This window comes from Geotrypetes seraphini, chromosome 10, assembly GCF_902459505.1.
Source record: "Geotrypetes seraphini chromosome 10, aGeoSer1.1, whole genome shotgun sequence".
In the NCBI taxonomy this organism is placed as follows: Eukaryota; Metazoa; Chordata; class Amphibia; order Gymnophiona; family Dermophiidae; genus Geotrypetes; species Geotrypetes seraphini.
In genome coordinates, this window is record NC_047093.1 from 100,421,981 (window position 1) to 100,566,159 (window position 144,179).

General features: G+C 44.3%; 1 protein-coding gene across 1 annotated transcript; it reads left to right on the top strand.

Annotated features, from left to right (window-relative positions):
* Positions 1-25,592: 25,592 nt before the first annotated feature.
* C8G (complement C8 gamma chain) lies at positions 25,593-100,258 on the top strand. Its single transcript, XM_033960204.1, has 7 exons — positions 25,593-25,797; positions 27,593-27,738; positions 46,911-46,981; positions 48,135-48,242; positions 53,692-53,793; positions 83,451-83,489; positions 100,230-100,258. Exons 1-7 carry the CDS (start codon positions 25,666-25,668, stop codon positions 100,241-100,243), a joined length of 612 nt encoding a protein of 203 aa, XP_033816095.1. The 5' UTR covers positions 25,593-25,665; the 3' UTR covers positions 100,244-100,258.
* The last annotated feature ends 43,921 nt before the right edge of the window (positions 100,259-144,179 follow it).

The window sequence follows — 144,179 nt, forward strand, 5'->3', positions numbered from 1 at the left end:
ATGAGCCTTATTGTCATGCCTTCTCTCACCATAGCCATCCACTGCCACTACCTCCTGACGGCATCTGTCTACATCTACACGATGTTCTTCTCCACGGTGAGTACTGAGGCATAGAGATAAAATATCCTACCCAGGGTCAATCAGAGAGTGACAGGCAGAGTTGGAATTAGTACTGAGGTACAGGGGGATAAGGTGATCACGTTTGATCATTCTTAAATCTAGGAAGCTAAACTTTGAACCCCTAGATTTCAATCTGCCATTCTTCTGAAGGGGCTAAATTTAGTGGAGTGGTGGAATGGAATGGGCAAAGTTCAAGGACTTGTCTTTCAAGAAGTACAAAGATAAGGGAACACACTACAAAATTAGTAATACACAAGTAGATGTGAATTACTTCTTTACTCTTTCCAAAAATACAAGGAATAGGGGGCACGCAATGAAGCTACTATGCAATAAATTTAAAACAATTCAGAGAAGATTTATTCACTCAGCTTGTAATTAAGCTCTTGAATTTGTTACCAGAGAAAGTGGTAAAGCAGTTAGCTTGGAATGGTTTAAAAATGGGTTGGACAAGCTCCTAAAAGAAAAACTTCACAAACTGTTTTGGAAAAACTAAAATATATACAAGGGTTGATTCATAACTAAAGCTTTTGACTGTGGATCATGATAAACTATGAAGAACTCTAATGCAAATAGAAATACCGAAACACATAACTCAGCTGATAAAGAAACTCTGAATATCAAGAATCTGCAATGAGAACTGAATACGGTAATCCTGCAGCAGAATCTCATTGGACAATGTAGGCATCCATCAACCTTATACATAGGTCACTGGGACAGGGGGGGAAATCTGGCTCAGCATCATCCTTGTCGTCATTCAAAGTATTTCTGACAAAGTTTCAAGGACTGGTGCTCCTATGCCCCGAACCAACGCTATCATCACACAGGTTGCAGGTATTGGAGTGGGTGAGAGGCCCTGAGTGTGTTTCTGGTTCTGATCCGGGCTCTATCTTCCTGGGTCGTTTATATGGGTGGGTGTATAGGTATCTGTCTCCTCTGGTTCTGATCCAACTCTTTTCTTGCCTGAGCTGTGTTTATGAATATGTGCATGGGTTTCTCTATTTGTGTATATCTCATTGAGTTCTAATCCCGGCTCTATCTCATCACACAGGCAGGAACGGTTGAGGCTTCACTGACAACACTGAGGCCTTTTTATAGCTTGCAGATGCTCTCCATCTGCTGTTTCCCTCGGCAACCTTATGTTCACGCCTCCTGTCACTGTAGCTATCCGCTGCCATTACGTCTTGGCGGCATCTGTCTACATCTTCTTCATTTTCTTCTCCACAGTGAGTACTGAGGCATAGAGACAAAATAACCTACCCAGGGTCAATCAGAGAGTGACAGGCAGAGTTGGAGGCCAACTGATTGGAGAAGATCACTCGGGGTCACACAGCGAATAATGGAAATAGAGGGATTAGTGTTGAGGCACAAGCAGATAAGGTGACAACGTTTGATCATGCTTAAATCTAGGAAGCTAAATTTTGAACCCTTAGATTTTGATCTGCCACTCTTCTGAAGGGGCTAAATTTAGTGCAGTGGTGGAATGGAATGGGCAAAGTTCAAGGACTTACTTGTCTTTCAAAAAGTACAAAGATGAGGGGACACCACAAAGTTAGTAATATGCAATTTTACAACAAACGAGAAAATATTTTTCACTCAATCTATAATCTATCTATCTATCCAGCTCTGTCTCCTCACACAGACTGGAACAGCCAGGCTTCACTTATAACTCCAAGGCTTGCTCCTATGGATATCATCTGTGCTCCACTCTGCTGCAAACCCTCATGAACTTTATGGTCATGCCTCTGTTCGCCAAAGCCATCCGCTGTCACTACCTCCTGGAAGCATCTGTCTACATCTACACAATGTTCTTCTCCACGATGAGTATTGAGGCATCGAGATAAAATAATATTCCCAGGGTCAATCCTCCCTCCTAGCAAAGACTGTGAGGCTCATAATCAAAACAAAAATACATCCCCAAACCAGCCTAAGTCAGTACTTGGATGACCTAAAAGACAGGTCGTCCAAGTACCGATAATCAAAACGGGTTTTTAAATGTATTCAGAGACTTTTTAGGCCTCTGAATTCTGCTGTGCGCCCATAGCTCAAAGGGGTGGTTTTGGAGGAGTGGTTAGGGCGGTAGGTGAGCAGGATGTGAACTGAACTGGACTTAGTTGTCCTACAGTGATAACCAAAAGTTTTACAAGGTTGCCTGGACAGAACTTGTACCTTGTGACTTAGTGCTGGATTGGTATAAGTGCTGGATTGTGTTGCTGTTGAGCTGATCGCAGCTAGGATATCTCCCAGTTGGTGCGAGGGGGAAAGATTGTAGGGAGGAGAAATGCCCAATTCCTCCTACTGGATCACCTCACCAAAAATTAGGCACCTTGGGCCAACCGGAATCTTAGACCTGTCTCACAGTGCATTCAGAGATGCGCTGGGAGTAGCTTTTTTTTTTTTTTTTTTTTTTTTCAAATAATTTTTATTAACAGATGCAACACAGAAGATACAGAAATCCAATGGTACAAAGACACAAGGTCCAAAAAAGAGGGAATATAAATCGAACTGTAAACGAGCAGACAATCACAGAAAAGAAAATTGGGCCGGACGAGCTCTGTACCCACCAGTCGCCATCCGCAAATTTTTTTTTATTTAGGTAGAGAACAAACAACCCCCCCAATCATACCACAGATGCACAAACTCCAGACACGCCAAACGATCCACAACAAACGCTCCACAGACACCCCCGCCCACACACACCAACACACACCTTTCATAGTAAGCTACACCAAAGCCCCTAACTAAGAAGAAAGAGAAGAACGAGAAAAGAAAGAGAAGAAGAGAGGAGAAGTAGAAGGAACCGCGGCCTCAAGAGGGGGTATCCAGCTGTGCCACCGATTCCCCAGGACAGAGCAACAAGGCCGCTTTCCAGAGCCCCACATAGCAGCGAAGGTCAATCCCCCCCCCCTTGGGAGAGCGATGAATTTCAAAGTGGGCCACCTGAGCAAGCCGATGTAGCCAATGAGTAAAGGAAGCCGCCTGATCAGATACCCAATATTGCAAGAGGAGTTTTTTCACCAAGAGGAAGGCTATATATAGGAATTTCCGCTGAGGAAACGAAAACCCAGCCTCCTCCATCATTCTCTGGTCTCCCAATAAGAGCATGCCATAGTCACGCGGAATAGGATGGTGCACAATTTGCTCCAAAAAAGGGAGAACCTTCAACCACAAATCAGTGGATGGGCATTCCAAAAAATGATGAACCAAGGTCCCAGCCGAGTGGTTACACCTAGTACAGCCAGCCCCTTCCCAGAGGCCCATGAGAGCCCCGTGTTGCCTAGAGATATACGCCCTGTGCAATATCTTAAACTGCATTTCCTGGAGATCGGAGTTGCCACCCAGAAGTCTAAGATGACCAAACAGTGCAAGGAACGCGCTCCGATCACCCAGAAAGCCCAGCTCCCTCCGCCACGCAGAGGCCGCTCCATCAAGGGCATCCCCAGACATGCTCGCCCGCAGCATATGACCCCACGTAGAGAGTTTGTTCTGGGCCGATGGAACCAGAAAGAAGAGTGCATCCAGAGGACCACAGAGCCAAGCATCCCCCCATTTCCGAATTAGCGTAGTATAATAGTGGCGGACCTGAAGATACACCCAGAAATGGGTCGTAGGCAGATCCCATCTCCGCTGAATCTGGGCAAAGGAAGGAAATGCATCCCCACCACCCCCATCCCAAACATCCCTCAAGGTCCTACACCCCCGCTGCTCCCACACCTGTAGTCGAGAAGGGCCCATCCCAGGGACAAAAGCAAGGTTGCCACACAAAGGCAAGAGCGCCGACGCAGCAGGCGTTTTCTGTTGGTGGCGCCTCCACCACCGCCATGCCATCCTAAGCGGCTGGAGAAGGCTCAAGGTCGAGGAACCCCCGGGAACAGCCGAAGGCGACATATGGAGAAGGGCCAAAAAGGAATGCGGCGCACACCATGAAGATAGCCACCCCCCAGGGGCATATTTGTAATGTCCAGTCCAGCCCTCATGAATATATCGAAACAGAGCCGCGACGTTGTAATGTCTAACATCCGGAAGATTCAAGCCCCCCTGAGATCGATCCAGCATCAATTTAGTATAGCTAATGCGCGCCCTTTTGCGTCTCCAAATGAAAGTAGAAATAGTGGAGCGAAAAGCCCGCACATCCCGGGCGGCAAACCACACAGGGAGAGTCTGTAAAGGATACAAGATCTTTGGCAGGAGAACCATTTTGGTGAGAGCCACTCTACCCCACAAGCCCAACGGTAACTCCCTCCAACGATCACATTGAGCCGCGATTTGCTCAAGAGGGCGACGAACATTACGCTGATACAGAAGGGACAAGTCAGTGGTCAGGTACACGCCAAGATATCGCAACGGCCCATCAACAGGTGGTATAGAAAGAGCGGAGTGCCAAGGCTCCTGGAGAGTAGAATCCAAAGGCAGCAGCTCAGACTTGGCACAATTAACCCGCAGCCCTGAAAAATTGCCAAAAGTTCGAACCACCCCGAGCGCTCTCTCCAGATCGTCTATAGGATTATCAAGGTAGAGGAGGATGTCATCTGCGAAAAGATTTATCCTACTCTCCCTATCTCCTATCCGAATTCCCCGAATGGAGGGATCGGTGCGCAGCTTTACCGCCAAGGGTTCAAGGGCTAGCACGAAGAGAAGGGGGGAAAGGGGACATCCTTGCCGGGTACCCCTACCCAAAGGAAAAGGAGCAGTAAGCCCCCCGTTCACCAGCAGGCGCGCCTGCGGGCGAAGGTACAAACTACGAATCCATTCAGGGAAGCGGCCAACCAGGCCATATTGCTGCAGAACCCAGAATAAGAATTGCCAGGAAATGCTGTCAAAAGCCTTTTCCATGTCTAACCCCACGATAGCCGATTTACTCCCCGTCCCCCGTCTCGAATGCAAGGCCATTAAAGCCCGAAACAGATTCATAGAAGCATACCGGCCCGGAATAAAACCCACCTGATCTTCATGAATCAACAGAGGGAGGACGGTATTCAGACGGCGGGCCAGTATCACAGCCAACAGCTTAACGTCCTGATTGAGCAGAGAGATCGGGCGGTATGACCCCACTTGGGCAGGATCCTTCCCGGGTTTAGGGAGCAAGACCACATGGGCCATATTTTGCAGTCCCAGGCCCTGTCCCGAATGCAACTCATTAAAAGCAGCCCCCAACGCCGAAGGATCCAAATCGGCCACAATCTTATTGTATTCGGGCCCATACCCATCAGGGCCCGGCGCTTTCGTGAGCTTCAAAGCTTTGATACCCTGCTGAATCTCCGCCTCCGTGACCGGAGCATTCAGAAGTTCAAGCTGGGCATCATTCACCCGAGGCAAAACCAAGTCCCTGAAGAACTCTGTGCGATCAGGTTCGGAGGATTCGTGACGGGAATAAAGAGTCTCATAGAAGTGCACAAACTGGGACTGAATGTCATCTGCCCCGGTATAAAGCCGACCCCCACCATCTTTAATAGACATGATGACCTGTTGTTTGCGAGGAGGACGCACTAGATTGGCCAAAAGCCGCCCGGCCTTCCCCCCCCCCATCTATGCAAGCGATAGCGTTGGAAATAGATATCCCTATTGGCCCGTTGCGTCAAAAGGACCTCCAACTGTGAACGGACATCCCCCAGCCTACGCTTATCCTCCACAGAAAGCGTAGCGACATGTCGCCTTCGCAGAGCCTGCAACTCCCCAGAAAGCCGTAAAAGGTCAGCATCATAGAAACATAGAAACATAGAAAAAGCGGCAGAAAAGGGCTATAGCCCACCAAGTCTGCCCATTCCAAGTATCCCCCCCCTGAATTTACTCCCTTAAAGATCCCACGTGAGTATCCCATTTTTTCTTAAAATCCGTTACGCTACTGGCCTTTATCACCTGCGGTGGGAGTCTGTTCCAATGATCCACCACTCTTTCGGTGAAGAAGTACTTCCTGGGATCGCCATGAAACTTCCCTCCCCTGATTTTCAGCGGATGCCCTCTGGTGGTTGAGGGTCCCATGAGCCAGAAGATATCATCTTCTGACTCGATGCGTCCCGTGATGTACTTATACGTTTCAATCATATCTCCCCGTTCTCTTCTTTCCTCAAGTGAGTACAGCCGCAACTTCTTTAGTCTTTCTTCATACGTGAGATCCTTGAGCCCCATGACCATCCTGGTGGCCGTTCGCTGAACCGACTCGATCCTCAGCACGTCCTTTCGGTAGTGTGGGCTCCAAAACTGAACACAGTACTCTAAGTGAGGCCTCACCATGGCTCTGTACAACGGCATCATAACCTCAGGTCTCCTGCTGATGAAACCTCTACGGATACACCCCATCATTTGTCTTGCCCTGGAGGAAGCCTTCTCCACTTGATTGGCAACCTTCATATCCTCGCTAATGATCACTCCTAGATCTCGTTCCGCCGTAGTTCTAACCAAGGTCTCACCATTTAGTACATAAGTTCTACGGGGGTTTCTCTTGCCCAAGTGCATTATCTTGCATTTTTTAGCATTGAAGCCTAGCTGCCAAGTTTTTGACCATTGTTCCAGCAGCAGTAGGTCGTGTGTCATATTATCAGGTAATAAGCATCTGCCTACTATGTTACAAAGTTTGGCATCGTCGGCGAACAGTGATACCCTTCCTCTAAGTCCTTTCGTCATATCTCTTATGAATAAATTGAATAGGATTGGACCCAGGACCGATCCCTGCGGCACTCCACTGATCACGTCCGATGCTTTGGATGGGGTACCGTTTACCACCACCTTCTGAAGTCTACCGCTCAGCCAATCCCCAACCCATGTAGTTAGAATGTCTCCTAATCCCATCGATTTCAGCTTGTTCAGTAATCTTCGATGAGGGACGCTATCAAATGCTTTACTGAAGTCCAAGTATACCACGTCCAGTGATTCTCCGGCGTCCAGTTGTCTGGTAACCCAGTCAAAAAAGCTAATCAGATTAGATTGGCAGGATCTACCCCGGGTGAACCCGTGTTGGTGTGGATCACGCAGTTTTTCTTCATCTAGGATTGTGTCAATATTCTGTTTGATCAGTGTTTCCATGAGTTTACACACTATAGACGTGAGACTCACTGGTCTGTAGTTTGCTGTCTCTGTCCTGCAGCCCTTTTTGTGGAGTGGGATTACGTTGGCTGTTTTCCAGTCTAATGGGACCCTTCCTGTGCTTAGGGAAAGATTGAAAAGAACAGATAATGGTTCTGCCAGGACTTCCCTTAACTCCCTGAGCATTCTGGGGTGTAGGTTATCTGGTCCCATGGCTTTGTTTACTTTGAGTCTTGAAAGTTCGCCGTAGACACTACTGGGCGTAAATTCGAAATCTTGAAACGGGTCTTTCCGGTTATCTCCCATCTGCAGCTGTGGACCAGCTCCCGGCGCTTCGCGGGTGAAAACTGAACAGAAGTATTGGTTTAGTAATTCTGCCTTCACAGAGTCTGATTCTGCAAAGTTACCGTCCGATTGCTTCAGGCGTACTATCCCATCTTTGTTTCTTTTTCTGTCGCTAATATAGCTGAAGAAAGATTTATCCCCTTTCTTAATTTTCCGTGCTAGCTCTTCCTCCATTCGGAGTTTGGCCTCTCTGACTGCTGTTTTGACAGCTTTAGATCTGTCTAGATAGTCCTCTTTTGCCCCCTCTCTGCCTAAATGTTTGTAGGCGATAAAAGCGTCTCTTTTCTGTTTAACTAGGTCTGAAATTTCTTTACTGAACCATTGGGGTGTTTTGTTTCTCCTGCGTTTACTTACAGTCTTTATGTATCGGTCTGTTGCTTCGTGTAGTATGGACTTCAGAGACGACCACATATCCTCCACATTATCAGTTTTTGCTTGTTTATGTAGCTCCTCATGGACGAAATCTCCCATGCGGTTGAAGTCTGTGCCTCTAAAGTTGAGAACCCTTGTTGCTGTGTTTGTTTTCGGGAATCCTTTCTTGAGGTTGAGCCAAACCATATTGTGATCGCTGGAGGCCAGTGTTTCTCCTACTGAGACTTCCGTGACGCTATCTCCGTTGGTGAGAACCAGGTCTAGTAACGCCTTGTCCCTGGTGGGTTCCAATACCAATTGCTTGAGACGTGCGCCCTTTATGGAGTTTAATATTCTTCTGGTGCTACCCGTAGTCGCGGAGAGTGTGTCCCAATCTGCATCTGGCATGTTGAAGTCTCCTAGCATTACAGAGTCCCCGCGCAGTGTGATATTCTCTTTGTCCTCGATTAATTCCATGTCTTTGTCCTCTTGTTGCCTCCTGTCGCCTCCGTGCCCTAGATACGTAAGCAATAATGTATCCCCGGAGTACAACCTTAGATGCTTCCCAAAATATCACCGGGTCAACATCAGGGGATACGTTATGATGACAATACTCCTGCCAATGTTCCCGGAGGTACCTATGAAACTCCAGATCCCTATACAGATGGCTCGGGAACCGCCACCCCCGTCGCGGAGTATCATTCGTAAGCCGGACTGACAATATTAGCGGGGAATGATCCGATAATGGAACCTCCTCAATAGAAACATGCTCTACCTGCGGGAGCAGCGAGGGCGACGCCAGAAAATAATCCAGACGGGCATAAACATCATGAGGGTGAGAGTAAAAAGTATAGGTATGCTCAGTAGGATGCAAAGTCCACCACAGATCCAACAAATGCAACTGGTCCATCAAAAAATTGACCCCCTTGGCCCCGTGGTCCCCCGGACACACCCTCGCCGGTCTACAGTCCATGGAGGGATCAGCCGAGATGTTAAAATCACCTCCCACAAGGAGTTGATAGTCAGAATACTGAGCTACCTTGGCCAGGATCCCAGAAAAGAATCGGTGACTATAAACATTAGGGGCATAAAGATTACAAAACATCCATTTCTGACCCCACAATTCCCCCAAAACTATCACATATCGCCCCTCCCTATCCTGTAGAGTTTTATGGATATGTAAGGGCAATTGTTTATGGAATAAAATCGCAACCCCCCGCTGTCTAGAGTTAAAGGAAGAAGAACATACCTCCCCCACCCATTCCCGGCGCAACTTGGCATGCTCAACACCTGATAAGTGAGTCTCCTGCAGGTAGGCAATATCTATGTGATTTTTCCGGAACCAATTCAACAATTTCTTTCTCTTTACAGGAGAGTGGATACCATCCACATTATAGGTGGAAATGCGGAGGTTAACCAGTATCAAAAATAGACCTAAAGAACAAAATAGGAAATACTAAAAACAACGTTGAGAGGAGAGGGTCCTCCCAGCTAAGACCCTTCCCTCGCTGCAAGCAGGGCCCTGGCAAGAGAACAGCAGCCCCCACGTACCTCCAGCCCCGCCCGGAAGCCGCGGGCCCCCAGAAAAGAGAGAAAGGTGCCAGTCCTACACACACACCCCCAACCCACCCCAAACAACACAGCCAGTCAAACTTCCAAGCACCCCTCAAACAACTACCATACACCCCAACAAACACACACCCCCTCCCCCCTCCCCAATCCCAGAGAGTGCACCCCCAGGACTCTCCCCAAACCCCCCACAAACCCGAAAAAACCAGAACAAGAAAACAAAATCCCATAAGGGAAGTCAGAGAAGATGAAGAAGAGAGAAGAGGAAGGGGTCACTAAAGCTGGGCAACCCACGATCCAATACTTGCTAGAGGAGACAGGATCCAGAACAATATACCATGGTCTCACAGAGCAGAAAAGAAAAAAAGGGGGGGGGAGAATAAGCATAGAAAATAGGGAAGACCAGTAGAAAATCCCCCACCCCCCTTTCTAAGGGGTGTCTCACAAAAGCCAAGATTCCAGCTCTCGAAAGGAACAGTCCCATGACAGAGACATGGAAACCAGGCCCCCAGCAGGGTGGCTACGCACACCAGCCACCCCCGCCACAAGAAAGGCAGAGGCCAGCAGCGGCCTCCCCCGCAGAACCACCAGGAGTCCTTTCGCAAACCCCAGAAAAAGTCCAGAGCATAGATGCAAAGGGCATACCAGAACCAGACAGCTGCAGTCCATACAAACAGTCAGTCCCAGAAGAGGACCCCCAAGAACAACAGGGGAATCTCTCCGATTCTGAGTGGTCCACTCTTGCCGATCTCAGCTGCCCGGGACTCCTCCGCCCTCTCCAGAAGGACCAGCGGCATTGATGGTATCCAAGAAGCGCTGCGCCTCCCACTTGGTCAGCAGAGTATGCACCTTGCCCTCTCTCCAGATCCGCAGGCTGGCAGGGTAAACCAGAGCAAAGCGTACCCCCTTGCGATGCAAGGTGGTACAGATGGGCGCCATTTCCCGCCGCCGAGAAGAAACTCCTGCAGAATAGTCATTAAAGAGGAGTAATCGCTGTCCCTCATATTGCAGACCACCAGCCAAACGATAAGCCTTCAAGATTTGTTCCTTCTCCCTCCAGTTGACATACCGGGCAATAGCCGCTCTAGGCTTCGGATTAGCCCCTGTAGTAGTTCCCAGCCGGTGCGCCCTTTCACACACAAAGGCCGTGGCCGAGGTCTCCAGGCCAAGATGTGCTGGCAGCCATGTGTGATAGAATTGGTAAAGCGCATCAGTGTTCTGCAGCTCCGGGAGCCCCACAACCCTCAGATTATTTCGCCGTTGACGGTTCTCTGTATCCTCAAGTTTTTCTGTGAGGGCTGCCACCTGGGATTGCAGGCTGTCTACCCGCTGCTGTGCCTGAAGGGCCTCATCCTCTCTGGCAGAAACACGGTGTTCCACCTCTGTGAGCCGCTGGGCCTGGGCCTCGAATTTTTCGTGGATACCGTCCACCGCTGATTGTAATTTATTTAGGCGGTCCTCCAGGGCGGTAGTTACCAGGCGAGAGATCTCTTGGGCCCAGTCACCCAACTCCGGCGGCGGAGAGACGGGAGCCGACGCCATTTTTGGGTCCAGCGTGCTGAGTCTGCTCTTCGAAGGTTTGGCCGCTTTAAAGGGCATACCGGGGCTCCACCAGCACAGAAAAACACCGCCAATCCACCGGGCTCCAAGTGATCTGTGACTGCGGCTCAGGGGATATCCCGCGCGATTGCCGAGTATCGGTGTATAGCAGATAAATAGGGAATCGGATCGCGGAGCCCAGCAGCGCACGTCCGTTCACTTCGCGTGCATCACGTGACCCCCGGGAGTAGCTTTAAGATTCCGACTGGCCCGATCCCTTAGGCCACCGCCAAAAAAATCTTAGGCCACTCCCAGTGCATCCCAGAATGCACTGTGAGACAGGCCTAAGATTCCGTTTGGCCCAGGCACCTAATGCCCCTCCTATGTGAGGGGCCTTAGGTGCTTGGGACAAAAAGGCCTAAGGACTAGGACTACCATTCAGTGAAGGTAGGCTTGCCGGACGGACAGAGAAAGCATCCATCTGGTCAGCCAACTTACAATGAGGTACTTTGGGGTCCAGGTGGGCTTGAGGGGGTTCTGGTGGCATCTGTCTACATCTACACTATGTTCTTCTCCACGGTGAGTACTGAGGCATAGAGCTAAAATAACCTACTCAGGGTCAATCAGAGATTGGCAGGCAGAGTTGGGATTAGTACTGAGGTACAGGGAGATAAGGTGATCACGTTTGATCATTCTTAAATCTAGGAAGCTAAACTTTGAAACCTTAGATTGCGATCTCTCACTCTTCTGAAGGGGCTAAATTTAGTGGAGATGTTTCTAGGGTGGAGGAAGAACTCTGATATGACTAAGTTGGGGAAGGTGTGGCTAACAAGTAGAGATGCTGCTTCTGCAGATAGAGGTTGTGAGTTCAAATCCCAGTGCTGCTCCTTGTGACCCTGGGCAAGTCACTTAATCCTCCAGTGCCCACTGCTTTGAATTTCAGCTTTGCATGCCAAAGCCACAAAAAGGCAGTATACAAGACCCCATTCCCTTTCCTTTGCTGTGGGATTTAGGTAGCATAAGATTCACTCTGATAAAGGCATGAAAAACAGTGGAGGAAAGTGAAAGAGACAATTAGGATAGCATATTTGTTTGTATATGACAATGCTGTTATTCTTTCATATACAACAGGTGGAAAAAGAAGAAACCCCAGAACAGCACTCTTTAAAGTTGAGACTGCTTTGCCAAAAGGAAAACCTTAGACTCCATGAAAGAATCTACACTGTAGAGAAATCGTATGTTTTAAATGTGACAAACGCTTCAATCAAAAACAATACCTCAGGAAAAAAAAACCAATATGACAAAGTTCATAAAAGAATCCATATATTTTCTTTCGTCATTGTGAGTTATGCAATCTACAGTTTTTCTATATATTGCACTTGGCAATGCTAATAAAGATTGTTTAAAAAAGAAAAGAATCCAAACTGGAGAAAATCAGGAATATTCTGAATGTGACAATCGCTTCAATCAAAAACAATATCTCAGGAAAAAACCCCAATATGTCAAAATTCATGAAAGAATCCATATATTTTCTTCTGCTCTTCTGAAGTATGGAATCTGATGTTTTTGTATACTGTATGCTGCACTTGAGAATGCTAATAAAGATTATTTAAAAGGAATCTAAACTGGAGAAAAACATAAATATTATGAATATGACAAATGCTTCAATCAAAATTAATACCTCAGGAAAAAAATAAACTATACTTCAAAATTCATAAAAGAAACCATATATTTTCTTCTTTCATTGTAAGGTATATATTGCACTTGAGAATGCAAACAAAGATTGTTAAAAAAAAAAAATGAATCCAAACTGGAAAAAAGCTTAAAAATATTCTAAATGTGAAAAACGCTTCATTCAAAAACAATACCTCAGGAAAAAAAAAATATGTCAAAATTCATAAAAAAATCTTTATATTTTCTTCTGTCATGAGGTATGCAATCTGAAGTTTTTGTATATATTGCATATGTGAATGCAAATAAAGATTAAAAAATAAAAATAAAAAGAATCCAAACTGGAGAAAAACAGAAATATTCTGAATATGACAAACACTTCAATCAAAAACAATACCTCAGGAAAAAAAAAACCAACAATTCGTCAAAATTCTTCTGTCATTGTGAGGTATGGAATCTGATATTTTTGTATATGTGGTACTTGAGAATGCTAATAAAGATTGTTTTAAAAAAAAACCAAAAAACAATCCAACCTTGAAAAAAAGCTTTAAAATATTCTGAATATGACAAACACTTCAATCAAAAACAATACCTCAGGAAAAAAAAGCAACAATACGTCAAAATTTATTTAAAAAATCCATATATTCTGTCATTGTGAGGTATGCAATCTGAAGTTTTTGTAAATACTGCATCATGAGAATGCTAATAAAGATTATTTTTAAAAAAAAGGAATCCAAACTGGAGAAAAACATAAATATTTTGGAATATGATAAACGCTTCAATCAAAAACAATACTTCAGGAAACAAAAACACAATTCGTCAAAATTCTTCTGTCATTGTGAGGTATGGAACCTGATATTTTTGTATATGTGGTACTTGACCATGCTAATACAGATTGTTTCCAAAAAAACCCCCAACAATCCAACCTGGAAAAAAAGCTTTAAAATATTCTGAATGTGACAAACGCTTCAATCAAAAACAATACCTCAGGAAAAAAAAAAAAATCATCAAAATTCATAAAAGAATCCATTTAATTTCTTCTGACATTGTGAGGTATGAAATCTGAAAGTTTTGTATATATTGCACTTGAAAATGCTAATAAAGGTTATTAAAAAGAAAAAGACTCCAAACTGGAGAAAAACATAGAAATATTTTGAATATGACAAATGCTTCAATCAAAAACAATGCCTCAAGGAAAAAACCACAGAATTCTTCAAAATTCATAAAACAATTCATATATTTTCTTATGTCATTGTGAGGTATGGAATCTGATATTTTTGTACATGTTGCACTTTAGAATGCTTATAAAGAGTGTTTACAAAAAAATTAAAAAAAAGAATCCACATTGAAGAAAAAGCTTAAAAAATATTCTGAATGTGACAAATGCTTCAATCAAAAACTATACCTCAGGAAAAAAAAAAACCAATACGTAAAAATTCATGAAAGAATCTATATATTTTCTTCTGTCATTGTGATGTATGAAATCTGATGTTTTTGTGTTGCACTTGAGAATGCTAATGATTGTTTGCAAAAAAAAGCAAAAAAAAAAACCAAATTGGAGAAAAACATAAATATTCTGAATATGCCAAACAGTACCTCAGGAAAAAAAAATACGTCAAAATTCATGAATCCATATATTTTCTTCTGTAATTGTGAGGTATGCAATCTAAAGTTTTTGTATATATTGCATATGAGAATGCTAATAAAGATTTTTTTAAAAAAGAAAAAAAGAATCCAAACTGAAGAAAAACATATAAATATTTTGAATATGACAAACACTTCAATCAAAAACAATACCTCAGGGAATAAAGAACACAACATGAGTACCATGAGGAGCACTATTTTTATCCAATGTGCCTTTCATAGTTAGATTGTAAGCTCTTTTGAGCAGGGACTTCCTCTTGTGTATTTGATGTATAGTGCTGCATGCATTTGATAGCACTATAGAAATAATAAATAGGAGTAGTAATACTGTATTTTTTCTTGCTGTATGTTGCACATTCTTTTCAAACTTCTTTGAATTTAATACTAATAAAAATAAGTTTTCCTCTTGATGTATCATTTTCCTGATTGTTAGGTCTGATTATGTTGACTTTTCCTGAATGTTACATGTTGACTGTTTTATTAGTTGTTTATCAAATATCAATAAAAATATTGAACTTAAAAATATATACAGTATATATATCTAAACCTACCTCTCTTGTCCCACTACTCTCTATCTCAGTGGATAACACTCATCCTCCTTCTCTGGTCAGCTGACAACCTCAGGGTCATCTTTGACTGACTCTCTCTCTCTTTACACAAATCCAATGACCACCAAAACCTGCCATTTCTATCTCAAAACTATCACCAATATCTTACCCTTCCTCTATGAGCACACCAACAAGACCCTTATCACCTCTCACCTGGACTACTGCAACTTGCTTCTCACAGCTCTTCCGCGTAACCATCTCTCTCCGATTTAATCTGTTCAAAATTTGCACAATTATATTCCACCAGAGTTGCTATGCTCACACTACCCTCCTCCTCAAGTAACTTCATTGGCTCAATATATAGTTCCACAAACAGTTTAAATTCCTTTTATGGACCTACAAGTGCATTCAATCTGCAACTCCTCTCCTCTCTTCCTATACTTGCCGGGAACTCAATTCATCGGAAAAGTCTCTCCTATTTGGACCCTTCTCCTCTGCTGCCAACTCCAGACTATAGTCATATATAGTATGGTGGGAACATGCATAGTCGTGGAGGCTATACATTATACCACAGGAGGGGTACTTGGAGCGGTAGAACATTATATGCTATGCCCTCTTCCTCTGGAGTTTCCTTTTAGAAACATGATGATAGATAAAGTCCAAATGGCTCATCCACTCTGCCCATCCACAGCATCCACTTTCTCCTCCTCTCCCTATTGACTAAGGCTCTTAACATATTCATCTCCTCTTCCTATGGGCTAAGGATCTATACACCTGTATTGTGAGGTCATAGTGTTTTATGGTTATAGAAACATGATGACAGATAAAGACTAAATGGCCCATCCACTCTGCCCATCTGCAGTAACCATTATCTCTTCCTATAAGAGATATCACGTGCCTACCCCACAGCTTCTTGAATTCAGACATAGTCTCTGTCTCCATCACCCCTTCTGGGAGACTTTTCCTTGCATCTACCGCCCTTTCTGTAAAAAAGTATTTCCTTAGATTACTCCTGAGCCTATCACCTCATATTTCATTATTTTTTAAAATGTCTTACTGACATTCTACAGTTCTGAGCGAGTTACAAAGAAACACTCATAATTAACATGACAGATATCCTATGCCCTCTCATTCTAGAATTCCTTTCAATTGAAAAAGACTCAACTCATGCGCATTTATGCCACATAGGTATTTAAACATCTCATATCTCCCCTCTCCCGTCTTTCCTCCAAAGTATACAGATTGAGATCTTTAAGTCTGTCCCCATATGCCTTATAACGAATTGAAAAAGACTTGCCTCGTATGCAGTGTTCTCCCCAGAAATTTTTTCCAGTACCTTTTTGTCTGGTTATTTCATGAGTCTCTGGTTGCACTTCCTTCTTCTGACTGTAAATCCAATATTTCTTTTTTCTGCCACTTCCCTTTTCTTTCTCTCTCCCCCTGACTGCCTGTTTCTCTCTCCCCCTGTCCCTCCAAGCCATCGCGCCAATTTCTCCCTGCTGCTTCCCTGAGCTAGGCCAGGTATGTACAAGCGCGGGACTCACAAAACTTCACCTCTGATGTGAATACTAACGTCGGAGAGGAAGTTCCAGGCAGCGATTGGCTGGCACAGAACTACCTCTCCGACGTCAGAATTGACGTCAGAGGTGAAGTCTAGTGAGTCTGGCACTTGTACGCACCTGGCCTGGCTCAGGGAGGCAGGAAGAAAAAGATTGCAAAGGCAACGCAATCCACTCACATTGCCTTTGCGATCTACTGGTTGATCGCGATCGACCATTTGGGCAACCCTGCTGTTAAGTTATCCTGTCCTGACCTCAGGAAAGGGGTTTAGTCACAAAGAAACTGCCTTATTTCAATTTACTATTTATAAACTTCAATTAATACAGTTACAATACTACTTGATTCTATATAAAGCAACAAATTTTTTTTTCTACCTTTTGTCGTTTCTGCTTTAATTATCTTCTCTTCGCTCTCTTCTTTCTATTCAGCGTTTGTCCTTGCTCCCTTCCATGCAACATCTGTCCTCTCTTTGCCACCCAGCCTCTGCCCTCTCTCTACCCCTTCCATCTACTGTCCACCCTCTCTCTGCCTCTTGCATCCACTGTCCACCCTGTGTCCTTTCCATCCAGTGTCCGCCCTTTCTCTGTTCCATATGGCATCTTCCCTCTTTCTATGTACCTTCAATAAACTGTATATCCTGTGCCCTTTCTCTCCTTTGTACATGATTCATTTCAGCTTCACCCCCTCCCATATGCTCTGGCATCTCTCTCTTCTCCTTTCCTTCCTTCCTTTCCACTTCACCCCATGGTCTTGTATCTCTATCTCCTTCCCTTCTCTTCCCCAATGCCCTGGCATCTCCCTCCTCCCCCCATATGCGCTGACATCTCTCTCCCACTCCATGATCTGGTAGTTCCTTTCCTTTCCCTCCCTCCCATAGTCTTGGTGTCTCTTGCCTCTGCTCTCCCTTCCCTGGTCTTCCTTCTCCCCTCTCTGTCCCCAATTGGGTGCTGCTGCAGCAGCACTTCTCATCCCCCCTCCCCAATTGGATGCTGCTGCAGCACTTCTCTTCGCCTCCCCCTTCCCATTTTGGTGCTGCTGCAGCACTTTTCTTCCCCTCCCCCTCCCCAATTGGGTACAGCAGCAGCACTTCTCTTCCCCTTCCCCCTCCCCAATTGGGTGCAGCATCAGCTTTTCGCTTCCCCCTCCCCCCCAAAAAAATTGGGTGCAGCAGCAACATTTCTCTTCCCTTCCCCTCAAAATGGGTGTAGCAGCAGAATATTTATCTTTGCCCTCCCCTCCCCTATTCAGTACAGCAGCAGCATTTCTCTTCCCATCCCTCCCAGCTCAAACCCGTCGGTAGAGTTGCTAGGGAAGTTGTAAGCTTCCCTCCATCGCTGACCTATCTTTCATAGGTCAGCGACGGAGGGAAGCTTACAACTTGCTGCTTTTACTTGCTTCGGGTCTACTTCGTTGCCGGGTCCTGCCTACTTTGTTTCCGCGAAGGCAGGAACCGGCAGCAAGGAAGGCCCGAAGGAAATAAAAGCAGTAAGTTGTAAGCTTCCCTCCGGGGCTCTATCAGGTGCGTGCCGGCTTCCCTTCTCTTCTCTCTGAAACCGGAAGTTGCGTCCCTTGGGGGGGGTAGGGAAGAGAAGGGAAGCCGGCATGCACACGATAGAGCCCCGGAGGGAAGCTTACAACTTACTGCGTTTACTTTCTTCCGGTCTTCCTCGCAGCCGGGTCCTGCCTTTGCGGAAACAAAGTAGGCAGGACCCAGCAACGAAGCAAGTAAAAGCATGCTGGCAAAAAAAAAAAAAAGACACGCGTCAAACAAAATTTTCAACGGAGAGTCAGCCCTGGAAGGAGCATCGGCAGCTGCTGAAGGATTCGCCGGGCGGTCATCTAAATTAGCTGGGGAGAACACTGCTCGTATGAATTTATGCCAAGTAGATCATGTGAATTCCAGTAGGTAAAGCCAAACACCTAAAGAAAAGGTTTGTAATAGTGGTAGGAGACTGCTTGTCAACACGTACGCTAGTGGAAATTTGACAAATAACTTTGAAGAGCCAGCACAAATGGAAGACAAACTTGAAGTACCAAAATCATCCGATCAGATCTGAAGAGTGCCAATACAGGAGCTTGACTGGCCTTGCAAGGCCAAAAGCATTGGAACAGTGCCATCATAGCAGGAAGATAGACTGGAAGGTCCAAAAACACCTGAGGTGGTCTTCAAAGCAGCAGGAGAGGCTAGAACATCAAAAATGTATTTATTTTATTCAATTTTCTAAACCGTTCTCCCAAAGGTACTCAAGTACTTTTCCCTGTCCTGGTGGGATCACATTCTATAATGTACCTTGGGCAATGGGGGTATTAAGTGACTTGCCCAGGGTCACAAGGAGCATGTGGGTTTGAGCCCACAACACCAGGGTGTTGAGGCTGTAGCTTTAACCACTGCGCCACACACTCCCCACAAAATCACCTGTAAGCCAACACAGTGTCACTCAAATGGAATAATTAAAATGGAATAATTCAAGCTGAAATAGGTGAAACAGCTGAAACACCTTTACTGAATAGGTGACTTGTACGTCCAACTGGTAACTATTTACATCTTTGTTCTAGAATACGTAAATTGGTAAAAGCTTTCATGATACAGTCAAATCTATCGTGTCTTCATTGTGTTTCCCAACCTTTTCACACCAATTCTTTCAATTTTCGCGGTGAACTGTTCTGGGTCTCACCCTCTTCCTGCCAAGCTGTAACACTCCACTGGGGCTCCACCATAAGCAAAGTCCTTTACCCGCCCCACAGAGGTCGGTATTCACACTAACAATCTTTGTCCCCTCTTGGTATCAACCCTCATGTGAAGGGTCCCTTTGCATTAATGCTCAGTAAACCATCCAATCTCATTCTCTGCCCTCAGCACAAGGCCACCCTTTTTTCCTCACAAGCTGAAACAGCCTTCTGCTCACTGGCAAACTCACTCGGACTTTCATCACATGAGCTGATCACACTTCCAAGAGTCTCCCTCAGTACTGGGGGCTCTTGCGGGAGGGCAAGATAACCAGAAACCCTGCTTCTTCTTCTGTCCTGCCTTTTATTTGCTCTTCCCTCCAACTAAACAGGTCAGGGCCTTCTAACTCGTGCCACACAGCTCTTCTATCTACATAAGTATGCAATGACTCCCTAAAGAATCTCCCACCCTCTCTACAGCTGAGGCACTCTTGGAGGCAGGGGATTTCACATATGTATACCTGAAAGGTACATGTAGAGTTTCAAACAATCACAAAAGAGTTCAATATTGGCTTGTAATGTGGTTATATATACGAGGGTGGTTTGAAAAGTTTGGTAAAAAAGCAAGTTAAACAAGGGTTATACACTTAGTTGACAGGGAAAGAGACAGAGTGATACGCAGTGGTTAAAGCTACAACCTCAGCACCCTGGGGTTGTGGGTTCAAACCCACGCTGCTCCTTGTGATCCTGGGCAAGTCACTTAATCCCTCTCATTGCCTCAGGTACGTTAGATAGATTGTGAGCCTGCTGGGATAGACAGGGAAAAATGGTTGAGTACCTGAATAAATTAATTTAAACCGTTCTGAGCTCTTCTGGCGGAACGGTATAGAAAATTGAATGAATGAATGAGTCCAACGAGTTTCCAGGTTTCTTTTGTAAGCTATTTTTCCTACGATACAAAAAAACTAGAAACTCGCTGGACTAAGGGATTTATTCTACAAATGGGCATCGAGATTGTAGGCAGCGGTAGGCGAACTTAAGCGGCCACTTAGTAAGAATGTCTCTGTACCCTACATGTCAGTTCTTGTAGAAAAGAACTGTTTCCATGATATCAGTAGTTGGTTGGACTTAGATGTACCTTTGGTCTTTTTAAAAATTTAAGCCAGTAATGTGAAAGGGAAGAGCAGGGAGATTTTTAATCTGAGCCTCTGAAATTTGGGATTCTGGGGTAGAAATAGGACTGCAGATCCCAGAATGCTCTACTGGTCTCTAAAGGTACCAAATCAAGATAAAGAATTTGATAGAAATGCCACTAGATGGCATTTAGGGCCGCAAAGGACACCTGAAATATAGGCCAGCAAACTGACTACATTTCAAACAGATGCGGCTGCTGAGCTGATCATGGCAAGGGAATATCCCTGTTGTGATCAGCTGAGCTGATGTGGCAGGGCCCCACCACAAGTCCCGCCAAAATTAGCAGGAGGGGTGCCTACTCCCTCCTATATTCAAACCTTTGCCCTCCAGAAGCAGCCGGGCAGGAGGGATGTCCACTACCTCCTGTCCCCAAACCCCACTATTGAAGACCAGCAAGAGGGATATCCACTCCCTCATGCTAACCCCTCCCCAGATCCTCCAACACCTCCCGGAACCACTGACACTCTGCAAACCTGCATACCCACAACAACCCCTTAAATCTGGAGACCCCCCACCCTGCATCCTTACATCTAGCCTGACCACCTACCCCATCCTTACCATCTGAGAAGAAAATCCAGTCAGAGGGATGCTTACATCCTCAGGCCAGCAGCCAGCCACTCCAAAACAAGCCTTCCCCTTCCTGGTGCATTATGAGTTTTTGACCTCCTTCCTGGTGCATTCTGGATACACTGGGAGTGGCTTAAGACTTTGGCCAGATACCTAAGATCAATCTACCCTGACACTCCCCTTACCTCTGAGAAACATCCTCTGAGGGATGCTTACTCCCTCCAGCTGGCAGGCTCTCCAAACCAAAATGATGGGCCATCCCCTTCCTGGTGTATTCAGGGAGGGGCTAAGGCTCTGATTGGCCCATGGGAGTGTCTTGTTGCTTTGGCTTCTTTTTTACAACATTTTTTTGGGAAGGGGAAGAAACCTAAATTGAGATTGGATTATATGATGGGGAGTTGGAAAAGGACAGGGATGGGGTGCCCACTCTTCATTTGTATAATTTGGCTTGTGGCCTTCGACATCTTAGAGATTGGTTTCTAGGAACTTGGAATATACATGGTGTGAACCTTCAAACCTTCATTTTCTTCTACAAACACCTCTTTGTAATTGACCCATCGATTATAGGGATCATCCGATATTGAAATGTATGAGGATGATATGGACTGCTTTGATGACGGTTTGGAAAATTAAGGGAACGCATACTGACTCTCTTCCTTTTTTTTTTAGTTCAATAGTTTTTATTGAATATTGTAAGAAATTTACAGAAGGCAGTTCAAACACACAAAATCTGAATAAGACACAATGGTGTAGAAAAAGTCCATATCTACAATCATTTACATACAACCAGATTAATAAAAAGAATCTAGGGTATGTGTAACTGCTAATAGAAGATATATGAAAGGCAGAAAAGCAGGGAGAGTGAAATAAGAGAGAGGGAAAGAAAGAGGGAGAAAAAGAAAAAGAGAGAGATAGATAGATAGATAGAGAGGCAGAAGTGTCTACTGGTTAGAATGAACAAATGAATCTAAGAATGACCAAGGTGATTTATTTCGCACCATGTTTGTGGATAGTCGAGAAATCATGTTTTTCTCATATGCATAAGATTCAAATTTGTGATACATGCTCAGAGAGTTCCACCAAAAGGTGTAGTCAAGTAGCGAGGATGATTTCCAATTTTTCAGAATATGCATAAGAGCTGTTACAAACATGGCATCAATGAGTTTAGGTGGGCAGTTTGTTTGTGCGAAACAAGGGTGTTGAGAACGAAGAATTACAATGTCCATGGAAATCTCTTCTGAACACTTAGTAATAGATTTTATAGTGTCCCAAATACGAATCCAGAAGGAGTGAACTATAGTGCAATGAAAAAGCATGTGATCGAGAGTTCCAGACTCTTTCAAACAGTTCCAGCAGGTGGAGTCTTGTTTTAGCTTCGCTTTCCACATGCGATATGGGGTCCATACTGCATTCCACATAACGAAGAACATTGATTGCGAGACTCTGGAAGATAGGAGAGGACGGTTTGTGGAGGACCAGAAAAGTTCCCAATCTATATCAGAAAGCGTAGTCTGCAGAATCGAGTCCCATTGGTTCATTGATTGAGGTGAAAAGGTGAAAGAGTGATCCCTTAGAATACATTAAAGCCAGAGTAGACCAGTGGTGAACAGTGTGGATAGAGGTCATAAAGTCAGGGCGCATATGTACCTTAGACAGTATTCCAGTAAGCATGAGCCATTGGGAATGTATAGAGGATGGAAGTGAATATGCAGAACAAAAAATATCAAAAGGAACGAATGAGGTGGAGGAGATCAATTGATGAGCAAACTCGACACCCGCCCGTTGCCACCTCTTCCATGAGAGGGATCTACCTTTATTTTGAATTTTAGGGTTATTCCAAAGGGACATGAGCGGGCTTTCACTAATAGAGATCTCAGCTGTTGCATCTAGAAGATGAAAAGCATGCTGCGTTGCACTCAACAAGGAATATTTTCTCAAGTGTCTAGGTACTGACACTGTAAGGAAGCAGGAAACGTGCAGTGGTGCACATAAAAAGCGTTCCATTTCAAACCATGCCGGTTGATCCTGAGGATTAGAATCAACGATCCAATAAGCTCCATATTTGGCTAAAGATGCGATATAATAATAATAAAAATCTGGTAAATTTAGTCCGCCATTAATCTTAGAAGCCTTCAGCTTGGCGAGAGCAATACGGGGTTTTTTCTTGTTCCAAATAAATTCAGAGATTTTCATATTGAGCCAATGAAATAATTTTTTCTGGCATAGGAAGGGGAGCATGGAAAGGGTGTAATTAATTTGCGGGGCTAAAGTCATTTTAATGGAGGCTATTCTACCCCACCATGACAAATAAAGTGGGGACCAGCGAGTTGTAGTGTTTGAAACTAAATTTTTGATTTTGGATATGTTCAGATCCTGGGCGTGTATTGGATCTTTATGAATTAGGACCCCTAAATATTTCACAGCTCCCTGTGACCATGAAAAAGGAAATTGAGCCAGATCTGAGGAGGAGATATGGTCATTGAGAGGAAAGATCTCTGATATACTGACTCTCTTCCAATAGTGGGGAATTCCACCTTTCCTCCTGGTATGGAACAGAGTCCTATTCGCAGATGGGCAGATTCTTTCTTGGAACATATATTTTCTTTTGTAGGAGAAGACAACAATATACTTTCATTGGACGTATTATTGACTAATTTGGGAGTGAGGCACACAGACATATGCTTATGCGCAATTAGTTCATTATATTACCACACTGAAAAATGAAGATTTGACATTTCGTGTGGGATATAGCCTAGGAACTTTGTTTGAACATCTGGAAGCTCTAACCTGAATTTCATACTTTAAAAAGACCCTTGATTTTGTATATCCACATATGAGCTATAAACGGTTTGCAGATAAGTGGACTGAGGGATTTGGAGTAGAAATTAGTGAGGTAATAATAGAAAAGGCTCTTCAATTAGACAGTTCATCAATTTCCAGCATTTATTATAGAGAGAGTCTATTTTGAATGGTTATGAAAGCTTTTATGTTTCTCAGGTTCAGGCTTTACATTTTGGTTGTGTTGAGAGAAGAATATGCCTAAAATGTAATTTAAAAAAGGATAATACATTGGGTCATGCTTTTTGGTTATGTCCCAGAATTTGGAATTTTTGGAATGTTTTTGTGTTTTTCTTGGATCAATTATTTCTAGAATTGTGGTTCCTTCCCCCAGATGGTATTATTTCTTCAATGGGACAGGATTTTTAAGAAAGGGGTTAGGGAATTATTTCGTAAATCCTTTATTATAGGTCAAAAATGTATTTTAACACATTGGTTGGAAGAAAGTCTACCCTCATTTTGGCCTTGGAGGGCAGCATTTCACGCTCTTATGATTATGGAAGATAGGGCGACCTCCCCATCTTATAAAAAACAGTAAATTTTGGATGACCTGGGAACCTTTTATACAGCAATTATCAGTCAGAGCAGGCAGTTTTGTAGTGAACTCGTTACATTTGTAATCAGAAAGTGAAGCACTATTTATTAGTAATATTTTGGAATTGGGTAGGGGGAGGTGGAAGGGGGAGGGAGTGTTGGGAGGTACTTTACTGTGATTGTATTGTGGTGATAATTGATTGTTGATTTATTGGAATTGTATTAACTTTGTTGCGATATTATTCTTTGTTCACTTTCTAGGGAGGCTGCATTTTAAAATTCTTAGTTTCAGTGTAAAAGGGCTGTACTCTCAATCAGTGGCTGCATTTTAAAATTCTTAGTTTCAGTGTAAAAGGGCTGTACTCTCAATCAGTGGCAAGAGGTGCCCAGGGCGGTGGTCCTCCCCACCCCCCCCCCGCACACACCACTCCTCCACCACTCCTTCCCCACCCCCCTACTCTACACTTGTGCTCTCCCTTCCCCCCACGTATCTCTGTAAATCTTCGCTAGTAAATTGGCTTCTCCAGCATGTCCTCACACCAGTGTTGGGTTTCCCTCTGATGTCTTCCTGGCCCTACGACCCGGAAGCGATTCAGAGGGGAACCATGTTGACGCGAGCAACAGGCAGGAAAAGTTGCTCATGCTGGTGAAGATCTACAGAGGTATGAGGTAGGGGAGGGGAGAGATGGCATGAGCGTGGTGTGGCAGGGCATAGAGGTGCTGGTTCCCCATCGAGAGGGTGGAAGAGAAGCCTGTAGTCCTCTTCTCCCTGTACTTCTATGTGCAGGACACTAATCTCAGGAGAAGGGCTGACAGCAGAAAGATTACTACAGAATCTTCTGTGCTTCCAAGAAAAAGGAACCTCACAAGAGAGGGGCAGCGATCTGGATTTCCTCCCAGATCCAAGCAGAAGGGCTAGAGGGAGGAGGAAGGGAGATTTGATGTACTAATATTTCTGACATGAATATTCCTCTGCTGACTTATCTAGGCTTCATAGGTGATTTCTAGAATTGTAAGGTATGCGTTTGGTTATCTGTGATTGAATTTGATTTATTCATGTGTTTTTAATTTTGTTTTCTTTATATTTGTCCATATATTAGTAAAATAAGACTTTAAGACTCCTGAAGACTTTAGGACCCTTTCAATTCTGTGCGGTTTAAAAACTAAGAAGACTGAACAATCTCAGTGATTAACAAGTCAATTCTCCATACAAGAGGAAGAAAAAGATTTGCTAAATGTCCCAAGGCCCCAGCGAACATTCTGCAAACTGCATTGAAGAATTGTGTCAAAATGCTGGTCTACATTGTGTAAAGTATAAATACACAAATCAATGCCTCTTATCTTAGACCCTTTCTAAATTCCTGTAAAAGGAGCAGAACAGCTGAATAACCAATCATCTGCCAGCAAGCCAGTAGCAAGTAAACATCAATCAGTTACACAGTAAGCTGGGAGCGTTTGGACAAAGTTGGATGGGGAACCAAAGAGTTTCCTTTCAGAAAGCATGAGGTCAGTTGTAGGACTCCTCTTTCTAATTCTCTTTCAGTTGCCCAACTCCCAGGGCCAAAGACGACCCAAGCCTCCAGAAAGTCCCATTGAGAAGATCGAAGAACAGGACAACTTTAACCTGAACCAGGTAGAGAAATACAGTAAGCAGTGTGCTGAGATGCTTTACTTTGTGGGATGAGAAGTAGTACTTTGTAGTAGCCCCTTGCTGTGTTGCATTCAAGACATCTGAAAAAGAGATTTTGAATGTCTCATCAAAAAATTGCAGTCATGAATTTTTTTATGGTTCAGACTTTAATCCAGTTTCTGTTCTTACTAGATAGCATGAATATGACAACAAACCAAGGATAGAACTGTATCTCTTATCCACACTGGTGTAAAGACCACACTGACCTTTTATTCAGATGCTATGTACTAAATTTTACTTCAGGTATAGGGTATTGCATACCTGCTTTATATGTGGGTAGCATTTTGCTTGAAAAGTACAAAAATTTTAAAATTCCCAGTGCAGCTACAAGTATATGCATTTTTCAACACCGTATATACATTTCTCTGTACCGAGGGCAGGAAAATTTTCTTACCAAGACTTTCTATTTGTGTAAATTGTACTTGATATACCTCCATAATTCACAATATGTCACTAAGCAGTTTACAATAAAAACAAGCAAAAGAAAATTACAGCTATAAAGAGGAAATGAGAAAAGGAGAAGTAGAGTTCAAAAAGGACAAAAAGTGAGATACCAGGTGATACAAACCTGAAGGAGCCTATTGAAGGTTTTGTTTTGATTTTTTGTTCAATAAAGTATTCTTGAGAAATTGCACCTCTGACTCTGAACTGGTTGCTTTTCCTTTATTCCAATACCAAGCTACCATTAGAACCTCACATAACCGCTCAGCTGAGATTTATGTGCACTGGGTAAGGTCATTTGCTGAGCCCAACTTGGCTGCGCCCGGTCACAATATATCCCCATTTCTCTGATGAAACCCGATGCCACCATGCCTTCTCCATACTGGAAGGTGTCCCACCAATCCTTGTCCTGTTATTGCTCTGCTGTTATTTTCCACCGTATCTACTTTCTCCTTGAGTGAGCCAGCAATTGCAGTTCCGTGTTGTTTCCTGCCTGTCAGCTCTCACAGCTATCGAGTTTCATTCATCCATTTAAACAGAAATAACTCCCCAATTAACTGACCAATGTAGTGATCCAGTATGTTATAAAATAACATAGCACCTAAACTTTAAAACCAATCTTTTTTATGTTACTGTGATGAATGGATCCATTCACTTAACATTAACAGTTCTGCTCTCATGAAGTTCTGCTCTCATTACCGGTCTTGGACCTTTCTGATTAGAAGAAGTTCTTGAGGGGAGACGATGAGCCCATTCAATTTCAAATGGGTGTTTGAATTTCAGAAATAGAACCTCTGGGATTACAGCTGTTAAGAAATCAATTAAATTGGCTCCTTCTAAACCTTCTTGTAACCCCAGAATCCTAATAGTAACTCAGTGCATAATGACCTCAGCAGCTACACTCAAACTACCTTTTTCATATATAGTTTGAGCTAACTGTAGCAAGCCTCCTCATCAGTCATAAATATTTCATTTATATGAAATACTTATTAGTGGCCATAGCAGCAGGGAAAAGGTAGTTTGAGTGTAGCCACTGAGGTCATTATACACTGAGTTACTAAAATAATATATGAATATGAAGATATGTAAGACCAATGAAGTTTGCATTGAAATGCTATTGGAAGTTGAATGATTTATTTATCCATATATAATTGAAAATAGTTGCTATATGAGTGTGGCTTAGGATTTGAACAGTGTAGGAGAATAGCATAAAAACAAGACTCACTCAGTCTGTCACTGATGAACTGGAGCCATCTACTGAGACATCTACTGTATTCTATGTTTGTGTCCTTGTTAGTTTGCAGGAAAGTGGTTCCTCATTGGAGTTGCCTCTGAATGTAACTACCTGAAAGAATACAATTTCCAGCTGGAAGGAACAACCATTGTAGTGTCCCAGGCCCTGACTCCAGAAAAGAAACTGCCAATCAGTACATTCAGGAAGCTGTAAGTCCCCCAAGAATAACTTTTCTTAAATGATGTGCTAGCTACTACATGATGTGATATGTTAGATTGCACCAATAATCACAACAAAGAGGAGTTTAAATGCTCTGGTGAAACATACAAAATGATGGCACATAAAGGTTATAGAGCCTATTCCAAGGGTAGGCAGCTCTTGTTCTGGAGAGCTGCAACCTAGTTGGGGTTTCAGGATTTCCCCAATAAATATGCATAACCTAAAGCCTAAGCTTGGGGATTTTTACCCAGTTAATTAAATAGCTGACTATTGGATAACTCAAATTCTTAAAACAAGCTATTAAATATTTAGTACAAACAAGTATTATCTTAATCAATTCAATTTTAATGTTATCTACCACAATTCATTTCATTACAATACTTTTACAACTTACCAATACTTAATTTATTAATAAATATCAGAATAATTTAGTCAGTGAACCTAATCCCCATCAACTCACATTCACTTTCCAACTTCCACACATAAACTAAACTAAACCTTTGTGATTACTTCTATCCAAAACTGGATCTTAGTTCATTAGTCCATAATCATCAAGTCAGAGAGGCTTCAAACTGAAAGTTGCACAACAGTCTAGCACAGTGGTCGGCAAACTCATTAGTCAAAGAGCCAAAGATCAGCTGTACAACGATTGAGATTTCTTTTAAGAGCCAAATTTCTTTTCAAGAACTACGTTTTTAGGAGTCGGTTTAAACTAGCTACATGATTTTACAAAAATAATTCCCTTTTACTAATTTTAATGGTTAATTTTGGGTCCTTAGTAGAATAGATACACCTAGAATTATACTTACAGAACTGCTCTCGTGAAATCACATGACCTAAGTCTATGTGGCAGGGCAAAGCCCACCTTTGAGTGACAGGATAGAGATCCAATAGAAAGACTGAAATCCGTTCTATGGCAAATGTCATTTAAAAGCAGATAATCAGTATGATGGGCGGGAAATATTGTCCAATATGAAAGGAGTGGTTCACAGTTTTCTCTGCATGTTTGGCGGCGGGACCGATTGTTTGCTCCTCCTTTCCTCTTTCCACTCCCTCACCCAACAAGCATACCGGGGCAGCAGGGTTTCCTGAACACTAAGTAGAAATACAATAGATCAGGGGTGTCAAAGTCCCTCCTCAGGGGCCGCAATCCAGTCGGGTTTTCAGGATTTCCCCAATGAATATGCATGAGATCTATTTGCATGCACTGCTTTCATTGTATGCTAATAGATCTCATGCATATTCATTGGGGAAATCCTGAAAACCTGACTGGATTGCGGCCCTCGAGGAGGGACTTTGACACCCCTGCAAAAGATGTATGGGACTAGGAGGGATAGTCAGGTGCTATAGAAAAGTGGTGAAATCTTCACAGTCAAACCTGCAAGGATTACTAGATGTCTGTCAGCAGCTCCCTTCCCTCCTCCTTACATTTGTGGTGATTTTCTTTTTTTCTTTTTGTCTTCTAGCTGCCCGAGCCGGTTTTCATCAGGTCTCGTGTGGCTGATGAAACTTTTCCTCTGATGCAACTTCCTGTTTTCGGTTGCATCAGAGAAGAAGTTTCGGCAGCCACACGAAACTTGATGAAAGCCTGCTCGAGCAGCTGGAAGACAAAAAAAAAAAAAGAAAATCGCCATGTAAGGTAAGGGGGAGGGAGGGATGAGAGCTGCTGAAAGACATCTAGTAATCCTTGCAGGCTTGACTGTGCAGATTTCACCACTTTTCTATAGCGATGACTTTTTTTCTCCCACTGTTTCGCCACCGTATCATTCTCTAGCAGAGCTGCACTCAAGTGGCTAAAGAGCCGCATGTGGCTCATGAGCCGCGGTTTGCCGACCACTGGTCTAGCACATAAGAATCACAATTTCTTAAATGCAACCGACAGGCCTCTCTGTTCTTACAATGGTCCTGTTCTTCAATTCGCAAAGCATTCAGCTCAACACAGGACTGTGCTTTGCCACCTGGCGTCTTCAGGAGCTGTATTTGCAAGGCTCACCATCATCACAACTTCACCTACAATACAAAATAATTCACATACATTCCCTTTCATCCATACTTGACATCGGGAAGAAGGCTTCTGGGCGGCAAGAAGCAACGGCTGCGGCGGACCCGGGGGGGTGTTGAATCGGCGCTGGAGGGAGGGAGGCAGGCTTTAGCATGGCAGGGAGGGAGGTAGGTAGGCAGGCAGGCAGGTAGGCTTAGGGGGTGGGGTGGGACAAAGGCTGAAGGCAGTGAAGGGACATAGGAAGGAGGCACTGAGGGCGCTTAGGACATGGGAAGGAGGTACTAGGGGTACTAAGGACATAGGAAGGAGGCACTGGGGGCACTGAGGACATGGGAAGGGGCACTGAGGATATGGGAAGAGGCACTGGGGTCACTAAGGACATGGGAATGGACACTAAGGACATAGGAAGGAGGCACTGAGGATATAGGAAGGGGCACTAAGGATATAGGAAGGGGCACTAATGACATAGGAGGCACTTGGGGCACTAAGGACATAGGAAGGAGGCACTGGGGGCACTGGGGGCACTGAGGACATGGGAAGGGGCACTGAGGACATGGGAAGAGGCACTGGGGGCACTAAGGACATGGGAAGGGGCACTAAGGACATAGGAAGGGGCACTAATGACAGGAGGCACTAGGGGCACTAAGAACATGGGAAGGGGCACTAAGGACATAGGAAGGAGGCACTAGAGAGTTGCGCGGGGACAGAAATCCCACCCGTCCCCACCCGTCCCCGCCAAAGTCCCACCCGTCCCCACCCGTCCCCGTGAGGACTCCCACCCGTCCCCACCCGTCCCCGCGAGGAATCCCTCCGTCCCCACCCGTCCCCGCGAGGAATCCCTCCATCCCCGCCCGTCCCCGCGAGGAATCCCCTACGTCCCCGCGAGGAATCCCCTACGTCCCCGCCCGTCCCTATAAACTACAGAAATAGTTATTTCATTTAATTATGCTACTGAATTAAAGGCTCTGGTAGAAACCCATTTAAAAATAAGCAAAAAGACTTTATTAATTTGGAAATATTAATTGGGAAGAATACATACTTTGTAAACGGGTTTCTACCAGACCCTCTAATGTTTATAAATTTTTATCAACACAACTAATATACTACTTTATCCTTAAGCAAAAAAAAAAAAGAATTTTTTTCCTACCTTTGTTGCCTGGTTCCTGCTTTCTTCATATTCTCATTCAATTCCTTCCATCCACTGCCTCTCTTCTCTCTGTGTCTTCCATTTGCTCTGTTACTGTGCCTCTCCCTTTCTCCCCCATCCCAAATTGGTCTGGCACCCATCTTTTTCCTTCCACTCCCCCCATAGTCTGGCACCTCTGTCTTCTTCCCTGCCAGGGTCTTCTCCCCATTCCCTCTTCCCCATTTCCTTCCAGTGTCCTTCTCCCCCACCATCATCCCCATGTCCTGTCAGGCAGCATCCTTTTCCCCCCTCTGCCTTTCCCATGTCCTTTCAGCGTCCTTCTCCCCCCTCTGTCTTCCCCATGTCCTTTCAGCGGCCTTCTCCCCCCTCTGTCTTCCCCATATCCTTTCAGCAGCCTTCTCCCCCCCTGTTTTCCCCATTTCCTTTCAGTGGCCTTCTCCACCCCTGTTTTCCCCATGTCCTTTCAGTGGCATTCTCCACCCCTTTGTCTTCCCCAGTGCTTTCAGGGTCCTTCAACCCCCTCTGTCTTCCACATGTGCTTTCAGCATCCTTCCCCCCCTCCTCCCGTTTACCCCATGTCCTTTCAGCGTCCTTCTCCACCCCTTTGTCTTCCCCAGTGCTTTCAGCGGCCTTCTCCCCCCTTAGCGTCTTTTCTTCTCCATTCCACCTTTCCTCCCTCCCTGCCTCCACCTTTGTGGCGCTTTTGCACCCGACTGACAACAGAACAGGCCCGGTCGGACAAATCTCCCTGTCCTGTAGCCGCGAATCTAAATTACCTTCTTACAGCAGCTGGAGTATTGAAGCTGCTGTAAGAGGTAATTTAGATTCGCGGCTACAGGGCAGGGAGGTTTGTCGGCCGGGCCTGTTGTCGGTCGATCGGGGGACCTGACCAGCTGTGCACATTCTTCGGGGCGGACCGCCCCCTCCCCCCTCTTTCGTTCGCCATTGCCTTCTTCCTACCTGCCCTGCCGCACACAGCCGACCGGAAGTCTTCCTGATGTCAGCGCTGACGTCGGAGGAAGGGAGGGCTTTGCTTAAGCCCTCCCTCCGACGTCAGCGCTGACATCGGGAAGACTTCCGTTCGGCTGTGTGCTGCGACAGTGCAGGTAAGGAGGAGAAGACTACCCTCGCGGCTCGAATGCAGTGCACTGCGATCCAACCCCGCAGGAACCCCGCGACCCTCGGAGGCGTCCCCACGGGATCCCCGCGACCCTAGGGGGCGTCCCCATGGGATCCCCGCGACCCTAGGGAGCGTCCCCACGGGATCCCCGTGACCCAAAGGGGGAACCCGCGGGATCCCCGCGGGTCCCACGGGATTCCCGTCATCCCCGTTCCCGTTCAGCTCTCTAGGAGGCACTGGGGGCACTAAGGACATAGGAAGGAAGGAGGGAGGGAATAGAAAGGGACAATTGGGCCTGAGTGCAGAAAGAAAGAAAGAAAAGAAAGAAAGGAATCACAGTCAGAAGGAAATGCATCCAGATATTCATGAAATCACCAGACAGCAGAGGTAGGAAAAATGATTTTATTTTCAATTAATGATCAAAATGTGTCAGTTTTGAGAATTTATATCTGCTGTCTATATTTTGCTGTCTATTTTTCTATAGTTACTAAGGTGACATTGCATATTTTAAAGTTATCTGCCTTGACATCTTTGAAACCTCCTCAAATATAAATGATAATTAACATTTTCTCTACATATAGTGTGCTTTGTGTTTTTTAAATTTTATGGTTAACATTATGAATTAATAAGATACCATGGGGTCCTTTTATCAAGCTGCGGTAGGGGTCCAACACGTTAACCCCGCTAGCACGGCTTGATAAATGGACCCCTATGTGTACCTGAAAAATGAATGGAAGAAATTGGGGGCGGGATTGGGGGGCAGGGCTAGGGCGGGATTGGGGGCGGGACTGACAATAGATGTCACGTTTTGATGAAAAAAATAAATAGTCACGTTATTCATTCTCAAACCTCACCATAATCATTAAAAAACCTTTCACCTATCAATAAACTAAGCAGGGACTCGGGGTCGGCACAAGCCGAGATCTGCTGACAAACAGGAAACATGCCGTCTACCAGGAGATCAAACTGCATGGCCTCACTTCCTCTCCATCAACCTTATATCCCTGTTCAAACAACTCCATTCCAGTTATAACAGCTTCCAGTCCACTTCTTTGTTGAATACAACCATATTCAGCCCCCATTCCAGTTACAACAGATTCCATCCCACTTCTTTGTTGAGTCCATAAGGCTCAACCGTATTCCACTCGTAAATTAATCTCTGTTCCCTTCTAAGCAGCACCTCAGAAACATTACCTCCGCTTAATAAAGACACGAATCAAAACCACAAACCGCATATCCTCTACCTTATGAGCATTAGTTTGCCAATGCAGAACAAGCAGGATATCTTCCTTACCCAATCTTAGATTACTAAGATGTTGAGCCACCCTAAATTTAATCTTAAGTTGTGTTTGCCCCAGATACTATTTATCACATGGGCAAACTATGCCGTATACTACCTGCTTAGTGTCACAGTCCGTGTGTGCTCTTAAGAAAAATTCACGATCATTCCCAGGAACTACAACCCTGTCAGTTACCAAGGCAAACTGACAATATATACACCCTGCACATTTAAAATGCCCCAGTTGTATTGCAGCCTTACTCACTGTCACTGCAGGACTGGAAAGCAATAATCAAAAAGATGTCCAAGAGGAACAGAGCGGATGACGGAGAAGTATGAGACTTTGATCTGATTGCTGCCTGATGCCACTTCCTCTGACGTAGCCAGCGCGGATGACTGAGTAGTTGGAGCATGAGTTTGCTCCCACTGATTCTAGTGAAATTAGCGCCTGCTATCTGCCTATGTGAGTTTTCTCTCTGGGGTGAGACTTCTGCCTGGGATTAAATGAAGTTATGCGAATAAAAAGTCCAAGCCTGACATTAAAATCTTTGCTTTTCGAGTGGGTGAAAACTCTGGCTCCATGGCTGTAAAGATGGCGTTGAGCCAGGGAGATGCTGACCAGAACGCACTCAGCAAGAAGTCAGTTGAAGTACTGGAACCACCCCTTGCGGAAGCAATACTGGCAAGTAAAGATGATCTTCAACAATGGATGGGTGAAATTAAATTAGCCCTAACAGTCTTTACGACAGATACTAAGATGAATATTGATGGGCTATATAAAAAGATGGATAATATGGGACAGTCTTCAAGAATTTGAAGAGAATTGCACATGAATAGGAATTAGATGAAATTCAATAACACTGTAACCAATTAGATTCAGTAATGGAAGATTTATTTCTTAAGATTGAAGATGGTGAGAATAGAGCAAAACGCAACAACATACGGGCCTATGGGGCTCCGGAAAGTGAAGAAGTTAAAAACAAGATGGATTACACGCAGCGGACCCAGAGGCAGCTATATCTGTGATAGAATTTGAGCGAGTCTATCGAACTCTGGGCCCTCGTTATGCAGATAGACCACGGGACATAATAGCGTGCTTTCTCCGCTTACAAAAAAAAAAAAAAACTATTACAAGCTGTCCGGAAAATTGGATTCCTTATGCTAGTTGGTTTCCTTATGTTAGATGGAATCAAGATTGAACTTTTGCTGATCTATTTGTAACTACTTTAAGGTGACTGAGAGAATGTAGAGAAGTTACAAAATGCTTGCAACAGAATAATATGATATAAATGGCATATCCTGTGTGGATTATCTTTTATGACAGAAAATATGCTGCATAAAGTCACATCGGCAGGGGAAGCTCAGAAGATCCTCATTCGGGCCAAATTTTGGTAGGATGAAGGAGACAAGCAATGGGTGGTAAGGAATAAGAGGTTAGGAATGCTAGGAATGATTAAGAAGGGGATCACAAACAGATCGGAGAAGGTCATCATGTTGCTGTACCGGGCCATGGTACGCCCTCACCTGGAATACTGCATCCAGAACTGTAAGTAGTATAATGGGTACACCTCATGTCAAAATGATTGACAGCTGTCAGAGATAAGGATCAACCAATCAGTGTTCACTTCCGGGTTATGCCCCGCCCAATCTCCACCCATACCATGCCCACTCTCTGCCAAACCCCACCCACTTTTACCCAAACCCTGCCCATGTCCCACCCACTCCATGCCTACTTTCCCCTTGGCCCCGCCCACACCATGCCCCCTCCCATCCATGCCCCTCCCACTATCCACCCATACCCTGCCCCCTCCCATAGGAATGAATGGTGGTAGCCCCGTCCATGCCCCACCCCCACCCATGACACCACCCCTCATGCCCCACCCCTGGAAACGCACTTACTGATGACATCACCGGAAATGGGGGGTGTTTGACCCCGGAAATACGATTTCTGATGACATCACCGGAAATGGGAGTGCCTGCCCTACCAGAAGTGCACATTCTGATGACGTAGGCAGAAATAGGGTAAATGAAGCGCCGTAAATGCGCTTTTCTGACCACATAGGCAGAAATAGGGTAAATGAAGTGCCGGAAATGCGCTTTTCTGATGAGACGGAAATGCATTTTCTGATGATGTTACCGGAAACAGACTTAGTCAAAACACCCGGAAATAATGTGGCCAGAAAAAGAAGTGTCTTTATTTTAACAGTTTTTTTAGTTAAAAGACAGGTTTTAAGAGCTCATGGATAGAGCAGATCACCCCATGCCACGTCACCAGAAATGCACTTTCTGATTGCCTGTGTTATTCAAATCTATTAAATACATCCTTTTTTCTGCAAAATCTAGCTAAACAGTATAGATTTTAACACCCTATGAGCCCCACCACCCTTGTTTTTTTTTATTACAAGTACAACAACACAGAATAAATCACAGACCTGTATTTCTCTGTGACTTTGAAGGAGTTTAGCAACCTGGTCTAAGAAATCATCAGCATTTAACGATTCGGGATTTAATTTACCAGAAAACAAGGAGTTGTGAAAAAGCGATGAATGTAGATGCACTTGTACGTAGTTACCAGGCGAAACTCTGTTGCTAACATCGTCCAGGATATGTTGAATGCCTTGGCGTATGGCATTTTGAGCCTCACGTAATGATGTTATCCTGTCTAAATTAATGAAACGAAATTCTTCTGAATAAAGTACACCATGAAACTTGTCCAGTTTACGATCCCATCTTTTCACAAACTGGACATAGCTGATTGGTTCTGAATCTTCAGAAGGACCTAATGCACCCTTATTTGGCCCATCCTCTGACACATTGTTGCTATCAGAATAATTATCAACTTCATAACATTCTCCTTCTTCTGTGCTGTCCGGCTCTGAGACATTTTCGCTACAATCGCTTTGTGTCTTTTTCCTGTTAGACTTTTCTGTTGGCTTCACGGTATCTGCTTGCGACTTTCTAACATTTTCTTGATCTACAATTTATAATTTAGCATAACCGTTAATACTTTTTCCCCCCTTAGGGGATCTGACTGCCTAATATTTTCTTGATCAACCATTATAAAAGTAATGATATTTTCTTTTAACACTAGTCTCCTTACAAAACTAGGATATCTACTATTTCATTTATCTTTTGGTTTCCGGTGAGAAACCGGTTGTTGGTTAGAACTTATTGATTTAGAAGGTTTCGGTTCTCCAGCCGTTTCTTGGTCTAATCATAACGTAAAAAGAATGTTTTGTAGATGCTGCTTTTTTTTAAAAAAAACAAACAAACAACAAACAACATATGTGCCAGATAAATCAACTGTTACTTTTTAACAATCTCTGTTGTCTTTTTCTGGTAAGAGATAGTTTATTTCTACCATCAGATTCCCACTCCTGTTTTTAAATGCAATGATAGATTCAGAGACAGAAAAAAAAATAAAATGATAACCCCTTTTCTAATCATCATGTTAGCGGTTGTTGTATCTGTGGTCCGGTGTAATATCCACAAAAACCAGAACGCTTGTTGGTCTTCTCATAGCGTATTTTTATACACTTACAACTCTCTACAGAAGTTACCCATTCACAAAGGCTTTATTGTATGTCTATGGCCTCTGCTACAGATACATATCGTTTGCCATGTTTAGTCATTTTAGATATCAAAATGACCCCTAAGTGCCTAGAACATAGTTCCTTATAACCTGTCAAACCTTCTATTGTTTTAGTTTGTGTTGTTAATTCACACGGCTACCCATTCCTAAAACACACCACACATTTGTAATTTAAAAAAAAAATCTTTATTTTACATCAATAAATGTTTTAAAATTTTTTATACAAACAAACAAAACAAGCAGTTACATACTATATTTCAGTCAATCCCAAGAAAAACATGTTTTAAAAAGCATTTTTTTTTAAAGAATGATTTATAATCGGTGTCACAGATTAAATCACTTACAATCTCTACATATTCACCATTTCTCATGAAATTGACCAATCTATTGAGTAGTCGTGGCCCGTTTATAGAGGTCTTAATATCTCTGATTAAATCAATGATTATATTAATGCTTTCATTACAAAGCATCAATATTTTCATTTTATAGTCTACAAAAGTGACTACATTTACCACACGTTCCAGGCACAGCATGTCACAAGTTTTCCTGAGTTCCTTTTGCCCCCACATCAAGCAATCATGGTGCTTATGCCCCCCAGCTCGTATTAAGCAGGCTCCACAATCTTCTTCCTGCAAGCCTTGCAGACATTTATTTAGAATGCAGTATACAGCTACCTTTATAACTGATTTAAGTTCTGGTGGTGTTTTGGAAAGTCGTATGCTAGTCCACCAACCATAATTACAAGTATCTTCAGGTTTACTTTCAATCACCGCTGGTTCTCTTTAAAACGAGCAGAATAAACACAAACAGGATAGATTTATCATCGGCATGTACACCTTGTCCGCAGGTTTCTGTGATCGCGAAGAGCCGCCACTTCCCTACAAAAAAAAACAGAAAATAAAATTTTCCTTTTTAAAAACACACAAACACATTCAGCTTCATAAACCCCTCAACACCAACCCCTGTCAATGAAAAGTGTGTGTGTGTCTCTCTCTCTCTCTTACCGTGGAAGATCCAGGCTTTTCCAACATGTCTGTCGCTTCGGCGTCTGCTGCGGCTTCATAAAGCTCTATATTCGAAGTATTATCCTCTGGTAGTTCATAACCTGCATCTTCATTTTCTGTGTCCGAATCATATAGCTTTTGGGTGTCTGGAAACTCTTATATTTCAGAACCTGTTAATTCGTGTGTATGCTCCCCCGTATCTGCCGTCGCGTCAATCGGTTTTTCAGCCGGTGGATAACCCTCTTTCTCTGCATTACAGTCTTTAAGAAAGTTACGAGACCTCTTGGTAGGCCTTTTTCAGTTACCTGTGTGTTAAAGGGGTCCATGTTTTCTTTGTCTGATTAATACAGTTTTTCTGTCATCAGGTAACCCTCTTTTTCTACATCACGATCTTTAAGACAGTAACTCAATCTACATGCCTTCATGGCAGTCATTTTGTTTGACGGTTTGAGAACTTTTATTTCTAATATTAACAGCTGTTTGTTAAAGAGCTAAGGCATACGTCACTATGACAACACCAAGGGGCCGGGACATGTTCAGACAGTTTTTTTCATGTTTAAACATCCCTGGCTTTATCAGGCTACCCCTTCCATTTCAGGAGATAAATTTTGTTCTTACTTTCTCCTTTTACCTTTAGAACCTTTTCGGTACAGTATATTCTGTCCTGTAGCGGCTTGACTCTTAGTAATTCTTCAGGATAAAAAGAACCTTGTATAGCTTCGCTATCGTAATCCTGTATCTTGTATGTTGTTCTCTGACCCCTGTTTAAAACATCTTTTATTATAAATATCTCATCCGTCCATGTTTGCTCGTAACCTTTCTCAAATTTTTCCTTTAACTTTTGACAACCTCACATGGTCTCCTTTCTTTAAGAGATCCTTGATGTTACTGCCTCAGACTGTTTTCCAAATCTGCAAAGAGTTTGAGGGTGTCACATCTACAGGCCTCGCCTGTATCGTTCTGTGAAAACTATAATTATAGCTGTGCATAGCCTGCAGCATGTCTTGATAAGTAAAGGGGGTTGTGAGATGTCAAAATAGTGCCATATTTCGGATTTTAAAGTCCTGTTAAATCTTTCCACTACAGCTGCTTTAACATCATTATGGGTCACAAAAAGGCTAATGCCTTTTTGTTTTAATAAACTCTTCAGAGACTTATTTAAAAATTCTTTAACCTTGTATGTTTGAAGTTTTTCAGGTGTATGCCCTAAATTAAATATTGTTTCAAAGGCTTTGGTAACTTCGTGACCGGTTTTTGTTTTTAAACTCATGACCCATGCATATTTTGACAGGATATCTATTACCGTTAAGATGTATTTGTAACCGTTGTTATAACGGCTGACATGTTGGCTAAGTCACTTTGCCACTGGCTGTCAACTTCTGACACCATTGTTTTATTTCTTTTAAAATGGATTCTAGCCGGTCTGTGTAAATTGTATGCATTTTGACCGGTGACCCAGTCCACTACGTCTTTTCTCCGGACTGTAATATCGCTCTTTTTAGTCGCTTTAAGTAGAGGGTAAATGACTCCATAGCTTCCTGCTGCGTATGGATCATAATAAATTTGCTTCAAAAAAGATTCTTTCATGTTCCATTCAGCTCTGACAGCTTAGCTCTAAATTAAAAAAAAAAATAGGTCTTAAAACTCTGCCTTTTTAACAGACCTCTGTTAGGTGACAGTTGTTTTTGGGTTTTTTCAGATTGTTAAGACAACAGCAGGGGGCCGGGACATGTTCAGACATGTTTAAACACACCTCCACCTCTCCCCCCCCCTTGGCTTTATCAGGGGGGCTGCAAGGGGCTTATCTGCTGTTACCATGACAATAGGGGAGCTGGCCCATTAACCATTAACTCAGAATTCCTCCTGAAAGTGTGTTAAAACCAGAAAAGAAAATAAATAAATAAATAAATAAATAAATGCAGCCTTTTCTCAATTGTTTCTGCACTTGGGTCTGTTTTTAAAAAAAAAAACAGGAAAGATTTTGTGAATGTCTTTTGTTTTGTGATCTGCTCTATCCATGAGCTCTTAAAACCTGTCTTTTAACTAAAAAACTGTTAAAATAAAGACACTTCTTTTTCTGCCCACATCATTTCCGGGTGTTTTGACTAAGTCTATTTCCGGTAACATCATTAGAAAATGCATTTCTGTCTCATCAGAAAAGCGCGTTTCCAGCGCTTCATTTACCCTATTTCTGCCTACATCATCAGAATGTGCACTTCCGGTAGGGCAGGCACTCCCATTTCCGGTGATGCCATCAGAAAGTGTATTTCCGGGGTCAAACACGCCCCCATTTCCAGCGATATCATCAGAAAGTGCATTTCCGGGGCTGAATAGTGGGTGGGGCATGGGTGTGAGGGGGTGGGGCCTGGTGGGGGCTAAAGGAAAAGTGTGAGTGGTGTGGGTGGGGCATGGGCGGGGTTTAGGTAAAAGTGGGTGGGGTTTGGGCAGAGAGTGGGCAGGGCTTAACCCGGAAGTGACCACTGATTGGTCGATCCTTATCTCTGACAGCTGTCAATCATTTTGACATGAGGTGTACCCATTATACTACTGCCGTACATGAAGAAAGGACACAGTACTACTCAAAAGGGTCCAAAGAAGAACGACTAAACTGGTTAAGGGGCTGGAGGAGTTGCCATACAGTGAGAGATTAGAGAAACTGGGCCTCTTCTCCCTTGAAAAGAGGAGATCGAGAGGGGTCATGATCGAAACATTCAAGATAATGAAAGGAATAGACTTAGTAGATAAAGACAGGTTGTTCACCCTCTCCAAGGTAGAGAGAACAAGAGGGCACTCTAAAGTTAAAAGGGGATAGATTCCATACAAACGTAAGGAAGTTCTTCTTCACTCAGAGGGTGGTAGAAAACTGGAACGCTCTTCCGGAGGCTGTTATAGGGGAAAGCACCCTGCAGGTATTCAAGACAAAGTTAGACAAGTTCCTGCTAAACCAGATCGTACACAGGTAAGGCTAGTCTCAGTTAGGGCACTGGTCTTTGACCTAAGGGCCGCCGTGTGAGCAGACTGCTGGGAACGATGGACCACTGGTCTGACCCAGCAGCAGCAATTCTTATGTTCATAAACTACAAAAGATTGCAGAAAGGGGAAGAAAGGCAAAAATATCTGGAAAAATTAAGAGAGGCTGGTCGTGTAGTCAGGAAAACAAAGATGCAAATGGAAGAAAAAACAGCTGACATGGTAAAACGGGGAGGCAAGACATTTTTTAGATATATTAGGGACAGGAAGAAGTGCAAAAGTAGCATTGTGAGACTCAAAGGTGAAGGGGAGGAATATGTAGAAGCTGATAAAGAAAAGGCCAAATTGCTTAACAAGTATTTCTGTTCTGTGTTCACAGCTGAAATGCTGGGAGTATGACCGCAGAAGACAAACGAGTAGAGAAAAAGCCTCAATCTTATATCATATGCAGACGGCAACCCAATGTGTTTTTTAGCCGTTCTTATTATGTATCTTAGGCAAAAAAACTCGAATTAAATGTTTTTTCAGTGGGTATTCCCACCACTTGGCTAATAACATTCTTGTTTTGTTTTGATTTATATTTTGTTATTATTATTACTAATCTGGAGAGGCATTTAAATACCTATGCAATATAAATGTGCATGAGTTGAGTCTCTTTCATTTGAAAGGAAACTGCAATGAGAGGGCATAGAATGAAGTTAAGAGGTGATAGACTCTAGAGTAATCTGAGGAAATACTTTTTTATGGAAAGGGTGATAGATGCATGGAACAGTCTCCCGGAAGAGGTGGTAGAAACAGAGACTGTGTCTGAATTCAAGAGAGAGAGATAATGATTACTGTGGATGGGCAAACTAGATGGTCCATTTGGCCTTTATCTGCTGTCATGTTTCTATGTTTCTAACATGGACAATCAAATATAGTGGTACAGAGTATATCAAATCAAAGATGGCATCGAGTCAATCAGAAGAAAAGAATCTAGAGACAAATGGAAAAATGGCAGAAGTAATAAGATTGGTCTAAGATTGTGAGGGATGATTGTAATTCAACTTGAGCTTAATGTTGGACACTCAGTGATCTGTGGGTATGTCAACTGAAGTTAGGCCTTGATCCGTTCATTCAGACCAGGATGGGATGGTGTGGGGAAATAAGGGCGATGAAGTGAGGAGTGAATGGATGAGATTAAGGTGGGATTTGCAAATTATTCTGTATGAGTGTGAGTTTGGTATGATTGGGATAGGGTTGGGGAATGGGGAGAGGTCAGGAGGTGATTGGGGTGTGGGTGAAAGATTGATGAAAGTGAAAGATAAGAATGAGATGAGAATTGTTGAAATGAGAATGTTATTTATTTGATTGAATATGACTTTTAAATATCAAAATTGTGTTTCATTAAATGTTCGCGGATTAAATTCACCAAGGAAACGTCAACTTTTCTTTAAAGAGGATGAATGTCTGCATATGTCAGTAGGGTTTGTTTAAGAGACACACTTGCTCCCAAGTTGTGAAAAACATTTTAACCATAAAAATTATTCTTTAATCTTTTTTGCCTCTAACAAAACTAAAACTAAATCAAATGGAGTTGCCATTCTCTTGACAAACTCACGCCTTCCTGAAGTGATAGATGTTGTTAGGGACAAGGAAGGAAGATTTATGTTATTAAAAGTGAAAATGGGAGGGAAGTTATATACTTTATTAAATATATATGACCCTAATTCTAATCAAGGGTTATTTTTTTTAAAGATTAATCCCCTCTTCTAATAAACTGCGCTAGCAGTTTTTAGTGCAGAGAGCAGCGTAGCTCCCAATGCTCATAGAATTCCTATGAACTATGATGTCCCAGCTAACCCTGTACAATCTGTTTAGTCACTATCAGTCTGAGAACATTCGGGCTCAAGATGTCACAAAGATTCCTATTGCGACCATAGGAAAATAAAATCTGCATGTGTTGAAAGCTCGGATGTACCCGCAAAATGATGATATGCCTACATATAACTTGTTCTGATATCCTGGACAACAGATTGAATGTAGACACAAATGGGATCATATCCTGCTGAGGCTGATTATCACAATATTCTAATAAAGTTTCCCTATGCTTATAAAAAGCCCTTCTTACAGTTCTCGATACAGCAAATGCTGGGTAACCTCTCTGGTCAGGGATTGGCTGCAAAATTCAGACTTGAATTGCGTCTGTACCGCAGGAACTGAGCAAATGGAATTGCAATAAAGAATTACGATCTGTCTTCTTGACATGTATGGTGGTATTGAAATGACCCTCCAGTAACTCCACTCTCTCATCCAAGAAAGATATCTTGATTCGATGGTATGTCATCTCAAACTTCAAAGATGAGTAGCATGAGTTGATATACTCTCTAAATAACAGAAGATCTTTGAGGGAATCCCAATTCACTTTCTTCCAGTATTGCAAAATTATTTCAGTGCAAAACAAACAGGAAAAGTTTCAAAAATACAATGAGTATTCTCAGGTAAGTAAAGTCCAGTACAAGAACAAAACTTTTCACATAGCCAACACAGTGTCTTAAGTGAAGCCAGCGAAAGAAAATCACTCTGCTCAGTTTAACTCCATTTGCTCTGGTAAAGTTTGTTTCTGTCAAAACTTTCTGAATGTCCATGGCCTCAAATCCCTCTGGTTCACACACTGCTGAAGTGGGAAGAACCTCTTCTACTTCTTCCATATCCCAGTTCATATTCCTGTAGTCTGGCTAGAGCGGAGAAAGCTCCTGCTCTTTCCCTGTCTTTCCTCCTGACGCTCCTTTAAGCCTCTCTTTAAGCCACTTTAAATGACTCCCCTTCAGCCTGGAGAGGGAGATGGGTCTAGACTCCCTAGCAGGTTGTGTAGGCTCCAGCTTCAATTCCATGCCATGTCTCAGCCTTAAAGGAACATGCAGTAATTTAGATCTTTTAATACTTTGGCTGGGTTGCAAGCAGGTTTGGGATAGTGTTACTGGGTGTCAGGTCAAAAGCGCGCCAGGATAAAGGCGCAAGCAGACAACTGAGCGCAGTGCGGAGGTGTGCGCCGAAGAAAAAGACTGTTTTTAGGGGCTACGATGAGAGGTGTGGGGGGGAACCCCCCCACTTTACTTTATACAGATTGCGCCGCGTTGTGGGGGCGTTGTGGGGGGTTTGGGGGTTGTAACCCCCCACATTTTACTGAAAACTTAACTTTTTCCCTGTTTTTAGGGAAAAAGTTACGTTTTCACTAAAATGTGGGGGGTTACAACCTCCCAAACCCCCCACAACGCCGCCGCAATCTGTATTAAGTAAAGTGGGGGGGGGGGCTCTCCAACAAAAACCCCCATTGCAGCCCCTAAAAACAGTCTTTTTCTTCGGCACGCGCCTCCGTTTTGCGCTCAGTTGTCGGCGCGCGCCTTTGTCTTCCGCATTACTGTCTATGAACCTACAGCCTGCCTGTGCTCTACCTGCCAATCTCCCTCCACTTCATCTTCACTGGTGCAAGGGAGGTCAGTGCTACATGCTGTGAAGGGATAACCTGGTCAGCTCTTCTGCACAGGATCTTACTATTCTTGGGACAAAGCCTGTGCAGGCACTGGGTTTGTCACAATATGGACCACTGTAATAGCGTTTTTTCTCCGTTGCGCATTTCACCTTAAGCTTGCTTTTCTCAGGTGAGCTTGACTCGGCTGCTGAGTAATGTTCTTTCTCTTCATCAAGTGACTCTTCTGAGTCAGACTGTGGTATCTCAAGCTGCACCTCAATGGCAGTCACTTCCTTCTGTTGCTGTAGCACTTTCAAGGCATTATCTAGCTCTGCCTTGTTGCATACTGTGGTGGCTTCTTCAACTTTTCTGCATACAGTGGCTCAGCATCTGCCTTGCATGCAGTGGCTTCTATCTCTTCTGCTGCTACATTTTCCTGTTGTTGTTCTTCTAGTTTTAGTTTCTTTGTCTCTATAGCTGCTTCTTGCTGGCTATAAAGAACCTTTGCTTTCGCAGCTTCTGCCTCCATTCGCAATTTAACAGACATGAAAACTGTGGCTGATCTCCTGGAGTGGCTTGTTGACTGCCCTGAGTGGTCTGTTCTGTGTAATATAGTAACATAGTAGATGACGGCAGATAAAGACCCGAATAGTCCATCTAGTCTGCCCAACCTGATTCAGTCTACTTCAATTCTTCTCTGCCAGGCTTAGCTCACAGCTTATGTGTTCTGGATGTTCTTCTGGTTCTGGAGCTTCTGGTGGAGTGTTTAGAACTGCCTGAGTATTGGGATTCAGTGTCTTTATCTGGGGTCTCTCTTGGCTGTTCTGTCTCTTTAGGGCATCCTTTACCATGGTCTGCTGTACCTGATCCATGACCCTTTGGCTCTCAGACTGGGCCATACTATCTTGAGTATGCTTTCTAGTCAAGTAAGCACAAAACTCTGTTGACATTCTTTCATAGTTTTGATAAGCAGCCTCTATTTGACTAACTGGGGCCTTCCCACTTGTGTGATATGCTACTCTGACCCACAGACTTTCTATTTCATGATGTATTTTTGCACTTCTAACTCATAGTTTTCCTGAGCCTTTTCAGTCAAAGTGTGTACCTTTATTTCTGTGCCAGTGCCCTTTTCACTGGCAAAGTGGGTATCTGCTGCTTTTTGGGCCATAATGCAGGAAAAATTACACCCCCCCTTTTTTTTTTTTTATCCCCAAACAGTTCTAAAGGGTACCTTCAGCTGAGTAGGGCTGGGATTGAAACAATGTTTTTTTTCTGCTAAGGGATGGGCTACTCTCTCCTTGCTTTATGAACCTCCAGACTTAGTGGGCAAATAGGGCTGCTTATAAAAAGCAGGCCTATCTTTGCCTGCTAAGCTATGGCCAGGTAAGTATGAATATCATCTTAACTGGCTATACATTAGCCAGTGTTGAAAAGCCTGGATATTCAGTGCCATTCACCAAAAATGGCCCGACACTGAATATTCGGGTTTTATGCTGATAGCAGGCAGTCAAAACACTGCCTACCACTGGCTGAATATCAGGCAGTTAGTCCCCCTTCTTAAATGGGAAATAAGCATTTATTACCTTACCATGCTCTTGTGCAACCCAAGACATGGCCAGACCATGCCCCCATGCAATTTGCAGTTGGGTGCCATTCAATTTGCACACACTTGAGTCTGGTATATATATACAGTGGTACCTTGGTTTGCGAGCATAATTCATTCTAGAAGCATGCTTGTAATCCAAAGTACTCGTATATCAAACCAAATTTCCCCATAGTAAATAATGGAAACTTCTATGACTCATTCCACATCCCAAAAACTTGTAGTAAGTAGAGGCAGAACAAAGCACAAGAAAAGTCCCCACATTGGTTTGAATTACTTTCGCTACAGTGCTACTGCCACAAACAAAGTTGGAGGAGCACAAGGGCAGACAGCTCGAGGAAGGAAAGGAGAGGCAGGCTGAGAAATAGCAAGAGGGAAAAAGGAAAGAGGCAGGATGTGAATAGAAAACAAGCCAAGTCACAGCTTAAGAGGCCCGGTCTCACCTTTGGCTCCCTCCTCTCCAGCAACTTGTCTCTTTGCTCTAAACCCGTTCCTGGGCTTCCATTCCCATAAACTGTGCTCGTTTGACTTGAAGTGAAGGCTATGGGGTGCTATACTTGCTATGAGCGCCGTGCTGCCACGTGATCACGTACGCGTGCGTTATATATAGACATGCACAACGATGCTGAGCGCGGCACAGGCATGCACAACATAAGTGCTCCTCGACGTTGTGCGTGCTTACATGTGACACGCGCAATCGCGCTCATTTACTGAGGCAACGCTCGTTTTGTGAGTCAAAGTTTGCTGGAGTGTTTTGCAAAAAGCGTTACTTGCAAACCGAAGTTTGACTGTATCTCAATTTTTTTTAAATGGAAACAAGAAAAATGTTTATGTGCTGGTTTATGCACATCTCAAACGCAAATAGCCCTTCTAAAATGACTGCCTTAGCATCCATGTACAGTAGGTGGTTTTTTTCATGTCTTCAGTTTCTGGCTTCTTTTGTCAATAATTCAGAATTCTGATCTTACTTTCTCTTCTTTGTATACTTACACAGGGATGGAATATGCTGGGAAATTAAACAAGAATATAACCAGGACAGAATGTTGGGACGATTCCTCCTAACAGGTTTGTGAACAGATACACTCCTAGACACCATCTCTGTAATTGGTTGAATATCTCAATATCAGATAGCTGCCTCCCATATCACCTCTGCAGCTTCTCCTGTCCTCTTAGTTGCTGTGGGTCTGAGAAATACAAGAGATGATATGGGAAGAAAAATGGAAAGCTGCTCAATGCTGAGGAAGTTACAAGATCCAACAGAAAGCCCATGAGTGAAAGAGTAAAAGCTACAGATCAAGACTGAAGGATGTATGTGGGGATCTCTTTATTGGTATAACAGGGTGTGTGTGTGTGAGGGGAGGGATTCTTTATACTGGAATAACAAGGTATGTTTGTGTGGGGGTCTCTACACTGAAATAACAGGATGTGTATTGGGGGATCTCTTTATTGGAATAACAGAGTGTGTGTCTACTGGAACAGGGGCCCCTCATAGATCAAGAGTAAAGGTGCTGTGGCAGAACTGTGACCTGTAGTATCAGCTGAATCAGCACAGCAGGTCAGGACTGTGGGGTGCATGGGTGGATGCTTCTATACTTTAATAATAGGGAATGCTTTAGGTTGGCTGAAGATGGGAGCTGGGAGTATTGGGAGGGACCTCAGGAGAAATACTGCTGCATGTCAGGACTGAGAAGCACTACCATCATGCCATTATTATATTCAACCAATATAATATTCCCAACTTCCATAAACATTCCTAAACCTATAAACCCCTAAATTGGATTAGGCCCTCCAGTTGACATATAGGGCAGCTTCAAGATGAATCTTTGGGAGACATCATTATTAAATGGAAGCTCAGTTACATGGCCCCTCTCTGCACCCTAGACCCTATGTGATCCTCTTTCTTTCTCTTCCCTTTGGCCTGCAGAAATAAAGTGGCACTTCATGCCATGCCTATCTTCATTACTGGCAAGGCTCAGTCTGTTAGTCTGAATACTTGGTGCCACGATGTCCTGCAAGGTTATGGGGCTCTGCACATTCAGATTACTAGACTAGGATTGACCAGGCAGAGCACCAAATTGTCCTCTTGTGAACTGGGAGGAAGAAGGGAAGGAGAGAGGGTGAAAGGTAATTTTTTCAAGTGGCCTGCTAACATGGAATCTCTTGGAAATGCTGCTGAGACATTGATGTCTGGTACAGTAATCCTGCCTTTCTCTTCCAGCACGGGGCTATGGCCGCAAGCTAAATATGGTAGTAGCCAACACTGACTACAGCAGCTATGCCATCCTATATTACCAGAAGCAGAAGATGGTTTCTATCAAGCTCTATGGTAGGTAGACAGATGATTTACCCCATAAACAATGTCTTAGTTAAGTTATTCTGTGTTCTTTTGATATCATCCAGGAGAAGATTTCATGATATACGCCTTCATCTTTTCTTCCTCTGCTTTCAAGCAGCATGGCAAGGTTCATCAATTATTTTCTTTCACTGCTGCTTTAGAATACATTTATCTATTTGTTTGTTCCTGTATTCTGTACTGGTTCTTAATTAGCAGCATTTCAGAGAACCTATGTGTCTATAAAATACTAAGGGCCCAATATTCAGTCCTTGGCGGTAAGTAGCTTGTATCTGTGGCTTGTTTGGCTTCCAGCATTGAAAATCTGGGTTTGTTTTGTTTATTTATATCCTGCCCTTACCCAGGGCTGGTTACAAAATTACATACAAAATCAACAATAAATACACAAACAATACAAGACACTATTAACAGCACAATGCAAAAATACAAACAATAAAATACATAGGTGACCAGCATCTTACTGTCATCATCTCTTCCTTATCTGCAGCCACCTAGAAATTAACCAGGCACTGATTGATTCAGATCAGTTAACTCAGTAGATAAAATTGGGTCTTTCCTTGCAGGTTGAATATCATTGCTAATTAGCTAAGTCACAGCTCTGCTAAAACTCCACCCCTAACCACCCTTAACCTGAGCCTGCAGAGGAAGCTCCAAACAGTTGAGTGGCAGGGGAAGCCCTGAAGCCAGCAGCTTTGGGAAGTCCTGTTGGCTCAGATGATCGGGAATTCTCCTGCAGCGATTACATCAGTCAGCAAAGAGAGTAGTAGCGGTGGGCAAAAGAACTCTCACCAGTTGGCAGGAGAAATGCCCACTCTCTCCTGTCTGAGGACACCCCCGACACCCCCCACACTCAAAATTGGCAAGAGGGATGCCCACTCCCTCCTGCCTGAAAACACATCCAACACCCCCTACACCTGAAATTGGCAGGAGGGATGCCACTCCCTCCTGCCTGAGGATACCCCCCGACACCCCCCCCGACCCACTACACCCCTATAACTCCCTCCTGCTAGCATCCTGCCTTTTCAAAATGGCGGGTCTTCCCCTTCCAGGTGCATCCTGGGATACATTGGGATCGGCTAAGGCCCTGATAGGCTCGGGTACTTAAGACACCTCCCCTAAGGCCCTGAGGTGCCTGAGCAAATCAGGGCCTTAGGACCCTCCCAGTGGATCCCAGGATGCACCAGGAAGGGGAAGGCCTGCCATTTTGAAGAGGTGGGCCTGCTGTCAAGAGAGAGTGGATATCCCTCCTGCCCAACTTTTCAACAAAAAGGTACAGGGGGTATGAGGGCATGGGGGGCCTGGACCTGTGTGAGGAGGGAGTAAGCATTCTTCTTGCCCAACCCTTCAACAAAAAGGGAGTGTGTGGCGCAGTGGTTGGATCTACAGCCTCAGCACCCTGGGGTTGTGGGTTCAAACCCCGCGCTGCTCCTTGTGACCCTGGGCAAGTCACTCAGTCCTCCATAGCCCCAGGTACATTAGCTAGATTGTGAGCCCACCGGGACAGAGAGGGAAAATGCTTGAGTACCTGATTGTAAAACCGCTTAGATAACCTTGATAGGCGGTATATAAAATCCTAATAAACTTGAAACTTGAAAAGGTGTGGGGGCGAGGTGGGGGGTGTTTCACAGGGGTGTTAAAAGGGATGGAACAGTTTCCTTATGAAGAGAAGTTAAACATGTTAGGTTTCTTCAACTTGGAGAAAAGATAACAGAGAGAGGATATCATAGCAAGGCTGGTGCAATGGTATTAGGCACCCTAGACAAACCTTTAGATTTATACTTTCTCCATATTCAATTAACTGAGGTCCCTAGATCCCCACTCTAAGATTTTGATAAAATAAAATGAACAATCATGTTCATCCTAACATCCACCTTCCACAGAAGAATTCTTGTAAATCTCATAACTAGATATCATACTTTTAAATATTAAACTTGGCTGTCGTTATAGATATGGGTGTATAATGAAGACAGTTTCCAAAAGTTATTTACCCATGTAAATTACCCACTAGACCTACAGATAAAAGAATGTGCTGAGAGTTCTTTGCTTTTGTTTGGCTGGCAGGATCTATAGTTTTACTTTGACTGCTGCCGGTCTATACTGCTTCTCAGAAGCTGCTCCCCTAGGTGAACTAATCGGTAGCAGATTTTAAATGAATTTAAGAAACTACTTTTTCAGTTAACATATACAGTAATTAAACTACACATAGTAACATAGTAGATGACGGCAGATAAAGACCCGAATGGTCCATCCAGTCTGCCCAACCTGATTCAATTAAAAAATTTTTATTTTTTTTTTATTTTTTTTCTTCTTAGCTATTTCTGGGCAAGAATCCAAAGCTTTACCCGGTACTGTGCTTGGGTTCCAACTGCCGAAATCTCTGTTAAGACTTACTCCAGCCCATCTACACCCTCCCAGCCATTGAAGCCCTCCTCAGCCCATCCTCCACCAAACGGCCATACACAGACACAGACCGTGCAAGTCTGCCCAGTACTGGCCTAGTTCAATATTTAATATTATTTTCTGATTCTAAATCTTCTGTGTTCATCCCACGCTTCTTTGAACTCAGTCACAGTTTTACTCTCCACCGCCTCTCTCGGGAGCGCATTCCAGGCATCCACTACCCTCTCCGTAAAGTAGAATTTCCTAACATTGCCCCTGAATCTACCACCCCTCAACCTCAAATTATGTCCTCTGGTTTTACCATTTTCCTTTTTCTGGAAAAGATTTTGTTCTACGTTAATACCCTTCAAGTATTTGAACGTCTGAATCATATCTCCCCTGTCTCTCCTTTCCTCTAGGGCAGGGGTGTCCAATGTCGGTCCTCGAGGGCCGCAATCCAGTCGGGTTTTCAGGATTTCCCCAATAAATATGCATGAGATCTGTGTGCATGCACTGCTTTCAATGCATATTCATTGAAGAAATCCTGAAAACCCGACTGACTGGATTGCGGCCCTCGAGGACCGACATTGGACACCCCTGCTCTAGGGTATACATATTCAGGGCTTCGAGTCTCTCCTCATACGTCTTCTGGCGCAAGCCTCCTATCATTTTCGTCGCCCTCCTCTGGACCGCCTCAAGTCTTCTTGCGTCTTTCGCCCGATACGGTCTCCAAAACTGAACACAATACTCCAAGTGGGGCCTTACCAATGACCTGTACAGGGGCATCAACACCTTCTTCCTTCTACTGACTACGCCTCGCTTTATACAGCCCAGCATCCTTCTGGCAGCAGCCACTGCCTTGTCACACTGTTTTCTCGCCTTTAGATCTTCGGACACTATAACCCCAAGGTCCCTCTTCCCGTCCGTGCATATCAGCTTCTCTCCTCCCAGCATATACGGTTCCTTCCTATTATTAATCCCCAAATGCATTATTCTGCATTTCTTTGCATTGAATTTTAGTTGCCAGACATTAGACCATTCCTCTAACTTTTGCAGATCCTTTTTCATATTTTCCACTCCCTCTTCGGTGTCTACTCTATTACAAATCTTGGTATCATCTGCAAAAAGGCACACTTTTCCTTCTAACCCTTCAGCAATGTCACTCACAAACATATTGAACAGGATTGGCCCCAGCACCGAACCCTGAGGGACTCCACTAGTCACCTTTCCTTCCTTCGAGCGATTTCCATTAACCACCACCCTCTGGAGTCTGTCTGACAGCCAGTTTCTGACCCAGTTCACCACTTTGGGTCCTAACTTCAGCCCTTCAAGTTTGTTCAACAGCCTCCTATGAGGAACTGTATCAAAGGCTTTGCTGAAATCCAAGTAAATTACATCTAGCATATGTCCTCGATCCAGCTCTCTGGTCACCCAATCAAAAAATTCAATCAGGTTCGTTTGGCACGATTTACCTTTTGTAAAGCCATGTTGCCTCGGATCCTGTAACCCATTAGATTCAAGGAAGTACACTATCCTTTCTTTCAGCAACACTTCCATTATTTTTCCAACAACTGAGTGAGGCTCACCGGTCTGTAGTTTCCTGCTTCATCTCTCTGACCACTTTTATGAATAGGGACCACATCCGCTCTCCTCCAATCCCCAGGAATCACTCCAGTCTCCAGAGATTTGTTGAACAAGTCTTTAATAGGACTCGCCAGAACCTCTCTGAGCTCCTTAGTATCCTGGGATGGAACCCGTCTGGTCCCATCGCTTTGTCCACCTTCAGTTTTTCAAGTTGCTCATAAACATCCTCCTCCGTGAACGGCGCAGAATCTACCCAATTTTCTCGTGTAACTTTGCCAGACAATCTCGGTCCTTCTCCAGAATTTTCTTCTGTGAACACAGAACAGAAGTATTTGTTTAGCACATTTGCTTTCTCCTCATCACTCTCCACATATTGGTTCCCAGCATCTTTTAGCCTAGCAATTCCATTTTTTATCTTCCTCCTTTCACTAATATATCTGAAAAAATTTTTATCTCCCTTTTTTACATTTTTAGCCTTTTGTTCTTCCGCCTGTGCCTTCGCCAAACGTATCTCTCTCTTGGCTTCTTTCAGTTTCACCCTGTAGTCCTTTCTGCTCTCCTCTTCATGGGTTTTTTTATATTTCATGAACGCCAACTCTTTCACCTTTATTTTCTCAGCCACTAGGTTGGAGAACCATATCGGCTTCCTTTTTCTCTTGTTTTTATTGATTTTCTTTACATAAAGGTCCGTAGCCATTTTTATCGCTCCTTTCAGCTTAGACCACTGTCTTTCCACTTCTCTTATGTCCTCCCATCCTAACAGCTCTTTCTTCAGGTACTTTCCCATTGCATTAAAGTCCGTACGTTTGAAATCTAGGACTTTAAGTATCGTGCGGCCGCTCTCCACTTTAGCCGTTATATCAAACCAAACCGTTTGATGATCGCTACTTCCCAGGTGAGCACCCACTCGAACATTAGAGATACACAGTTTTTAGACAACATAGTTAAAGCTAGTGATATTGCTGGATTTTAGAAAGGTTTGAACAAGCTTCTACTGTTGAGCAATAGGATCTTCTAGATACTGCTCATCAAGTTACAAAATAAATATAAAATACAAATCTCTGAAAATCAGCATCCCTCAGCATTCATTATCTAATTGCATTTTCTAATGCCTTCTACCTCACTCCCAACTCTGCAAACTTAGGGCTCCTTTTATCAAGCTGCGGTAGGGGTTTAATGCGTGGAATACCGCGATTAAACCGCCTGCCGCACTAGTCGCTAATGCCTCCATTGACGAGGCGTTAGTTTTTTGGCTTGCCGTGGGGGTTAGCGCATGATGAAATGTCCGACGCACTAACCCTGCTAGCGAGGCTTGATAAAAGGAGCCCTTAGAGGCAATCTCCTGAATGCTTATATTCTCATTAATAGTTCTTCTATGTAATGATTAGGATGAAAATATGAAAATCCACTTTTTATCAACTGCAATTCTAATTACAATTATTTCAACTTTTGCCACCAGCTCGAAGTAACAATGTCAATGATGATATCATCACAAAATTCGAAAACTGTGTCTCTGAGCTAAATATAAACAAAGACTTTATCTACTATTTCCCAAAGTATGGTGAGTAACTGACTCCCCTCTTTTTTTAAGACATGAAGGGGGGGTCAGAATTTTCCTTCTTTTGGTTCTTCACATATAATTGTGAAATCCATGGATTTACTTCATAAAGGTTATTTTTCTGCTTAGTGCATACATGAGAAATGTCTCATAAACTGGTTCCCCATCCCTCTCCCTACCATATGCTCAAAATCCTCCATCACAACTCTTCAGAGCCCATGAATGAGGCTGCTATCACCATGTTTAATGGTCCCTCTAAGGGCTAGATTCACTAAAGCCTCTGTATCCTGAGAAGAGTGAGAGCGCTCTTTCATCAGCAACACTTCTCTGTATTGGTTCAATCAATTATCTTGTCAAGGTTGGATTACTGAAACTCAATGTACTTGGGTCTCTCAAAGGTCAGTCTGCCAAGCTCATTTTTGGTAAGAGTAAATTGCTCAAGGAATTACATTGGCTTCCAGTGCATCTTAAAATTCAATTTAAGTATGTTTGTATTGCATTTAAAATTCTATTTGGCAATTTTATTACTTTGGCCCCTTTAGATTGGAATGTACACAGATCTCATCTCGCTAGGAGTTCAAATAAATTAAAACTTACATTTCCTTCCCTTAGGGGTATAAATAGAACTTTCAAGAGATTCAGCCACTCTTTCATTTTCAAACTAACTGAGCTCTGGAATGAGTTACCGCTTTCAATTAGAAGTCTAGGCAGCTTCATTTTATTTTGGAAAGCTCTGAAAAGAAGTTTCTTCTTTACAAAACACTTTGGAAACTAAGCCATTCAAGATTACATTCTTCTTCTATATTTATGTACTATATTTACATTATTGTAAACCGAGTCTTTTTAGTTAAAGACCCGGTCTATAAAATTAAGTTTAATTTAGTTTAGTTTAAAGATAGCGACTCAATCGCTGTTGGTCGATTCTCTGGCCGATTTTCCAACACACGATTGATTCACTATAAAGTTTGCATGCAAATGATTTGCATGGAGGTGCAAATCATTTGCATGCAAACCCACTGACTCAATTGCTCAGTGAGCGATTGACACATGGCAGAGCCCTAACAGTAGTGACAGGGGAAGCAGCATTCTGTCACTGCTGTCAGGGCTTCTGCTTTTTGTTAATGGATATTCTGTGTGACTTAAACACGCACCATGTGTCCCACCTCCAAGCCACCATCCCACCCCTTCCAAACTCCAAAAAGATGGCAGGAGAGATGCCCACTCCCTCTGGCCAGGAAAGACTCCCCCCTACCCTTCCCCTGAAGAAAAAAGCAGGAGATATGCTAACCCTCTCCTGCTGTGAAGGCGCCCGCTCGCTCCCCCCCCCCAAAAAAAAGCAACCCATCAGGAGGGATACTAGATGTAATTTACTTAGATTTCAGCAAAGCCTTTAACATGGTTATTCATAGGAGGCTCTTGAACAAACTTGAAGGGCTGAAGTTAGGAACCAAAGTGGCTGAAGTTAGGACCCAAACTGGATTAGAAACATTAGAAACTGGTTGACAGACAGATGCCAGAGGGTGGTGGTTAATGGAAATCGCTCGGAGGAAGGAAAGGTGAGTAGTGGAGTCCCTCAGGTTTCGGTGCTGGGGTCAATCCTGCTCAATATGTTTGTGAGTGACATTGCTGAAGGGTTAGAAGGAAAGGTTTGCCTTTTTGCTGATGATACCAAGATTTGTAAGAGTAGACACCGAAGAAGGAGTGAAAAACATGAAAAAGGATCTACAAAAGTTAGGGGAATGGTCTAATATCTTGGAACTAAAATTCAATGCAAAGAAATGCAGAGTAATGCATTTGGGGATTAATAATCAGAAGGAGCCGTATATGCTAGGAAGTGAGAGGCTGATATGCATGAATGGGGAGAGGGACCTTAGGGTGATTGAGTCCAAAGATCTAAAGGCAAAAAAACAGTGCGACAAGGTGGTGGCTGCTGCCAGAAGGATGCTGCATGTATAAAGACAGGCATAACCAGTAGAAGAAAGAAGGTATTGATGCCCCTGTACAGGTCGTTGGTGAGACCCCACTTGGAGTATTGTGTTCAGTTTTGGAGACCGTATCTGGCGAAGGACATAAAAAGACTTGAAGCGGTCCAGAGGAGGGCAACGAAAATGATAGGAGGTTTGCGCCAAAAGACGTATGAGAAGAGACTGGAAGCCTTGAATATGTATACCTTAGAGGAAAAGAGGGATAGGGGAGATATGATTCAGACATTCAAATACTTGAAAGGTATTAACGTAGAACAAAATCTTTTCCAGAGAAAGGAAAATGGTAAAACCAGAGGACATAATTTGAGGTTGAGGGGTGGTAGACTCAAGAGCAATGTAAGGAAATTCTTCTTTACAGAGAGGATGGTAGATGCCTGGAATGCGCTCCCAAGAGAGGTGGTGGAGAGGAAAACAGTGACGGAGTTCAAAAAAGCATGGGATGAACACAGAAGATTTAGAATTAGAAAATAATAGTAAATATTGAAGAACTAAGGCCAGTAATGGGCAGACTTGCACGGGCATAGTTTCATAATTTATTTAAATTTTGATTAAACGCTTATCCAAAGGTACAAAGCGTTGTACATAGTAATTTAAAATAGCTGGGAGACAAACATTTTAAATAATTAGACATACACCAAATAAACAAACACACTTCTGACATGAAAACATTGGGAAAAAAGGGAAGAAATACAATTTCTTAGAAAAAATACATAAAAGGAAAATACAATAGGAGAGGGGGGACAAGTTAAGTAGTGTGAATGTAAGTACATATGTAAAAAATCAGTTATAGGCATCTTTAAAAAGCAAGCATTTTAGGCTGCTTTTAAATTTCTGCAAGTTTTGTTCATCTCTGAGGTATAAAAGGAGAGAGTTCAAAATTAAAGGGGTTGTGACAGAAAATGAGAGTAACTGAGAAAATGAAAGTATTATGAGTACCAATTATCTTTAGGGATAGGACGTTAAGGGAATGCTGTGAGGCTGATCTTAAAGTTCTGGGAGAGTCATAAGGGATCAGTAGTCTATCTATAAATGGCAGGGTACTAGTTTGCATAGTTTTAAAAGTCAAGAGGGCAATTTTATAGGTAATCCTATGTAAAACAGGCAACAAGTGAGCTTTTTGTAACAAAGGGGTGCCATGATCAAATATTTTAGAACCCAAAATAATTTTAATAGCTGTGTTTTGTATAAGTTGAAGGCATTTTATCTCAGGACAGATGGACAGTGAGAGAGAGAGAGAGAGAGAGAGAGAGAGATAAGGAGACTTGTTGCCAATAGGGGTGGAGGAGAGAGGAAGAAAAGTTGGACTCATGGAGGGACAGAGAGAGATGTTGGTTGGGGAATGGAATGAGGTCTGGAGGAGAGGAAGCATGCAGGAGGCAGAAATAATGAAATAAATATTGGATGCACAGTCAGAAGGAAGTGCATCCTGCGACTCATGAAATCACCAGACAACAAAGGTAGGAAAAATGATTTTATTTTTAATTTAGTGGTCAAAATGTGTCAGTTTTGAGAATTTATATCTGCTGTCTATATTTTGCTCTATATTTGTCTATTTTTCTATAGTTGTTACTGATTGCATATTTTAAAGTCATATGCCTTGACCTCTGAAAAAAATTGAATATAAATGATAATTAAAATTTTCTGTGCATACAGTGTGCTTTGTGTTTTTTTAATTTTGTGGTTACCATTATGTACTAATCTAATATAATAAAATGATAGGCCACGCATGCGCACTAAAAAAATCATGTTCCCTGATCCTGTCGCGGAAACACGAGTGCGCATGCGTGGGTTTTACGTCACCTGCTCTCCACCTCGCGCCGCCGCAGCTTTCAAAATTCCCTGCTGATTGAGCTCGAATGTGCGAGTGTGACCTACTGGAGGGCCCAGTACAGGTCGGAGTCACTCCGGGGGAGGGGGGCGGCTTCCGAAGAAGCAAGATGAAGCGGCTCGCTCCGTCGATGGCGCCGAAGCACCGGGTCAACGAAAACGCGTGGTGGTGCGCGTCCGAAACTTGCTGCCCAAGGAGGTGTCTACACGGTACCATTCGGCCCGACGGGTTAAGCCTACCATCCAACCCTCCCACAGCCAGATGAACACAAACCTCCGGCCTGCTCCACAGCACTGTAAACATTCTGCTTCCAGCCTTCTACTGTCTTCATTTTCACTGCCGAGGAAAGTGTAGAGTAATGTGGAGCTGCTGCAGGCCGGAGGTTTGTGTTCGTCTCACGATGGCAGGGTCAGTGGGGTCGACTGCATGGCAGCGGTACTGGCGTGGGGGGGGGTGGCGGGGGGTAGATATAAACATACTTTAAATGGCAAATTCTACTGTATGGGAGAATGGAGGGGAGGGGGTTGAAATTAAAGGTTCTACTGCACAGGGGGATGGGAGGCAGGCAGGCTGGCTTCGGTGAGAGGGTGTGGGTGGAACAAAGTCTAAAAGGCATTGAGGGGGGCATTGGAAGGAGGCACTGGGGGCACTAAGGACATAGGAAAGGCCACTAAGGACACGGGAAGGAGGCACTGAGGGCACTAAGGATATAGGAAGAAGGCACTGAGGGCACTAAGGACATTGAATGGGACATTAAGGACATGGAAGGCGGCACTGGGGGCACTAAGGAAGACAGAAGGGGTCATGGAGAGACAGTGAGAGGGAAAGGGGGCTGCTTTGGGGGGGAGGTCTGTGCTGGGGGCAAACAGCTTTGCTCTGGGGTGAATACAGAAGGGGCCCACGGATAGACAGTCAGGGAGAGGGAAAGGGGGCTGCTTTGGGTGGAGGGGTGTGCTGGGGGCAGACAGTTTTGCTTGGGGAGGGGAGGAAGATAGAAGGACACAGGCAGTGGCCAAGGAGAGAGAGAGAGAAAGAAACACAGACAGACAGACACATCTAATCTAGCACCCGCTAATGTAACGGGCTTAAAGACTAGTAAGATTATATTGTGTGTATATGAAAAATGGATGAAAGAAATTGCATTACAATTAGTACTATTATTATGAGGGATGGGGTCAGGGGCGGAGTTTGGGCGGGTAAGGGGCAGAGTTTGGATGGGTCTGGGGTGGAGCTTGGAAGGGGGTACTTGGATGGTATTTGTTAGGCTTAGGGGGTACTTGGCTTGAAAAGGTTGAAAAACACTGTCCTAACTCGATACATACTAGGGGTCTAATACCAATGAACATAATATAAAGTTTACAGGTTAAAATTTGCCATAGTTATTCTTACAATGCAAGTATTTTTAATGCAAGTTTTTATCCTAACTTGACATATACTAGGGATCAAATACCAATATACATAATGTACAGTTTATAGGATGTATTTGCCATAGTTGCAATGGGAGATTTTTCAACTTTTTGTCCTAATGTGACACATACTGGGATCTAGTACCAATATACTTGCTTTGTAATCTATCGGTCATAGGCAGGGGAGTTAGGTGAAGAGGTATTTTTGAATTCCGCTCTTAAAGTTGAGGAGTCCTTCAAGGGATCTGATCTGAGGGGGTAGTTGATTCTAGTGGCTTGGTATGAAGTAGGAATAGGAGCATCGTTTGGCAGATTGCAGTTGAAGGGCATGACTGGGGGCGTTTTAAGGCGTATTTCATCCTGGGAGTGGAGGGACCTGTTCACCACTTAAAGAGGAAGCTTTGTCATCACGTAGCCCGACACCATGTCGTGCATGGATTTGAACAATAGCATTAGGCCCTTGAAGACATAATATTTGGCTATGGGCAGCCAGTGAGCTGATGTTAGAGTCTGGGAGACAGGGTTGCAGGCACAGAGGTTTTTTAGAAGTCTGATTGCCGTGCTGGAGATGTTGTACATTTTTCACTGTGAGACTGTTGAAGAGCGCATTGCAGTAATCCATGAGGGAGAGTACAAAGGTATAGAGTAGCTGGGTGAAGTCAGACTCAGAAAAGTAGTTCCTTATTTTTCAGAGTTGTCGCAGGTAATAAAATGGGGAAGATACCACCTGAGAAATAAGGTTGGAAAGCAACAGGTTGGAGTAGAGGAGTAGTCCTAGGCTGCGTGCTTGGTCTTTAGCAGTTATGGTAGTCGAGTCCCAGCATAGTGTTCTTTGCAGATCCAAAGGAGCTCTGTTTTAAAGGTGTTTAATTGCAATTTGTTGACAGACATCCATTTTTTTATTTCTGAGAGGCAGTTTAGGAGTTTTGCAATCTGGGCATCTTGGGTTTCTCCTAGCAGTAGGTATAGTTGGTATAGTTGGATGTCATCTGCCTCACCAATTTGCATGACTTCTTTGAAGGTGTGAATAAACATGTGGAAAAAGGTGAGCCGGTTGATATAGTGTATCTAGATTTTCAGAAAGCTTTGGATAAAGTTCCTCACGAGAGGCTCCTGAGAAAATTAGAGTCATGGGATAGGTGGCAAAGTTCAGTTGTGGATTAGGAATTGGTTATCGGATAGAAAACAGAGGGTAGGGTTAAATGGCCATTTTTCTCAATGGAGGAGAGTAAACAGTGGAGCGCCGCAGGAGTCTGTACTGGGACCAGTGCTATTTAATTTATTTATAAATGATCTGGAAATTGGAACGACAAGTGAGGTGATTAAATTTTCAGATGACACTAAACTTCAAAGTTGTTAAAACGCAGGCGGAACTTAGGAAAATTGGAAGACTGGGCGTCCAAGTGGCAGATGAAATTTAATGTGGATAAATGCAAAGTGATGCACATTGGGAAGTATAACCTGAATCACAGTTACTGGATGCTAGGGTCCACCTTGGGGGTTAGCGCCCAAGAAAAGGATCTGGGTATCATTGTAGACAATAAGATGAAACCTTCCAACCGATGTGCGACAGCGGCCAAAAAAGCAAACAGGATGCTGGGAATTATTAAAAAAGAGGTGGTTAACAAGACTAAGAATGTCACAATGCCCCTGTATCCCACCATGGTGCGACCTCATTTGGAGTATTGCGTTCAATTCTGGTCTCATCTCAAGAAAGATATAGTAGGTTGGAAGGCGGATAGGGCTCCTTGTTTGTTGATGAAGGAGTGCAATTGGTTTAACACTGTTTTTTCCAGGATCTTGAAGACGAAGGGTAGGTTAGAGAAAGATCTAAAGGTGCCAGGCACATTAGGGTCGAGTGTGTGTTTTTTCAAGATTGGTCTGATGACTGCCAATTTCTAGGTTGTAGGCACTTTGGGCTAGATTCACTAACCCTCCTATCTGTGTGCGATCCGTGTGCGATTGGAGGCAGGCCGACCGATTCGCCAACCATCTGCATGCAAATAGGGGTGATTGGAGGCATGGCCCCAACCGACTGCACGGATCGCTAAAGCACTGACAGTAGTGACAGAAGAAACAGCCTCCTGTTAGTACTGACAGGGCTTCTGACGGCTTTTAAAAATTTTTTTTTTAAACCAGGCAGATATTTTGCATGTATTACACATGCAAAATAACAGCTTGGTTAAAATAAAAAGGCCCCCCCCCCCCCGAAGTGCCTCCTCCCTCCCCAAACCCCTAAAAAATGCCCCGCACGCCGATGCCCCGCCGAACACAAGGCAGGAGGGATGCCATCTCCCTCCTGCCATTGCAAACACCACCTGGCCGGGCCTGGCCCACCTCCCTCCCTGTAGTAGGCCATCCGGCTGGCTGGGCCCAGCCCACCCCCTCCCCGTACCTTTAGAAATGGTGGAAGCATGAGGGGTGCCCAGTCCCTCCTGCTTCTCAGGCCTCCTGAGTCCCATGGTCTTCGGGAGCAGGAGGAAGGGCAAAAGTCCTCCTGCTGCTCCGCCGCGATACTGGCCTTAGGCCACACCCCGATGCATCATCTGATGCATGGGAGGGGCTTAAGGCCCTGATTGGCTGAGGTGCCTCAGGCTCCTCCCTTGGGGACTTGTTTATGGCCAATCAGGGACTTCCTTAGACTCCTCCCTAAGGAAGTCCCTGATTGGCTAAGGCACCTCGGGCTCCTCCCTTGGGAAAGGCCTGGGGTGCCTCAGCCAATCAGGGCCTTAGGCCCGTCCCCATGCATCAGATGATGCATCGGGGCATGGCCTCAGGCCAGTATTGCGGCGGAGGAGCAGGAGGACTTTTGCCCCCTCCTCATGCTCCCACCATTTCTAAAGGTACGGGGAGGGGGTGGGCCGGGCCCGGCCAGCCGGATGGCCTACTATTGAGAGGGAGGTGGGCCGGGCCCAGCCAGGTGGTGTTTGCGATGGCAGGAGGGAGATGGCATCCCTCCTGCCTTGTGTTCAACGGGGCATTGACGCACGGGGGGAACATCAGTGGGCGTGGGCATTGGCACTGGGGGGGGGGTAAAACTATGGGCTGGCAATTATATAGAATATATAAAAAAGGAATAATTCCTTTTTTTATGTATTCTGTAAAAATTGCCAGCCCATGGTTTTAAAGGGCAGGAGAGTCAAGAAGTGAAGCGACTGGACCTCAGCAGTCGCTTCATTTCGGATCGGCAAGCCCAATCGGTCTTCCTTTTCAGGTTAGTGAATTGCGACCCTGCCTACTTTGCATGCCGTTTCCCTTAATTTGCATGCACGGATCGCTGGAGAGGTTTGTGAATCGAGCTAGAGGGAAATCTGCTCTCTAAGGGCTCACAAACCGATCGGTACATGATCGGTTTGCTTTGTGAATCTAGCCTTATGCCTGTTTGTAGAAAAGTGTTGAAGAGGGGAAGGATGGAGTCTATAAAGGCATCTTTATCAGCCACTAGGAGGTGGGGCGGACAGGGGTTTAAGTTTGAGCCAGAATTGTGAATAGAGTCTAGTATCTCAGTGATGTCGTCGTGGGTGACAGCTTCAAAGTGAGTTGGGTTCACAGTTAGAGTTTTAATTTTAATTATCTTGTCTGATTCATGAAGGGACATTGTCTGTAGCACGGTGGAGTCGAGTTGAGATTGTATTTTGCCTACTTTGGCCTAGATTCACTAACCTCATTTTTTGGCGATCCGAGTGCAATCTGTGGCCGAGTCTTGCTGGTCTACTGATTCACAACACTTCCTGCATTCAAATTATCTAGTTGGAAGCACCCCACAAACATGCCCATGGATTGCTATTGAGCTATCAGACGCATGTGCCTTCCTTCTCTAGCCTTTTCCCCTCACGCTGCAGGAGAGAGGCCAATGACTTGAAAGAAGATGGTGCTTTTTAAGCTCCTCTTACAGAGCTACTGCCTCCATCCTAAATATACAGAAACTCGGGTTAGTTCCGATCTCAATGCTGCCTGCTTTTTTTTTTTTTTAGATTCTGGGCAAGGCAAGACAAGTCCGCAGTTGCTAGTAGGAAGTTCAGGTGAAATGGCCAACGATGGCCAGGCTGGGAGCATGTACTGCCTCAGCCTACACCACAGCTTTTTTATTTTTCTTTGCCTCATAAAGGCATATTGCAGACAAATAAAAATATGACATATAATAGCAAATAAAGCAAATGGCAAATGAAACCATAAAACGTGTAATGGCAAGTCAAGAAAAAACTCAGAAGAGGTAAGCAAAAGGGAAGAACCATGTAGCACATATTATAAAGGAAGCATTGTAAAAACGAACCGTGCCACTGAACTGCATTGGCTTATTATGGTGAGGAATATCAGAGGAGTGTAACTGCATGTGCAGGAGGAAGAAGGGAGAAGCCGCAGCACTGTGTGGAGAGGCAGGCTTGCTACATGAACACATAGGTAGGCAGGGTGGCAGAGAGGAGTTTTTTCAGGACTGCAGGACTGGGATTTCAGTGAGCGACTGGTCCTCAGCAGTCATTTGGTTTTCGATCGGCCAGTCCAGTCGGTGTGCCTTAAATTGTTTAGTGAATCAAGGCCCTTCCTACTTTGCATGCCGTTTATCCTAATTTGCATGCGAAAATCGGATGGGGTGCGGAGTGGATAGGGAGTGAGGTTAGTGAATCGGGTTGGAGGGAAATCAATTGGCAAAGGGCTCGCAAACCTATCGGTACACGATCAGTTTGCTTAGTGAATCTAGCCCTTGGTCAGCAAAGTAGCCTGATAGCATTTTGCTGTCAAGTTCGTTGTTAAGGCATTGGTTGTCTCCTTGTGACATTGTATCTTTTTTTTGTTAGTTCAAAAAGGTTTTTAGATCTATTGGGGGTCTTTAATAGTTGTTGGGAGTAGTATATCTTTTTGTCCTCAAGGGTGGCTTTTTTTAAATTCTTCATGCAGTTCCTTCCATTTGGACATGTTACTATTAAGCCAGGATTTGTACCAGGGTTAAATGGCTATTTTTCTCAGTGGAGGAGGGTAAATAGTGGAGTACCGTGGGGATCTGTACTTGGACCAATGCTATTTAATATTTATTTATTTAAAATTATTTGCAGCCCGTCTATCTACAAATCTAGGTAGGGACCAATGTAAACATACACAAACAGCAATTAACAAACAACAAAATACAATGGCAATACACATTTAAAAATGATCTGGAAATTGGAATGATGAGTGAGGTGATTAAATTTGCAGATGACACTAAACTACTTAAAGTTGTTAAAATACATGCAGACTCTGAAAAATTGCAGGAAGACCTTAGGAAATTGAAAGACTGGGCATCCAAATAGCAGATGAAATTTAATGTAGACAAATGCAAAGTGATGCACATTAGGAAGAATAATCCCAATCATACTTACCAGCACTCAAGAAAAAGATCTGGATGTCTTCTTAGACAATATGCTGAAACCTTCCACCCAATATGCTGTTGCGGCCAATAAAGCAAACAAGATGCTAGGAATTATTAGGAAAGGGATGGTAAATTAGACCAAGTATATTATAATGCCTCTGTATTGCTCCATGGTACAACTTCATATATATAATGGAACTAGAAAAGGTTCAAAGAAGAGCAACCAAAATGATAAAGGGAATGGAGCTCCTCTCAAATAAGGAAAGGCTAAAGAGAAAGGGCTCTTGAGCTTGGAAAAGAGATGTCTGAGGGGAGATATGACTGAGGTCTACAAAATTCCGAGTGGTGTAGAATGGGTAAAAGTGAATCGATTTTTTTACTCTCAAAAATTACAAAGACAAGGGGACACTCAAGTTTCAAGTTTATTTAAAATTTCTTATACCGTCTAATCAAGCCTTCTAGGAGGTGTACAAAAATGCCAAAACTCTGCGACAAATTAATTTACAATATAAACAAAGACAAAACGGGGGAAATGACAATTTTTTATAGACATTGACAAACGAGAACGAAAGGGAAGAAAGGGTTAGAATTACAATTGATAGAGAGAAAAGGACCATTCAAGGAAAAGAACAAAGGGAAGGAAAACAGAAGATAAAAAACCTTTCCTGAATCTAAGTCGCCCTTAAAAGGGCAGTTTAAGTTACAAAGGCATCGAGGAATAAAAATGTACTGTACATGGAAATACCTTTAAAGAAATAGGAGGAAATACCTTTAAAGAAATAGGAAGAAATATTTTTTTCACACAAAGAATAGTTAGCTCTGGAACTCATTGCCAGAGGATGTAACAATGATTAGCCTAGCTGGGTTTTAAAAAGGTTTGGACAAAGTTCCTTAAGGAAAAGTTCATAGTCTGCTATTGAGACCGACATGGGGGAAGCCATTGTTTGCCTTGGGATCTGTAAAATGAAATGTTGCTATTTGGGTTTCTACCAGGTACATGTGACCTGGATTGGCCAGTGTGGAAATAGGAACTGAACTAGATAGACCATTGGTCTGACCTAGTATGGATATTATATTCTTATTACTGCTATCCAGATAATCCTAGCAGTCATTGCTGTATCTGAATACTCATTGTCCCTCGCTAAATAGACAGTGGAAAAGTGGGCCAAAAAATGGCAAATGAACTTCAACATAGGGAAATGCAAGGTCATGCACGTGGGGAAAAAGAACCCGATGTTCACATACAGAATGGGGGGAACACCGCTAGGGGTCAGTAACCTGGAGAGAGACCTGGGAGTGATGGTAGACGCAACACTGAAGGCATCGGTGCAGTGCGCCACAGCCTCAAAGAAAGCAAACAGAATGTTGGGTATCATTAAGAAGGGTATTACGACCAGGACGAAGGAAGTCATCATGCCGCTGTATCGTGCAATGGTGCGGCCGCATCTGGAGTACTGTGTCCAGTACTGGTCGCCGTACCTCAAGAAGGACATGGCAGTACTTGAGGGAGTACAGAGAAGAGCAACTAAACTGATAAAGGGAATGGAAAATCTCCCATATACCAACAGATTGAAGCAGTTGGGACTTTTCTCACTGGAAAAGCGGAGACTTAGAGGAGACATGATAGAAACCTTCAAGATCCTGAAGGGCATAGAAAAAGTAGACAGGGACAGATTTTTCAATTTAAGGGGCACCACAAGTACAAGGGGGCACTCAGAGAAATTGAAAGGGGACAGGTTTAGAACAAACGCTAGGAAGTTCTTTTTCACTCAGAGGGTGGTGGATACATGGAACGCGCTTCCAGAGGCTGTTGTAGACAAGAAAACATTAAATGGTTTCAAAGAAGGTTTGGATAGATTCCTAGAAGAAAAAGGGATTGAAGGGTATAGATAGGTATAGACCACTACTCAGGCAATGGGCCTGATGGGCCGCCGCGGGAGCGGACCGCTGGGCAGGATAGACCTATGGTCTGCCTCAGCGGAGGCAACTTCTTATGTTCTTATGTTCTTTTGTTCGTAAATTTTTATTGAATAGTTTAGAAAATTACAAACAAGTAATAAAGTAAAACAATCAGCATTAAAAACAATCTCCCTCTTTTACTAATGCGTAACGCGGGTTTTAGTGAACGGTGACTGCTCTGACATTCATAGAATTCCTATGAGCGTTTAAGCAGTTACCGCAGCTACCGCGCTAAAACCCACGCTACGTGTTAGTAAAAGAGGGGGGATATCATTAGAGTTGCACAATTGTATCTAAATAATATCCATGTACAGCAGCAACACATTAAAATGATGGTGATATTGGTAGAATACTACAGCACAAAAAGAAACATCAGAGTTATAATTAATATGAAAATCGTCAAGGGGTTGAGTCACAATAATTTTGTAAAATAGCCCGTTTTAGTATAATAGCTAAAGGAATTATGTTCTCAGCAATAATTTTTTCATATTTGACAGTAAGACATATGGTATTCCACCACAAATTTGCAACAACCTGAGATAAACCTTGCCAACAACAAAAAATGTGTTTAATGGCTAAGTGGATCAAAATAGTAAAAAATTTAGCTTCATGTTGTTGTAGAGGGGAGACCAAAGCAAAGGGTCTCAATATTAAGGTTTTGTATTGTAGAGAGTCCTGTATTTTAAATATCTCATATAGATATTTCCGTGGAGGGGCATAATAAAAAAAAAGTCTAAGTCCCCTTTTGGCCTAAGGCCTTAAACGTTGAAAGTAGAAGCAGGGAAAATGTCCATTATCAAAAAAACATCCAAAAGGAGTTTTTTTTTTATAATGGCCTGCCTCTACATTCAGCTGTTTAAACGCCCAGACCACCACTACGTCTACACTAACACCATATAATCAACCTAAAAAAAGCCTAAGTCTCAAATGTCCAAAACAAGGGCTTTTAGGGGAAGGAGGAGCTAGTCCTTTTTTCCTAAAAGCTGGATTCTGTAACTGGTGTCTGTCAAAAACAACACCGGTTACAGAATCCCCCCCCCTACAACGATTGGGGCAAGAGGGAGCCCAAACCCTCTTGCCCCACAGCACCCCCGAACTCCCCGACACTATCGGGGCAAGAGGGAGCCTAAGCCCTCCTGCCCCGCAGCACCCCCGAACTCCCGATGAAGATCGGGGCAAGAGGGAGCCCAAGCCCTCCTGCCCTCGACGCAAGGGCCCCCCCGAACCCCCGATCACCCCCCCCCCGCCAACCCCCACCCCACCCTCCCTCCCCGTATCTTCAAAAACGTTGGTCGGACGGACGGGTGCCAAGCCCGTCTGTTCGACAGGCCAGCCATCCGTTGAATGGCTGGCCTTAGGACCTGATTTGCCCAGGCGGCTCAAATCATGCCCACAGGTGGGGCCTGAGATGCCTGAGCCAACCGGAATAGGCCCAGTAGGCTTAGGCCTCTCCTGTAGGCGGGGCCTTAGGCATATGGGCTGCGTTGGAACCTGCTTTTATTCATAAGTTCCTTATTCCTCATGATCTTCTGAGAACTTTAAGATCTGCATCTCAGCACCTTCTTCATGTACCATCCTTAAAAATCATTAGTACTCGCAGGGCTTCTTCATTCGCAACTATAGTTCCTACAATATGGAATTCATTACCATCACATTTAGGGCTCCTTTTACAAAGCCGCACTAGCAGTTTTATTGCACACACCGGAAATATACCGCCTGCTCAAAAGGAGGCGGTAGCGGCTAGCGCACGTGGCAATTTAGCGTGCGCTATTATTATTATTATTAGGATTTTTTTATATACCGCCCATCAAGGTTATCTAAGCGGTTTTACAATCAGGTACTCAAGCATTTTCCCTATCTGTCCTGGTGGGCTCACAATCTAGCTAACGTACCTGGGGCTATGGAGGATTAAGTGACTTGCACATTAAGGCCCTAGCGTGGCTTTGTAAAAGGAGCCCTTAAAGTCTGAGCAAAATTTAGATAATTTTAAGGGCAACCTTAAAAGCTTCTTATTTAAAGATGCATACGACTGCTAAATGATCTCTGGGTCCATTTTGCCAAATTCTGTATTACTTATATTCAATATGGATATGATTCCTCCCATTTCCCTCTTGTTTTTAACCCTAATTATACTCTTTTCTTTTAAATTGTACTTCTCCCTACTATCCTATTGTTTTCATGTAAGTAATGTTATGCCACTAATAAGTATGTTAATTGTCCCCCATTTTAATTTTTTAAATTGTTAAATGCGCAGAGGGGCATAATCGAAAGGAACATCTGTCCGTTTTCATCTAAGTAGCAAGTCATCCAAAGTAAAAAACAAGCGTAGGATACTTTTTCAAAAAATACATCCAAATTTTTTGTCATTTCGAAAATTGTCTAAGTATACATCCTGACGATCTGATCGTCCAAGCCGCTAAATAATCCATCTTTATATCACATATTCGTCCAAGTCAAAAACGCCTAGAACAAGCCCTGTTGGACGTGGGAGGAGTCTGCAAAGTGATGGACTGAACACCCAGACATGGCACTTAAATAGTGCGGTGCTTTACAGAGCATTGCTGTGAACTTCAAAAAAAGAGTGCCATGTCATCATCTCACTACAGCTCCCTTATAGGTCATAGTGAGCCCCCCAAACCACCTGCAGAATCCCCTAGACCGGGGGTCGGCAACCTGCGGCTCCAGAGCCGCATGCGGCTCTTTTCCACCTTTGCTGCGGCTCCGGTAGTGTGTCACGCAGGCATGCACCTTACAAGTCCAGCGTCGCGGTGGGAAATAGCCTTGCTGAGCAGTGAGCTCAGCACATACACAGATGAAAGCCTTGCTTGCTGATTGGTCCGGCGGCCCCGCCCCGCCGTGCCGCCGGACCAATCAGCAAGCAAGGCTTTCATCTGTGTAGTGCTGAGCTCACTGCTCAGCATGGCTATTTCCCGCCGCGACGCTGGACTTGTAAGGTGCCTGAAAAAGAAATCATCCTGGCCGGGGTCGGTGTCATGCTCCGGAGATCTACAGCCTTCCTATCTCCCTCTCCCTTCTACCTGCTTCCGGCCACATCCCCTGCTCCGCGGCTCTCTTCGGCAACTCAGCAGCAGTGATCGACACAAGCTTCTGACGTCGGGGCCTACCCTCTGCGAGCCCCACTTGTTTCAACTTCCTTTTTCCACAAAGGCGGGACTCGTAGAGGGAAGGCCTCGATGTCGGCAGCTTGTCTTGATCACTGCTGCTGACGAGTTGCTGAAGAGAGCCGCGGAGCAGGGGGGTGTTGCCAGGTGCAGGTAGAAGGGAGAGGGCCAGATGCAGGACTCGTGGGTGAGGGAGGAGAAGGGAGAGAGAAAGAGAGAGGGGAGGGAAACAAAAGGAAATATTTCATACTGGGCTGGGCCGGAGTGGAGGGAGGGTGTAAAGATTCTGGCTACCGGGTGCAGTAACAAAGGAAAAGGGGGGAAAGCTGAAAATGGAGATAGTGACACAAAGAAGAGAAAGAGTAAGCAGGACCTACTGAATAAGGATAGAGATACAGAGGGGACATGAAGAGGAGGTGAAATAGAGACATAGAAGTAATGCTGAAAAAGTGGGGGGGGGGGGGAGATAAAGACATTGAAAGGGCAAATGGTGAACATGGCGTAAAGATAAGGACAGAGACAAATGAAGATTCTGAAAAAGTGGTGAGATAGGGATATAGGTGAGATGGACACAAAGAAGGGTGATGCTGGAAAATAAGTGGAATGGTAATTCTGACAGACACAGAAGGGAAATGCTGGATCAATGAGAGATGGGGCTCAGGCTGGATGGAATGAGGAGAAATGCCTTGTTGGCCTGGAACTTCCTCTCCTATGTCAGAATTGACGTCAGGGAGCGGAATGCTGGTCAGCGCAACACTTCTGCAGGGAAAGCTTGGGACGGCGGTGGCTTGGGGGCTGTTCCCCGATTGCGGAGGCAGCAAATCGAGTGGCTTGGGGGAGGGCACGGAGACAGAAAGAAGGGGGAACAGGGAGACAGAAAGAAAAAGTTGGGGGAGAGAATGAGGTCTGGAGGAGAAGAAACATACAGGAGGCTGAAAGAAAGGAAGAAAGATTGGATGCACAGTCAGAAGAAGAAAGTGCAACCAGAGACTCATGAAATCACCAAATAGCAAAGGTAGGAAAAATGATTTTATTTTCAATTTAGTGATCCTGTATATAGCATTAAGATAAGAAACAATATATGCAGTGTTAGATTTGTTTTATAATGGTTTTGCGGCTCCAAGTTTTTTTTTCTTTTCGAAAACGGGTCCAAGTGGCTCTTTATGTCTTAAAGGTTGCAGACCCCTGCCCTAGACCCACTTATCTACCACCCCAATAGTCCTTATGGTTGCAGGAGCCACTTATATGCCAGTACAAAAGGATTTTGGGGATGTATAGGGAGTGCACATGTTTCAATATCAATGCAGTGGCTTATGGGCATGGGCCCTCCTCTCCGTGGGTCCCTAACCCACCCCAAGATGACTTAAGCCACCTCTGTGGCTTTCCTATGCCAGGCTGCCAGGTGATGATGGTCTGGAGGCTGAATTTTAAAGGCGTGATTACAATTTTTATGGGGTTGGGAGGGGTCAGTGATCACTGGGGTAGTGTGTGGGGGTCTGTAGTTTGTGGTCTGCAGTGCTTATCCAGTGACTTTAGTTTTAAATGGTCTAAGCCACAACGTCCAAGTTCCGTCTATGCTGTGCTGTATAACTTTCGGTTATACATGCAGTACGACTAAGTCTAAGCCTGCCCATGTCCCTCCCAAATCCTGCCCTCGACACTTCTCCTGAAATGCCCCATTTAGCTATGGTCGTTCAGCGGCACTGTGAAAGCCTAGGTTGTTTTTAAATACGTCCAAAACCCGGTTTCGGCACTTGGACGTTTTTGACTGATGATCGTCCAAGTGCCAACTTAGGCTGTTATTTGGACGTTTTCCTCTTTTGATTATGAGCCCCTTAGAATTTATGATTAGCATTTTATCAAATTTTAATAAACCTGAAACTTGATTTAATTTGGTCGGACCCTTGACTTTGAGAGAGACTAATTTAAGTGCAATGTAATTTTTAATTTATAAGTCAAATATAAGTAAAATGGATTTATGAGAAATTTAAATACAAATAGAGAGCTGTAGTGTTGTATAAAGATTATATCATATATAATATTTAGAAATAAATTCCATGAGATACAAATATAGGTAACAGTGCAAAGCATGCATTATATGAATGAATGAATGAACTGAATAATGGATTACTGTGAACAGCAAAATAACAATAGAGAATTCACAACAACTGTTTGAACATTAGATATGTTACTTAACGTCTCTAAAGCATTAGATTAAGTTCTGAAAGATTAAGCATTAAGATTAAGTGCAAAATAACAGAATAGTAGATAATAAAATTCCATGCTTAGCTCTTACCAGAACACATGAGTAAAGATCACATTTTAAAACCAAAAAGTCAGTGGCAAATTGACAGTTCAAACATCTTCAATTGATGTAGGGTACTTTTCTTTGATGAAATTACAAGTGCCTCTGTAAAATCTTTTGTATGGTTTTGGTAAATTTTTCTCATATGAGCAGGATAAAAGATGCCGAAGCGTGCACCCATTTTCTTGAGTTGAAGGTGGAAGGATAAAAGCTGTTTTTGTTTTTGAGCTTTGAACATCTTAAGATCTGGCATAAATAAAATTGAATTACAGAAAGTCATTCGCCTGGCACTGCAGGAGCTTGGAAGCTCACTACAGGACAAAGTGGTACAAGTTCTCTCACACGATACAATGGCAGTAGCCTATTTCAATTGACAGGGAGGCACCAAGAGTGTTCTATGTTTGGAGGCCCAAATATTTCAGTGGGTGGAAATCCATCTGTTGGCTCTCTCGGTGGCACATGTAGCAGGAGTGGACAATGTGCAATCAGATTATCTCAGCTGGCAGATTCTAGATCCCAGAGAGTGGGCTTTATCTGAGGAGGCATTTGACAGCATTGTGAGTCGGGGGGGGGGGGGGGCAATGTTCGATCTGATGACATCAGCAGCCAACAAGAAAATGGCTCAGTTCTTCAGTCAAAGATATAAGCCAACAAGTGCTGGTTTGGACTCCCTGGTGCAGCCATGGTCACAGGCAGTTCTGTATGTGTTCTCTCCATGGTCCATGATAGGCGGAGTCCTGTATAGGATAATGTCATACCAGGGACCGGTAGTTCTTGTCATGCTGGACTGGCTGAGGTATTTGTGGTATGCAGCTCTGGTCCATCTTAAGACGGTCCAGGATCTCAGACTACTCTATCATCCAGGGTTACTCTCATAGGGCCCAATTGTCCTGGAGGATCCAGAACACTTTGGACTTACAGCATGGCTCCTGAGCATACCGCTTTAGCATGCAAAGGCTATTCAGAAGTGGTTATTGCCACTCTCTTAAGGTCCAAGAAGCAGACAACACTGGCTGCATATGCAAAGGCCTGGAAGTGCTTCCAGGGCTGGTGTGCTCAGGAGAGTGAGGACCTGGATCTTCAGTATTTTCAACAGGCTTATCTGTCCCACCCTAGATTTTGGGGATTGCTTTGATACATCCCACAGGTTCAATGTTCCTATTGCACTAGAAGGGAAGATTAGGTACTTACCTTGATAATCTTTTTTCTAGTAGATAGGAACATCAGCTATTCATTAGCATGCTTGCTATCTCAGATATGTCAATAGTACCAGTTGTCTTGTTTCTTTCCTCTGCCTTACAAGGTCAAGGACAGAGGAGACCACTTCTATTATGAATCAATAATGGGGTTGTAGCCTGGTATGTGGCTTGTTTGTTCCACTTCATTATATGGTTCATATAATGTTAAATGTATCATGAGCAGAACAGACTTGTTTCTTGAAGACTGTCCCCCATATTCCTCCCTGTTATGTTTCTTCTCTAGGGCTGACCATCTACTTTAATATAAACTGAGGAATTATAGGACAGCCCAGAGAGAAGGAAGGCAGAACAGAAAAATGTAAATGAGTCTCTTTACACCAGATCAGGGATATACAACCCACATGTTCAAGACTGATGTTCCAATCTGCTTGAAAGAAGATTATCAAGGTAAGTACCTAATCTTCCTATGTGCTCACCCCTGTAGGTCCTGTTAAAAAATTACCCTCGTAAGGTCAATGGACAGGACCTGCTGCAACTTCCACTTTTCATCCCCAACACATCTAGAATGGCCATATATTGGAAGCCTTAAATGTGTCCCTCCTAAATTAATGAGTCAGAAATCAACTACCACAATCAACAATGTTTTAGATGCCAGCTGTGGAAATTAAAAATAATTTGGTTGGGGGGGGGGGGTACTGTGGAGCGTGAACAAGATGGCAGCTTAGATTCTCAACTTCCACAACTTCTACCAAATTAAGTCTCTTATCTTGCATAATTTTCAAAACTTTATTGGTGCATAACTATTGGTGAAGCTAATAATATTATGGCTTCCAACGAGAGTGGAAAATGCTATAAACTGGAGCCAAACTCCAACAAAATAAACACCGAGAACTCAGTCACAGAACAAAACATTAAAACTTTACAATGGCAAATGAAATGGGTGCATATTCTCGAACATGGGTTTGAAGATGCAAAGAACCATTCAAGAAGAAACAACTTAAGAATCTTTGGATTACCTGAGGGTAGAGAAGAAAACAACATCATCTTTTTTAGAATCCTTTATTCCTTTACTTCTGAACATCGCATTTGCCAAAGATTTCAAAATAGAGAGATCTCTAGCCATGAGACAATCAAGTGACAAATTCCCACAATATTAAAAATTCTGTGCTGTCAACAACTACTTGAAATCAAGCAAAAAGCTAGAAGTTCAGTTCAAATTAAATTGACCACTTCCTCTGTGAGGAGGACCAAGGTCCCTGTAGCAGATGCCTCTCGCAATGTGCTCCCCAACCATATTGGCTGGCATCCATTGTCAGAATCACCCAATGGGGAGATGCGAAGCAGCAATCCCTTGGATAGCAACTGGCTCCAGCCACCAGTTCAGACTGCAATGCGCTTCTGTTGTCCAAGTTAGGGATGTCCGCAATGTAACTGTTTATGGAGACCAATAGGATAAGTGTGCATCAAGCAGAGGGTATAAATGTGCTGAGGGGACCATATCTATAGTTGCCACTATTGACCCCAGTACCTGCAAGTAATGCCAAGTTATCTGTACTGAAACTACCTTATCTGACACATGGGATTCTCTCTATGGGCTTCTGAGCAACCCATGCAGGAGCGCGATTTGGTGCTGCTGCTTGGTGCTGAGCTGCTTCGATACTGGCTCCCGTGAATTCTCACGAGATTTTCAGTGTTTCCAACTAACTTAAATATATTCTCGATCTTGTTTGCAAAGTATAAAGCTAGGTGTAGTGGAAATCTATGTTTGAGGCAGTCACCGATGAGCAGTGTGTCAGTTTGTCAGAATTTTGAACATCTATCACAATCATATCTGAGCAGTATTTGCGTTTGTGTTGTTTTATTTTCTGGGACTTCCTTTGGGCTGAGTCTAAGGAAGTCCCTGATTGGCTCAGGCGCCTCAGGCCCCTCCCAAGGGGGGAAGACCCTGAGGTGCCTCAGCCAATCAAGGCCTAAGGCCCCCTCCCCCTGCATCAGATGATGCGCTGGGGCGTGGCTTAGGGCTACTATTGCGCAGCGGCCAGCGGGGGTGCAGGAGCAGGAGAACTTCACGCTTCTTCCTGCTCCCGAAGATTGAAGCCTAGGAGCAAGAGGAACCAGGCTCCCCCTCCTGCTCCCGAAGAGGAGCCTTGCCCTAAGGAGCAGGAGGGACCGGGCACCCCTCCTGCTCCCAATAATTTATAAGGTATGCGGGGCGGGTGGGCCGGGCCCGACCTAGGGTAGGCCGGTCGTGGGTGATGCAGTGGGGACGGTTGGGGTTGATTTGGGGGGTGTCGGGCCGGGGTGTTGGACTACTGCAGACTCTCCTGCCTGCCCTGATCTACCCTGATCTCTCTTGCCTAATCGCACCAACTCTCCTGCTCTCTGCCACCATTCCCCGCAGTGCAAGCCCGCTTTAAAACCACAGGCTTGCACTATGGGAAACGGCAGCAGAGAGCAGGAGAGTCCGGCGAGCAGGTAATAGAGATCGAGGCAGAGCAGGGCAGGCAGGAGAGATCGGGGCTGAGCCCTGACAGCAGTGACAGAAGGCTGCTCCTCCTGTCACTACTGTCAGGGTGTGCGCATGAGCGGGGATCGCTCTCTAGTGATCCTAGGCTTGGGTAGGGGTGTGTGTTAACGATCATCCCCATTTGCATGCAGGTCTTTAGTGAATTTGACGGCCTGCATGCAAACGGAAACGGATTGCACACAGTGTGGAGGGTTAGTGAATCTAGCCCTTAGTTTACTAACTTTGAATCTTTCACATAGAATGCCTGCAGATAGGAAATTCACGGAGTTCACAGTGTCTTACCTTTCCTGCAGTATCTTATCACTAGTTAATTAGTCTCCAGCTGAGCTGAGAGAGAGAGAGAAAAAAAAACCCCTGGGCTTAGCAGAACCTACCTAGTTGAAATGTTACGCAGTTCAAGGCATAAGTCCATGTAATTGAATTCTTCAGAGTCTAGCTCTGGGAAGTCCCAACAATTCCGGATAAAAAACAAGCATAGTCCAACACTTTCAGGCAAAAAGGTAAGCATCAAAAAATAGAAAAAGAACCACTCACAACCTTTCTCAGCTTGTGTCCATTGCTTCCAGTCTCCCTTCAGGAATAAACGACACACCAATGTCCATGGGTTAAGAGCATAAGAACATAAGCAGTGCCTCCGCCGGGTCAGACCATAGGTCCATCCTGCCCGGCAGTCCGCTCCCGCGGCGGCCCAAACAGGTCACGACCTGTCTGAATCACCAGAAGAGGCTCCCTTGCCACCTTGGTTTCTCATTGAAGTCCTATCTTCCCATCGAAGTCCTAACCCTCCGGTCTTGCACATGCACGACCTGGTTGGGTTTCTATACTTATTACCTGGTTAGCTTTCTATACTTGTGTTACATCCCAGCTCCTCCCTCAGTATCCCACGATCCCTTTATCCCTCAGGAATCCGTCCAATCCCTGTTTGAATCCCTGTACTGTACTCTGCCTGATCACTTCCTCCAGTAGCGCATTCCAAGTGTCCACGACCCTTTGGGTGAAAAAAAACTTCCTTGCATTTGTTTTGAACCTATCTCCCTTCAGTTTCTCCGAATGCCCCCTCGTACTTGTTGTCCCCTTCAGTCTGAAGAATCTGTCCCTATCCACCCTCTCTATGCCCCTCATGATCTTGAAGGTCTCTATCATATCTCCCCTGAGCCTCCTTTTTTCCAGAGAGAAGAGCCCCAGCCTATCCAACCTCTCGGCGTATGGGCAGTGTTCCAGCCCTTTTACCAGTTTCGTTGCTCTCCTTTGGACTCTCTCAAGTACCGCCATGTCCTTCTTGAGGTGCGGCGACCAATACTGAACGCAGTATTCCAGATGTGGACGCACCATCGCTCGATACAATGGCATGATGACTTCCCGCCTCCTGGTTGTTATGCCCCTCTTTATGATGCCCAGCATCCTGTTGGCTTTTTTCGAGGCTGCTGCGCACTGTGCAGATGGCTTCAGTGATGCATCCACCAGCACACCCAAGTCTCTCTCAAGTCTGCTGTCTCCCAACAATGCCCCCCCCCCAATTTGTAGTTGAACAATGGGTTCTTTTTCCCTATATGCATGACCTTGCATTTTTCCACATTAAAGCGCATTTGCCATTTGTTAGAAACATAGAAACATAGAAAATAGACGGCAGATAAGGGCCACGGCCCATCCAGTCTGCCCACCCTAATGTCCCTCCCCTACCTTTGCCCTGTGAATAGATCCCATATGTCTATCCCATTTGGCCTTAAAATCAGGCACGCTGCTGGCCTCAATCACCTGTAGTGGAAGACTATTCCAACGATCAACCACCCTTTCAGTGAAAAAGAATTTCCTGGTGTCACCTCGTAGTTTCCCGCCCCTGATTTTCCATGGATGCCCTCTTGTTGTCGTGGGGCCCCTGAAAAAGAAGATATCTTCCTCCGTCTCGATGCGGCCCGTAAGATACTTGAACGTCTCGATCATGTCCCCCCTCTCCCTGCGTTCCTCGAGCAAGTAAAGCTGCAATTTGTCAAGCCTTTCCTCGTATGGGAGATCCTTGAGTCCCGAGACCATCCGGGTGGCCATTCTCTGCACGGACTCCAGCCTCAGTACATCCTTTCGATAATGCGGCCTCCAGAATTGCACACAGTATTCCAGGTGGGGCCTCACCATGGATCTATACAATGGCATAATGACTTCCGCCTTACGGCTGACAAAACCCCTTCGTATGCAACCCATGATTTGTCTTGCCTTGGATGAAGCTTGCTCCACTTGATTGGCAGACTTCATGTCCCCACTGACGATTACCCCCAAGTCTCGTTCTGCTATCGTTTTTGCTAGGATCTCGCCATTAAGGGTATAGGACTTGCATGGATTTTGGCTGCCCAGGTGCATAACTTTGCATTTTTTGGCATTGAAGTTGAGTTGCCAGGTCCTAGACCAGCGCTCCAGTAGGAGTAGGTCGTGCATCATGTTGTCGGGCATTGAATCTTCGTCCGTTGTGCATTTGCCCACTACATTACTTAGTTTGGCGTCATCGGCGAATAATGTTATCTTACCTCGAAGCCCTTCTGCCAGGTCCCTTATAAAGATGTTGAATAGGATCGGGCCCAAGACTGAGCCCTGTGGCACTCCACTGATCACCTCTGTCATTTCGGAGGGGGTGCCGTTTACCACTACCCTTTGAAGCCTACCTCCGAGCCAGTTCCCAACCCATTTCATCAATGTGTCACCTAATCCTATAGAACTCATCTTGCTCAGCAACCTGCGGTGTGGTACGCTATCGAATGCTTTGCTAAAGTCCAGGTACACGATGTCCAGGGACTCCCCAATATCTAGCTTCCCCGTCACCCAGTCAAAGAAGCTGATCAGGTTGGATTGGCATGATCTCCCCTTAGTAAATCCATGTTGACAGGGATCCCGTAGATTCTCCTCATCCAGGATCTTATCCAATTGGCGTTTGATTAGAGTTTCCATTAGTTTGCTCACTATCGATGTTAGACTCACTGGTCTGTAGTTTGCTGTCTCCAGCTTTGAGCCTTTCTTGTGGAGTGGAATGACGTTAGCCGTCCTCCAGTCTAACGGGATGGTGCCTGTACTAAGGGAGAGGTTGAAGAGCTCAGACAGTGGCTCTGCCAAGACATCACTCAGCTCCCTAAGCACCCTGGGGTGTAAGTTGTCAGGCCCCATTGCTTTGTTAACCTTAAGCCTTGACAGCTCATTATAGACACTGCTGGGCGTAAACTCAAAGTTTCTAAACAGGTCAACTGAGCCAACCCTTGTCTGTAGCTGAGGGCCAAGTCCCGCGCTTCTCGAGTGAATACTGAGCAGAAGTATTCATTTAATAGTTGGGCTTTTTCCGAATCCTTTTCCACATAGTATCCTAGTGGATTCCTGAGACGTACTATCCCGCCTGAGTTTTTATTTCTGTCACTGATATACCTGAAGAAGGATTTATCTCCCTTCTGGATGTTCTTTGCTAGAGACTCTTCCATGTGGAATTTAGCCTCCCTGACTGCTGTTTTGACGGCTTTTGACTTGGTCAGGTAGTCTGCTCTAGAGTCCTGTTTCCCCGATTGTTTGTAAGAGATGAATGCTTTTTTCTTCTCCTTGATGAGGTCCGAGATCTCCTCAGTAAACCACTGCGGCTTGTTGATCCTTCGCCTTTTACTTACTGATTTAACATAGCAGTTTGTTGCTTCCTGTATGGTGGCTTTCAGAGACGACCACATTCCTTCCACACTATTGGTTTCTGCTTGGCTTTGTAGCGCCTGGTGAACAAAGGAACCCATGTCTTGGAAGTTTGTGTCCTTGAATTTGAGGACCCTGGTCAGTGTGGTAGATTTAGTAAAACCTTTCCTAAGATTGAACCATACCATGTTGTGGTCACTGGAGGCCAATGTCTCGCCCACCGAGACCTCTGTGACACTTTTTCCATTGGTAAGTAGTAGGTCCAGTATTGCCTGATCCCTTGTTGGGACTAATACCAGTTGCTTGAGACCAGCTCCTTTCATAGAGTTTAAGAGCCTCCTGCTGCTGCCGGAAGCAGAGGTAAGTGTATCCCAATCCACATCAGGCATGTTGAAGTCTCCTAGCAATACTGTGTTCCCACGCAAGGTGATATTTTCTATATCTCCGATTATTTCCATATCCAGGTCATCCTGTTGTCTTGGGAGTCTATAGATTACGTCAAGATACAAGCATTTGTCCTTCCCTCTGGCCAAATTAACCCAAAGGGATTCCCCAGCGTACTGGACATCTGACCTTAATGTCATCTTTAGTGTATAGTGCTACACCTCCTCCCATTCTGCCCTCCCTGTCCCGACGAAGCAAGTTGTAACCCGGTATGATCATGTCCCACCCGTGGGAGTCTGTGAGCCAGGTCTCAGTTATCGCGACCACATCTAGGTCGGCATTCCTTATTTCTGTTTCCAATTCCAGGATTTTGTTTCCTAAACTGTGTGCGTTGACGTACATAGCCCTCCATGTTGTGTTTGTGTTACGTCTTAATGGGGATATTCCTGCTTGAGCTACTTGAACACCTTTAGCATTATTTGCATTATTTGTGCTCTCCATAGACCCAGAACTACAATGTGCACTCCCCATATACCCAGAATTACAATGTGTACTTCCCCTAGACCCGGAATTACAATGTGACCCATAAATATGATGTGAACAACCCCCCGACTCGAAAGTGTGTGTACTTGCCCCTGACCCAGAATTTCGGTGACCTCTTACCTTAGCCTCAAAAAAGTTTTGGCAATTTAGTTCACCTGGTATGTTGTTTGTGCATGTACCCTCCCTCGACTTACCTAGTTTAAAGCCCTGTGGAGTAGGCGGGCTAGACGATGTCCAAGGACATTCTTCCCTCTTCTGGTCAGGTGTAGCCCGTTGTGTCCCTGTAGCCTTTGCAAAGCTTCTCCATGGTGCAGAAACCCAAAGTTCATCTCCTTGCACCATCCTCGCAGCCAGTCGTTTGCCCTCTGTATTCGATCCTCTCTGGCTCTGCCCTTGCCCCTCACTGGAAGAATCGAGGAGAAGACCACCTGCGCATCCATCCTCCTCAGCTTCTCCCCCAGGGCCTTGAAGTCTTCAGGTATGCTGTCCGGGGTGCTTCTGGCGGTGTCGTTGGTTCCGATGTGAATTAGAACCATGGGGTAGTGGTCTCGGGGCTTGATGAGTCTGTCAAGGCAAGCGGTTACATCCCGGATCCTGGCCCCAGGCAAACAGCAGACCTCTCTTGATTGTAGGTCTGGTCTGCAGATTGGTCCCTCGGTGCCCCTCAGCAGCGAATCTCCGATGACCACCACTCTGCGCTTCTTAGGGGTGGGCCGTACTGCTGGTTCCGGAGCTGGAACCTTCTGCTGAACAACTTCCTCCTCATTCTCGGGACCTTCCTGTAGCAGCTGATATCTGTTCCTCAGGGCGATTTGTGGTGTTGGTGTAGAGCTGTCCTGTATGAGAGAAAAAGAGACAGAGTTAGGTCCTCTGCGTTTTCCTGTGGAAGAAGTCACCAGCTGCCAGGAGTCAGCGTCTCCAGCCACTTCTTGCATTCCGGCGGACTGTCTCAAGGTAGCCATTTTGGATGCTTTGGGTGTTCCCAGGGTGGTCTTGACAGGTTCCTGTTCAGCGATCTGAGACAGCTCCTGAATGACTCCATCGATGAAGGTCTCGTCGTCTCGGATGCTCCTTAAGCGCTGAACCTCCTCTCTCAGGCTCCTCAGCTCCATCAAAAGGCTTTCGTCCAGTAGATCCATTCCTTCTGTCTGCGTTGAGACTGTAGACATCTTTGAGGGGATGGCCTCGGTCTGTACAGAGATCTCTGCCCTCCGTCCAGGTTCCCCTTTCATCTGTACTTGGTCCATAGCCATCCCCTGGGTACTCTCGGTGCCTGTTTTGATTGAAGTCTTGCTGTTCCTAGTCCTGCCTGCCATTTACAAAGGTTTATTATTATTTATTTATCCCCTTTTTTTTTTTTTTTTTTTTTAATATTTGTCAAGGTTGGGGCTGTTAGGTGTTGGTCAGTAAGTGTTCAGGGAGGGATAGAGGTAGTTAGTTAGTTATTTAACAGTTAGTTAATTGTCAGTTAAGGATGTCTGTTTGTTAGTGTGCTGGAGAGGTCTGCCTATTAAAGTGGTTTGGGAATAGAGTGATTGGTGAGGTCTGCCTGTTTAGTGAGGAAGGTTCTAGAAGCTTGTTGGTTAGATAGAAGTTGTAGGTTTGGGAGTTAAAAGACTTGATAGAAAGTTAAAGAGAGCTTGTTGGTTAGATAGAAGTTGTAAGTTTGGAAGTTAAAAGACTTGGTAGAAGTTAAAGAAAGACAATTGATTAGTTAGCTAGTTTTATAATTTGGGAGACTGGCTATTAGTTGATAGCCCTTTCTTGATGCCCTTCTTGAGGCCCTTCGCAAAGGCGCTCTCGCTAAGGCGAGCGCCTTTGCTGCTCGCCTTCGCCGCGCGCCTTTTATGGGGGCGATCGGCTGTGACGTCGGGGGGTGGGCGGAGCTACCACCCGCCTCTTCCCCTCTCTGTGTCCCGTCTGCCTCTCTGTGCTGCGTACTCCGATGGCAGTGCTGCTCTATCTGCTGACTTTCACTGCCTCTCCTTCCCTCCTCCTCCGACTCTCCTGTGCACTTCTCTGCTCCCTTTTACTCCTCCTCCGACTCCCCTGTGCACTTCTCCGCTCCTCTCAATGCTTGTGCTAGCAGTCCTCCCGCCCTCACCGCTGTACCAGCCCTCTCCAATCCAGCAATTGGACACAAGCACTCTCTCCACTCACCCGATCCGATCCTCTCTCTGCCCACCACGTGCTTGCACCAAGAGCCCCTCTGGCTGGCCCAGTCTTCCAGCTTGTCCAGGTCCCTTTGCAGGTCCTCACACTCCTCCCAGCCTTCTAGCTGCCTCTCAGCTGTAGTATAAGGCACATCTGAAATGTCCACCATTTCCCAATCTTTCTCCAGCTCATCAGAGTTCTTCTGGGGAGGCAAGCACTGCTTCCTCTGAGACTCTCCTTACAGCCCCCTATGGCTCTCACTTACCTGACTTTAACTGGCTCCAAGCCATACCTCCCCAACCTGGAGAGGGGGAAGGGAGAAAGCTCCCTCTGCAGCTGTGACTCTTCTAGTATCAGCTTCCTGCTAGTTCTTTGCCTTCCTGGGACATGTCTTTTGGCTTCTAAAGTTTTGGCTGGACTGCTAACAGGCTTGGCATAGTGTGTTACACCTTGTCTGTGTTCTAACTGGCAGTCTCTCTCTAGTTCATCCTCACTAGTGCAAGGGAGGTCAGTGCTACTATAATTAGCAGAGTTAACCTGGTCAGCTATCCTGCACAGGGGTTTACAATTCCTTTTACTAAATCCTTGGACAAAGCTTATATGAGAGCTAGGTACATTAAAGTATTTTATGATCTACATGTATACAGTATATGCAACATTATCCATTCTCTGCCCAAACCCCACTGCTGTACATGCCCACCAGCAGACTATGTGTCATGGCGCATATATTTATGTACTCAATCAAATAGCAATGGAACAAGTCTATTTTCATCCAAAGATCAACTGTATGTATATCACAAGAAGATGTAACCATACTGAACTCTCAGATACCTGCTTGGTGAATCATCAAAGATTTCTTAAACCAAAGTTGCAAGTATAGTTATCAATCATTGAGAACAGTAGGAAACTTTTAAGTGCTCTAAAGTGCTTCAAAGAATAAACTTTAACTATTCAATAAATAGGGTAGAATTCAAACAACACACTTATTTATCTTAGTTATGTTGATGATTTTCACTGTAGTGATAAGATAAACCCTACGGGGACCCGTTTCACCATGTATGGCTTCTTCAGGGGTCAAAACTTCTGTGACTAAGCTCGGTTAATGAGACAAAATAGCGCTATATATTTATGTAGCCAGAATTTTATAAAGGGATCATTTACACGCATATGTGACTATGCACTCAGGAAAACAACTTTATAACATTTCTTCCTATGTGTCTTCAGTTCCTAAATCTTTATGTCTTGTTTTTCCACAGGGTTCTGTGACTCTGCAGATCAGTTTCATATTCTCAATGGTAAGTCAGTGTGTGCCTGCTGTGATAAGTCAATGTCTGGGATAACTCACTGACCTGACTGGGCAGACTTACCTTTCTTTAAAACCCCTAACAGGTGTCTCCAGTGAAATTATGGTTAGTCATTACAGGGTAATCTATAGCTGGGCCCCTCTGCTTAGGTGCCCTAAGGACATGTGGTAGGAGCCTATTCTATAATGGAATGTGGGGCTCCTAGGTTCCACCGTGATTGAGAGCATGGAATCTTGCTACTGTTTGGGATTCTGACAGGTACTTGTGACTTGAATTGGCCACTGTTCAAAGAAAGATATTAGGCTAAATGGACCATCAGTCTATCCCGCTATGGTTATTCTTATGTTATAGAATACTAATATAACCCAGTATCAACATGCCTAAATGCAGCAAGGACCTACTTAAAGAATATTGTAACTTACTTAAGTTACAATATTCTTTAAGTTACGTATATAGGCGGAAGTCACCTATGTCACACCCATGTCCTGCCTCTTTGTATGCCCCTTTGCAAATATATACTATGTAAGTTAAACAGATTTTTGCAGAATAGTACTTAGGCACCCATCTAGCACTTAGCAGGTATGTGCACATATTTGTGTAAGGGCTGTTATTCTAAACACACATAGGACCAGATTCTATAAACACATATAGGGCCAGATTCTATAAATGCTGCCTAAACATGCTTACATTGTAGGTGCCGCTTGGAGCAGTTGTCGATCAACCATTAGGCGTCCTTTATAGAATCCCTCCTAGTGGCACCTAGGCATCACTAGGCATCTTAGAGGTAGGTGCTGGTATATCAGGCCACGTTTTACTTGGACTAATTTACCAACGCTTAACTCAGATGCTTAATGATAACTAAGTCAACCACACCTATTCTCTGCCCCTACCCATGCCTACTTTTCAGATAAGCATCAGAGGGTGCCTTGGCTTAGATGTATCCTAAGAGTTCCATGCCAAACTCTTAATTGGTGATTTAATTTTAATTTTTTTTTTGATTGGCTGAAAAATAGCACAGTCAATTACCATGACAATTTAAAAAGTTGTGCACAGATTCCAAAGTTAGGTATCGCTAGGCGACTGTGATGGAATATATGTCCCATCACATTTAAGAGTACTTTCCTGAGGGAGGGCTACACCGGATACCCCTCATCAGAGTTCCCATGGGAAATAGGTAACCAGGGTTAAATAGGAAATAGCTGGGTTCAACTAGTTCCTACTTGGGTGATTCTAGTCATAGAGAAAAACTAGGTGGGTGGTGTTAGGAACCGGCTACCCCTATTTTCCCCGGAGCATTATGTTGCCCAGTAGTAAAGATTGAATGACCTTGCCATTGGACATGAATAACTAATTTGCATCCTAATTTGCATAAGACAATGAATTGCAGAGAAAAGGGGTGATTTATAAAGAAAGACTCCTAAAGCCTTAAACTTGACTCCTGATAGGGAGAGAAGCTTTGGCTTGGACCCCCTCAATCCTCAGGGAACATTTTGAGGGGGGGGGTCAAGAGGGACCTCACCCTGAACTGAAAGGGGAGGTTGTTTAATGGACTCCAGCAGAAAGGAGCAAAGTTTGAGTTCTTGGAAAAAAGAACTCCAGGGTGATTCTTGAGAGGAGGAATGCTGGCTTTGGCCTAACTCTCAGTAAGCCTGAAACCTTCTTGGAGCATCTGAACTCCAGCTAGCTAGGATACTCGGCCTATATTCTCCAAACTAGTGGCGGAGAAAATAAAGGTAAAAGAGTTGGCATTGCTGAAATATTAAAAAACCCCAAGAAGAGGAATACAGAAAGGACTACAGGGTGAAACTGAAAGAAGCTAAGAGAGATACATCTGGTGAAAGTGCAGGCAGAAGATCAAATGGCTAAAAATGCAAAAAAGGGGAGACAACATTTTTTTTTCAGATATATTAGTGAAAGGAGGAAGATGAAAAATGGAATTGCTAAACTAAAAGATGATGGGAGAGTGATGAGGAAAAAGCAAACGTGCTAAACAAATACTTCTCTTCTGTATTCACGGAAGAAAATCATGGAGAAGGACTGAAATTGTCTGGCAAAGTTACAAAAGAAAATGGAGTAGATTCTGCGCCATTCATGGAGGAAAGTGTTTATGAACAACTTGAAAAAACAAAGGTGGATAAAGCGATGGGACCAGACAGGATCCATCCCAGGATACTGAGGGAGGTCAGAGAGGTTCTGGTGGGTCCTATTAAAGATTTGTTCAACAAATCTCTGGAGGCAAGAGTGGTTCCTAGGGATTGGAGGAGAGTGGATGTGTTCCCTATTCACAAAAGTGGTCACAGATATGAAGCGAGAAACTACAGGCCGGTAAGCCTCACTTCGGTTGTTGTAAAAATAATGATAGTGTTGCTGAAAGAAAGGATAGTGAACTTCCTAGAATCAAATGGGTTACAGGATCCGAGGCAACATGGCTTTAGAAAAGGTAAATCATGCCAAATGAACCTGATTGAATTTTTTGATTGGGTGCCCTGAGAACTGGATCGAGGACATATGCTAGATGTAATCTAATTAGATTTCAGCAAAGCCTTTGACAGGGTTCCTCATAGGAGGCTCTTGAACAAACTTGAAGGGCTGAAGTTAGGACCAAAGTGGTGAACTGGATTAGAAACTGGCTGTCGGACAGACTCCAGAGGATGGTGTTTAATGGAAGTCACTTGGAGGAAGGAAAGGTGAGTAGTGGAGTCCCTCAGGGTTCAGTGCTGGGGCCGATCCTGTTCAATATGTTTGTGAGTGAAATTGCTGAAGGATTAGAAGGAAAAATTTGCCTTTTTGCAGATGATACCAAGATTTGTACCAGAGTAGACACCGAGGAGAGAGTGGAAAACATGAAAAAGGATCTGCAAAAGTTAGAGGAATGGTCTATCTGGCAACTAAAATTCAATGCAAAGAAATGCAGAGTAATGCATTTGGGGATTAATAATCGGAAGGAATGTATATGCTGGGAGGTGAGAGGCTGATATGCACGGATGGGGAGAGGGACCTTAAGGTGATAGTATCCGAAGATCTTAAGGTGGAAAAACAATGCGACAAGGTGGTGGCTGCTGCCAGAAGGATGCTGGACTGTATAAAGAGAAGCGTAGCCAGTAGAAGAAAGAAGGTGTTGATGCCCCTGTACAGGTCATTGGTGAGGCCCCACTTGGAGTAATGTGTTCAGTTTTGGAGACTGTATCTGGTGAAGGACATAAAAAGACTTGAAGCAGTCCAGAGGAGGTCAACAAAAATGATAGGAAGTTTGCACCAAAAGACGAATGAGGAGAGACTGGATATGTATACTTTAGAGGAAAGGAGGGACAGGGGGATATGATTCAGACGTTCAAATATTTGAAAGGTATTAATGTAGAACAAAATCTTTTCCAGAGAAAGGAAAATGGTAAAACCAGAGGACAAAATTTGAGGTTGAGGGGTGGTAGACTCGAGAGCAATGTAAGGAAAGTCTTCTTTATGGAGAGGGTGGTGGATGCCTGGAATACACTCCCAAGAGAGAGAGTGGAGAGGAAAATGGTGACAGAGTTCAAAAAAGCGTGGGATGAACACAGAGGAACTAGAATCAGAAAGGATAGTAAATATTGAAGAACTAAGGCCAGTACTGGGCAGACTTGCATGGTCTGTGTCTGTATATTGCCTTATGGATGAGGATAGGTGGGCAGGGCTTCAATGACTCGAAGGGTGTAGATAGGCTGGAGTGAGCTTTGATGGAGAGTAGTTGGAACCCAAGCACAGTACTGGGGAGAGCTTTGGATTCTTGCCCAGAAATAGCTAAGAAGAAAAAAAAAATTTAAATTGAATCAGGTTGGGCAGACTGGATGGATCATTCGGGTTTTTATATGCCGTCATCTACTATGTTATTATGTTACATCCTCGGTAGGCGATGTACAGACCCTCAACCTATACCCAGGTAGGTGGTGTACAGACACTCGGCCTATACCCGGTAGGTGGTGTACGGACATTCAGCCAATACCTTCAGGTAGGCAGGGCCAGGGGCATGACAGCAACCTTGAGTAGGATGCTTAGCAGCGTCTAATGTAGGTGTCCTATACAGAATATGGTCCATAATACTCATACAAATGTGGGCACCTAGATTATAGAGTTGTCTTTTATACTTCAATTATTTCATTTATTTATTTGTTTGATTTATATACTGCTTTCCCATATCAAGTTTGATCAAAGTGGTAAACAATAAAAGTCAACATCTACAAATATAAAAACATAAAATCACATTAAAATAAAACAAATACACCACAAATTATTGGTGGAATGTGGATATTGCAGGAAGGATTTGTGGTAATAAGATTGTTACATTGTAATGCTATTGGATAGAAGTGGAAGGTTTAGAAGTTATGGGAAGAGAGAGATGGTTATGTCCCTGTTACCAGTTCATTCTGTAAAATGATCACTGATGCATTGTTGTATGGAGTGGAACAATACTTTGAGAATGATGTTCACATTTAACAAAAGTATCAGCTATTCAGGAGTAAGTAGGGGGGTGGGTTGAATAGTTTGTAGAGGCGTACCAAAGACATTATCAAAATTTGTACATCGCCTAGAATGTTGAATAGGCGATTAATCAAACTATATAATAAACTTGGAAACCAAGAACCAGGCTCCAGATTTCATAGGGCTCATTTTGTTCTTGTTTAATGATAGTATTGTCAGTAGATCACTCTTGGCTCATTGTCATTTGTAAGAAGTTGATTTTGATTCTCAATAAAAATCATTCAAACATAAAACAGCCTACTAATGGCTATGGATAACCTCCACCCTACCATTATGAACTCACTTTGGGAAACAAAAAGGTGTTTAATTGAATTGTGTCCCCATGAAGAGCTCCCACATAAAAAGTAAGAAGTACTAGATGTGGTTAAAGACAACAGGTGTGGAAAAGTTTCTGAGAGGGAGCACCAGGAAATTAATCTCTCCATTGGGATCTGTTGGCTGTTTCCAAGTGATCCAGACTGGCCACTGCCAGACCCAATGCTGCACTTCTGTTCTCAACTTTATGATCTAGAAATTGGACTGCAAAATCTTCAGGCTCAATCCTTCATTTAATGGAGGGGAGTTAGTATATATGTGATATGGTTGCAAATATGTTTAAAGAGTTGTGCAATAATAATTTAGGGGATAATTCCATAAAATAAGGAATAACATTTATGCATCTATTAAATGTATAAATGTATAATGGCATATATATATGTATATGTGCATATATACATGTAAATGGCAAACAGTGCAAAAAAGCACTATTCTATAAATATGCACATAACTTGATGTTAATTTTATAGTGGTATGCCAATTTCTAGGTGCCTATTCTGTCAAGACTAGTAAAAAATACTGGTGGGTGATCTGATGTTACAGTGGGTGATCAATTGGCATCCAGTGATCACCGCATGGTGTAGTTTAATATGAAGACAGGTATAGAGAGGGCTCATTCAAAATTAAACTTTAGAAACTTTAGAAAAACTAACATTATTCAGATGGCGATTACTTCAAGGAATTGTGGTCTGGATAAGCAAAACTGAAAGGAGCTATGTAGAAACTGATAAAGATAAGGCTGAATTGCTTAACAAAGATTTCTGTTCTGTGTTCATAGCTGAAGTGTCGAGAGCGGGACCACAGAAAACAAAAGCAAATAGAGATGGAGATGTTGTAGACCCTGATAGATTTTCAGAGGATTGTGTTTGTGAGTAGCTAGCTAAACTAAAGGTGGACAAAACGATGGGGCCGGATGGTGTACATCCAAGGGTACTGAAGGAACTTAGGGAACTTCTGGCAGCTCTGCTGGCTGACATTATCAATGCTTCTCTAGAGTTGGGAGTGGTACCAGAGGACTGGAGAAGAGTGGATGTGGTCCCTCTCCACAAAAGTAGAAGTAAGGAAGATGTAGGGAACTACAGGCTGCTAAGTCTGACTTAAACTAAACTAAACTTTAAGCTTATATACCGCATCTTCTCTATAAATATAGAGCTCGACACGGTTTACAAAAGTTAAAAGGGAGGTACAGTGGGAGTTGGTGGTAGGGGGAAGCAGAAATTTACATTTTTGAAAATAGCCAAGTTTTCAGGTGTCTACGGAATAGTTGGAAAGAGCCCAGGTTACACATCTGGGCAGGGAAATTATTCCAGAGCTCTGTAGTTTTGAAGTGAAGAGATTTAACCTAGTTTTCCAATGTAGGTAACGCCTTTTAGTGAGGGGAAAGATAATTTGAGCTTTTGTTTATGCAGTGTGAAGGGCAGCCTCTTATGCAGCAAAATTGCCACACCCCGTTGCCTCCAACTGAAAGTGGTGGAGTAGACTTCCCCAACCCAGTTCCTCTACAATTTAGCATGTTCAATTTGAGTGAGATGTATCTTCTACAAATATGCAACATCTGCACCCAGCTTCCTCAGACTGGTCAGTATCCAAGATCTCTTAATAGGAGACTTAATATCATCCACATTAAAAGTAAGTAGCTTCAAGTCAGCCATACTAATGGTAGAGTGGAGAAAAACTCTCAGAGTGCAGGGGAGAGAAAATCCACCCAACTGTATATGCAGGATGCAGAGAGACCAATCTAATACTATCAATAATACCCCTCTGTGCCCTCTGTGTTACTTTTAATACTCTAAGGTAGAGACCAGTGGTATGTGTTCTTTATCTATACCAGGGGTGCCCAATAGATCGATCGCGATCGACCGGTATATTGCCAGGGCAAAGTGAGTCAATCAGACTCACTTTGCCATGGCGATCTACCATGCTGATCAGCCTTCCTCTCCCCAACGTCAATTCTGCCGTCGGAGAGGAAGTTTGGGCCAGCCAATTGCTGCCTGGCTGGGCGGAACTTCCTCTCCAACGGCAGAATTGACGTTGGGGAGAGGAATGCTGGTCGGCCCGCAGGGAAGCAAAGAGAGCTTGGTGCGGCGTTGGTGGCAGATTTGGGGCCTGTTCCCCGATGGTGGTAGCAGTGGCTTGGTGGAGGGTAGGGAGAAAGAAAGAAGGGAAACAGAAAAAAAGAAAGGGGGCATGAAGAGAGAAAAAAAAAAGAAAGGGAGGCAGGGAGAAAGAAAGGGCAGGGAGAGAGGAAGAAAAAGTTGGGGGAGGGAATGAGGTCTGGAGGAGAGGAAGCATAAAGGCTGAAAGAAGGGAAGAAAGATTGGATGCACAATCAGAAGAAGAAAGTGCAACCAGAGACTCATGAAATCACCAAACAAGGTAGGAAAAATTATTTTATTATCAATTTAGTGATCAAACTGTGTCTGAATTTATATCTGCTGTCTATATTTGCACTATGGCCCTCCTTTTACTAAACCACAATAACGGTTTTTAGCGCAGGGAGCCTATGAGTGTTGAGAGAAGCGCGGGGCATTCAGTGCAGCTCCCTGCGCTAAAAACTGCTATTGTGGTTTAGTAAAAAGGGAGGGGGGCATATTTGTCTATTTTTGTATGGTTGTTACTGAGGTGACAATGCATAGAGTCATCTGCCTTGACCTCTTTGAAAAAAACCCGGAATAGGAATGATAATTAACATTTTCTCAGCATACAGTGTGCTTTATGTTTTTTTTAAATTTTATTGTTGGTAGATCATTTTGATTTGGTCATTTTAAAAGTAGCTCGCAAGCCCAAAAAGTGTGGGCACCCCTGGTCTACACTTATCTCTGACAAATCAATTCTTATTCTATATTCTACAAGAGGAGTGGCCTCAGATCCCTGTGTGCTGTCAGCTAGTTAACTATACAGCCGCACTAGAAAGGGAAGCAACTTCATCGGCCACTCCTGCCTGCTGACAGCGCATGGGGATCTGAGGCCACTCCCCTTGTAGAATATAGAATAAGAATTGATTTGTCAGAGATAAGTGTAGACAAAGAACACATATCACCTTAGAGTATTAAAAGTAACACAGAGGGGTATTATTGATAATGAGAGAAAATCCACCCCCAGCGTCAGTCATCTGCAAATCAGCCATGATCATCAGGCATCCAGAACCCAAGCCAAGCAATGTGGTAGCCATGCAGCTCAAGCGAAGCCTCCCAACTGAGCTCCGCAGCTGCCAATGTATGTGTGCCCCCCATACCCACCCCTCCCCCTCAAGCATCCCCCATACATACACATACCACCATGCACACCACACAAACCCCAAACCCTCTCCCCCAAAAGCATGCTTACCCCTTTAGCATACAATCTCATAATCATTACCCCAGCCTACCCGGAGAGGAACCCCCCACACCTAAAGACCCTCAAATCTGCATCCCCACAATAACAGAACCACTAAAGTAATGCAGAACAACTAGTCCTGTCCTTAGGATATCCCAACAGGTAGAGTGTCCCCTAGCGCTGACAGAAATCCCTCAGGTCTCTGGAGTCCACATCACAGGCTGCAGGAAAGAGCCTAGAGTTCCGAGACCCATTTCACCGAGGTCACAGCTACCAGGAAAACCATTTTGAGCGTCAAGTCCATCAGAGATGTCTCCTTCAGTGGCTCATAAAGAGCCTGACTGAGACCTCACAAAACCACATTAAGATCCCACAAAAGGAAAGGCAGTTTCACCAGAGGCCTGATACATAGTGCACCCTTCAGAAATCTGGCTATGTCTGGATGAGATGCCAATGTAGATCTGTGGTCTTGAGCTCTGAAACAAGAGAGACCTGCCGTTTGGACCCAAAGGGAAGCCACAGTAACCTCATGTCAAGGCCAGTTTGGAGGAAAGCCAACACCACAGAATTCAGAGCCAAAAATGGCTCCACCTTTTCCTGGGCACACCATTGTTGGAAAGTCTCCCACGCTTTAGCCTAGACTGAGACCATAGTCAACTTCTTAGATTTAAGGAGAGTGGTAATGACCACTTCTGAGTACCCTTTTGCGTGCTAACACTTCATTTTCAATAGCCATGCTGAAAGAGCAAAGCGATCCAGATCCTCTATGACCACTGGACCCTGGGAACATAGGTCCAGATGCACTGGTAGCCTGAGACTATGGCCCATCCGAAGATGCACTAGATCTGTGCACCATAATCTGTGCGGTCAGTCTGGAGCCAACAGAATGACCCTTCTCCGATGACTTGAAATCCTTAATAAGATTTGGCCTAACATGGGCCACAGAGGAAACACATATAACAACAAGCTCTGTGGCCATGGCTAGACCACAGCATCTAGACCCTTGCTTCCGGGCTCAGATCTTCAACTGAAGAACCTGTTCACTTATTGTTTGCTGTTGCCCGGCCAACTCCAGCAACGAACAATGGCTTGGAAGACTGATGCTGACAGCATCCACTTGGCAAGACCCAGGGTCTGTCTGCTGAGAAAGTCTGCCTAGACATTGTCCACTCACACTATGTGATCCACTGAGATTGCCTGAAGATTATGTTCTGCCCAGTTGAAGAGCAAGCAGGCATAGATGGGCACTCTGGGTGCCCCCCTGGCCCACCGCTGTAGCATAGTCTTCTGCAGTATCAGTAAAGCTAACCGAATGACTCTGAGTTCCAACCTGTTGATCGACCTCTTTTACTGGCTGGCTAACCGCCGCCCCTAAATTGGCCGATGATTGCAGGGAGCTCCCCAGCCGAAGAAATTGGCATCCATCATTACAGCTAACCAGTGTCACACAACTATCCCCTGCTCTGGCCTGCAGGCGGTTTAGCTGTGTTATATTCTGACCTGTCGGTGTGGCTTCCCCAGGAAAGAGGAAGGCTTTTCAGGTAAAACAGACCGAGACTTCTGCCTAGTCTGCTCAGGCCACACTGAGATACGTATGCCAATAAAGGGAGACACAATTCAGATATGGTCAAAATCTCACTCTCAGGCTTTATTTAATAGGGGGTCTGAACACCGTCAGCCACCCTCAAGACATGCATAAGTCAGGCAAAAAGTAAAAATAAAATATATCATACAGTTGTCAGAATGGTTTAAAGTCCAAGTATGGCATACAAATGCATTCCCCTGGACTTTCTCTGCTTTAAAGATAGTCTTCTTCACCAGGGTTCACATAAACACCAATGCCATGAAAACAAGCTTCAAACAATGCAAGCAAAACTGCATAAACAAAATAGGCAAATACAGTAGTAAACTTTGGAAATAAAGTCCCAAGCTTCCCAGCTAACTTGGCTGGGTAAAGTGTCCAGTTTCCAGCTCAGACTCTGTTCAGAGCTCTGCCGTACAATAGAGCTTATTAGTATCAGCTGAGCTTTTCAACTGACAGAGCACAGCAGGGTGTTAGATAAGCTTTTAGTTTTACAGAGGCTTTATCACAGTGGCTTCACATGATCAAAGATACAGCTTCTTTAGCAAACAAAACCTCTGAGCTGTCTCGGTGCAAAAACGGAAAGGTTTTCCTTCTCTCCCTAATCAAGGCCAGCTGGTCTCAGGTTACAGAGAGCCAGCACACAAATGCAGCTTAGAAAGACAGTTTCCTGACTTCACTTCACCTCATGGACTAATCTCCATTCCCTCTGGGTTATAGTCAGCTTCTAGACACAATTCAGTAGTGTCCATTGCCTAAGCTTTCTCAGCAGTTGGGCTCAGGCTTGGGAAGTCCTCTGCCATATCCACGTCCTCACTGCAGTAGGGCTGAGGAGGGAAACTTCTCTCCTCACTTTCCTGCTTTCTCTGCTGCTCCTGCCTTGCTGTTTGTCTGTCCTCTGTGTTTCCGTTCCTGCCTCCCTCTCTGTGATTCAGGGCTCTTCTTTTCATGTGTCATAGCCCCACCCCTCTCTCCTAGGAGCAGGGGGGTTGGTCTGGAAATCCCTAAGGTCATAATTCAGGTTTCTCCTAGGCTGATAATGTGAATATCTTGCAGGACTAGGTCTCCACTTCTCAGTAAAAGTCCTAACAGGCTTTCTGGTGTATTTTTTCTGATATGGCATGCTGTGCAGAATAACCTTAGGTTTAAACCCTTTCTGCTCTAAGGCAGGGACTTCTGCAGAGATTCCGTCTGGGAAGACCACCGGGCTAGCAATGTGTTTTGGAAAAAACACACATGAGCCTTCGCCCAGGGGACTACCTCTATTGTAGCTGCCATGGATCCCCCCATAGGGGGGGCGTGACCTGAGACAATAATGGCATAGTACAGGGGTAGGCAATTCCAGTCTTCGAGAGCCAGAGCCAGGTCAGGTTTTCAGGATATCCACAATAAATATGCATGAGATAGATTTGCATCTCAAGGAGGCAGTGCATGCAAATCCATCTCATACATATTCATTGTGGATATCCTGAAAACCTGACCATGCTTCAGCTCTCGAGGACCAGAATTGCCTACCCCTGGCATTGTAAGAGAAGCAAAAACAAAGAAACCAGAATGGAATTGTCCAGATCAGAATGATGTGCACTACAAAAGTGTCCTCCAACTCATCTGATAATATGAAGATCTTTATTCCTCCAATGTCACAATGGTACATTCACACGATTCTATGACTCAATGACTCCAGCTCTCGAGGACCAGACATTGTAAGAGAAGCATCATTGTCCATATCACCCTCAGAAAAGTCTCCCAGACTCTGGCTGAATGCAGTTGGCAAAGTAGATAAAACCTGAGAGCCCCTCATGAGGTGTCCAAAGTACTGCTAGACTTCGCCTTAGAAGGATGGTTCTTCTGAAAGGCCTGCCACATTAAATTAACAAATTCTGGGGAGAAAGCCATACTAGGCATCACTGAGTCTCCAGTGGATGACTCCAGCTTGCATCTCATGCGATCTGCAGTCTCCATGCCCCTCTACGCAGGACAACCACTGTTCCAAGGGCCAGGAAGAAAAATGGCCCAAACCAGGGAGCTTCCCACCCTTTTCTCAGCCCTCAGGTGAGGAATGTGTGGTGCAATGGTTAGAGCTACAGCTTCAACACCCTGAGGTTGTGGCTTCAAATCCCATGCTGCTCCTTGTGATCCTGAGAAAGTCACTTAATCCCCCATTACTAGGGTTACCATATGGCTCCAGAAAAAGGAGGACAGATTGAGACATCCGGGTTTTACTTCCATTTCTTTCAATGGAAGTAAAGCCCAGATGCCACATTCTGTCCTTCTTACTTCCATTGCTTTCAATAGAAGTAAAACCTAGATGTCTCAATCCGTCCTCCTTTTTCTGGAGTCATATCTTAACCCTACCCATTACCCCAGGTAATGAGCCCACCTGGACAGATAGGGAAAATGTTTGAGTGCCTGAATATAAACCACTTAGGCTATAAGTGGTATATATAAATACTAAAAATAAATAAATTTTCAGGTGCACAATTTTTGCAATCCTGGCATGAATTAGGGATAAAGGAGTTTGACGACCCCATCCTGCCAGTTTTGAAGCAAAACGAAGTGTTTAAAGCTTATGGAGAACTTTGAAAACAGAAATCAGGAAAAATCCAAGATGGCTACCACCAGTGTTTTGGCACCAAAAAATGCTTAAAAAACAGCCAAAGCCAAACAAAAAAACAGCAATTTTAGTATTTTAGAAGTGGGGGAACACAGGGGAACATGCAGAAACCTTTAAAAATCAGATTTATAGACCCCCCCTCACTCGATTCTCCTCATAGGCTGTAATAGCCTTACTCATTGTGACCTATGCTGGCAATGTGCTACAGCAGGGGTGCCCACACTTTTTGGGCTTGCGAGCTACTTTTAAAATGACCAAGTCAAAATGATCTACCAACAATAAAATTTTTAAAAAACCCACAAAGTACACTGTACACATAGAAAATGTTAATTATCATTCCTATTCCAGGGTTTTTTCAAGGAGGTCAAAGCAGATGACTCTATGCACTGTCACCTCAGTAACAACCATACAAAAATACACAAATTTACCCCTCTCCCTTTTTACTAAACCACGATAGCAGTTTTTAGTGCAGGGAGCTGCGCTGAATGCCCAGCGCTGCTCTCGACGCTCATAGGCTCCCTGTGCTAAAAACCTATATTGTGGTTTAGTAAAAGGGGACCATAGTGTAAAATATAGACAGCTAATATAAATTCAGACACATTTTGATCACTAAATTGAAAATAAAATCATTTTTCCTACCTTTGTTGTCTGGTGATTTCATGATTCTCTGGTTGCACTTTCTTCTTCTGACTTTGCACTCAATCTTTCTTCCCTTCTTTCAGCCTGTATGCTTCCTCTCTTCCAGACCTCATTCACTCCCCCAACTTTTTCTTCCTCTCTCCCTGCCCTTTCTTTCTCTCTGCCTCCCTTTTTTTCCTCTCTTCATGCCCCCTTTCTTTTTTTCGGTTTCTCTTCTTTCCTTCTGTCTCCCTGCCTGCCCTCTTTCTTTCTTTCTCCCTGCCCTCCCCCAAGCCACTGCCACAGCCGGCAAATTTGAAGAGCAAATGGTAGGACAATTTATGCCACTGTATTGTTCTTGAATTGCAGAAGGAGAATGATACCTTAATATCAGATGATTAGTCCCTTGTAGACAATACAAGCAGTCTCAAACAGTGTTCTTTTTTTCACTGGCAACCAGTGAAGTTATCGCAGCAATGGGCTGGCCTGTTCAAATTGGTGTACTTGAAAGATTAGTCTGGCTGCAGTGTTATGGAGCAGTTGTAATTGTTTGAATTCATTCTGTGATACCAGAACATAGAACATAAGAACATAAGCAGTGCCTCTGCCGGGTCAGACCAGAGGTCCATCTCGCCCAGCAGTCCGCCCCATGGCGGCCCAACAGGTCATGACCTGCCTTAATCACCAGAAGGGGCCCCCTTGCCCCCTAGGTTTCTCATCGAAGTCCTATCTTCCCATCAATGTCCTAACCCTCCGGCCTTGCACCTGCACGACCTGGTGAGCTGTCTATACTTATGCAACACCCCAGCACCTCCCTCAGTACCCCACGATCCCCTTTTCCCTCAGGAATCTGTCCAATCCCTGTTTGAATCCCTGTACTGTACTCTGCCGGATCACTTCCACCGGGAGCGCATTCCATTTGGCCACGACCCTTTGGGTGAAGAAAAACTTCCTTGCTTTTGATTTGAACCTATCCCCCTTCAGTTTCTCTGAGTGCCCCCTCGTACCTGTCATCCCTTTTAGTCTGAAGAACCTGTCCCTGTCCACCCTCTCTATGCCCCTAAGTATTTTGAAGGTCTCTATCATATCCCCCCTGAGCCTCCTCTTTTCCAGAGAGAAGAGCCCCAGTTTATCCAGCCTCTCGGCATATGGGCAGTTTTCCAGCCCTCTTACCAGTTTCGTTGCCCTCCTTTGGACTCTCTCAAGAACTGCCATGTCCTTCTTGAGGTGCGGCGACCAATATTGAACGCAGTATTCCAGATGTGGGCGCACCATCGCTCGATACAGCGGCATGATGACTTCCCGCGTCCTGGTTGATATGCCCCTCTTGATGATGCCCAGCATCCTGTTGGCTTTCTTCGAGGCTGCTGCACACTGTGCGGATGGTTTCATGGATGGATCCACTAGCACACCCAAGAATCTCTCAAGTCCGGTGTCTTCCAGCAATCTCCCCCCCATTTTATACTCGAACAACGGGTTCTTTTTCCCTATGTGCATGACCTTGCATTTATCTACGTTAAAGCACATTTGCCATTTGTTTGCCCAGTCCTCCAGCTTATCGAGGTCCCTTTGCAGTTCCTCACACTCCTCCCTGGTCCTAACTCTGGCGCAGAGTTTGGTATCGTCTGCAAATTTTATAACCTCACACTTTGCCTCCGTTTCCAGGTCATTGATAAATATGTTGAAGAGTAGCGGCCCCAGCACCGATCCCTGCGGCACACCGCTCGTGACTCCCCGCCAGTCAGAATATTGGCCCTTTACTCCGACCCTCTGTAGTCTACCTGACAGCCAGTGCTTGATCCATCTGTGTACATCCCCGCCCACCCCGTGGTTCCACAGCTTCCTAAGCAGCCTTTCATGTGGCACCTTGTCAAAGGCCTTTTGAAAATCGAGGTAAATGATGTCTATGGGTTCCCCTTTGTCCACCTGACTGCTTATTCCCTCAAAGAAGTACAGAAGGTTTGTCAGGCACGACCTTCCCTTACAGAATCCGTGCTGGCTTGTTCGCAGTAGGCCATTTTTCTCGATGTGCTCGCAAATGCTGTCCTTGATCATTGCTTCCACGAGAGTTGCAAAAGTCCAAATAGGGGAGCCTGTGCAACTATCCTGAAACTATTCTGGGTTAAAACATAACTTATCGATCTAAGTTGTCTTAGCCTGAAGAAAAACATTCTGGACTCATATCTGAATTTTGGAGATCAGATTGACTCAGTATTTAGAAAAACATCAAAAACTTTAGATTTCTCTTTTTAGTTTCTCTCCCGAGACTAACATCAGTCTCTATGAGGAAGAGAATTGTAGTCACCAAAACAAAGGCTCTCTTTTTGTTTAGTTTAATGAAGCCTCCACCAATGGATAACAGGCCCCAAAGCCGACGCCGACGCCACCCCAAGCTCTCCCTGCTTCGGGGCCGACCAGCATTCCTCTCCCCGACATCAATTCTGCCGTCGGGGAGAGGAAGGCTGATCGTCCCAAGATCATGATGGACCTATTGGGGAAATGCTGCCGGGTCCTGCCTTCGCGGAAACTGAAAGTAGGCAGGACCCGGCAGCAAGAAGAGCAAATGGAAAGCTTCACTGATCTGTCTCCCGCCTTAGCCCATAGCGAACGCTTGCTTCAGGGTTCTCAACATGTGCGTGCCGGCTTCCCTTCTCCCCCCGCCCCCCGGACATAACTTCCGGTTTCGGAGGGAAGAGAAGGGAAGCCGGCACGCACACTTTAGAGCCCGGAGTATGTTCGCTACGGGCTGAAATCTCCAAGCCGGGTTTTTTTTTATGTTCAGCAGCGGCGGCAGCAGCAGATGACAGCTGGGCGGACCGCCCAGATAAAAGGCCCTAGGGAGAACACAGAGGAAGGCTGATTGGCCCGGAAGATCAGGACGGCAACATGAGTCTATCACGGAGCCCGGGATGGGCTCCGCGATCGACTCACGATGCCTTCCTGAGCTACTGGTCGATCGCGATCGACGTATTGGGCACCCCTGTATTACAGTCTTCCTCAGCTCCAAACATAGCTGGATCAGGGAGAAGAGATCATTGCCTCAGAGAAAACATCCTTCCAGCACTGAATTTTCAGGCTACCAGCCAGACTAGTGTGTGGCTGAGCCTCCACCCCCCATGGACTGCAACATGCAAAAGTAAAGGGGAGGGGGGGCGAAATGCAGATAGCACCCTGCAAGACACCACTGAGCCTCCTACAGATGCCTGACAGCTTGCGCTCGAACCCCTGCAACAAGTAGGTGAGCCAGCTACACAAAGATGGCTCCAAAAATGCTTTTGCAGGCTGGTTAACAGGTAACACACAAGGGATTGGCCTGTCAGCTGAAAACTACAGTCTGCTTCTTCACATAGGCGGAGCTGAACCCTCAAACTGGAAAGCTCTTACCATTGAAAACTGAAGAAAATATCCAAAAAAATGACTACAATAAAGAAAAAAGACATAGAAGAACAGAAATATTCCTTCAGACTCACGTGCAGAAGGGAAAAACTGTAAGTGGCGGTAGAGCCCTTTGTGAAGTAGGAGGGACACAAAAAAATCTGGCAAGGCTTGTGGCTATGGGCAATTTACCTGCTTGTTCAAAGTGACACACATATTGCACTAGATTAACACGTAGGCAAATTTTTGGCATTTATTTATGTATGCTAGGATTTATTTTATAGAATTAGAGTATGACTGATGCCATGGGTTTGATGTATGGTATAAGCACATGTTGTATTGAAAAATTTATAACTTTCTTCTGCCTGGGATCTTGAGCTCTTTTATATCTTTATTTCAGAAGCTGCTAACTAAGTGGAATGAGACATGCCAAAAAGATTTCTAAGGTGCAGATATGAAGACGGCTTTAAAGAAACTCTGCTACTACTCAGACCTTCTTCGTGCATGCACTGTCAATGAGAGACCTCCTCACTACCTATACTGCCAATAAGAAATCTCCTCATAACCTGTGCTGACATTCAGCTATCCTCTCTTCTGCTCCTTGCAAACAGGGATCTAGAAGCAGAACATATCTATTCAATATCCTACATGCTATGGAAACCAATGTATTAAGGAAATTGTAACTTGTTAAACAGTCTAATCTTTTAACTGCATGAACTTATTTCCTACATATCATAGAAACTTGCATGAGATATAATCAGTACATACAAAATGGAAATAGAAGCTGATATATTTTATTCATAATTTACCAGGACAGGACATAATTTATCAGTGACAGGCCTGGATTAACACTATATTGAGCCCTAGGCAAATGTATATTTGTGGGCACCTCTATCTGACATATTGTAATCACAAAACAGAAAATACAATTATTTTTTCTACCTTTATGTATATGGTCATTTTATTATTCAAATCATGTTGGTCCCAGGTTCTTGTTTCTGTTTGTCTTCTGTTAACTCGCTCACCAGGGTCTCCTGCCCATTTAATGTTTTCTTTTTCCTCCGTGCTCACCATCCATCTTCCATCTCTGTACATTCCCTTCCACTGCCATATCCAACATTTCTTTTCCACTGTCTATCATCTCTCTTCTATCTCTCTTTCTCTATCTCCATGCCTTGTACCCTGGGTCAAACTTCTCTATTCCCCTCCATGCAGCATTTCTCCCTTCCTCCCCTCCAAGTTTCCAAGTTTTATTTAAACTTTGATAAAATACTTTTATAATAAAATTCATAGCAATATACATAAATAAAATAAGCAAATAGAGATGTACAATAGACAAACATTTGGCATCACAAACTAGAGGGGAAAGTAAAAGGGCAGAACTACAATTTCATAAGAAAAGAACATGTAGGGGAAAAAACATTAAGGGATAGGGTCGCTGGTAGCTAGAAATACTTATTCTTGAGGGTCACTGCATTGTAGCTATAAAGGAGCAGTAAGTGTCTGTTGATCAGGGCTCAACTAATTCCCAAAAGCGTCAGTGAAAGGAAGCTTTTTAGTGAACTTTTAAATCTTTCTAATACTGTTTCTTCTCGAAAATGAATCTATAATAATAATATGCTAAGCGCGCATGTGCACTCTTATCCTGTGTTCCCCGAGTCCTGATCTGTCGGGATGTGGCTGGCAAGAGTGCGCATGCACGCTTACTACGTCACTAGGATTTGCGGAGCGGCGGCTGCCAGGAGGAGGGCTTTGAGGCGAGGCGAGGCGGCTGTCGGCGGAGGGCAGACGTGCCCAGGACGGAGAGCAGCTGCATCGGCAGAACCTCCTCACCCGCGAACTACGCTCGCCAGTGCTGGCTGAACTCAGGGTCCCACATACCGCTCCGCACCGGGCACCGGAAGATGAGAGTCCCTCAGTGACGCGACAGAGAGACTCAACGGCAGGAGAAAGCCGCGAATCAGCCTGTGCTGCGGCTGCCAACGCTGGAGGGAGGTTTGTCTCGCTGGGAGGGTCGCATGGGAGGGAGAGATAGAGTCAGCAGGGGTTGGGCTGGGAGGGGAGAGAAGCATCTGCCTCGGGTGCTTCAGGCAGCAACAGCGTTTACAATTCGCTGCTGTTGCCGGCTTCAGCCCTTCCTCTCTGGCGGGTCCTGCCTACTTCCTCTTTTCATGAAGACTAGATGCACCAGAGAGCAAGACCTGAAGCTGGCAACAACAATGAATTGTGAATGCTGCTGCTGCTGCTGCTGCCCATGCTGCTGCTCTTTCCTTTAAAGTATAAAAGCTTCCGGCGCATGCAGGCATGTTAACGGTGTCGTGCGATGCAGGCGGGGATTGGAAAGGGTAAGGGAATTGGCCAGAAACAAATATGCTGCTGCACAGAGAAGTGGGGTGGGGGGAGGGGAGGGAAATGCTGCTGCACAGGGAAATGGAGGGGGGGAGGGAAATGCTGCTGCTACACAGGGTTGTGGGCGGAGGGAAATGCTGCTGCACAGGGAAATGGAGGGGGAGGGAATGTAGAAATGCTGCTGCACAGGGTAGTGGGGTGGGGGGAGGGGAGGGAATGTAGGAATGCTGCTACACAGGATGGTGGGGGGAGGGGAGGGAAATGCTGCTGCTGCACAGGGAAATGGAGGGGGAGGGAATGTAGGAATGCTGCTGCACAGGAAAGTGGGGGGAGGAGGGAAATGCTGCTGCTACACAGGAAAGGGTGGGAGGCAGTAGCGTACTAAGGGGGGGGGCGGTCCACCCCGGGTGCAAGCCCTGAGGGGGTGCTCCCGGCCTTGGCGTTCAGTCCCCCCACCCCCGAAGGACCGCTTGCCCCCCTGCCTCCCCGCATCACCTATGAAGCAGCCCGCAGCGGGATCGCGATACCAGCGATCCCTGAGCTGCTTCGGCGCTGCTTCCTGCGACGCGGTCCCACCCCTCTTCTGACATCAGAGGAGGGGCAGGACCGTGGCGGAAGAAGCAGCTCCGAAGCAGCACAGGGATTGCTGGCATCACGATCCTGCTGCGGGCTGCTTTGTAGGAGGTGCAGGGAGGCCAGGGGGGCGAGCGGTCCTTTGGGGTGGGGCGGGTAGGCAGGCAGGCCTTCAAGGGGGAGGGGGGTGACAGGCAGGCAGGCCTTCAAGGGGGGGGGACAGGCCTTCAAAGGGGAGACAGGCAGGCAGGCCTTCAATGGGGGGACAGGCCTTCAAGAGGGGGGACAGGCAGGCAGGCAGGCTTTCAAGGGAGGGACAGGCCTTCAAGGGGGGGACACGCAGGCAGGCTTTCAAGGGAGGGACAGGCCTTCAAGGGGGGGAACAGGCAGGCCTTCAAAGGGGGGAAAGGCTTTTGGGAGGTGCAGGCCTTCAAGGGGGTATAAGCCTTCAAGGGGATCAGGCAGGCAGGCCTTCAAGGGGGGGGACAGGCCTTCAAAGGGGAGACAGGCAGGCAGGCCTTCAAAGGGGGGACAGGCCTTCAAGAGGGGGGACAGGCAGGCTTTCAAGGGAGGGACAGGCAGGCAGGCTTTCAAGGGAGGGACAGGCCTTCAAGGTGGGGGGACAGGCAGGCCTTCAAAGGGGGGAAAGGCTTTTGGGAGGTGCAGGCCTTCAAGGGGATCAGGCAGGCAGGCCTTCAAGGGGGGGACAGGCAGGCATGCAGGCCTTCAAGGGAGGGGCAGGCCTTCAAGGGGGGGTGCAGGCCTTCGGGGGGTTCAGGCCTTCGAGGGTGGGATGCAGACCTTTAAGGGGGGGACAGGCCTTCAGGGAGGGGGCCCTGGTGTAGAAATACACGGAGGGAATGTGGGGGTTCAAAGAGACGCGGATATGCCGGACTTTGGGTGGGAAGAAATAATGGGTCTGAAAATAGAGAAGAGGGAGAGAGATGATGGACCATGGTTTTTAGAGAGGGAAGGAACAGAAAGGGAGAGAAGTTGGACACAAGGGATGGTGTGGAGGGGGGATAGAGATACTGGATAGGAGGGTAGTTGGGAAAAGAAAGGGGGAGATGGTGGACCCTGGAGTGGTGGGGAAGGAGGAAGAGATGCTGGATGAAAGGGTAGTTAAGAAAAAATGGATCTGTGGAGGGAGACGAAAAAAGGAAAGATGCCAGACCTCCTGGGGAGGGAAGGGAAACGGGGAGGACAGAGATGGCAGATGGATGGTTAGCATGCAGAAAGAAGGAAGAAGGAGACCCTGGCAAGCAAGTTATCAGAAGACAACCAGAGCCTTGGACCAACAGGATTTGAAAAATAACCAGACAACAAAAGGTAGAAAAACTAATTTTATTTTCTGTTTTGTGATTACAATATGTCAGATTTGAAATGTGTATCCTGCCAGAGCTGGTGTTAGACCACAAACGTGAGCTAGGATTTAACAGAGAGGAAAAGTCCTTATTGTTTCTTTATTTTATTTACACCACAGCGCCAGTGTGGTTAGGAGAAGCCAAAGGGGGGTGAAAAAGCTATAAAATAAACCCACCAGGATGTTTGAAAAAAACAAACAATCACCCAATTGGGCAGGAAAGTTGAATCGAAAAACCAATTCAATAGGCTGAATCGAATTGAAAATTTTTTTTTTTCTTGAATCGGGCAGCACTAGCTTGCGCTACTGTCTTAGACTTTAGGACCTGGGATTGGGGAGAGATGGCATCCTCAGTACTTTATAATGCAAGTGAAATGAGGATTTGGTCAGACTTTTGAAGGGTCTGCAGAAGAAAAATATTGTATAGGCTGAGGACATGAGACAGCAGGAAATGGGAACTTTTCTTCCTTCTATTTTTGTGAATGGCAAGGCTGAGGATGTCAGAGAGTTCAGTTAAAATATGTGCTTTATAAGAAAATGTAATAATGTGTTTTATAAAGTTTATAAGCATTGCTGGCCTACACGGAGAAGTGTTCCTAATGGTGGTGGTGGTGGCGGCAGCGTGTCAATGTGTTGAGAGGAAAAGGTGGTCTGGGAAATTCTGCTGAGCAAACTCCGGGCCCATTTCCACCCCCCAGTTATTGCACTCCACTCAACTGGTTCACACACTGAATGGGTCTTTGGGTGTTGTGCCTGGGTAGTTGTTTTGGGATCTCTTCCAGTGGTTTGTCAGTATCTCCTTGTGGTCCAAGGAAGGAAACTTTGTTAACCTTAGCATTGACCTTCAGAATATGTTTGTAACAGCGCTGCTTGTGTGGCATTAGGCTATGTAGTGATCGAAAGAAAAACCCAGACCTTTGCACATTTTTGCACTATATGGTGGGTGTATGAGGAGATTCACATTTCCTGCACATCTAAGTCCTTGTGAAGTTACCTTGTTCTTTCTGTATTTGACATCTAGCAAGGAAGGAAAGGTCTAAGCTTAAAAATGAAGTGGCCAGAAGTTATGGTAAAAGCAGATAGCATTGCTGATTTTAAGAAAGGTTTGGACAAATTCCTGGAGGAAAAGTCCATAGTCTGTTATTAAGACATGGGGGAAGTGTCTGCTTGCCCTGGATCGGTGGCATGGAATGCTGCTACTCTTTAGGTTTTGACCAAGTACTAGTGACCTGGATTGGTTACCATGAGAATGGGCTACTGGGCATGATGGACCATTGGTCTGACCCAGTTAGGCTATTCTTATGTTATGTTCTCATCTGTAGAGGCCTTTGTTTTCACTTCTTATTTTAATGTATTTTTTTTCTGGGAACTTATCAGTGTTTTTTAGAATGGGAACAAAAGTGGAAGAGAACTAATGTGTGTGGAATGGGGGGAGGGGGTAACTAATTTCTTCAGCTAAATAATTCAATCCACCTCAACCAGACATAGGAGAACTCACACACCATTCACACACCCTCCAACCAAAATCGTCAAAAGAAAAAAAACTGTTCGACAACCTCCTAACACTCGACCCCCAACTCTACAACCTATTGACCTCGACCACAAACTACAAAACCTTCAAAAAAGAAATAAAAACCCTTCTATTCAAAAAACACATAAAACCGAACTAACACAATCAGAACTGTCCCAAGCATCACCTGCAACTACTCCATATGTATTTCTGATGTCATGACAATTCAGACATAATTTATGTTATGTTTGGATTAATGGTTACATATATGAGGTTCAATAAAAGAAAATTTTCAGTGCCTGTTTCTGTTATGACCATTTATTTTTCATGGTTATTACAAAAAATATTTTTTTACATGGGGGGGGGGTGTCAAAAAATGATAGGCCCCGGGTGCCACATACCCTAGGTACGCCACTGGTGGGAGGGAAATGCTGATGCTGCAAAGGGAAGCTGGGGCTAGCACCCGTTAATGTAACGGGCTATAAGACTACTAGGTAAATAATTCCATTGCTGAGGGGCTGTAACAGAAAATATTTCATTTTGCCTTGTATTAACTACCTTCAAGGATGGAATTGTAAAAGGATGCTGATTTGTAGATCTAAGTGTTCTAGAAGTGGTATGAGGAATAAGGAGCTTGTCCAAAAAAGCAGGCAGTTCTGAATATCTAATTTTAGATGTTAGGAGGGCTAGTTTATAGGAGATTCTATGTTGAACTGGTAATCAGTGTGCTTTTTTTTAGGAGAGGTATGATATGGTTATACTTTTTTGAGGTTTTTTTTGTTTTTTTTATCATTTAGTAATGATTTTTATTGTAGTGTTTTGAACTATTTGTAGACACCTTATTTCTTTTTGGGATATGCCTTTAAACAGGGAATTGCAGTAGTTTAATTTGGATATGATTAGTGATTGAATCAGGATATTGAGTGCAGCAGGTTCCACGACCTTAGTTATAGATCTGATCATCTAAAGCAACATTTCTTTTTCTCTCCCCATGCACCATCTCTCCCTGCCCTCCACCCTATGTCCAACATTTCTCCTCTCTTCTCCATGCATGTCGCCTCCCCTCCACCTTATGCAGGATTTCTCCCTCTTACCCCTTTCTACCTCTTTGTTGCATCTTCCTCCTCTTTAGTTCATGTGCAACAATTCTTCCTCTCTTCTCTTTCCCCCAAATAGCAGCTTTCCATCCATCCCTTCATTCTATCCCCCCTATGTAGCAGTTTTCCATTTCTCCCTCCCATCCAAGGCCAGTTTTAGACATGCTGGGGCCCAGGGCAGAAATTAAGGAGGGGACTCTTGATCCTCTCTCTTCTTTGCCTCCTCCCTCTTATCTCCTCTCCTACCATTACTACCACACATAAAAACAACTTTAAATTACTTCTTCATACACAAAACACAGACCTTTACCAAATGTAGAACTGGGAACCCAAAGAAATTAAACTCAGCAAGAGAATGAAAAACAGATATGCAAGACGGGCAATGTAATTATATTGGGAGACTTCAATTTCCCAGGGATAGACTGGAAACTAGCAACCTCCAACTGCGGCAAGGAGGCCAAGTTCCTGGAGGTGCTAGGGGATTGCTTCCTGGAACAAATGGTAAAAGAGCCGACAAGAGGCAACGCCACCTTGGACTTGGTCCTAAATGGCCTCACGGGACCGATAACAGAAGTGGAAGTCGTGGTTCCACTGGGTACGAGTGATCACAATGTAATCAACTTTAAACTTGACATCGGGAAAGGGAAACATGCCAAAACCTTAACCACCACCTTAAACTTTAAAAAGGGTAAATACGATCGCATGAGGGCCATGGTAGAAAAACGACTAGAGAAGATGGTGGACAAACTTGAAACGGTAGATCAGGCATGGTCCCTACTGAAAAATACTATCACAGAAGCACAAGATCTCTACATTCCGAGGATTTCCAAAGATCGGAGAACAAAGAGCAAAAGAGAACCGGCATGGCTTACCATACAGGTGAAGGAAGCCATAAAAGAAAAGAAGGACTCTTTCAAAAAATGGAAATGCATAAAGACAACCGAAGCCTGGAACAAACATAAAGATGATCAGAAGAAATGTCACAAGGCGGTGAGGGATGCCAAACAGGATTATGAGGAAAAAATAGCCCAGGAGGCCAAAAACTTCAAGCCCTTCTTTAGATACGTGAAAGGGAAAAAACCTGCAAAAGAGGCAGTGGGACCCCTGGACGACCAGGGAAGAAAAGGGTACATCAAGGAAGATAAACAAATCGCAGACAAACTAAATTCCTTCTTTGCGTCTGTCTTTACGAAGGAAGACACCTCAACAATACCTGAAGCAGAGCAAGTGTTTCCAGGAGAAATAGAGAACAGCCTCACCACAGTTGAAGTGGACTTAGACCAGATATACTATCAGATCGACAAACTTAAAAGTGACAAATCCCCTGGACCGGATGGAATTCACCCGAGAGTCTTAAAGGAATTGAAGGTTGAAATCGGAGAGTTATTGCACAAACTTGCAAACCTGACAATCAGAACTGGACAGATACCGGACGACTGGAGGATAGCGAACGTCACGCCAATTTTCAAAAAAGGATCGAGAGGGGAACCGGGCAACTATAGGCCTGTGAGTCTTACGTCGGTCCCCGGCAAGATGGTTGAAGCACTGATCAAGGATAGCATAGTCCGGCACTTGGACGCACACGACTTGATGAAACCCAGTCAACATGGATTCAGGAAAGGGAAATCATGTTTGACGAATTTACTCCAATTTTTTGAGACCGTAAACGAGCAAATTGATAGTGGGAAGCCTGTGGACATAATATACTTGGACTTCCAGAAAGCGTTCGACAAAGTTCCACACGAAAGACTTCTCAGGAAACTACAAAGCCATGGCATAGAGGGAGATATACAAAGATGGATAGGCAAATGGCTGGAAAACCGAAAGCAGAGAGTGGGCATAAATGGGAAGTTCTCCGACTGGGAGAAAGTGACTAGTGGTGTACCCCAGGGCTCGGTACTTGGGCCGATCCTTTTTAATATTTATATCAATGACCTGGAGGAAGGAACATCCAGTGAGATCATCAAGTTTGCAGACGATACAAAACTATGCCGGGCAATCAGATCGCAGGAGGATAGAGAGAAACTCCAGAGCGACTTGTGTCGGTTAGAAACATGGGCGGAGAAATGGCAGATGAAGTTCAATGTGGAGAAATGCAAGGTAATGCATTTAGGCAATAAAAATAAGGAATACGAGTATACAATGTCAGGTGCAACTCTGGGGAAGAGTGAACAAGAAAGGGACCTGGGTGTACTGATAGATAGGACCCTGAAGCCGTCGGCACAATGCGCGGCAGCGGCAAAGAAGGCAAATAGAATGTTGGGCATGATAAAGAAAGGAATCTCGAGTAGATCGGAGAAAGTTATAATGCCGCTTTATAGGGCAATGGTCAGACCACACTTGGAATACTGCGTCCAACATTGGTCTCCCTACCTAAAGAAGGATATAAAACTGCTGGAGAGGGTGCAGAGACGAGCAACAAAACTGGTGAAGGGTATGGAGAGACTGGAATATGAGGATAGACTTATAACACTAGGATTGTTCTCCCTTGAGAAAAGGAGAATGCGTGGGGATATGATCGAGACCTTCAAAATACTGAAAGGAATCGACAAAATAGAGCAGAGAAGATTATTTACACTGTCCAATTTGACACGGACTAGAGGACATGTAATGAAGCTAAGGGGGGACAGGTTCAGGACTAATGTCAGGAAGTTCTGCTTCACTCAGAGAGTGGTTGACACCTGGAATGCCCTCCCAGAGGAGATTATTGCGGAATCGACCGTCCTAGGCTTCAAGAGCAAACTAGATGCATATCTCCTTAAGAGAGGCATATAAAGATATGGTGGACTATAAATTACGCCAGGTGTACACCTGGCGGGGCCTCCGCGTGTGCGGATCGCCGGACTTGATGGACCGAAGGTCTGATCCGGAGATGGCAGTTCTTATGTTCTTATGTTCTTATGTACTTGTATTGAACACTGGGGTCCTGGGCCCAGAATCTCCTAAAATTAGCTACCTCCCTTGCTGGTGGAGATCCCAAAGTGCTACCAGTTGAAGATCACCTCCTCTGGTCTGGCAGCCAGAAATCTCCAAGCTCTGCAGCTAGCAGCAGTGTCCCCGAGCTACCACCAGTTGAAGAGCTTGAAGAGTTATGGTTAATGGGTTGCCAGTACTCTGGGATACCCCATCTGCTTAGTTATTTATATTTTGCATTTGGTCAAGGGGCTTGGGGAAGGGAAGGGAGAACTGCCCAAAGGCTTAAACTAGCCTTTCCCTCTCCACGCGGCATCTACTATTCAGGCAAACTGGGAAAATCCCTTCTCTTCAAAATCACAGGTCTTTGGAACTACCTCACCACCCCGCTGCGGAACCTGAGCTCCCTTCAGTTATTCCGCAAACAACTGAAAACCTGGCTTTTCAGCAAATTGTAGCTCTATCCTTCCCCCCTTTCTCTCCCCACTTCTACACATAAGTTCATGTAATCCTTTTTCTTCTTCTCTACCCACTATTTTAAGTTCTTGTAAACCGTGTCGAGCTCCATTCTCGTGGAGATGATGCGGTATATAAACTTAAGGTTTAGATTAGATTAGATCCATTTGGGGCTCAGGGCCACTGCCCACCGTTCCTCCTCCTCCCTTCCTCCATCAACTGTCTGCTAAACCACTGAACACAAAACAAAGATCTATGATAAACATATCCCAAAACTAACATATTTCTACCTTTGTTGTCTGGACATTTTATTTTTTCCATCATGATGGTCCCATTTTGTCACTTCTGCTTTCCTGTGTCTTCTGATAATTCTCTTTCTAGTGGTTGCTGTTCATATGCATTTTCTCCTCTCTCCTGTCTTTTTCATCCCCTCTCTACACTTGTCTTTGATGAATTGATCTTTCCTTTTTAGCTCTTCTTTCTATCCACTCAAATTTCATCCTTCTATATACTTTTCAGCTACATACCAACTTTCCATCTCCATTTCTCAAGCTCTAGCTCTCCCATTTCTTGTCTTATTCCTTTCCTAGCCTCTTGTTTCCTTCAATTTACTCCCCATTACCACATTTCTACCACTGTACTCACTTCTCTCTCACTGTTGGCTCATTCATCTTGTCATCCCCCTTTTTGACCTTTTCCACATGGCTCCATAATTTCCAGAATATCCCTACATCTCTCCACTCTTGTCAGGCTATATCTTGCTGTCCCTTTCTCTCCATCCCCTAGCATCTTCTTATCCCACCTCTCATCCTTCCTGCCCTCCCATGGGTCCATCTTTTTCTCTCTCTTTCCCCCCTCCCCATGGTTCAACATTTCTCCCTCTCTTTTCTGTTTTTCTTCGTTACCCCATTGATGCTGAATAAGATGGAAGGAATAAAAGACTTGCTGCATCTTTCTCCCTTCCACCCTCAGACCTAATATTTTTCTCTCCCTTCTTCCCCCAGACCTAATATTTCTCCCTCCCTTCCATCTCAAGGCCCAACTGCTGTACACTCCCATCCTATATCTTTCCCTCCCTCTCCCAGGTCCACCATTTCTCCCTTTTTCTTTCCAACTGTCCTCCCTTCAAGTGGCTCTTTCTCCCTTCCTCCACACCACTCCACATCCAATTTCTCTCCTTTTCTCTTGTCTTCCTCCTTCTCCTTGTCTTCCTCTTCTTTTGCCTTTCCCCTTTCGGTGCTGGTCTGACCAGACCAGAATTGCACACAGTATTCAAGGTGCAGCAGTACTGTAGAGCGCTACAATGGCATTATAACATTCTCATCTTTGTTTTCCATTCATGATCATTTCTAACATTCTATTTGCTGTCTTAGCTGGGAGGGATGTTAGTGTTATGCAGTGGATTGGTTTTGTAATCCTCAGAGGATGATGCTTATTGTGTTTAGAAAGAATTGAATCTAGAACTAGTGGAGGTGGGGTGGGGTTGGACGGGATGAAGCCATGTGTGTCATCAACATGGATCTTGGAGAGCAAGAATTATTTAGTGATACCACAGGTCATACCAGGAACAATATGAAAATAACAGGGTAAGGTCATGATTGACTAACCCTGGGGGTGACGATGAGTTAATATAAGTGTGTTTTGAATTGGAGATGGCTTGATAACTTAAATTGAATTGTATCCATTTAAAATTATTAAATAAAAGTTGTGACTGCTGTTTGCCACAAGTTTATTTTGAGAGTTTGAATGTGGATGAGGACATGTGAATACCTATGTAACGTATATTATTTGCCAACCCTTTTCCCCCTTCTTCCCACTATTTCTTCCTCCTTCATACTCTCCTATTTTTTTCATTCTCTGCTATGCTTCTGTCTCTATTTTATCTTCATTTTAGTCTGTCCCTTTTTATTCTACCTACTTTTTTAATTTCTCTTCTTTGACCTCTCTTTCCCTTTTCTGTTATTCTGTCTTTCTCTTGTTTTGGTTTTTGTTTCTCCTTTTTCTCCTCTCCTCTATGTGTTTTCATTCCCTTATCACTCCTTTTTTACATGCTGCACTACAATTGGGAAAGTTGCTAATGCCTCAGGCACTGCTGACCCATGCATTGGCCAATGGCAGGCAATGAGCATATGGCTCACGGGGGGGGGGGGGGACGGACGGGGGACAGAGACTGTGTTGTGTACACACTGCACTGTTGCCATTTCTCCGAGATACAGCAGTTTTGCAATCCCTGCTGGAACTGTGCACATACAATGTTTGTGCAGAATTTATGCAACTCATTCTTCCCTGACCTTTTGCTTTCATCTTGCTCTTGCCACAGACCAGGTGGTTGTTTCTCTAAATATGGTGTTATGCAAGCCTTTTCAAAAATGCTTACCGGTATTTAGCAGAAAAATATCTTTAACAGAAAAGTTTCTACTACTAAAATAATAATAGCCTGTATGACTGGAGGGGGCTATAACTCTCTCAAATGTCAATTTGGCACTTTCTTAATATTAGTTCTTACCCAGCTGTTATGCTTTTTTACTTTCCAAAATTTTATCTTGCTATTTTTATTATTGTTGTGGATTTTAAATAAATGGAAATGCATTAAGTTTACAAAAACAGATTCTTTTGTTTACAATGGATTAACATAAGAGATGCTGAATAAGTTGAACAAACAAGTTGGTCTTTAGGCTAATTAGAAGCTGGCTAAGTACAAGACAGAGATCACTGTAAGGAAAGGAAGGCAACGAGTTAAGTATGGACATGATCAATCAGATTCTATTTAATATTTGCACAAGTGATAGCGCCATGAAGCTATTAAGAAAGGGTTGTCTTTCTGTAGAAGAGATTAAACTCTGCAATGGTGAAAGGAGGGAACACTCCAGGGGGAATGAAAATGTTGAGTTTTGAACTAAGAAAGAAACATGAGAAAGTAACATGCCATAGTGGGTCAGATCAAAGGTCTATGAAGACCAGTGTCCTAAAGGTCAATTAAGGTCGTAGATAAATAGCAGAATGGTCAACAGTCTGGCAACCAAATTTAATTTAAAATGTAAAGGATAATACCCTAAAACATTCTTTTTCTTTTGTACTTACTTTAGAAAACACACATAAAATTTTATGGGAACATAGAGAGCAACTGTAAAGAAAACCCCTAAACTTCCAACAGGAAGACAATAGGGCAGTGCTCTTCACTAATTTTTAAGCAAGGACCATTTTGGGTCCAAAAGGGATGAAGGAGAACAAATATGTTCCTGTTTTGGGCCATTACACCAATGCTTCTTGACATTCATTCCTACCAGAACACACATGCAGAACACATCCTTGATCACACATGCAGAACACAGATAAATGCAAAGCAAATACAGGATCACAAGCTAAAAGTCCTAATATTCACAAATGAAACCCTGCCAGGTTCTGCATACAATGCAACACCAGAGAAATAGAAATAAATGCATTTCTTCCTGAACAGTGCAAAATATAGATAGCAGATGTAAATTCTCAAAACTTTCATATTTCAATCACTAAATTGAAAATAAAATCATTTTCCTACCTTTGTTGTCTGGTGATTTTATTTTTCTAATCATCTTTTCCCAGTCTTTGGTTGCACTTTCTTCTGTCTGTGGTCTTAACTCTGTTTCCAGGGCCTTCTTATCCATTTGTTGTTTTTCTCTCCTTCACTTTCTGCCTTACATCCATCTTTGATATTAACCTTTAATATTCAACTTTCTTAAATTTTTCTGCTTCCTTCTCAAATCTATCTACTTTTCTATGTCTTCCCTTCCCATCTATCCTCATGCACCATCTCCTCCCTCTCATTGCCCTTCCCCTCCCCCATCTCCTCCCTCTTTCTTCTTCCCTATTCCCATCTTTTCTTAAACATTATTTTCTCATCTCTCTTCCCTTCCCCACCCCTCCTATCCCTGTGCACCATCTCCTCCCTCTCCCCCCTCAGGTGATCTGACATCTTTCTCCTCTGCTTCCCACAGACTGGCATCTCTCTCTCTTCCTTTCCTTCCCTCCTCTCCCTTTATGGTCTGGCATCTCTCTGTCCTTCTCTTCCCTGTCTCCCCTACCTTAGTCTGGAATCTTTCATCCTTCCCTTCCCTGGGCTGGCTTCTTTCTCTCCATCTCTCTTCCCTACAGTAGTCTGACATCTCTCTCCTTCCCTTTCCCCTTCCTGTGGTCTGGTATCTCTCTCCTATCCTCTCTTTCCCTCCTCCTTTCCATGGTTTGGCATTGTTCTCTCTTTACCTCCCCCCTCTAGTCAACATATTTATCTTTCCCTTTCTCTCTTCTTGTGGACTGGTATCTCCTCTCCTTCTCTTCCCTCCTCCCTACCATTGTCTGGCATCTCTCTGTCCTTCCATCCCTCTGGAATCTCTCCTACTTTCCATCTCATTCTTTCACTTTTCCCCTTTCCTGTGGTCTGTTATGTCTCTCCTCCCTTCCTACTCCTTCCTTCCCTGGTCTGGCATCTTTCTCTCCTTCCCTTCCCCATCCAGTAGTCCAACATATCTCTTCTTCTCTTTCCCCTTGTGGTTTGGTTTTTCTCTCCTTCCCTTACCGCCTCCTCCCTTCTATGGTCTGGCATCTTTCTCTACTTACCACCCCCTTCCAGTAGTCCAATATCTCCTTCGGTTTCTCCCTTATTATGGTCTGCCATTTCTCTGCTCTCCTCCCATTTCCTGTGGTCTGGTATCTCTCTCCTCTTCTTCCCTTTCCTCCTTCTCCTCTCTTCCATGGTCTGGCATCTTTCGCTCTTTCCCCCCTCTCTCCAGTAGTCTGACATCTCTCCCTTTCCCTTTCCCCTTCCTGTGGTTTGCTTTTTCTCTCCTCTCCTTCCCTTCTTTCTTCCTCCCTTCCATGGTCTGGCCTCTTTCTCTTCTTACCTTTCCCCTCCAGTAGTTCATCTCTTTCCTTCTGTTTCTCCCTCATTGTGGGCTGCTATCTCTGGGCTCTCTCTTCCCTCCTCTCTACCATAATCTAGAACATAAGAACATAAGATTTTCCACTGCTGGGTCAGACCAGTGGTCCATCGTGCCCAGCAGTCCGCTCATGCGGCGGCCCTTAGGTCAAAGACCTACTAGAGTCTACCCTTAGCTGTGTATGTTCTGGTCCAGCAGGAACTTATCTAACCTTTTCTCTCCCCTTACCTTAGTCTGAAATCTCTTTTTCCTACTTTCCTTCCCCCTCCAGTAGACCAACATTTCTCTCCTTCCTTTTTCCCTTTTCCTGCGGTCTGTTATTTCTCTCCTTTCCTTCCTTCCTCCTCCTTCCTTCCCTGGTCTGGCATATTTCTCTCCTTCCATTCCCTCTCCAGTAGTCCAACATCTCTATCCTTCTCTTTCCCCCTTCTTGTGGTCTGGAATCTCACTCCTCTCCTTCCCTTTCCCTTCATGGCCCCAGAGGTTTGGCACCTCTTTCTTTATCTCCTCCCCATCCCCACAGCCCATCATCTCATTAGTATCCCTCCCCCATGCTCTCCCCTCCCTGTGATCTGGTGCTTGCTCACCCTTCTTCCTGGAAGCCACTTTTTCACTCTTTCGGCTGTCAGCAGTGTAAATTAAATGAACATGCTGCCTTCGGTGGCCAGGAAGCTTTCCCTCTGCTACTGCTTCCCGCCTATACAGGGACAGGAAGCAGTAGCAGAAGGAAAACCTGTGGGCCGCTGAAGGCAATGGGTTTACTTCATTCACGCTGCTGGTAGCCTGAAGAATGAAAGAACAGGAGAGGTGTTGGATTGGAACCCTGGAATGCAGAACATATCCATGGGTTGCCATTGGCTTGCGGGCCTTGCAATGAAGACCACTGCACTAGTATGTCTATTATCTGAATTGTAGGATTTGCTCTGGGAGAGGCAAAGAGATTCAGACATTTTTAAGACAGTCTTTCTAACTCAGATTTTTGGAATTGAGATTTATAAGTTTCTTTATTGATTTTCAAAATACGTATTACAATATAAAAAGTAAGATAACAAGTTGCATGAAAAATCCAAGATATTCATTTTGCTCATGCATATTGTAAAGAGATATATAGAAAGACGCCGTATTCTCTATAAGTTGTTATATATACATTAGTAGGAAGAGCAAACCCATAGTAAAAGATGGGGGGTCATGCGGCAAGGCACAAATTATCCAGGGGAGCCCAGGTTTTTCAAAAAAGAGAATAAGATTCATTTTTCATAGTACCATTTTTTTTGTACTGTCTTATCATGCATAAATAATTCCACCATTACATATAGCTAAGTTGTGAATTATCTTTCCAGTGGCATATAATTAGATGAGAGGCCAAAGCTAACATAATGTTAAATAACTTTATAAACTCATCAGGAAGATGAATAATTGGGTTTAAGGAGCGTAAGATAATTATACGAAAAGAAATTGATGGTGGAAGGGTGAAAGGAAAAACTGAACAAATTCTCTTCCCTATGGAATTCCAGTACATGACATTAGGGCAATCAAAAAAGAGATGAGAGAGAGTGCCTGGGGAAACACTGCAAGACCAACATATGCTGGAGTTAGAGTCATTATTTAATAAGCATGCAATTTTATCCAATGTCCAGTTTGCTTTATGGACTGTATAAAGGTGGATTGAGAGATAGAGGCTGACATTGTTGGCCATGCAACCTTAGACCAAAATATTTCCCAATCAATCTCTGTGAGAGATCAAGTTCTCTTTCCCAATATCTTTCAGTCATTAGGTTGGGGTGTTCCATATATTCAGCAAGGAGTTTGTAAATTTTAGAAGACTTCTTATTTCCAGATTTAGTCCAATTAATTTTATAGCCGGATAGTTCAGAAAAAGAGTTAATACCTGCTAGTAGATGATGCAGTGAACTCAAATGAATGTACAGAAGGATGTCATCTGCATATATGGAAAGTTTATAGGAATTGTTATGTATTAGGATACAACTACTGCCTGTGTCAAGTCCTTTTGTTTGATTCTGTGCTGTTCTGGAGTATTGCGTTCAATTCTGGTCTCCTTATCTCAAGAAAGATATAGCAGAACTAGAAAAGGTTCAAAGAAGAGCAGCCAAGATGATAAAGGGGATGGAACTCCTCTCATATGATGAAAGACTAAAAGGGTTAGGACTCTTCAGCTTGAAAAAGAGATGGCTGAGGGGAGATATGATTGAAGTCTGCAAAATCCTGAGTGGAGTAAAACGGGTGGAAGTGGATCAATTTTTCACTCCATCAAAAATTATAAAGACTAGGGGACACTCGAAGTTACAGGAGAACATTTTTTAAAACCAATAGGAGGAAATATTTTTTCACTCAGAACACTTAAGCTCTGGAATGCATTGCCAGAGGTTGTGGTAAGAGCAGATAGTGTAGCTGTTATTAAGAAAGGTTTGGACAATTTCCTGGAGGAAAAGTCCTAGTCTGTTATTGAGAAAGACATGGGGGAAACCACTGCTTGCCCTGGATTGGTAGCATGGAATGTTGTTACTCCTTGGGTTTTGGCCAGGTAGTAGGGACCTGGATTGGCCACTGTGAGAACGGGCTACTGGGCTTGATAGACCATTGGCCTGACCCAGTAAGGCTATTCTTATGTTCACAACTTCCCCTTTCTGGATTTGCCTTCTCTGTTGTTGAGATCCATACCTGGCTCTCTTCTTGAGCATCTTAAATATAGAAACATAGAAAATGACAGCTGATTAAAAAACCATACAGCCTATCCAGTTTGTCCATCCATATCATCTGTTTCATCTCAAGTTAAATCCCAAGGAGTCCTTGGAGCTTTGGATTTTGGGATTTTAGGCTGTTAATACCCTAATGGACTCTATTCTCATCTTTTTTATTCTGCAGATCTTTAAGACAGTTGAATCTTTTTATGCTCTAGAATTGATTTTGAATGTTCAGTCTTACTGGACCAGTGTCTTATAGAATTCATTTCAAAATTCTCTTACTTGCCCACATGGATTTTGTATGGTGCTTTCCTTTATGATGACGCCATGTGTAAACTTTGAAAATGTTCCATTCACAGGGTTAAAATCTTTGCATAAGATAATTATACGAAAAGAAATTATCTTTGCATAAGATAATTATACGAAAAGAAATTGATGGTGGAAGGGTGAAAGGAAAAACTGAACAAATTCTCTTCCCTATGGAATTCCAGTACATGACATTAGGGCAATCAAAAAAGAGATGAGAGAGAGTGCCTGGGGAAACACTGCAAGACCAACATATGCTGGAGTTAGAGTCATTATTTAATAAGCATGCAATTTTATCCAATGTCCAGTTTGCTTTATGGACTTCCCTCAGTGACCCATGTTTATCTCAAGTCGATCAACTAACTCATCAGCCTTTTTCTATTAGGCAATTCTTATAAAAATTTTAAAGTGGCCTTGAAGACTCACTTTTTTGAGGTTGTGTTTTCTAGTGAGAAGAGCAGAAGGAGCACAGGTTGTAGGATGTGTGTTTGGTAGCAGTTTGTTTCTCTCTCTTGTTTGTCTATCTGTGATATCCCTGTCCTGTTAATCATTTGGTGTTCTTTAATTTAATTTAAAATGGGCATTTATAATCTGCTTCATTAATAAGCTCTAGGCATTAATAAGCTCTGACCCCCTCCGCGATCTACAGGTAGAATGCAATCTACCTGTTGGACATGCCTGTCCTAGAGGAAAGGAGGGACAAGGGAGATCAGCCGTTCAAATATTTTAAAGGTATTAATGTAGAGCAAAATCTATTCCAGAGAAAGGAAAATGGTAAAACCAGAGGGCATAATTTGAGGTTGAGGAGTGGTAGATTCAAGAGTAATGTTAGGAAATTCTTCTCTATGGAGAGGGTGATTGATGCATGGAATGCGTTCCCGAGAGAGGTGGTGTTGAAGAAAATGGTGACAGAGTTCAAACAAGCATGGGATGAACACAGATCTCTAATCAGAAAATAATGGGTGCACATTGAAGGAACTAAGGCCAGTACTGAGCAGGCATGCACGGCCTGTGACCCATATATGGATATTCAGTTGTGGACGGGCTGGGGAGGACTTCGATGGCTGGGATGGTTTATATGGACTGGAATGAGCTTTGATGGAGACTCCAACAGATGGAACCTAAGCACACTACCAGGCAGGGCTCTGGGTTTCTGGCCCAGAAATATCTAAGAAGAAGGACCATTTAAACTAAATAATTAATTTATGGAGCATGTATGGTTTGGCAGACTGGATGGACCATTTGGGTCTTTATCTGCCATCATTTACTATGTTACTATGACCTGAGTCTGTTTCCTCACAGACACAGGAAAGGCACAAACAATTGCTTAGTTTTCATAGCCTTAAGTCACTTCCACATTTATTATTCTTATGGGCTTGGCTTTCCCTGCTTTAGTAGAGACTAGAGAATGACACGGTGGTGGTTAACCACGGTTAGCCGCGTTTAGCCGTGGGTAACCCGCCGAAATGGAGAAAGAAAAATAGCAGTCGCTGCGGGGACAGGGACAAGGCCATTCACCGCCCCGTGGAACGATGAGTGGTCTTGTCACCGCAGTGGGACATCAAGGATCGCTCGGTTGCCGCAGCCCCCACCCGCCCGCCCGCCCGATCGATCGATCGATCAATCGATTGTAGCGTTTAGCCAGCTCCCTCCCTCCACCTCACCTTAGTTTGCAGGCTTTCTTTTTCGGCGACCGGCACGCTTTCAAAGAGCCGCGCACGCGCAGCTGCTCGAGTTCAATCTTCTCCTCTGATGCAACAGGAAACAGGAAGTTGCAGCAGAGGAGAAGATTGAACTCGAGCAGCCGCGCGTGCACATTTGCAGAATTGGGTCCTTAGTGTGGCTTTAGCTCTCATATTCAAAAGCTTCTAAACCAGTGGTCTGAAACACGCGGCCCGGAGGCCACATGCGGCCCGCCAGGTACTATTTTGAGGCCCTCAGTATGTCTATCATAATCACAAAAGTAAAATAAAACAGTTTCTTGATCATATGTCTCTTTAGCTATAAATGACAATATTATTATTAAGACTTAGCCAAAAGGAAAGATTTATACACTATAAAGAGTTTTACCTCATGCAAAATTGTCAATTCTTTAATAACACATGAACTATTTTTTCAGAGGCCCTCCAAGTACCTACAAATCCAAAATGTGGCCCTGCAAAGGGTTTGAGTTTGAGACCACTGTTCTAAACTTTCTTTCCTTCCTTCTAGCGAAATTGGCGTAAACCCAGAGGTATTGATAATAGAGTTTGCAGGAGGTTCAAGGGCCAGATCCTGATGCCAAACATTGGTTATGGGAGCAACAAAAAAACAAACAAACACATGTTGCCCTCGGGATTCCGCAAGTTTCTGGTGCACAATGTCAGGGAGCTGGAGGTGCTCCTGATGAGTAACAAGTGAGTTGGGCCTACGGTGCAGAACAGCCTTTTGGAACTCATTCTCTTCAGAGGAGGTGTGGATGGTCCATATCTAGCAATGCAGTAGGACTGCTCATATTGTACAAAACTGCTTTTCTTTCAGACAGGGAGCGTTGCCTTGTCAGTTTGTTTTGGCTCTGCAAACCACCTTGAGCTGGTTTGGATCGTGTGGTATATCGGGTTCAATTAAACATTATTGTGCAGGTGGTGTACTTGACCCCCCCCCCCCCACTCTGTCTTTTGGTAATATGCCTCCCTATCACTCACTAGCCTAATCCTTATATGGCCAGGCATAGGTTTCTGTGCTTTGAAAATGAGCCTTCATATTATTTTTCGAGAGACCAGGATGTTTGTTTTCCTTTCTGTTATAACAGTTGGTAGCAGCAGACTACGTGGCCACCCTTTGCCTGGTTTTCTGTTACCACTGCAGCTGAAGGCTGATCTTTACTCCTTTTGCCATTAGGTGGTGGTCATAGCCAAATCATTCTTACACTCGTGTCAGGCAACTTGCTACCTGGCCTATCTACTACATGTCCTAATCTGTTTTATTCTGGCCAGTTTTGTTCTTTCTCTTGGCACTTGATTCAGGCAAATTTCTGCATGGATAATCTGAGATAGGGGCAAAGGCTTCATTTCATAGGCAGAATTTCAAGGAAATGGGGGAGGGGAGCAGAATCCTAGTGATGTGTGCCAGTCTACATCTAAGGTGAGGTGGAGGGAGGTAGATGGCGGAATGCTGCAATCGGTTGGGTGTCTGCTGTTTTTGTATCATTGCCTGCCTGCGCTCAAGTTCCAGATCCTCCTGTTGCTCATTGTACTGCAGCATCTGCATGACTATGTGCTCAGGTGGGCATTTTTAGTGTGCACAATTGACCTGATTCGAGCTATAGGTGAACATGGGGGACACGCCATTGCAAGGGAGGACAAGTCAATTGATTTATTTTATGTTCTGTTTTTACTACAGGGCAGAGGCACTGAAACAGATTCTCAGTGCAGTAGTAGTAGTGGCAGGACTCTCTTCTGTCTTCATGGTGTTTCGCAGTACTGAGGCTTATATGGATGCTGCGGGGACGGTGATGGGGCGGTGAAGGGAACGGCGGTGATGGGGCAGTGCAGAGGATGGTGGGCCGGGGATGGTGCAGTGACGGGGACAGATTTTTTCCCTGTGTAATTCTCTAGTAGAGACCAGTTACACCTGGAGGTTGTTGCACATGTCCCTAACATTTCCAAGGCTCTCTCAACCTACAGCTAGGAAAGGGGAAATCTCTCTCTTCCCGGGGCTAATTCCTTCCTCAGAGACCTTTCTCTCTCATGGGGACCTCCCTGTAATGATTCTCCTCTGTGGCAGATAAACATCACCCTGCTGAACCCCGCCTCCTCACTCAACAGGATTACCTTGTTAAGGCAGCTCAGCACTGAGCTGTAAAGCCCAGTTTGGTCAGAGACATCTAGTTCACTCAGGCTTGGGCTGGAAGCCCCTGGTGTATGGAGGTGGAATGGTAGCATTAGCAGAAGATAAACCCTTACTCTTCCACACACCTACAGGTATTTCTGGAGCTTGAAAATGAGCAAAGTGGGAGCAGCATTAGTACCTGATTATGGCCCCCTTTTATCAACTCCAATTGCTCAAAAATAGTAAATCCAAAGACCCACTACTCAAATAGATCAATATAAATACAGTCTTTGTGGATAAAATCTTTTGTTATTCATAAAGAAGATTTATATAGACCTCAGTGGTACCTTCGGTATGTATTAAACTTTTTATCATACAGAGCACTGGCACCCAAATTCATCATCGGTTTCATATCAAGTTTCAAGTTTATTAGGATTTTATATACCGCCTATCAAGGTTATCTAAGCGGTTTTACAATCAGGTACTCAAGCATTTTCCCTCTCTGTCCCGGTGGGCTCACAATCTATCTAACGTACCTGGGGCTATGGAGAATTAAGTGACTTGCCCAGGGTCACAAGGAGCAGCACGGGGTTTGAACCCACAACCCCAGGGTGCTGAGGCTGTAGATCCAACCACTGCACCACACACTCCTCACATATATGCTTTTTCATATTATTTCTACTTTTAATATTTTCTATTAGGAAAGATACTCATCTTTAGTCTACGCGGGTGGGGGCAGGCACTCCGACATAGGACTATGTTTCACCCATACAGGGCTTTATCAAGGAAAACCCCCTTAAGCCAAACAACTCATGCTCCCCGCGTTGAAAAACGAACGGACATGGGGAGCATGAGTCGTCTAGCTTAAGGGGGATTTTCCTTGATAAAGCCCTGTATGGGTGAAACATAGTCCTATGTTGGAGTGCCTGCCCCACCCATATAGACTAAAGATGAGCATCTTTCCTAATAGAAAATATTAAAAGTGGAAATAATATGTATATAAAAAAAAGCATATGAGACCGATGATGAATTTGGGTGTCAGTGCTCTATATGATAAAAAGTTTAATACATATAGAAGGTACCACTGAGGTCTCTATAAATCTTCTAAATCTTCTTTATGAATAACGAAAGATTGTATCCACAAAGTCTGTGTTTATATTGACCTCTTTTATCAAGCCACATTAGGGTTTTTTATCGCCAGCCGCTGCGGTAAAAGCTTCAATGCTCATAGGGATTCTATGAGCATTTGGGCTTTTACTACTGTGGCTGACGAAAGAAAACCCTAATGTGACTTGATAAAAGGGGGCCTATATATTTTAGAAAGTAGATCTTAAATGACACAGTAACTAGGAAAACAATTATTGGAGTGTAATAAATGATTTATTAACATTTTTAGCTCTGTTCTAATACTGATAAAGTTATGGTGATTTCTTAAAGTTTTTCTTTTGGGTAGGTGAGGGGTCAAGGCTCCTCTCATTTCTTTCCACATTATCTACTTGGTCACGCTGTCCTTCTTTTTGCCTCACCTGTTCTGCACTCTTCTGGTAGCAACACTTCTTTGCTGTTATACAGACATTGTCTATCCTCTCCCCGGCTCCACCAAGCTCTGGGTATATTTTTTGCTGCCTTTTGGTGCAGGCGTCACATATGTGATGAGGGCAATGCATGACCACCGTCTGCCTATGGAAGGGGCAGACAAGAGTAATCACAGGAGGACTCTCATGGCTGTGCTTCTTAGGGCTGCAGAAGAAAGGAAATTTTTAATGACCTTGAGATATATGTACTTGTATGTTTATATAATAAATGCTTTTTGTCACATGTTATTGCCTCAAGTTTCAAGTTTAATAAGGATTTGATTGATCGCTTAATCAGAATTCTAAGCGATGTACATATCAATAAAATTACAAAATTTAGGGAACTATACAACAAATGACAAGAACTAAGTCTTATAAGACTAATTATAAACTAACATTACAAACCCATTAAAACACAAGGAGAGGTAGGGAAAGGAAATACAAGTTGTTTGATAGTAAGTAAGACATTCAAGGGAAAAACAAAAGAAAAAAAAAGATAAACTTACTTCAGGTCCCTGTTTCCCCCCTCACTCCCCAATTGAGCTTTCAGGAGAGCTACAATGAGCATACATGAGATAGATTGGATTTTAGATCATATTGCTAACCTTTCCAGATCTGAGCTCAAGGCAAATTATACATTCATATACAACTGACAAGTTCCTGTGCAAGAGAGCCTACAACTACTCTTAAATCTTTGCTCTTCACTGACATCTTTAAGGGCTACCAACAAGTTATACCAACTACTAAGCTCTACATTTCTTTCCTGTTCCTTAAAGATCCCCTGCGTTTGTCACACACTTTCTTGAATTCAGATACTGTACAGTCCTTGTCTCCAACACATCCTGTGGGAAGCTCTTCCATGAATCCTCCAATATTTCTATAAAGAAATATTTCTTTAGATTAGTCTTGGACCTATCCCTTTTCAGCTTCAATCTATAACCCCTTTGCTCCAGAGCTTTAGTTGAAAAAGGACTGCCTCCTGTGCATATCTCCCCCTTTCCTGACTTCCAAAGCACACATATGTGATCTCTAGGTCTGTTACCATATATTTTATGACAAAGACCACTGACCGCTAGCCTCCAGTGACCATAACATGGTATGGTTCAACCTTAGGAGAGGCTTCCCTAAATCAATCACAAAAACTAAGGTACTCAATTTCCGGGGCACTGACTTCGCACGCATGGGAGATTTCGTCCATCAGACGCTGCAGGGCAAAGCAAAGTCCAGCAATATGGAAGCTATGTGGTCGTCCCTGAAATCATCCATACACGAAGCAACTAGTCGCTACATAAAATCAGTAGAAAAACGGCAAAGAAACAATAAACCCCAATGGTTCACTAAGGAGATCTCGCACTTTGTTAAGGAGAAAAAAAAAAGCATTTCTTACCTACAAACGTACGCAGAAAGGAGAAGCTAAGGTAGAACATAAGACCAAGTCTGCAGCGGTCAAAACGGCAGTTAGAGAGGCCAAACTTCGAGTGGAAGAAAATCTGGCAAAAAACATTAAGAAAGGGGACAAATCCTTTTTCAGGTATATTAGTGATAGGAAAAGAAACACGGACGGGATAGTACGCCTTAGACGTCTGGACGGAAACTACGCAGTAGCAGATTCCGAAAAAGCCGAACTACTAAATGAATACTTCTGCTCAGTATTCACCTGCGAGGCACCAGGACACGGACCTCAGTTAAAGGCAGAACAAAACGCAGAAGACCCGTTTCAGAATTTTGAGTTCACACCAAGTGACGTCTACAACGAACTAACAAGGCTCAAGGTGAACAAGGCTATGGGACCAGCCAATTTACACCCGAGAGTGCTCAGAGAATTGAAAGATGTTCTGGCGGAACCGTTGGCCATGCTCTTCAATCTCTTACTAAGTATCGGGGAAGTTCCCTTGGACTGGAAAGCAGCTAACGTCGTCCCTCTGCATAAAAAGGGTTGCAAGGCAGAGGCTGCAAACTATAGACCGGTGAGTCTTACTTCAATAGTGTGTAAACTCATGGAAACACTAATTAAGTATAAATTAGATACGATCTTGAATGAAGGGAGTCTCCGGAATCCCAGTCAACATGGATTCACCAATCTCATCAGCTTCTTTGACTGGGTTACAAGAAGGCTGGACTTAGGAGAGTCCTTGGACGTCGTGTACCTGGACTTCAGCAAGGCTTTTGACAGCATCCCACACCGCAGGCTGCTGAACAAGATGGAATCGATGGGGTTAGGAAAGACACTAACTGCATGGGTTAATGATTGGCTAAGTGGCAGACTTCAGAGGGTGGTGGTTAACGGTACCCTCTCTGAAACATCGGAGGTGACCAGCGGAGTGCTGCAGGGCTCAGTCCTGGGCCTGCTCCTCTTCAACATATTCATTGGGGATCTGACTCAAGGGTTTCAAGGTAAGGTAACCCTATTCGCTGATGACGCCAAACTATGCAACATAGTAAGCGACAGCAATCTTCAGGATACGATGGCGCAGGACCTGCGTACATTAGAAAGATGGTCCTCAACCTGGCAACTGGGCTTCAACGCCAAAAAATGTAAGGTCATGCACCTCGGAAGCGGTAATCCATGCAAAGCTTACACCTTGAATGGAGAAACTTTAACCAGGACTACAGCAGAACGAGACTTAGGAGTGATCATCAGTGCAGACATGAAATCTGCCACTCAAGTGGAGAAGGCTTCATCTAAGGCACGGCAGATGATAGGTTGTATCAAGAGAGGCTTCGTCAACAGGAAGCCTGAAGTCATAATGCCATTGTACAGAGCCATGGTCAGACCTCATCTAGAATACTGTGTGCAATTCTGGAGACCACATTACCGTAAAGACGTGCTCAGAATGGAATCAGTTCAGCGGATGGCCACCAGGATGGTCTCAGGGCTCGGGGGTTTCTCGTACGAGGAAAGACTGAACAAATTGCAGCTCAACACTCTCGAAGAACGTAGGGAGAGGGGAGACATGATTGAGACATTTAAGTACATCACGGGACGCGTCGAGGTGGAAGACGACATCTTTCTTCTCAAAGGACCCACGACCACAAGAGGGCATCCGCTCAAACTCAGGGGGGGGAAGTTTCGTGGAGACGCAAGGAAATACTTCTTCACAGAAAGAGTGATTGAGCAGTGGAACAAGCTTCCAGTGCAGGTAATCAAGGCCAGCAGCATCCCGGACTTTAAGAATAAATGGGATACCTATGTGGGATCCCTACGGGGGTCAAGTCCAGGAATAGGGTCACTAGGGTAAAGTAAAGTGGCTGTATAATTAAAGGGGTCAGTTGACTCCAAGGGGTGGGTCAAGAGAGTGGGCAGACTTGATGGGCTATAGCCCTTATCTGCCGTCATCTTTCTATGTTTCTATGACCATTTTAATCACCATCCTCTGGATTGACTCGATTCCAAAGATGTAGTCAGCATTATCTCTTCACAAACATTGTCCCTAGAGGTTTTTTTCTCAATTGATTTTTAAAGTGCTCTGTGATTAAATCCATCTGTCTGTCTGAGGCCACAAATTCATTGATCATGTCAAAAATAGGGAGGAAGGTGGATTCAGAGTGGCTTATCTTATCTCTCATTTATTAAATTGACATTCACTCATACATTCCACACAGAGCTTCCAAGTTATGTCCTAGAACTTCACAGTACACTGTATTGCTAGAGATACACTGTTCTTATTCCACTATGTAACAAAATTTTATTTATTTTCCTGGGTAATAAGTGTTCTTTCTTAATTACCTAAGCAACAAAAGTAGAGAGAATGGCTATCATTCCCCTCAAACTATACTTTTGTGACCAGGACATTGATGTTTTGAAATTTATCTTTATTTGAAGAACATTCTAAATTGATTCCAAACTGAGTAAACTTAAGGGCTCCTTTGACACCTAGGCTCAAGCAATGGACCTTGGATGAAAGTGAGCATGTCACAGATTAGAGGAAGCATCACTAAGCTTTTTCCACCTTCCTTACCCAGCATGAAGGGCTATGCTACTCCCACAATGTGATCATTCTGTTTGAGGCAATTGAAATCACCTGTAACCTGAAAGAGTGGCATCTCTTAATTGATAGCCCATCCAGGAGTATCAAAGCTGTGCTACTCCATAAAGGGAACAAGTACCCGTCTCATCCACTGGGTCACTCAGTACACCTCAAAGAGGATTACAATAGCATCAAGACTTTACTAGGCGCTTGAAGAATGATGAGAATGGCTGGGAGGTCATTGGAGACTTCAAAATAGTAGCATTCCTAATGGGTAGTAGCTACACTGATGAAAAGAACAATCCAAAAATAGGAGTTGTGAAGAAAAGATATCAACCACACAGCTGGGAATGATCCAAAGCAAACTTTATTGACCAAGATATAAGTTGTTCAGACTCAACACTGGCAGTGTTTCGGCAATGCTGCCTTTATCAAGAGTCTGGTAAATCATAAAAAATACAAGACATAAAAACTTAAGATATAAAAACAATTAAATTCACATATATAAAACTTATCAAAACAAATGTTGGAAGCATATAAATATACTAAATTACATGTTAGTAAATATAGTTAAAAACACATAAAAAATGTATGAGAAAGCCATTTGCAAACAATGTGAAATAAACAATTTGTGGAAAGTATATAAATATGTTAGTGAACATAGTTAAAAACATATAAACTGGCAATAAAAGAAAGTATAAAAAATCATTTGCAATGATGTAGATAAAACAATTTGAGAAGCACCAAATTTATAAACAGACCAATGGAGCAGAAACAAAGGTCAAAAAGGCAAAACAAAATATTACCAAATATATGTACAAAATGTCAACAGCTGGTTGGTAATTAAATGCAAATATAAACAAGCATGCAGTTCAGCATAAGGAGGTGTAACTAAATGGTTCAAAGAAGAGTGACCAAGATGATAAAGGGGATGGAACTCCTCTCATTTGAGGAAACACTAAAAAGGTTAGGGCTCTTCAGTTTAGAAAAGAGATGTCTGAGGAGAGAAATGATTGAAGTCTACAAAATCCTGAGTGGAGTAGAATGGGTACAAGCGGATTGATTTTTCACTCCATCAAAAATTACAAGGACTAGAGGACACTCAATGGAGCTACAGGGAAATACTTTTAAACCCAATAGGAGGAAATAGTTTTTTACTCAGAGAATAGTTAAGCTCTGGAACACATTGCCAGAGGTTGTGGTAAGAGCAGATAGCATAGCTGGTTTTAAGAAAGGTTTGGACAATTTTGTGGAGGAAAAGTCTGTAGTCTGTTATTGAGAAAGACATGGGGGAAGCCACTGCTTGCCCTGGATTGGTAGCATGGAATGTTGCTACTCTTTCAGTTTTGCCAGGTACTGGTGATCTGGATTGGCCACCATGAGGATAGGCTACTGGGCTTGATTGACCATTGGTCTGGCCCAGTAAGGCCATTCATATGTTCTTATGCTTATGCATATTTTCCAATCAAGCAATTTGACGGTAAAGCTAGGTCAACTCCTGCATCCTCTGCCTCTTCCTATAGGTTGCCACTGAGATGAGAAGGCCCCATAGGGTGGCCTGCAGCCCCTCCCAAACCGCTTCCAAGGAAGTCTCCCCATCACCATTAATGTCCTGCATACAAGACTATACCTTGGCCACTACTCCTGGATCATCAAAAAGATTATAATTCAATCTCCAATAAGTAAGCCCAGGGTCCTCCGTAAATAATAATAATAATAATAATGATAACAGCTTATATACCGCAATACCGTGAAGTTCTATGCGGTTTACAAAGATTAAGCAAAGGTACAAATTGATTGACTTTAAGAGGGGAGGAATAAAGAGGGCTAATAGGACAGGAAATCCATTTTTGAGGAGAGAGTGATCAATAGAACAAGTTAATCGCTATAGAGGGGAGAGAGAAGAGAGGATCAGTTGTCTAGATACTTTAGGAACAGGAACAGATCCACCACCAACCAATGGGGGACAGTGACCACCTAAGCAAGTCTGCTTCAACAAAAAGATAATCAATCCTAGAATAGGAGTTATCCAAGGAGGCAAAATGTGTGTAGTTGCACCCCCGAGGATTCAATCATTTCTAGCTATCTACCACATTGAGCATCTTAAGAAAACCTTGCAGTGCTTTCCAATCATGAGCTCCAAAACAAAGAAAACAATAGTAGTTCCACAGACAATCTCAACAAACATAAGACCCGCATGAATAAAAACCAGCACCAGAACAATAGGAGGAAAACTTTCACTGAAGTCTTAAAATGAAATATAACATAACATACAATGTTGTGTCCTCTTTTTTTAGTTTATTACCCCCAGTCCCCATCCCGCACGCCCTAAAAGAACCTCATTCACCCATTCACACCTACTCTGCCCTGCCACACCTCTCAAGATGCATCCTACCAGATAATTCTCTATACCACCCTTTCCCTAAGCCATAATCCTCCCTCTCCTTTTCTACCTGGGTAGTAATAGGCTAGCTGTATGACAGCTGGGTTTGCAGGTCCCTCTAAATGCGTACATACTGCCTTCACTAAGGTGAAGTATTCTGTTGGTAAGTTTGTATTTCAAACTTTGCTGTAGCTTGCATCTTTATGCACCAGGGCCCCCAAGAGACTGGGTAGTCTGCCACCCAGTATTGTAATATAGTCTTGCGTACCAGCAAGAGGGCCATGTATGTATAAATTTGGTAAGGTTTAGAAAGGACTGCCCTCTGTACCGCTGCTGTATCCCCGAGGAGCAGCAACCCATAGTCCCACTTATGGGGCACTGAACTATCCTTTCCAAATATGGAAGGACTTGTTGCCAGATGAGTAACCCCAAACATTCCAAAAAGGAGTGAACTTTTACATTTGACACAGTGTCTCCCTTCCCACTATCCCACCTGCGCCCTCCTCTCTCATGTTAAGTAAGACCTGTGCAAGATGCGGAATTGCATTTCTTGTAATTCTGAAGTTCTGGCTATTGTGACCAGGGTGCCAAACAGCTTCAGGAACTGCAATCTATCATATCCTGTGTACAGCTCAGCATTCTACTTTTAGGTGAGCTTATCCATAGACTGAAGAGATAGTGTAGAGCATAGCATCTGATACCAGACAGACAACCTATTAAGACCTAGGGAAATGTGAGATAGATGTCTGTCCAGGACTCCCTGCACCCACTGGTCCTCCCACTTATTCCACAAGGATTGCTAGTAATGACGTACTTGACAGTAAGCCCAAAAATGTGTGGCTGGTATATCCCAGTGCTTCCGTATCCTGGCAAAAGTAGGAAATTCATCTTCCCCTAACTCCAACAAATGAAAAAGTGACTTGCATCCCCTTTGTCTCCAGAGCTCCCCACCTTGGGACAAATTCTTCATTTCCCACCAGTTGTAAGAACGGATAAGCCTCTAGAATCTTATTTTGCCCTTTTCTCCACCCCTTCCAAGCCAACCATAATGGGGCCAGAAAGTGGGACTGAAGCCCCTTCCCCATTCACGGGCTTGGAACCCTATGAACCAAATTCATAAGTGAAAAGGGCTCACATCAGCCCGCTATCTACTCATAGGGCATAAAACAACTGTAGCCTGATATGCTCTCAGGTACTATTCACATTAGGGGAGCTATATTATAAAAACGTAAGTCCGGAAGTCCCACACCCCCAAAAGCCTTATCTAAGGTTAATTTATGATAGCTGATTCTAGCCTTTTTATTCCTCCAGATAAAGGAAAAGATTATAGAATGGAATACTTTCTCAACTTTGCTGATGATCCAAGTAATAGTGGTTTGGAGTGGGTACAGGAGCTTTGGGAGTGGGTACAGGAGCATCATTTTCACCAGTGCAACCCGTCCCCACAAGGAAAGAGGCAAGTCCCTTCACTTCACACACAGTTTTCTGATCTCCTCCATATGATGTAGCACATTCCATTTATACATATCCTGTAGGCTATTGCTTAAAAATATCCCCAAATATCTCATGGGCTTCTGCACTGCTGAATATCTAGTTGAGCATGCCATCCCTCTGGTATGCCCAATCCCAATGGCAAGCACTTTGATTTAGTGCAGTTTGCCCTCAATCCCAAAATCCTATCAAAGTGCTGTACAAGTGCCAATACTATGGGCAAATGTTGTGGTGCCCTACCCATGTATAGCAATATATCATCCATGAACAAGTTTATCCTATTTTCCTGAGTACCCAACCAGATTCTCGATAATTGAGGACATTGCCTGATTTTGATAGCTAAAGGCTCAATGGCCAGAACAAACAATAGGGGCAATAACGGGCAGTCCTGTCTAGTTCCTCTTTGTAGCAGAAAACTATCAGAAAGCTTGTTATTAATCAACTAGTGTTTAAGCCCGTTACATTAACGGGTGCTAGAATATATGTCTGTCTGTCTTTCTTTCTTTCTGTCTCTCTCCCTGCCCCTGTCTCTTTCTTCCTTTCTTTCTCTCTCTCCCTCCCGCTGTCTGTTTGTCTTTCTTTCTGTCTGTCTCTCTCCCTGGCCCCCTTTATCTGTCTCTCTCCCTGCCCCTGTCTCTTTCTTCCTTTATTTCTCTCTCTCTCCCGCTATCTTTATTTCTTTCTTTCTCTTTCTCTCCCTCCCACTGTCTGTCTGTTTTTCTTTCTATCTGTCTCTCTCCATGGCCCCCTTTGTCTGTCTGTCTTTCTGTCTCTCTCCCTGCCCCTGTCTCTTTCTTCCTTTCTTTCTGTCTTTCTTTCTGTCTCTCTCTCTGGCCCCCCTGTCTGTCTATCTTTCTTTCTGTCTCTCTCCCTGCCCGCTGTCTTTCATTCTCGTGCGCTGCCTACCTATCTTTCTGTCTCTCTCCGTGGCCCTCTGCCTGCCTGTCTTTCTTTGTCTTTCTCCGTGGCCCCCTTCTATCTCCCTCCCAAAGCAAACCAAGATTGCTCCCTGCCCCCAGCACACCCCTCCCCCCCAAAGCAAAGCAAGTTTGCTCCATGGCCCCCTTTCCCTTTCCCTCTCCCCACCCTACTTCCTTGTGCAGCAGCATTTCCCTCCCACCCTTCCCTGTGCAGCAGCAGCACTTCCCTCTCCCCCCACTTTCCTGTGCAGCAGCATTCCCTCCCCCTCCATTTCCCTTTGCAGCAGCAGCAGCATTTCCCTCCCCACCTCACTTCCCTATGCAGTAGCAGCATTTCCCTCCCACCCTTCCCTGTGCAGCAGCAGCACTTCCCTCCCCCCACTTCCCTGTGCAGCAGAATTCCCTCCCCCTCCATTTCCCTATGCAGCAACAGCATTTCCCTCCCCCACCCCATTTCCCTGTGCAGCAGCAGCAGCAGCATTCCCTCCCCTTCCATTTCCCTGTGCGGCAGCAGCATTTCCCTCCCCCACCCCACTTCCCTGTGCAGCAGCAGCAGCATTCCCTCCCCCTCCATTTCACTGTGCAGCAGCAGCATTTCCCTCCCCCCACACCACGTCCCTGTGCAGCAGCAGCAGCATTTTCTCCCCCTCCATTTCCCTGTGCAGCAGGAGCATTTCCTTCCCCCACCCCCATTTCCCTATGCAGCAGCGTTTATGGCCAGCTCCCTTATTCTGATGTCAGAGAGGCTTCCAATGCAGGTGCGGCTAATGAGAAGAGCAGCGGCGGCGGCGGCTTTGAACTTAAAAATAACTTCAGCAGGGGTAAGGGAGCCGGCAAGACTGTGGGCCGCAGAACAGTTCCTGGGGCGGCCACGAGTTTGACACCATTGTTAGAGGGAGTGAGGGCAGGAGGGGGGAATCGCCTCCGTACGTCCCTGCTTAAAGTGCCTCCGCATGCGCAGAAGAAGCCACCGCTGACTTCTACTGTGCATGCGAAGCCACGGAGTTACAGAGCACGGATCATGCAGGTAGGAGTGCGCATCTGCACTTAGGATTTTATTATTAGTGATAAGCAGACCTTAGGGTCCTGATAGAGACATCTAATCCATTGTAATATGGATCCCTCTATCCCATATCTTCCCAGCACCTAAAACAGGTATTGCCATAATATACTAGAGAATACTTTTTCCATGTCCAGTCTATCATTGCCAGGTCTACCATTGCCGATGTCCCACCCTTCCCCATCATGGCCCTCAACAGGTTCATCGAGGCATACCTACCAGTAGGAAAGCATTTAATCTCTTGGCCAGTATAGGCACCAGGAGTTTTGCATCTTGGTTCAACAAGGAAATGGATCTATATGAGCCCACCAGGGTTGAATCCTTGCCTGGTTTGGGCAATAATACCAAGGGGCTCATAATCAAAACCCAAATATGTCTAAAAACCCGTCCAAATCGGCACTTGGATGACCTTAAAGACAGGTCGTCCAAGTGCCAATAATCAAAACGGGCTTTAGACGTATCTAAAAACACCTTAGGCTTTTTCAGTGCCATTGTACACCCAGAGCTGAAAGTGGCATTTTAGGAGAAGTGGTGAGGGTGGGATTTGGGCAGGACATGGGCTGACCTAGACTTAGTCGTACTGCATGTATAACCGAAAGTTTAACGAGACTGCCTAGACGGAACTTATACGTAGTGACTTGGATGATCTAAAAACAGGTCTAAATGCTCAGGAGGTATCCAAAGTGACCAGACACCCACTGCCACCATAAAAATCAGAATAAAAATGTACATACCTGCCTCCAGAACATCAGCAGCTGGCATAGGAAAGCCTAGTAGAGCTGCACAGAGTGGCTTAAGTAGTCTGGGGGATGGGCTAGTGAACTATAGAGAGGAGGACCCAGGCCCATAAATCACTCTAACCACTGCATTCATGGTGAAACATGTGCACCCACCAAACCTCTCAAACCCTATTGTACTGCCATATAGGTAGCACCTGTAGCCATAAAGGCTATTGGGGTGGTAGACAGGTGGGTTTAATAGGTTTTGGTGGTGTTTGGGGGGCTCATCATGACCTATAAGGGAGTTGTGGTGAGATGTTTATGTGGCACCTTTTTTGTGAAGTTCACAGCAGTGCTCTGTAAGGTGCCCCACTACTCTGTTGCCATGTCTGGATGTCTAGCCCATCACTTTGCTGGCCACTTCCAAGTCCAAAAGGTCTAGGCATTTTTGACTTGGACAAAGTTTTGGATGAGAATGGGGTATAAAGATAGATGACTTAGCGATCTGGACGATCAAACGGCTGGACGTACAAAAAAAAATATTTTGGACGTATTTTTTGAGAATGGACTTTGGACATGTCCAACTTTGGGCGACTAGTGACTTAAGCCCAAAATGGACTTAGACATAATTTTTGATTATGCCCCTCCACTTATACATGCTGTATAATGAATTCTTTGCGTTGCTCTACCTAGAATCTCATTGATTTCTCGTTTTATTACAGTTATTACTGATTTATTGTACTTTTCTGTAAAAGTCAATAAAATATCATGGAAAAAAATTTAAAAAAATTATCAAGCAGACAAAGTTGCAAAAGTGTTTTTGGAGAAATATTTTGTGCACTACGCATTTCCCAACAGAATCCACTCTGACCAAAGTAGAGATTTTGAAAGCTGGTTAATCAGAAAAATGTGCAAAGTTTGTGGCATCAAAAAGTTACATACCACATTGTACCACCCACAGGGAGATCCATAACCAGAAAAATTCAATAGATCTTTGTTAAACATGTTGGGTACTTTGGACCGAAAGCAGAAACAATAGTGAAGTCAACATGTAAGGAGATTGTTAAATGTTTACAACTACACATAAAAAGGGTGCCACGGGATATTCCTCTTATTATCTTATGTTTGGCCGATAAGCTAGACTACCTGTGGATGTATATTTTGGAGTCACACTAGATGAACACTCTTTGCGAAACCATCTCAAATACCATATATACTCGAATATAAACTGAGATTTGTGGGCCACAAAAATGGCCAAATGGGGTTCTCTGTTTATGTTTGAGCCTCCTTTGGCTGATGGTGCTTTTTTTCTCTCCTCCCCCACTCGATGACCAAAGTGCTATTTTGCACCCCTCCAGATGCCCAGCATTGCTATCCTCCACCCCCTTTCCATGACCGGCACGGCTATCTCTCCCCCTCCCGATGACCAACATTGCTAACCCCACTGATGACCATTGCTATCTCTTCCTCCCCCGATAACTGGCACTCCTATGGCCCACCCCCACCCCCGATGACCAGCTCTCCTATCCTCTACTGCCCGCTCCCCCCTGCCCCAGATCGATATCGCACTTACAGTCCTGATGATCCGGAAACTGACGCCGATGCTCTGTGTTGGGCTGAAGGGCCTTGAGCGTCTGCACATGCTCAAGGCCTGCTGGCTCCTGCCCTCTCTGGGATTTTCAAAGGCAGTCCAGCAAGCCTTGAGCATGTGCAGATGTTCAAGGCCCTTCAGCCTGGCACAGTGCGTCAGTATTGGCTTTCAGAGCATTGGGACTTTAAATGCGATGTCGGTCTGGAGCAGGGAGTAGTGGGTAGTGATAGGAGTAGGGTTGCCAGATTTTCCAATCAGAAAATCCAGACCCAGGTCCACCCATTTCCACTCATCCCCATCCCCAATCCTGCCCTAGCCCTGCCACATCCCCACCCCCCGCTGCCTGCTCTTGTCGCACAGGAGACAGCTGCAAAAGTTAGAAGGACCTGCAAAAGTTAGAAGAAATGGTCTAACGCCGGGCAACTAAAATTCAATGTGAAGAAGTGCAGAGTGATGTATTTCAAGGGTAAAAATCTGAGGGAACCATATGTGCTGGGAGGTGAGAGGCTGATAAGCACTGACAGAGAGAGGGACCTTGGGGTGATTATGTATGAGGATCTAAAGGCATCTAAACAGTGTGATAAGGCAGTGGCTGTAGCCAGAAAGATGCTAGGCTGTATAGAAAGAGGGATAATCAAATAACATCTCCACAAGTTTACTTCTATACCATAAATTAAAAATAAATAAATAAACCTACAGAAAGTCCTAATAAAGTTCACAGGAGTGCTTTCAAGGTGCTATAACAATATTATAAAGTGCTCAGTCACCAACCAAAAAGTGCAATAGTACCATCAAATGTACCAGCGCTGGTTGTAATGAGGGATCATCATCGCACTACAGAGTCCCTCTTGCTGCCAGCCAAAAAACAATAATATACTATATGCTGTAATACAGGGGTGCCCACAGTTTTTGGGCTTGCGAGCTACTTTTAAAATGGCCAAGTCAAAACGATCTACCAACAATAAAATCATTTTTAAAAACTCCACAAAGCACACTGAAAGGCAGAGAAAATGTTAATTATCATTCATATTCCAGGTTTTTTTCAGAGGTCAAGGCAAATGACTCTATGCAATGTCGCCTCAATAACAGCCATACAAAAATAGACAAATATACCCCCTCCCTTTTTACTAAACCACATAGCAGTTTTTAGCGCAGGGAGCTGCGCTGAATGCCCCACGTTGCTCTCGACGCTCATAGGCTCCCTGCGCTAAAAACCGCTATTGAGGTTTAGTAAAAGGGAGCCATAGTGCAAAATATAGACAGCAGATATAAATTCTCAAAATGGACACATTTTGATCACTAAATTGAAAATAAAATCATTTTTCCTACTTTTGTTGTCTGGTGATTTCATGAGTCTCTGGTTGCACTTTCTTCTTCTGACTTCTCACTTCACTCTGGCTGCACTTCTTCTTCTGACATCTTCTGACTTCAGCCCACTCCTGCATCCAATATTTCTTCCCTTCTTTCAGCCTCCTATATGCTTTCTCTCCTCCAGACCTCATTCTCCCCCCAACTTTTTCTTTCTTTCTCCCTGCCCCTTCTTTCTTTCTCCCTGCCTCCTGTTCTTTCTTTCTCTTTCTCTCCATGCCCACTTTCTTTCTGTCTCCCTGTTCCCTCTTTCTTTCTGTTTCCCTTCTTTCTTTGTCTCCCTGTCCCCCCTTCTTTCTGTCTCCCTGCCTGCCCCCTTTGTTTCTTTCTCCCTGCCCTCCCCCAAGCCACTAGGTTTGCCACCGCTACCGGGAAACAGGCCTCCAAGCCATCACCGCCCCAAGCTTTCCTTGCAGAAGCCTTGCGCTGACCAGGGTTCCGCTCCCCTTCAATTCTGATGTGGGAGAGGAAGTTCCGGGCCAGCCAGGCAGCGATTGGCTGGCCCAGAAATTCCTCTCCGATGTCAGAATTGACATCGGGAAGAGCAATGCTGGTCAGCGCGAGGCTTCTGCAGGCCCAAATCTCCGGACGCCCAGGGCCGAGGAAAAGAAAAAGCCAGTCTATAAATCCTTTCATGAGAGCCGTTCCAGTCTCCTTTCAGCACGGCACAATCAGACTCAAGATGCCAGAGCAGCAGCAGTTCTTGCATTTTGGGGCAGAGCACCTCCTGCTCCCAACCGCCTTTCTCCAGTCTGGTGGCTCTGTTGATTCCGCCAGGGGCAGCCGGCACTCAGCTCTCCAGTGTCGTGACTTCCCTAGACCTCCCTCCCACCTTCTCCCGAAGGAAGTGACATCATCCCCCAGTCTATCAAAGATTGTCTACGGGAGAAAGCAAGAGAGGGAAGACGGGTTCTGGCAGTCGGGCAAGGAAGGGCGCAGCGAGAATGGGTGTGCATGAAGTGATGACCGGTGGGGAACCTCGAGGAGAGGAAGGCTGATCGGCCGGTCGATCGGGACGGCAACATGAGTCTATCAGGGAACCCGGGATGGGCTCCGCGATCGACTCGCGTTGCCTTCCCAATCGACCGGTCGATCGCGATCGACATATTGGGTACCCTGCTGTAATATATCATTAAAATTTTTTGCTTTCTTTACTTATCTGATTAAAGCAGAAAAAACTCAGGATTGGAGGCAGATCAACAGCGGTGGTGCAAACGTTGAAATCATTTCATTTAATTCAAAGAGATGTAAACGCTATAAACAACCCCCATGTTCAATTAAAAGCTGGCCTCCCTTCGACTCGAGTTTCGCAACAGCATCGTCAGGAAGGGGGCATTATGCTGCCAGAGGACCCGCTGAAACCTCGAAGGGGGAAACAAAAGTAGAGCGGGTCTTCTGGCCACATAATGCCCCCTTCCTGATGACGCTGTTGCGAAACTCGAGTTATTAAGCTACTAGAAATATACGTATTAGACCAGTATAGAGAGCCTTAGGATTATATTATATGTTTCTTAGAGTCTTAGGGTTATATTGTGTGCTTATTTAGTGAACACAGCGGTTAGAATGATCTATGGCTTGAAGAAATATGATCATATCACCCCCTTTTACTGTGAGCTGCATTGGCTGCCTATGGAGGCTCGGGTGTTATTTAAGCTAGGGTGCTTCTGTTACAAGGCTCTTTATGGTACAGCTCCTCTTTACTTGGTTAACGTATTTTCTTTAGCTTCTCATAGACATAGTAGAAAAACTCATCCCTTGTTTATCTCTCCTTCTGTTCAGGACTGCAAAAGTAAGAAATTTCTAAACCTTACGTTAGCATCCCAAGCTGCTCTACATAAGAACATAAGAACTGCCATCTCCGGATAAGACCTATGGTCCATCGAGTCCGGCGATCCGCACACGCGGAGGCCCAGTCAGGTGTACACCTGATGTAGTTTTAGTCACCCATATCCCTCTATGCCTCTCGTAAGGAGATGTGCATCTAATTTGCCTTTGAATCCTAGCACAGTGGATTCCGTAATAACCTCCTCTGGGAGAGCATTCCAGGTGTCCACCACTCGCTGCATGAAGCAGAACTTCCTGACATTTGTCCTGGACTTGTCCCCCCTTAGCTTCAAACCATGTCCTCTTGTCCGTGTCACGTTGGACAATGTAAATAAATTATTTTCCTGCTCTATTTTGTCGATGCCTTTCAGTATTTTGAAAGTCTCAATCATGTCCCCTCACAGTCTCCTCTTCTCAAGGGAGAACAGTCCCAGTTTCTTGAGTCGTTCCTCATATTCCAAGTTCTCCATACCTTTTATTAGCTTCTTTGCTCGTCTCTGCACCCTCTCCAGCAGTTTTATATCCTTCTTTAGGTTGGGAGACCAATGTTGGACACAGTATTCCAAGTGTGATCTGACCATTGCTCTATAAAGCGGCATTATGACTTTCTTCGATCTACTTGTGATTCCTTTCTTTATCATGCCTAACATTCTGTTTGCTTTCTTTGCCGCTGTCACGCATTGTGCCGACGGCTTCAAGGTCCTATCTATCAGTACACCCAGGTCCTTTTCTTGTTCGCTCTTACCCAGAATTGCGCCTGACATTCTATACTCGTGTTCCTTATTCTTACTGCCTAAATGCATTACTTTGCATTTCTCCACGTTGAACTTCATCTGCCATTGCTCTGCCCATTTCTCTAACTGATACAAGTTGCTCTGGAGTTCCTCGCTAGCCTCCTGCGATCTGATTGCCCAGTATAGCTTTGTGTCGTCTGCAAACTTAATGATCTCACTGGATATTCCGTCTTCCAGGTCATTGATATAAATATTAAATAGGATCGGCCCAAGTACCGAGCCCTGGGGTACACCACTAGTCACTTTCTCCCAGTCGGAGAACTTCCCATTTATGCCTACTCTTTGCTTTCTGTTTTCCAACCATTTGCCTATCCATCTTTGTATATCTCCCTCTATTCCATGGCTTTGTAGTTTCCTGAGAAGTCTTTCATGTGGAACTTTGTCGAACGCTTTCTGGAAGTCCAAATATATTATGTCCACCAGCTTTCCGCTATCAATTTGTTCGTTCACAGTCTCAAAAAATTGAAGTAAATTCGTTAAACATGATTTCCTTTTCCTGAAGCCATGTTGACTGGGTTTCAGCAAGTCGTGTGTATCCAAGTGCCGGACTATGCTATCCTTGATCAGTGCTTCAACCATCTTTCCAGGGACAGACGTAAGGCTCACAGGTCTGTAGTTGCCCGGTTCTCCTCTCGATCCTTTTTTGAAAATTGGCATGATGTTCGCTATCTTCCAGTCATCTGGTATCTGTCCAGTTCTGATTGTCAGATTGGCAAGTTTTTGCAATAACTCTCCGATTTCAACCTTCAATTCCTTTAAGACTCTCGGGTGAATTCCATCCGGTCCAGGAGATTTCTCACTTTTAAGTTTGTCGATCTGGTAGTATATCTGGTCCAACTCCACTTCAACTGTGGTGAGGCTGTTTCTATTACTCCACTAAACACTTTCACTGCTTCTGGTATTTTTCGGTATCCTCCTCTGTAAAGACGGATGCAAAGAAGGAATTTAGTTTGTCTGCAATTTGTTTATCTTCCTTGATGTACCCTTTTCTTCCCTGGTCGTCCAGGGGTCCCATTGCCTCTTTTGCGGGTTTTTTCCCTTTCATATATCTAAAGAAGGGCTTGAAGTTTTTGGCCTCTTGCGCTATTTTTTCCTCATAGTCCTTTTTGGCATCCCTCACCGCCTTGTGACATTTCTTATGATCATCTTTATGTTTGTTCCATGCTTCGGTTGTTTTCATGCGTTTCCATTTTTTGAAAGAGTCCTTCTTTTCTTTTATGGCTTCCCTCACCTGCCTGGTAAGCCATGCCAGTTTCTCCCTTACATTTTGTTCTCCCTTCTTTGGAAATCCTCGGAATGTGGAGATTTTGTGCTTCTGTGATAGTATTTTTCAGTAGGGACCATGCCTGGTCTACCGTTTCAAGTTTGTCCACCTTTTTCTTGAGTCGTTGTTTCACCATGGCTCTCATGCGATCGTATTTGCCCTTTGTAAAGTTTAAGGTTGTGGTTAAGGTTTTGGCACGTTTCCCTTTCCCGATGTCAAGTTTAAAGTTGATCACATTGTGATCGCTTGTCCCCAGCAGGACCGTAACTTCTACGTCTTTTGTCGGTCCCGCAAGGCCATTTAGTACCAAGTCCAGGGTGGCGTTGCCTCTTGTCGGCTCTTTTGCCATTTTTTCCAGGAAGCAATCCTCTAGCGCCTCCAGGAACTTGGCCTCCTTGCCGCAGTTGGAGGTTCCTAGTTTCCAGTCTATCCTCGGGAAATTGAAGTCTCTCAATATTATTACATTGCCCGTCTTGCATTCTTGTTTGATTTTCCTCTATCATTTCTGAGTCAGTTTCCTCCGCCTGTCCTGGGGGATGATAGTAAAGGCCAATTTTCATGTCTGCGCTGTTTTGGCCAGGAATCTTGATCCAGAGGGACTCCAGCTTCTCTTTCGTTTCCATCATAGCCACTCCAATAGATTCTACTCCTTCCTGAACATATAGGGCAATACCTCCACCTTTCTGCCCTACTCGATCTCTTCTATATAGTTTGTATCCCTGTAGTACTGCTGTGTCCCATTTGTTTTCTTCATTCCACCATGTTTCTGTTATGCCAATGATTTCCAACTTATCATGTCTTGCTATTGTCTCTAGTTCCCCCATTTTGTTTCCTAGACTTCTTGCATTCGTATATACATTTGAGTTCTCTTCGTGTTACCTTTTTGGACTTTCTACTCTTGGCTGTCCCTACTGTTTCTTTCACGGTATCCTTAACCGCTCCTGTGTTGTCTCCTTTGTTTGCTGTGCGGTCATCCCCTCCTGTGTCTGAGTTGTCCCTTCCTGCCTTGTCTCCCTTATTTGCTATGAGGTCGTCCCCTCCTGTGTATGGGTAGTAACCCATGGTTCCTTTGTCGGGTCATCCTGTCGTCTGTGCCATCGACTGGTGGTCGACTGTCAGCTTTCCCCTATCTTTTAGTTTAAAGCCTTCTCGATGGCCGTCTTCATGTTGCTTGCCAATACTCTTGCTCCTTCCTTGTTGAAGAGTAGTCCATCCTTTCTGTAGTACTTGCTTTTTCCCCAGAACGCCGTCCAGTTGCGCACGAAGTCAAAGCCTTCTTCTTTACACCATCGTCTCATCCAGATGTTGATCGCTTGCAATTCCCCTTGTCTCTTTCCATCCGCTCTTGGTACTGGGAGGATCTCGGAGAAGGCCACCTTCACCTCCCTGATCTTCAGTTGTCTTCCGAGTGAGCGGAGCTGGCCCTTCATCTCTTCCCTGTCATACTTCCGCCCACTCACATCATTTGTTCCCACGTGGATGAGCACAGCAGTGTCCTCTCCCTCTGCGCTGTCTATGATCCTGGAGATAAAGATAAAGAATTTCATACATTTCTGCTTATAGCTTATTCTTACAAACAGTTTAGAACACAATTGAAGACCTATCTTTTTACAAAATATTTGACTACCTAACTTATCTTATTTCTCCCATTGTGAACATTGTTGGTAATCGTTTGTAAACCGCGTTGAACTAATGGCTACGCGGTCTATAAGTACAATGTAATATAATGCTTGATTCTTTGCGGATAATGAAATATAAAGAGTTCTCCTGTTGTCCTAATTAAAATAATTGACAATAAAATAAAACTATAAGTAAAGAAATGAGCTAGGGGTGAGTGGGAGAGGGGAGTGAATGGAGACTAATCCATACCCTGCTTTGCCTGCCAGAAACTATCTCTAGCAGAAGATTCAAGCTTATAAAACTATAGAACTACACACAGGGCCTGATTTTGTATAGGATACTGGTCTAGGCGGCTGCATAAGAAGCGCCTGAGAATCGGGTACTGATATCCTATGAAAAATCATGTTTGCCCTAAAAACAGATGCCTGACCACCGATTCTCTAACCGGTGTCCATATTACCGGCACTGGTTAGAAAATTGTGCCTTAGCCTGACTGCAAAGATAGGCAGCTCATCCACCTATCTTTGCTAAGGGATCCCTTGCCATCAGCTGATTATGGCATGGGAATACCCAATCAACTGAGCCGACAGGACTCCCCAAAGCTGCGACCCCGATCAGCTGAGCTGACTGTGATAGAGGATCCCCCCAACACATGCTCTCAAAATTGTCAGGAAGGATGCCCATTCCCTTTTGCTACTAGCCCCCCTGAACCCCTGATACCCCCAATTGAGATTGGCAGGAGCGATGCCCACTCCCTTCTTCCACCAGCCCCTTCAATACTCCAAACCCTCCCAATCCAAGATTGGCAGGAGTGATGCCCACTCCTTCCTGCTGCTCACCCCTTTGATACTCCAAGCCACCCCAACTGCTGAAAATAAGGAAACTGATCCATAGATGGCAAAGAGCTAACATCCCACAGTTGGTTAAAGGGGTGCATCCACCCATCCTCTGATAATATGACATATATGGGTTATCAAAAACACTTTAAATCCCTTGAATGGCAGTTGGTGGTGGACGGTGCTCGGGACTGACGACGGTGTTGGGTGTTTCCTCTATATCTCTATAAGGATGTCCGGTTTCAGGAGAAGATGAGCGAGCACTGGCGAAATTATGTTCACAATAATGCAGAACATCAGGATCACCTGGTCCTATTTTGGGAGGCCGAAAGCGGTGTTGCGTGGGGAGATCATTAGTTACACCAGTCATGTGCGCAAAATGCGTGACCGGGAGATCTTGCGCTTGGAAAAGGATTTACTTCAGGCACGCCAGCTCTTCAGCGGCACTCAACGGGTGTGGATAGGGCCCGGTACTTGGAAATACAAGTGACTCTTAATGAGTTGTTACATCAGCGAGTGCGTAAATCAATGGCTTATTACAAACATCAGATGTACTGCTATGACCAGAAAGGGGGGAAATTGTTGGTTCATTTGGTTGCTCTGGACCGGGGGGTCGAAGTCGATTGTTATGTTAAAAGATCTGAAGGGGAAACGGGTCCATACTGATCAGGGGATATGTGAGATCTTTCAGCAATATTATACGCGCCTCTATGGTGCTCCAGATGGTGGGGGTTTGAGTGGCTCACCGTATCTTCAGAATATAACTCACCCGCAGATAAATTCACAGGAATGAGCAACATTGGAGGCTTTGGTTATGGTGGAGGAGGTTTATGCAGTGATTGTACATAGCCCTCTGATGAAGGCTCCGGGGGAAGATGGGTTCCGGAATGAGTTCTATAAGCTCTTGGGAATGGGAATAGTGCAGCCGCTAGCTCAAGCGTTTAAT

Excerpts from the sequence above, each read along its gene's own strand:
- C8G (XM_033960204.1), top strand. The coding sequence starts at position 25,666 with ATGAGGTCAGTTGTAGGACTCCTCTTTCTAATTCTCTTTCAGTTGCCC. Across the intron at positions 27,739-46,910 it reads ATCAGTACATTCAGGAAGCT|GGATGGAATATGCTGGGAAA; the intron begins GTAAGTCCCCCA and ends ATACTTACACAG. Across the intron at positions 48,243-53,691 it reads GGTTTCTATCAAGCTCTATG|CTCGAAGTAACAATGTCAAT; the intron begins GTAGGTAGACAG and ends TTTTGCCACCAG.